General features: G+C 36.7%; 1 protein-coding gene across 4 annotated transcripts; it reads right to left on the reverse strand.

The window, feature by feature from the left end:
* Nucleotides 1–1,496: 1,496 nt before the first annotated feature.
* Nucleotides 1,497–66,603, reverse strand: SLC1A3 (solute carrier family 1 member 3). 4 transcript variants are annotated; one of them, XM_053932355.1, is made up of 10 exons: nt 66,499–66,603; nt 64,512–64,786; nt 46,545–46,682; nt 21,562–21,766; nt 19,464–19,506; nt 10,840–11,135; nt 8,724–8,957; nt 6,770–6,964; nt 5,242–5,376; nt 1,497–4,069 (listed from the first exon to the last, which is right to left on the reverse strand). In XM_053932355.1, the coding sequence occupies exons 2-10, from the start codon at nt 64,690–64,692 to the stop codon at nt 3,865–3,867; spliced, it is 1,632 nt and encodes a 543-aa protein (XP_053788330.1). In that variant the 5' UTR covers nt 64,693–64,786; nt 66,499–66,603; the 3' UTR covers nt 1,497–3,864. The 4 variants fall into 4 exon arrangements, with proteins under 4 accessions (XP_053788330.1, XP_053788332.1, XP_053788331.1 ...); XM_053932357.1 differs by lacking the exons at nt 46,545–46,682; nt 64,512–64,786; nt 66,499–66,603 and adding an exon at nt 31,659–31,745; XM_053932356.1 differs by lacking the exons at nt 46,545–46,682; nt 64,512–64,786; nt 66,499–66,603 and adding an exon at nt 24,592–24,677.
* Nucleotides 66,604–101,212: the final 34,609 nt, after the last annotated feature.

The following is a 101,212-nucleotide window of genomic DNA, read 5'->3' on the forward strand; positions in this document are numbered from 1 at the left end:
TTTTTACCGGCCACACACTGTTACATAGACATGAATTCTTGCCCAAGAATGGCAATGCTGTTGTGTTCTGCAACTTCTAAATGAAAATACTGCTGAAAAATTATTAAATACCAGAGATGACACTTCTGCATGAAGGCACGGAAGAGTAAGCAAGGCCACTGTGCCACAAATATCTCCAAGTGAAATGCTGGAGCATGTCCAGAAAAGGGCAGTGGAGCTGGGGAAGGGTCTGGAGTGCAAGCCATGTGAAGAGTGTCTGAAGGAGCTGAGGGTATTTATTCAGAGAAGAGGCAGCTCAAGGGGAATCTTATCACTCTCTGCAACTCCCTGAAAGTTGAGAGTAGCCAGGACATGGTTTCATCTCTTCTCCCAAGGGACAAGTGACAGGATGAGAGGAAACGGCTTCAAGCTGAGCCAGGGAGAGGTTCAGGTTGGACATTAGGAAGAATTTATTTCTTCACAGGAAGGGTTGTCAGGCATTGGAACAGGCTGCCCAGGGAGATGTTGGAGTCATCATCTCTGGAGGCATTCAGGAAAAGGATGGACATGGCACTCAGTGCCATGGTCTAGTTGACAAAGTGTTGATCAGTCAAAGGTTAGACTCAATGATCTTGCAGGTATTTTCCAACCTAAATGATTCTGTGATAAACTAGCCCTCTTTCTTTACACTTTTTCCTTCATGACAGTTGTCCCAAAGACACAAAGATACTTACCTGGACTGGGTGAATGAAAATGCAGGTAACTAGAAATAAAATTGTTAAAAGTTATGTTCATGTGCCTTGTAACACCATGCCTTCTCTGAACTTTTTTCATCTCCAATTTCTTTCACAAAATTTGTTTACACTTAACACCCTACAGACATATTTGTAGAGGTCATTGTTTGGTGTTTTGGTGATGTATGTTCAGGAAGGCAGGACTTCTCCCTGCTGTCTCCATTTACTCCAAACAACACAACTTCCCAGATGCAAGTGATTCAGCTTGTATCTTTTATACCTTTCCAGTGCCTCTTATGAGATACTCACTTCTATTAGATGATAACTGCTAGCTGTAGATTTTGCCAAATGAACCCGGCATCATAAACTGCTTTCATGGGCATAACAGTGGATTGTTTCAGAAGGTGTTAATGTTACAAAGCTGAATTTGGGGTTTGGATCATCTAATAATCCTTTTGTTGTTATTGTTGTTTTTTGGTTTGTTTTTTAAAATTTTGCAGATGTTAATATGCATTTATATACTTGAATTTGAATAAACTTTGGTGGGTAAACACCTGTTCTTTTAATTCTTAATGTTTCTGCCTCCCACCCTTTACTTCTTTATTTTTGATCATGAAACTAAGTAAGTATTTGTATTTGTAGTGGGGAAGCCCTGTTCAAAACCCTGCTGTACAAAATGGCCTGTAATCCCTGAATCCCATTCTATGAGTTCCTCATCTCTGAGTTTGTGTGAAGCTTGTATTACACAGCCTTTGAAAAAAAACTAAATCACAATAAGAGCAGTAATGTAAAACTATTTTTATTGAAAATACATCTACAAAGTAATGTTTATCAATCCACTCTTGGGTGCATACTGATGCAGAACCGATGAGGGATGGGGAAGGGAATCTTTCTATAATACCTGATTTCCATAAGAAATAAAGTTAGTATAAAAAAGATCACATTCTTTGTGACACAATACATTTTTCTTAGCTGATGTCATAGAAAGACAGCCTTTTACATTGTCTTTGCAATGTATTTCCCAACAAAATCTTACAAAAATTTAAAATGTTATGCCATAAATTCTACTGTTAATGTTTATACACACATTCTGAATACAGTATCTATATAAAAATACCTCTAATTATATATCAGAAAATGCCTGTCTGTATCCTAGATTTGCATTCTGTTAGCAAGAAAAAAAAAAAACAAAACAAAAAAACAACAAAATAAAACCAAAACCAAAAAAAAACCCCCCATATTTTCTTTCAGTCGTTCATTTAGAGCTTTCTTTGTTTGATGCTCAGTAACCTATATTAAACCCTGTTCACTTCATTCACTTGAGAGTTCTTGCTCATATTTTCTAAATGACTCAACTGGAGAAGATTGACAGGAATTTTTAGTCCCCAAAAAACCAATCTTGCCTAGGAAAAGGTTTATCTTTGACCAGCACGCTGACATTTTCACTACAGTTATTGTATATTTTACTAATGGACTTTAAGTGACAGATGCAACATATTGAATGTTTTTGGAATGGCAGCTGGGACAATGCAAAGGGATCCTTCATTTCTGTCATCAGAATTATTTCGGCAAGGGGACCAACAAAGAAGAAAACTGAATATTTCAATAAAACAGATAATTGAAAATTATTGTGCCTGTCCATTTATAGCTTTTCTTGCTCCCAACTGCATCTGCATTATAAAACTTTCTGGTTTAACCTCTCTAATAATGTAAGGCAAAAGGAAAAGTACCTAATTTTTATTTCTAGAAAAGGGCTTTTTCAGGGAATAATCTTGAACCAAAAAGCCACTGAATTACAAGTGCAATGTTTTCTTTTTTTTATTCTTTCCTTATCTATTCCCTGAAAATTACCTACAATATTTAATTTTTTAAATCCTTTCTAATTAAAACTTCAGCATATATTATAGTATTTATTATTTTTCAATTTGCATATCTTTTCCTAATAAAATACAAAAGCATCCATTCATTTTATTTTCTAAAGGCTTTTATCTTCTTTTTCTGGTGCTACTGGTAAGCTGTCTAGGAATGAAAAACTTCACATTAAGATAGGGAGCCTTCTCCAGATGGCAAAATGTAAATCCAGTTCATACCTCTGTAATTTATTAGTGGATCAAGAATTTGGGAGGTTTCCAGTCAGAAAACCTCTGCTGGTCTCAGGGATTCAGATTCAGAATGCAGCCCATTTAGGAGCTGAACATCTCACCCTCTGCACCTTTGGTAGAAGGCTGGCACTGCCTTCTTATAATTGCTTATTAAGTAGCTCATTAGTGCATCCAGTGCGTGCAAATTTTTTTATCCAAACAGAGATGAAGACACATTTTCTGTCCCAGACCAGGGCCTTGCTCCTACAGACACACACAGAGATTGTTTAACTGGGTTGTGATGTTGAAATTAAGGGAGCAAATCCAGATCGGAAGTATATACATGCATATGTAAATGTTTGCGAGTCAGTGGGAGCCAACTAGGCTAAATTTTTATAAAGATCAGCTGAATCTAATTCAAAAAACTGTCTAGATAAAATAACTTTCTCAGAAATATTTCATCTCAGCTGGTAAAAGTGCTGATTTGGGGGTATTTTCTTTTCTTATTTATATATCTTCCCCCTTTTTATCCCCTCAATTAATCTCCTGCTTTTTATTTTCCTGCTAGTATTTGAACAATAATATAACACTAGAGAAAAAAAAATCAGATAAAATAGCAAAAGTCCTGTTAATTTACTTAGCTGGATGCAGTTATCAAGTTAGAAGTGTTGATTGTGTGTTTATAGGTGTTAGGAATTTTGCAACAGGTATTTAAAAAAATAAAACCATTTTCAGGCTCCGTTATCTGTTTTTACTTTCCAGTTCATAAAAAAAAAGAAAAAAAAAAGATTCACAGGACTGAGTAACATATACACAATCTCTTTTTTTATCCCCAGTTAGCATATGTCTAGCAGGACCAGTGTTGTTGCCTGTTAATTTTTTTTTAAGTGGGAAGCCAACATATACCATGATCACTGCTAGTTTGGAATATATTTTCATTAATTCTTTCCAGTGCGAGCATAAAGGGAGAGATCAAGGAATAGATGAAGTTGGTGAATTCAAGATATAAATCGCTGGAAAAAGTGTGTGTTTTCCCACACTTGTAGTGTTGAACTCACGCTTTCTCTAGCCTACATCTTGGTTTCACTATCTACTGGTTTCTCATTCTCATTTTCTTGTGCGATCAGTTGGTATGGTTTCTTCATTTCATTCTCCTCTATCACGGAATTACCCATCTCAGCATCCCTGTTCTTCAGCTCATGTCGTGATAAATGTTCAACAATTCCTGCTCCAATGGAGTCTCCCAAGACATTGGTAGTGGTACGAAGACGATCCCTAGGGAAAAAGCAGTGAGTTACTTCTATCCCTTGCTCAGGGAAGCAAGCAGACTAGGTGTTAAAGTGGCCCTCAAATAGCTACCAGATGAGTCACCTGTTTTATATACATTCACTTATCTGAACTGTTAATGCCATGGTTTCTTCTACAGACATTAACATACTCTCAGGAACTTCACAGCAAGAAATGGTCATGTGATGAGGATGGCAAAGGGAGCATATGGCTTCTTGAAGGCATTTTGATACTCTGTATCAAGAGTTTGGGTTTATATCCTCTAAACGTGTAAGCCAGTAAGAGTTTTCCTTGTTAGGTTTGTTTGTCTCCTGACCATAAGATATGATGTGTAATTTAGGGTGGAATTGTGCAGGAATGACTCAAATTAAACTACAAAAATTCATCCCTCTCGGAGGGCTCTTCCCAGCAGGGAGTGACTGGTAGTGTCAGTAGGTAAGCATCCACCTACGTCAGGTAGTTAGATAATAATTTGAAGACATTATGTTCTGATAACAACACAGGCAAATTCTTTCAGGGATCACTTGAGAGGATTGAAGGGTAAAAGCCCCAGAAAGGCTAAATAATAGATGTTAGATGAAATAGAGGTTGGAAAAAGTGTTGCTTTCATTTATTTCCTGGACCTAGGTATATATATTTAAAGGTGCATGTCATCTTCTACAGATAGATGAATGGAAAAACTGAGGGCAACACTTTGTGCTGTCAATTGTGCTACACAATTATTTTTAATTTCTACTTTCATGGGGTAGACAGATGAACCTTTCCTAGATTAGACAGCAAGGCTGCGATGAATTGGTTATATCTGATCCAGTTCTGAGTCTGACTGACTGAAAAGTTTTCATTGTCATCCTGCAAAAAATAAAAATAAAGCAATTCTTTGCTTATTTAATTACAGTGTATCTGAAAGTTTTCTTAGTATCTGAACAATACAGGTTTCTATGTAAACTTTCGCGTGCAAAAGAAACCATAATTAAGCAACACCCCTTACTATCTGCTCTACGAAAATACCTTACTAGCAAGAAATAGTCATTCTTTTCAACACTTGTTTCCAACTGCCTTCCAGATCAAAAAGATCTATCTTGTAGAATAGCCACACTGTGCTGGACTATTTCACTTCTAAATATGGTCTAAGCCTTTAACTACTCCATAAAAATACTTACAAGAACCAGTCCACTGCGATGATAAGAGTGATATCATCTGTAGGCAAACCTACTGATGTGAGAACAATGACCATGGTGACTAGTCCAGCTTGAGGAATGCCTGCAGCCCCAATACTGGCAGCTGTAGCAGTGATGCTGTGCAGAGAGATGGCAAGAAAATTAACTGATTTCTGTAATTAAACTGTAATAAAAGCACTCCTTATCATCAGTCAAACTTGAAAACCAGATATAAAGCAAGAAGGCATTTTACTCAGTAGTAAATAAAAAGATGAGCCTAGTCCCTTATCACACTCTATAGCTGTAGGGGACTATGACCCTTGATCCAAAGTGTTTCACTAAATCTCTATCCAGAAACCTTGAAACATGATTTTGTTAGTGATAAATTCCCTACTAGATGCCAAGGGCCAGAAAAAAACATTATAGTTACATGTCCCCACCCATTAAAAAAGCTCTTTCCACAAGCTCAAACATGTTAAAAGAAAAGCTAAGGAGGTAGTTCTGTCCTAGCAGATCTAACACAAGGACTTTTGCTCTCTGTCCATCTCACTGTAACTTCATGCCAGGTTCTCTGTCCTCCAGCAGTTGATGTTCTGGCATCAGAAAACAGAAAGCTGCCAGAAACCCTGAGTCATACTATCCAGCGACTTCATAGAAATATGCTTGCTTACACCTGGTTTAGAGAGAATTTGTTTTCTCATGTGGTTTGCCAGGGAGCAGCTCTAGTATTAATGAAAGTGAAAAACATTCCTTGGAGAGTGAAGGCAGAGTTTTGCCTTAGGTTAATGAATATTGAAATAAACTAGTGGGTTTTATGGAGCACTATTTCTGAACGTTCAGTGTTCCTATGTGATAGATTTGTGTCTTTGTCCCACAATGCCCACTTGTCCCCTTGCTTTCTTTGTCCCATTCCTTTCTTCTGCACAAGTACCCATCACCCTTTTTCCTTAAATTGTGATAAAAAATCAGTTATCATTGAATGCCGTAAGTAGTGGGTTGTTTGCTGTTATATTTCAAACAAGAAGGGTTGTGTGCTTGAAAACATAACCTGTGTTCACCATTTCCATCAGCTGATGTAATAAAACTGAATTACTGTTCCCTATACAGGTAGCCCTGATAGTCTCCTGAAACCAGGAAAACACTTCCTCTTCTAAAGCCAACTGTGTTGACTCTATGCTTCAGCTTTGTACATGCATTATAAACTACCTGGTACTCATTATAAGTCTGTAGGTCCCAACAGCTGCATGAGTTCTTAAGAAAGAAAAATTTGAAATTAAATAAATTTTGTACTTCTTGTCTTTAGTAAGTGCAGTAATGGGTGCGTCACATTACAGTTTTGCTAAAAGTTTATCTAAATGAGAATACGTGCTGAATACATCTTCTGTGTTTAAAAAATGTAAATTACAAATAACCTGATACTGTAGAAATTCTTGTTTTTAGGTCTAGATGCTTTTGTTTAATCCCACTTAAACCAGGAAGGGGTCATCACAAAGGTGTTTTTATTAAATGCAGGTAACAGTGGTTTCCATACCTGATTGTAATAATCTGTCCAAAGTTCAGATCAAAGTTGTTGACCTGTGCAATGAAAATTGCAGCCAAAGCCTCATATAAAGCAGTTCCATCCATATTAATTGTAGCACCAACTGGGAGTACAAATCTCGTAACTCGTTTGTCCACTCCGTTTATTTCTTCTAGACACTTAAATGTAACAGGTAGTGTTGCAGAACTGAAAGAAAAAGAAAAAAAAAGATAATATATTATATAAATTCTGCAAAGAGGGAAAGAGAAGAGTATCGTATTTATAATCACGAGGCAGTTCTGTCTTAGTTTTTATGTGATCTACCAGAATAGAGGGTTTTTTATGCAAATACTGAATTTATGCATTTCTAATGGAGAAGGTTCTCCTAATACTCTTGGAAACTTTCCCCAGCCGGTAATTACTGCCATTCTCTATATAATCCCTAATCTGAAAGTGTTTAAGTTTAGTGTTTTGTCAAAAGGTTCTTCTGCCAGGCACAGGATTTAAAATTCCTGCTTCTCAGTTTTAATTCATGGAGCTGTGATTAAATCATCCTTAAGCATTGTTTTATGGAAGATATACCAATTGGACTCTTCAAACCTTCAGTAAAAAGCTTGTTTTCTCTTCTTGTTTGTGGGCTCCCCTGCAAAGGGCATTATTTTCCAACCTATGGGCTAACACCAGTCAGCAGCTAAGCACTACACAGCCACTCATTTGCCTCCACACCTTGATGGGATAGGAAAAACCAAAAGGAATAGCAAGAACAAGAAAATGGAGGGGTTGAGAATAAAAATGTTTAGTAAGTGTGGGAGAAGTTTGAAAGAAGAGCAGAAGAAAATGAAACAATACAAGAGATACTTAGGCACTGCTCCCGCAGATGGACCAGCGGCCAGCAAGTTCTGGAGTACTATGTGGCCAACCTTCCTAAAATCCTTTTTCCTCTTTCATTGCTGAGCATGATGTATGTGCCATGGAATATCTATTTACTTTGGTTCATCTGTCTGGCCATGTGCCTTCCCAACCCACTGTGAACCCCTCAACTCACTGTGGGGGCAGAATGAGAGTCAGAGAAGGTCTTAATGCTGTACAAATACTTTGCAACAGCTAAAATGTCATGTGATCATTGTTGTTTTGGCTAAAAATATAAAACATGGCGCTATATGAACAGCTATAAAGAAATGTAACTGTCCGAGCCAGGCCTGCATCTCTACATCTGATCACACCAAAGTAAAGAGGTTTTCCAAGACGCAGCATTTCAGGTTACTTGATCCCAGTGAAACCTTCATTGCTAAATACTTAGCAGACTTTTAGTCTTTGAAAACTCTATCAATATTGGTAAAATAACAACCAAAAATAAAAAGGGGTTGTGGAAGGTTGTGTTAGAAAACTATCTTTTCTGACAGTCATCTTACAGTTGAATTTTGAATGGTTTTTAAATCCCCTTGTAGTATGCTGTCTTACATCAACCTAGGTTTTTACTTCAAAATAATCTCAAACACCAAGGACTCAAATTACGTATCACAGAATATCTGACTGAAAGCCTGTGTCTTTAGGACACATTTTTAAAATCTACTAAAATGGATGCTGTTTTATGAAAGGTCAAATGGTATAGAAATGTACACTTTATTGTAATGTTTCTTTCTGTCATATATGCAAACAGTTTTTTAAATTCACATGACATAACTCTGACCACCTGCAAAGAGCAAAAGTGGCATTTCTATTGTAGGTTCTGTATCCCTAATTGGCTATCAGGATTTTGGGCACATACGTCAGCTGCGAATAGGAATCCCCTCAGGACTTTTCTGTTTGCTGCTCCATTTTGCCATGCATATTCTTTGCCAGCTCTATCCTTCATTATCAGGCCATTACAAACTACTTAGAATATCAAACACCAAACATTAAGCAAAATTGTTTCATAAACTAGTAATACTACAAAAAGACACAGCTTTAAAATATTTTGTTATACCTGGAAGATGTTCCCAAAGCTGTGACTAATGCCTGGATTAAGCCTCCAATAAATACCCATGGATTCTTACGAGTGATCACGAAGTAGAGAAGAGGTAGGACAATGACAGCATGAATTAGCAAACCAATGATAACTGTTACAGTGTACATGGCAAGCTGACCACCGATCACACCCATATCTTCCATCTCAACAATTTTCCCAGCAATCAAGAAGAGAATTCCAAGTGGAGCATACCTGCAAGTAAGAAATCAAAACAACATTACAAAACAAAGTAGAGATTCGGCCACCCATCCATCCTGTTTGTGTTTATATGCATAAATGTAGGATTTCACTGTTAGGATGCTCCTATTCAGGAGCAGTTCAAAAATTTAACTCTTCAACATTTAACAATTCAACCTGGATTGAATCACAGCAGTGAATGTTTTTGGTGGTATTCAGTGGATTCAACATCTGGTGAGGATTTCAAGATGTACAGCATGCCTTTTGGACAGGTAGGGAAATTAATTCCCCTTGGAATTCAAGTGTAATATAAAAGCTAGTTTAGCCAATCATGTTAAAATTCTGCCCATGTAAATGAAGGCTAAACTGACATATGTGTGTACTATACCAAGCACCCAGTTCTATTCAGTGTTGTTTCCCATGTTGTTGGGGAAGGAACCCACACAGAAGCCTGATAACTTCTGAAGATTTCAAGCTGCTTCTGATGCCTAAGATTTTTAGCTTTTTTTATTTTTCACATATTTGCAGCTTTGCAACTTTGGCTATAGCTTCTAGTATTTTTCCTACCTTTCTTCCCTACATTTAGGAACAAAAAGCTAACCTTATGAATGCATTCCTAAATATTGTTTAGTTTTATTCCAAAAAGAGTACAAGGACATTCTGTTTTCCAACCAGAATCTGGACCAGACATATCAAAAGTGGGGCAAAAGTAAACTCTGGACCGCTTCCAGTGGGACCAGGACCCCAGGAACAATTATCTAACAAACTAACCTTTTAATTGGACAGTGTATGATTAAGTATAATAATGACTAACCATATAAAAATGGTAGAATTAATATACCACGTGTGACTTTTGTCATATTGCGCACCTGAAAGATTTCAACTAAAGATTTGCTTTTATATTTACTCTAATGTTTGTGGGAAAGTCTGTCTATTTTCCAGGCATCAATTCTGGCTATGTTACATTTCATCCAGTGGGACATTGGATAATATATTTATCACCATGAAGACATGAAGAAATCTGTATGCCAAATGTTGGCAGCACAGGTGAGATGAACTGCTTTTGCCTATCAGAAAGCACAGCTGGAGGTGAAGAAATAGCTGGTGCTGCTGAGCATAAAACTCAAACATAATTCTGCTGCAGCAGTAATTTAGGTACAGTCCTACTCCTATAAATGTCCACTTGTCTTCTCACAGTAAGATACCACAGAGCAAAATCCATCCACTGTATCTCAACTGCCCTTTACATCATCAAATCCATGTGGAATTTTATCTGAATCCACTGCTTTAACATTTTAAATATGCTTGTGAAGGGGAAAAGATTTTAGTTAATGGAAGAAATATACTTAATTTTGGTTTCGTATCTAATATGACAGTATATATGTGTGCTCCTGAATAAACTCTTGGAATGGCTTTTTCCTGTAGTAAAGAAGGCAACAAGATATAATTTCTTAGTTAACCTTCTACCTGGAGAATAATGAATCTTAATTTTTGAAAAGATTTCATACCTTCAGGGAAAAGGTATTTATTTTATCTACCTAGTGAACACAATAACGAAAGCAGGTGTATGTGTGTGTGCATGAGCAGCGCAGCTACAATGCAAGGATGTACATGTACACCCCACAACTACAGGAACCAACTGTGTTGGAAAATTATGATAACAAGGTCTTGCTGTGTAGAAATAAGATTATGGGTCAAAAGGGAAACCCACTGAAAGAGTTGCTATGTTTGGGCAGATTATGGTCACAGAGAGTTACAGCTCATGAAAAAAGTTCCAAGGTAGACACAATCTTATTGTCTGACTTTCTGCCAAATAGATTTTTGCTACTCAGTGCCAAACTGTGATGAAAAAATAATGTTAGTAGCTTAAAAAGGAATTTATCGAAGAGGCACTTACCACATGATTAGAGCTACCAATCTCATGATAGCCTCATTAAGGCTATCAAAGAAGTCTTTCAATGCCTGACCTTGCTCCCTCATGCTCCCAATCACCAGGCCAAAGCTTATTGAGAACACCACCAAGCCAAGGGCATTCACTCCATTCACAGAACCTGGAACAGGAACTATTTCCTCTTTCATTCGGGTGAGAGCTTCCATTGCTTCTGACACATTGCTTATTATGGAAGTCACTGTGGATGTGTCATTGGATGGAATAGCTACTTTAAACTTTCTCTTCTCGTAGTTGGTTTTGAACTGTTAAAACGAAAATAAAAGAAAGATAGAAATTTGGTGAATCATATCAAACAAAGGCTAAAATCACAAATTAAATTATTATTTATCTAGGAAAAATGTACTATGATGAATGCTTGGTTTTCCTGAAAGCAACAAAAATCCTACTAACTTCAAAAGCTAAGTCTTCAGCTTTAGCTTCTAGAAATAATTTTCTCATAAATAGACTGAAGTCAAAGATACAAATTTGTTATGCTCTTATATTCTGTAACAGAACTATTGATTTTTAATTTGTGTTTTACATAAATTGCTATTTTTCCTAACAATAAAATTCCAAATGTTTATAGTCCTTTTTTGGCTAGTGAGAGTATTTTCTTGTACTCTGGACTTCCTTTATTTCTTCATCTTTTTGTACTAAAAGAAATAAGACTGAAGCTAACTTAAATATAACATACCTCTTTTTTCTTTTGTTATGACAAAGCCATTAGTTTACTGTGCAGTACAGGTCACCACATTTTTTAATTAGAGAAAGTGTTATACTTTAAATGGTTCCTTTATGGAACAGACAATTAAATTCCTAAATCTCAATATGGTCCTAAATGTCTGCTTTGAAAACAACCCAATGTTTTTCACTGTGTTTCTTTCATCCCCTAGTGTTTTTCCAAAGAGAAATTTACAGACTGAGTAATTTTATCTGGGCTCAAAAAGCCCCGCAGCTTTGTCCCAGTTAAATTCTGTTGAACACAAAGTATACTAAATATCACTAGTATGTTCCTCAAGTGTCTCAGGATGCTAATGAATCCATTGAAGGAGCAGAATGCTGGTGTTGAGGTTATTCAACAACTTTGGAATTTTTTTTTTCCTGAACTACCAGGAAAGCTCCAAGCATCTTTACTGATATCTGGAGACCTGTTGAACACTTCAGAAGTACTTGAGTGAAATGAAGCAATTATGACCAAGATGGGAGACCTGAGTATCATCATCTTTCAACACTAGCCTGATTTAACATTACTTTTTGCAACTGGTTAGTTTTATGCACTCCTTCCACATATTTGAGGTACCCCGCTAAAGGCTCTAAGACATAAAGGCTCTGAGAGAATGTCAAATAAAACCTGGTAACTGGATGTTTATGGAAGGTTCCTGAATAACATATAGCAGAACCAAGATTCATGAAGGTCAGATACTCTTGAGTTTTGAATAAAATTTGCTAAAATCTTTTAAGATTTGGGCTGTACAGAAGTCAGCTGAGAGCTATATGAGCAGTTGGCTGACATGGGAAAGCCCAGTTCCACTGCCTCACCCACTCACATCCAACCTGTGATAATTCTTGTTTGATCTCTTAGTGAGACAATTTTACTTTTTGAAGTGGCAGAAATCTCACCAAGGAAAAAATGTCACCATACTTTGGTTAAAGCCTGGGGAAGTGAACCAGCTCTCACTGGCTGTTGAAATGTCAGAGAGGGAAGAACACAGAGACAGGAACTACACAACCAAAGAAGGGATGGGGTTGTCCCTTTAAGTAACATAAGGGCATTAAAGTGTAAATGGAAAAATAATGCAAGTGCTCATTAAAGTGGTTTTATTCTGTCTTGTCAGGAATGTTAAAATACTGCCTAACACTTTATATCACTCTTTTCCTTCTCGTTTTCTCTTTTTCTCTTTCCCTTTCCTGTTCCCTATCTTATTCTCTTTCCTTGTCTCCAGGTGTGGTAATTGTTACGTTTCTATTTTTATTGCTGTTTTTCAATAGGAAAAAAATCTTAGGTGCAAACCCCTTAATGCAAATTCTGTAACTATTTTGCATTTGCAGGCACAGATTAGATGAAAGTAGAAAAGCAAGCAGTTTAATGAATTCTGGAACAATAAGGTCTGGAATTAAAGCCTAATTTCCTATAAAATTTCCTATTCATTTCCCACTTTCCCTAGCACATCATAACTTACTTGGTTCTGAATCTCCTCTATTACCCTCAGGTTCTTCTCTCATTTCTACCTGACTAGGTCAAAAGTGTGATACAGATGTAGGACAGAGTTGGATGTGTGCTGCCTGCCTGTTGGAACAGGCCATGAGCTAAGTCATAAACCACTTTTCCGTCAGAGGCACCATGACCTTTACTTGTCTGAGAATTGCCCCCCTCATGTCAGATTATGTCAGAGTTGCCCATGCGGCTACAAAATTGTGGTGGGGGACTGAGAAGGTGTTGGGATCTGTATGGGAAAAAGTACAAACAAATGAAGATTTTACCTTCAAAAACCTGTGTTAGAAAGAATTTAAGGTGGTAAATAAGTATATGCCTTCATTTTATACTCATTCCGGGATTCTGCCGCAGCAGGAACATGCTTTTAATTCATTACTTAAGTCTCTTTCAGGGTTTAATACAGATTTTAAGAACTCACTCAGCAAAGTCCTTTTCCATTTCAGCTACTAGACTGGCCCAAAGAGATGGAGATCTGTTTGCTCACCTTATTAATCAGACTTAAGTATTCAGAAATATTACTACGGAGAATAGGCTTTCTGGAACCCCTTCCAGAGCAGGGGAGAAACTGCTTTTTTAGAGTGAGATTCAAAGTGTTAATCTAAGCAACAGAAACCAGAGCAACTTTAGTTCCACTGGAATATTTCCTTGAGCTGCTATTTCTTCCATTATAGCTGACTGAGCACCAGGAGATGCCTATGGATATGTCTGCTGTGGGTCTGTCTTATGCACAAAGTGGTCTATCAAAAGCCATGAGAAGTTTTGTGGTGAAGCAAAAGAAATCAAGGCAAACCAGATACAGGGAACACAAGGGATGTATCCACTGAGGAAAAAAAATGTAAGATGTTGGCTGAGTTTTACCCGTATTATTGCTCTTTCAAATGACATTAAAGGCAAAACGTAGGATTGCTTGATCACCACAAAACATATTTTCTGTGTGTGAAATGGTGAAAAAGACAATGGCTAATAGGAAGTGACTGGATGAAGGACCACCTTCAAGATGCCAGAAACTGCTTTGAAACAGATAAATTAATAGCAGGATTGACTATTATTGCTCTGCAGAGTAACTGGTGGTAAGAGTTATTTTTTTTTAACTTTTATGATAGTCCTATTTTCAGCAGATCTCTATCTTCATGGCAATCAGAGCTATCAGCTTTTAATGTAGATGAAACTGACAGTTTAATTTCACATTGTGATTCTGCTGATTCTTGTTCCTTTGCAACTTTGAGAAATAGAAGAAATTAGGCAAAATAAACCAGTCATTGTAGGCTTAAGGGTCTCAGAAGAGAGAACAGAGGTCCATACACAGATAATATGTGATGGACTAGGCAATATTACTGAAGTACTATAATTTCAGGAGGATATGATTTTGTTGGGCCTCCAGGAAGAGGCCTATTTTTGCCTGGTAAGATATTAGATGCAAAATACTCGCATTTGTTCCTTAAGTTCATGTACAGAGAACAATTGAGGAGCAAGATAAATGTTATTTGAATGTATTAATTTGAACAGCTTTCTATGAACAATCACATCTGCAAGTAAAATGCAAAAATAATGCATTTCTGGACTTTTTTTACAAAACATGGTGTAATGATCAACTGGAAAATTAAATTTAATTAACTTAGCTCGCTGTGAAATAGACAATACAGGTTTTGTATTGAATAATGCAATGAATCAGTTGTTTACAGTTTGATTATTATGTTGGTTTTATTAGTGATACAAGATATCCCATCATTTGACTTGGACATATTGAAGGACTTTTGAAGAAGCAATATTATAACCTGGCATCTGCATATCCCATTTGTTTAACTTGCAGAAAAGGTAATTGCAATGGTAGCTAGTCTGAAAATTCATAATTCACTGTCATAATTTACTCTGAGATACTGTCATTAGTACTGTCTGTGCTAAGTCTGTATGATGATGCAGCATTTGGTGAATAATGATTTTAAAAGTTACAAGTTTGCTTAAATGCAACCCTAAAAAATTAAAAGAAGATATTCCATCTTCTGAATTGCTTTTTTTTTCTTTGCTTTCCATATCGATATGTGTGAAAGCATTCTAAATTTTCTGTGTAAGAGCTGATGACACAAGTCATAATATATCTTAACTACCTCAAATTATCATGAGCAATAGACACCATATATTAATTAGTATTCATTTCTGGATGTGTGATTAACACTTACAGGTCCCTTGATAATGACAAGAATATGTAATTAAAAGTATCTCAGAAGAAATGCAGTCATCAGATGCAGTTTTTAAAGCTTCAACTGGCACCTATTCACACCAGAATGACCCTTGCCAAATTTTCAGATTGATTCTGTTTCTCTTGATTTTGCAAGTTTGCTTGTGTTTCTTCTGCCCTTTGATACACCCCCAGAGCACATCACAAAGAACAAGCAGCTAAGAAGCAGTATCTGCTTAACAAGCAGACTGCTCACTACTGCTCAGCCCCAGGCTAGACAGCATTTTTTAATTTAGCAAAGAAGAAGAAATGAACAGAGAGTGGCCAGAGCTGAAAGGTAAACCCAAAGATTTCTTTAGATATCCCTAAACTGGGGTGAATGCAAGGGCATAGAGAAAAATTTGAAAAAAGTAATCTAATTTTAGGTAAGTGTGGAATATTCACCTGCAGTCAATCTATTCAGATTCTCTTGTTACTCATAAGAATCACAAAATCCTTATGTGAACTGTGCATAGTGAATGTCGTGACAGGTCATATGAAAACAACCATCATCAGAAAACATTATTTAGATTAATAATAAAATGTTATTTAGATTAATACTCTACTGTTTAACAATCAGTCTGAGAAGGCTGAGGTACCCAATGAGTTCTTTGTCTCAGTCTTCATTATCTGGCATATCTCTCCATATCTCTCAAGTCCCTGAATCTCCAGGTGGAATTTGGAGGAGCCAAGCCCCTCCCACTTTTATCAAAAGTTTGGAATCACCTAATGAAACTGAATGGAGGTGTACAGGACATGAAAAAAATGCATCCCAGGATCCTGAGGGAACATAATCACTTTCCATCATATTTGAAAATTCATGACAATCAAGTGGAAAAAGGTAAATATCTGGGAAAAGAAGGAGGATGAGGGGAAGTAAAAGAATGGGTAGGCAGCTTTGCCTCACAGTCTTGTTGGGAAGAAACAGGAAAGGGAATCCAAAGGACCAAACAACTGAAAGAGGAACATTAGAAAATTTAGGAAGATATGTCCTAGATAAGTCCTAAGGTTCCAGTCTTCCTCCAGGACTCTTTGTCTCCCAGCAGCAACCATATAAAAACATTGCCAACTCCACTTAAAATCTCTACCACTTTGGTTATGCTCTCCATTTCATTTGGCACCTTCCAATGGCTTCCAATACAAACTAGGAAGGAAACCTGCCTAAGGATGCTGTAAGACATAATGTGCACATCTGATCTATCCAAAGATGTGATTTAAATTTGCAGTGCATATTCCAGTGATGATTTCCAGGTGTGTAAAGCTGTGGGATAGTGTTAAACTGTTGAGTATGGACAGCTATGAGAAGTACTGTGCTCTGACCATCAAACATGGTGTTACATAAACAGATTTGTGCCAGATGGCTCATTCCTCTTCATAAATCTTCTGAGAAACATATGAAATAATGGATGGAAACTTTTGGTAAGAAAATTGTGGGGTCAGATGTACAAAATCATCTGGATACCTAAGAAAATTACACATACTTGTAAGCTAAGATCTTTTTTAACAAATCTGCTACAGCAAAATAACTTTTATGTAAAAATCTATTGTTTGGTACCAAGTTCAAAAAGTAATGGTATGACAAATTTAAAATCTTGGTACTTCAGTAAATCCTGGTACTTTCAGTTGCTGCTGAAAGTCAGTAAAAACTTTTGCTAAATATGTCCTGTTTTTCTAGATTGTTTTTTTAGAAACTCCCTTAAGCTTTAAAGCACATGAGAAATACAAGATACTTAAATGTTAACATAATCTACAGGACATCTTTAATTAAGGACATAGGTTTAGAAATGCTAGTTACCAAACCAGGTTTTCTGTTACAGTAGAATACCATCAAAAGAATTTTTTAAAGTGGAAATTTTTTTAATTGGATAGCTTCTGAAGTGTTCCTGTACGTCCTAAATGAAGATGTTTTCAGGAATTCAACTTTTAAGTTGTGTAGGGTTAAAAGCATCACTAATTTCCAGTTTAAATTTGGCAATAGTGATTTCCATTTATTTTTGTATATTTTTATCTCATTTAGCTCTGTTCCCACTTTCTTTTTGTACTTGACTAGTTTCTCAGTATTTTTTTTTTGCTCTATATGTTGTGCTCTTTTGATAATTCCAGCAACTCCTCTCTTCACTATGTTCATTTTGCACTAATCTATGAATGGAAAAAAATGAATATGCTCAGTTTTCTAAATGGTCACAATCCTCTGGCCTTAATTCATGTCTTAATGTTCTGTCACTTAATGTATATCCAAGAGCTGAATTGAACATTTTTGGTATTTTTGATGATAATTTGCTATGTCAAAGCAGAAATTACTGTTAACTTCTAAATTTTTACTTCACATGTGTTGGAGAGCTACTAGGAGGTAACCAAACATGCCAACATGTGCAAGAGCTGAGTCGTTTTGTTGCTTTGACTTTACAGTATTGTGTTGTGCCAGGGTCTTTATCACCTTTTTTGGCTTTTTTTTTTTTGATATCTCAACACAAACTGCTTGGACTTTCCTGTCATCTGTAAACTTAACTGTGTGCATCTTTTGGCAATGTCATTCATAAAAATATCAACTGATATACTCCCAGTCTTTCAGCAACTTCCATTGCTATCTCCACAATTTTAAAAATTCTTACAGTCCCCTACTCAACTATTTCACTTTTGTCATCTTAAAAACTACTTTTTCTCCAAAGTCAAACCCCCCCTCAAAAAAAGAAAATAAAAAGCTCCAAACAAAACCAACAAAAACAACAACAAAAAAAAATTTAAATAAAGAAAGAGGAAATAAGCAATATTATGGAAGAAAGATGGTACAATTTATGTTTCCGAAACCTTTGTGGGTTTGGTAGTAGGTTTGTTTTATGAATTTTACTTTTTTGTTTATTATGAAGTTTCTACTTTTCCCTTTAAGGCATTTATATCCTTCATTAAAAGAGAGATTGAACTAATGGTCTGTTATCTGCTTAAATAGTTTCCGAAATCTTTTTGAAACTGCAATCTGGAAGACACTTTGATTGCTTTCAAGAGCTCTAGATAATAACATCCAAGCTTGAGAGATTTATGAAAAATACTTGGTGCTACATCTGTAACTTTATGCCCTAATTATTTCATTATTTTGAGATAAAGATAATATCATTCCTGTACTTTATTACACTACATTCTTTGAATTTATTTCTAGTTTAGATACAGACTTTGCATTTCTATACTTCTCTTCTGCATTTCTGTACTGAGTTCATCAACATCCTTGCTGAAGACAGAGGCATGGCATTTGGACCTGGGTCTAGTTTGTTTTTTAATCTTTTATCTAGAAATCTTTAGCAGAAAGTGACTCCTTTTTATTGGTTTCTGTTTATACAGCTAAAGATAATGCTACAATTTCTTTTCATTTTTTTTGCAAGATGTAAGTCAGCTGGATTTTGGAAAGTTTATACTTTATGCTCTTCTTGACCTCCACATTTCAGCTTTTTTTATTGCTACAGCAGTAACTGGTAAATAGTATCAGCTCAAGATTATCTGTGAGGTCAACATGAAGCAATTAGATTATGGAAAGACACATTTTAGGTTTCACTGAATCGCAAATGTCCTCCTTTTTAAAAAAACAATGGAACTCTTATTTTCTCCATAGAACAGCTAAGATTAAGACCAAACTAATGATAGAGGATTTTGAGAAGCAATGTAAAAAAAGTGCTCCTAAGGACTTCTACTGTAGGGGACAGGAAGATCTTCATTTGCTTTTTCTGTTAATGTCCACAAACCTCTTTCTTCTGTTTCCAGCCTATGCATATTTGTCATATGGCATCCCTGAAAATCTTCCAGTCTTTGCACAGATGGTGAAAATCTCAGTATTTCCCAGTTTAACATAACACTGTTTTAGAAAACCAGATCCTGAATTCACCTTAATGAACCTTGCTGTCAACTTGTGGATTTGACATTTTGAAAAAAGAATTTTTTTTATTTGCCAAACTCTGTTTTCTTCACTTCTCATAGCAAATACTTTTGTCTCAATATGATTGAAAACAAAGCATAGATTTGGTTGCTTTAGTTCAAGGATTTTTGTTTTCGACAGCAGCAAATGTAGGTTATGTTTCTGATGTAAGTACAAGAACATGATATTCCTAAGGTAAATATGGTTACATTTAATTTCTTACTTCTTCATGTTTTATTTGGAATTTAAAAAAAAATTACCTGTTTAAAACAAGCTTCCACCAGATTTGGAGGGAACATATTTCTGTGAAAGAGAAAGAAAATAATATGAGAATAATGTGATAATGATTCCTTTACTAAGGACACAGCTAATAAAAGAATTGGACAGCTAATTTTTGAGGAATCCTAAGAATAATATGTAATCATATATACAGTGAGTAGAGCTTTGCATGTAGCATTGGCCTGGTAAGCTTTACCAGGATGAAATCTAGGATTGGATAGTTCCTGGCAATTAGAATCTCTGTATTCAATATTGTATAGCAGGTATGGTTATGGAGAAGTATATTAGCTAAATTACTAAATGTACAAAGCTCTATGGGCTTACTTTAAATTTTGTACTTATTAATGCATTATGAATCCAATAACTTAATAATATTTAATATATTTTGAGTTCTCAAACAATTTTTGCATTTATGTAGTCTAGTACTTAATGATATTTATCACTTGATTTAGTCTTCTTGTGGCTACACCCCAAATCTTTCTGAAGTTTGAGTATTCTATAATAATAATACATACATGTGTGTGGTTTTATGTCTGCAACATTTGTTGCAGATAGGGGTTTGTTTGTTTGTTCTCCTTTGTTTTGTGCATTTCTGAGGGATTTAGAAGCAGCCTAACTGAATAGATCTTGAGGAATCTGAGTGCAAACCTCTTCATGGAGGTTTCTGTAGTCCCCCTTTCTGGCAGTGTGATCCTTGGAGGCCTTTCTCCGTGTTTCCGAGTTCTCCAAATGGGTTAGTGGAACACAAAATTTTGATGGTTTTACCTGTGGAAAAGCTCCTGAGTTCAAAACCTCAGCTTCCCTAATCCCTGGAATATATCTGTGACATATTAGCTCTGTAAAAGAGGTACTGCAGATTCTCTGAACAAAGAAAAAACAAGATTTTATGTCTGTGCCCTCTGTCTCAAGCATTTAACTTGCCTGTTCCTGGAAGTTATTTCCCATTCATATAATTGAATAAATTGAGTAGATGCACCCAGATTGGTGGCTACTATTCAAAAGTAAAATAAGTAAGTAAATCAGGGGTTCAAGTGGAGTGAGAAAATTGTTTCAAGTTGGAAGAAAAGGGGAGGAATTTGGTAATAACTTCTGTACTATGCAAGGAGGAAAAAAGACCTACGCAGATAGCAGAACAGAAGTATTTTTTCGTGGGAGGGAGGGAGGGAGGAAGGAAGGGAGGAAGGAAGGGAGGAAGGAAGGAAGTAAGTTTGGAAGGAAGGAAGTTCGGGAGGGAGGGAGGAAGGAAGAAAGGAAGAAAGGAAGAAAGGAAGGAAGGAAGGAAGGAAGGAAGGAAGGAAGGAAGGAAGGAAGGAAGGAAGGAAGGAAGGAAGGAAGGAAGGAAGGAAGGAAGGAAGGAAGGAAGGAAGGAAGGAAGGAAGGAAGGAAGGAAGGAAGGAAGGAAGGAAGGAAGGAAGGAAGGAAGGAAGGAAGGAAGGAAGGAAGGAAGGAAGGAAGGAAGGAAGGAAGGAAGGAAGGAAGGAAGGAAGGAAGGAAGGAAGGAAGGAAGGAAGGAAGGAAGGAAGGAAGGAAGGAAGGAAGGAAGGAAGGAAGGAAGGAAGGAAGGAAGGAAGGAAGGAAGGAAGGAAGGAAGGAAGGAAGGAAGGAAGGAAGGAAGGAAGGAAGGAAGGAAGGAAGGAAGAAAGAAAGAAAGAAAGAAAGAAAGAAAGAAAGAAAGAAAGAAAGAAAGAAAGAAAAGAAAGAAGAAAGAAAGAAAGAAGAAAGAAAGAAAGAAAGAAAGAAAGAAAGAAAGAAAGAAAGAAAGAAAGAAAGAAAGAAAGAAAGAAAGAAAAGAAAGAAAGAAAGAAAGAAAGAAAGAAAGAAGAAAGAAAGAAAGAAAAAGAAAGAGTCTTCCTTTCAGTATTAAAAGCAATTTCTTCCCCTGCAACATCTTGATTTGGAAATAAATCCATGTATCCCTTTTTAGCATTGTAAGGGTTAGAGATATTGTTATCACACAGTTGAAAGAAATTTGGCAACTTTATGCATTCACTGTTTAAAATTCTCTACTTTTGTTCTCTGTTAAACCAACATTACTGTCATAGCTAGTGGTACCAAAAATGTGCAATATCATAGCCATACCTGATTAAATCAAGAAAAGCATCTGCTGCTGTCACTTGCACAATTTTGCCTTCTCTGTGCATGTTTTCCTTCGTACCTTTCCCGGGGTGGATGATGACCACAATGATTATGCCAATCAGCACAGCAATGATGGTAGTGCTCATGTAGTAGACTACTGCTCGGACTCCCATCTTCCCTGAGGCTTTACTATCCAGGGCAGCAATTCCTAGTGAATTTAAGCACAATGGCATTCACCTGATACAACTGTAAGTAAAGAGTATGAATTTAAGCATGATGAAAATAGTTCTGTAGGAACAGTTTTGATGACCACACTTAAAGCTACCCAAGGCAAGATGTCCCTCTTTTGCAGCTCATTACTGCCACTGTCTTCCCATCCCGCCTCTTGTTATATAATTTTCTATTAAAAGAGTTACAGCTTTCTGTGCTTTCTTAACACTTCATTAAAAGTAAAGATTATTGATCTGATGCAGTGTGGCACTCCCTATATTCCAGTGAGACAATTCCTGGTTTCTTATTAATGTAGTTACCATAGTCTGAAAAATATGCTACACATAATTTTTAATTATAAGATAGAAAAGTGAGTATTCTTAAGTAATGTTGATAATGTTTGCAACAATTAATATGTATGAAGAGTTTTCTTTAATCCCCAATGGGCAACCTCAGATTACCTCTGTCCCAAGCCATAGGAGTTTACAACAGATTAAATGCTGCTAGTCTGTTTCAGAAAATCCTTACCATTGTGTGAATAAGCCTTTAAAGTCTTTCACAAACTTTGCAGAACTTGTAACATTAATCCTAATTCTTGTGTCTATTTGGATCTACTGTGAATATTAGGGTGCTCCCTAGGGCATCTTCTATAGTGTTTGTTCATCAGATTGCCCTGATAAATAGCTGCAATGTGTTTTTTAATAGAAGGTGCAGCTCTGCCAAGGAAAGAATTCTGAGTCTCTGAGAAGGAATGTCTCATAAGGGCTGTCAGAAATGGAAATGCTCTTTCTCTTTCCAGCAGATGCAGCTAAGTCTGATGGTTCTTCTCCTTAAAATGTCCCACTGCTCCTTCTCCTCAATATTTGCCCATTCTCCATCAGGAGGGCTGTGCTATCTGCCTCAAAGCAGTGTTCATGCTTCTTGTTGCAATCAAGCTTTCAAAGTGTAGAATGAAAAAAGGGGTTAGGAAAGGATCTTTTAGCTTTATTGTCTCCTCCTATATGGAATTGCCTAATCCATACTTCCAAAGACTGTCTACACATTTATATGGATGCCACCTTTGAACATATAAAATATAAAAAAAAGTTGACTAACTTCTGCTTTGGGTGTCTGTCTCAGAGGACAAAGCATTTAATATAAGGCAAGAGGACTGCAGGAATATAAATAATATGGAAACTCAAATCATGGCCTGGCAAAACTAAAACTTTTTAAAATTATTGTAGACATATAATACTTCAGTCTGTCTTCTCAAGGAGGAGATACATTCTCTTGGCACTACAGTGAAAGCATTCTAGTCCTGATGTGAAAGCATTCAGCCCTGATGTGGCTGAGACCAAGGATGTGTCCCAGGCTCTGATCAAATCTTCAAAGTATAAAACCAATCACATGTTTCATACTTACCCTTTCAGTTCAGATTTTTTCATTTTCTGCCCTTTTGGCAGAGACCATTAAAGTCTGTAAGATTTGTACCCACAAAAGGAGCTGCGAACGGACATCATTAGATTCACACACTGAATTGCTTGGTTTATGTGTGTGCCATTGTAGTGGAAGAACAAAGTGTACAGCAAGAAACTGAGCATGGAAATCCAACATTTGAAGAATTTGATCCTTCATTTCTCTACTCAGCTTTCCCATCTGCAGAACTGGATTATTATATTCATTGTATATTTACATTTATGATTTGAAATGCTGTGAGAAAAATGGTAAACACTAGCAAGTTACAAATAACATTTTTAATTTCACAAACGGGAAGTCCTGTAACCCTCTTATTTGTGGATGGAAGATTGGTTTTTTTAGAGCCCTCAAGTAATGTAAGTATGAAATAATGCTAATACCGTTAGCCAATAAAAGAAATAAAGTTAATAATTCTTGGAGAATTTCAGATCTGTTATTGAACTGCACAGCACGTATCTCAGACAGCATTTGTTACAAATTTTATTTTTAAAGTATTAATATGAAACTTAAAATAAAACAACTTACAAAGTGAAAAATGAATGTTTACATACTAGTCCAATCAATTACATTTTTATATGTTTTAATTGGTTTTTTTCTGTTCTTACTTTTTCTTTCTGAAGTAGCAACAATGGTCTATCTATTTTTTCATTTTGGATAACACAATTTTGAAACTTTTTACAACTTTTTACAACTTGAGCACAACAGTTCATGCTTTTTACAACTTGAGCACAACAGTTAACCTGTACAGTTTAGTAGGAATGTTTGGAAATGCAGAGATTTTGAATCAGTCAGTTCCCAGTACTCTGCCCTTTACAGATAATATATTCAGGACCAGAGGATGAGCACTGTCATTCTTAAGAGGATTTGCAGGCACACCTGCCTGTGCTTTAACCAAGCCTGATTTTTTTTTTGTACTTCACCCCTTACAGTAGGCTGAGTTTCCTACACTCCAAAAGTCACTAGGAGTCAGTGTAGGGCATACCTTACCAGCAAAAATTGCTGTTTTGAAGGATTAGACATTCTGATCCTATTTTTTTCTTCGGCTAATTCTGGGATTGAGTGGTGAAACATGTGAAAATGGTATGTCAGGGAGCAAGAGTCATGCTCTTGTCTTTGTAATCTGCTTTCCAGCCTGGCTTCCCCTGGTGCCCTCTGGCTGGGACTATACTTGTCCTTATTTTAGGCTCCTTAGTCTCATTCCTGCTGTTGCTATCATAATTTATTTCTCAGCTTGGATGTAGAGAACAGCAATTCCTCTCTTCTTGAGCTATAACTGCTTGTGGCATGTATAGCAGAAAACATTCAAAGCAGAGGAATGACAGGCCTAAGTATGAACAAAAGCTGTATGACGAGGAAACAAGCGCTCACCTCTAAGAGTCATTGCTGGGGACCTGCTGGGCAGTCTCCCCTCCTGGCCCAATTAATGGGACCTCGGCAAACTGCAGAAGCTGCCAGCATACCAACAACAACAATTATCTAAAATAATATTTAAAATCTGTTTTTAAAACACGAGAAAATGAGAGCGGTTGCTTCCTTTGCATTTTAAGATGTTGACAAGACTCCTTAGAACTGAATGAGGCTCTGGAAAGGTCCCCAAAGCTTTCATGTGTCACAAAGCATTGTGTCCTCAGCGTGTCTTTTCACAGTCAGCCAGCAAAACCCCCATTGTCCTGCGGGAGATGTATGTGCCCCTTTCATCCTGCTCGCTGCTCTCTCCTCCACGCTACTGGCTCCAGCACCTCTGCCTCCTCTCTTCCTCTCCCCTCCCCTTCCCCAGAGGGCCTGGGAAAATTTGTCATGCCACCAGTCCCCACGCACAGGGATGCCTTGAAGTTGTCAAGGTGATCTGGAGCAGAGCCCCTGTAATTTCTCCCAGTGTGTGCACTCACACAACATGAATGGGAATTATTTTTTAAGTACTGATGGGGAGGGAGGGAGGCCGGGGAGAAGGAAGGGAAGAAAAGAAAGAAGCGGGGAGGCATAAGTCGGTAGAACTGCAAAAATCCCCCAGCTTTTACCCCGTCTTCTTCCTTCACCTACCCCTTCCGTCTTTTGGGAACTAACACTGTGTTACTGTGAAATAAAGACATGAGAAGGAGTTCTCCAGAGTGTCACAAAGCAAAGCACCATTTTGTTCTTTAAAAAAGATATTAGAGAAAAATTAAAATATTTTAGAATGTAGGAAAGGCAGCAAGAAAGAAAATATGTAATTACAAGAAGAGAAAGGGAGAGAAAAGATGCAGGGAAAAGGAGAAAAAAATCTAGTTAGGATGACTAACAATTCTGAATTGTTAATCTGGTAGTTTTTATTGCTCACCTGACTTGATCACTGTTCTGTAAATTGGCATGAACTATTGATTCTATGAATTGTCATGAATAGCTACTATATTATAAATAATTACAATATTATTACTAGTTTTATGTCAATTATATTTGTTTATATTTTACTTATGATTTTATCTTATACAGAATTATAGAATTTACCAAATCCAGAGTTACTGCTATTTTAAATTTTCTAGATACTGAAAGCACGCTGCACATAAAAATTCTATATGTAATCTTGGATTATAGCAGAGGGATGGTACTGTACTCCTGAAAGACCAAGCATAAAATACACTGAACATGTTTTGTTTAGTGTTTAAGCCAAACAGCTTTGAATCTGCTTGTTCAAGAATAAATTCCAAGGAATTGTTTTAAAAGCTGAAATGGAGAACCTATGCTAAAAGTCCTAGAGCATCAGAATACTTTGTCCCTTTAATTAGCACAGTAGAATCAATGGAATAAACTGATTTGTGCAGAACAGTCCAATGTCCTCTATTTGCTATTTCAGCCTGAGATTTGAGTTTATGCCTAATTTTCCCTATTACACTACTTGAAAGTTTCTACCTGTAGTATTTTTTTTTGAAAGAAGAAATATACATATTACACAATTAGATGCAAATTGCTTTTTTCCCACAACAGTAACTGGTCACCAGCTGGTATGCCTGAAGCCCTGTTTCTGTCTGTAAACTCCTAGTCAGCAAAGTATCCTTGGGCTTATATTTGGCTCCTTAATTAACAACTAACTAACAAACGAGAGCCCATAAATAGTAGCTTTTAAATAGGATCTCTTTTCTTACACTCCAACGTAAATAGCAACCCTCTGAGGAAAAAATCATTATGTAGGATTGATTCTAGTACCATGGGTGGTTTTATCTTTCCTCAGGGCAAGCAAGACTGATGCTGGGAATAGAGGGTGTGCATGTAAGCATATACATTTATGCATACATATAATTTCAGTTTGAAAACGGTTAAAATGCTCAGCCACTGCTCATCATATTAGAAGTCTCTGTTTCTGAATGTTTTTGGTGCCCTTTAAAAACTTCTGGCCAAACGAAGCAGTTTATGTGTTTGCTTTCCTACACTAAAATTACTGTGGTTTTAAGCATTTTCCCCCCTTGCTTTTAGATTTTTGTTTCTTTAAAATCCCTATTGAAGCATAATGATAAGCATTTTAAATATAGAACATTCCAGTTAGGGCTGAAATGACCATCTAGGCCAACTAGACTTCGGGACTGACCAAAAATTAAAGTTATTAATGGCACTGACTTCTTCAACACTGACAGGTAGGGGTTATTGGCCACCTCTCTGGGAAGCTTGCTCTGGTGTGCTACCTCCCATACTGGGAGGTCAGCCCCTCAGACTCCTTTTCTCCAAACTGGACAAGTCCAAAGTCCTCAGTTACTCTTCACAGGATAGTGGTAATTCTTCTCAGTAGGGAAGAGACTGTGTGCTCAGAGCCCAGGTGCAGGCTCTTGGCTGAGCTGTCACTGCCAGAGGTTCCCATCTGTGGGCACAGGACCTAATACCTCCAGGTCAGGATTCTGCCAAGATGTGGCAACATGTTGATGAAAATGCATAAAGTAATGAAGTAGCTCTGAATGAGTATGTAGAAAAAACTGTCCATTCTGGTCCTTATAAATACTGACTTCTTGAAACAAACAAACAAAAAAAAAAAAAAAAAGAGGATTCCTATGACCATGATGAATTCTTTTCCAATTCAGCATATTAGAAGTGAATTGATGGCACTTCCTTGCCAATGGAGATTTTTATATAAATTCCCTTTGTATGTTTTGAACTAAGTTTTTATGCAGAAAACATTATGAACAGAGCATCTTTTTATTCCTAATTATTTTCCTGTTCACTTTTTATGGTCTCTTCATTAGGAAATTGCAGTTGCTTGTTAAGGACTCCTATGGTGGAGCAGCAATAATGGCAACTGTTGACTCAGGAGTGTTGCCCTAATTTTGTTTCTTTAAGGTTGTCTTTCATTCTCCTAATGAAGCAGTCTCAAATGGGCTACTCCCACCCCCTACATCCACTAAGCACTGTGTGATGAGTAAACTCTCAGTGTGAGACCATGAGAACAATCCCTTTTGTGTATCTTGATGAGGATTTGTGGAAATGAAGACCACTGTGCAAGGTCATGGTAAAATACGCTGACAGAGAATTTGTAAGGAAAAGCAATAGTTAAGTAAAGACAGTGGAGGTATTCCCCAAGTTTAATTAACATGATTAAGCACTAGAGCTTTATTCTATTAGCAGCTGAATATGTTCTCTGTGGTGCTGAGCATTCCCAGAAAACAAAAGTTAAATTTAGGCTTTGACATTTGGGCCCTTCAAAAGATCAGGTACAAATTTTACCCAATCTCTAGATTACAGTTTTTAATAAAAATGACAGTAAAATAAATAAAATTGCAAAGAAAAAAGACAGTAACATTTTCAAAGAACTATATGGATAGGTGAAGTTAAGTAATATTAAATCAATATGGCTAATGACTTCCTGAAGCCACTTAAAATATATGTCTGAAATACAGCCTTTTTACATGAACTGATAAGACAAGTTGCTCCTGAATTACCATTTAACTTATCTTTGTTTAGATATGAATTTTTAGATAATGAACTTAGATGTTACATTATGTTTTCCAGTTCTGTTAAGAACAGTGGGCAAATACAGGAAAATTAGCAGTTGTATTTGATCCAAAATTATGTGACTGTGATTAAGCCAAGCTGACTAATGAAACCCATGGCTGGGATATAGTAATGCAATTCAAAGAGCCAATTAAATGGCTAGGAGTGGGTCCTAAATGCCTTGCCCCACAGCTTTTTAGTCCTACCCCATCCTTGCCAAAAAATGATCAGCTTTGGGTTTTGTAGGGTTAGTTGTTTCTGACAGTTTGTAATTCTGAATTACCCCAGAACTGTGTCATGTGAACACCAGAACTTTTACAAGGGAAGTAGAAGGAGAGAGTGTCTGGGGCAGAAAACTAGCAAACACCTGCTTTTTTAGCCAGTTTATTCCTTAGAAAGAGAATGTTTGTGAAACCATGGCACAATAATGTCTGAACATCATTGAGTGATGTAAATGGAAGAGGCCCAAATAATCTCTATGGCTTTACAGTGAGTTCTACCTTTCAGTTAACCATGAATAATAAAAGACTCTCCTGTTGTGGTTCATCACTCAGTAACGGTCTTTTAGTAAAATAGCTTCACTTTATGAAACTTACTCTTTTGTGTTTGCTTGAAAATATTTCTTGGGCCATCAAGTTTAGCCTTCTGATACAGCAGGGAAATACATTCTACAGTATTGATTAAAATCTTATTGAGCTTTAGGTTCAAAATAATAGCAGTTTTTATCCCAACAATTTCCATGTTTAGATATCCCGCAGCCTTACTCTATTTTTAGTTTGCTCATTTCAGTGCAAAAAAAATTTGATTGGTCATTGGCTCAGTGTCCAGAGGGAGACCCATGATGTGTCAGGAGTCTGTGCTGGTATCAGCACTGTTTGATATTTTCATCAACGACTCAGACAGTGGGATTGAGTGCAACCTCAGTAGGCTTGCAGATGACACCAAGGACAGAGGTGTTTGACATACCCGAGGAGCAAGATCAAATCATCCAGAGGGACCTGGACAAGCTCAAGGAGCAGGCCCAGGTGAACATCATGAGGTTTAAACAAGTCCATATGCAAAGTGCTGCATCTGAGTCAGGGCAACCCCTGGTATCAGCACAGGCTGGGCAAGAACAGACCCAGAGCCCTGCCCAGAAGGACTTGGTGGGTCAGAGGCTGGACCAGCAAGCAAAAGAAGCATAACCAGCAGGTCAAGAGAGGTGGTTTTCCACCTCTACTCTACCCTCATGAGACTCCACCTGCATGGGAGTGGAGCACTGTATCCACCTATTGCGCCCTCAGCACAAGAGAGCTATGGACCTGTTAGAACAAGTCCAAGGGCCACAAAGATATCAGAGGGATGGGGCACATCTTATCTGAGGACAAGCTGAGAGAGTTGGGGTTGATCACTCTGGAGAGCAGAAGGCTCTGGGAAGACCTTTTAGCACCTTCTAGTTCATAAAGGAGGCCTGTAAGAAAGATGGGGACAGACTTTAGTAAAGTCTGTTATTACAGGAAAAGGGGTAATGGTTTTAAAGAGGGTAGATTGAGGTTGGACATAAAAAAGAACTTTTTTTACAATGAGGGAGTTCAAACACTCTCGGCCAGAGAGATGGTGTCTCTCCCATCCATGGAAACTGTCAAGGTCAGGCTGGAGAGGTCTCTGAGTACCCTGATCTAGCTGAAACTACCCCAGCTGATTGCACGAGGTTGGACTAGATGACCTTAAAGGCCCCTTACAATGCAAGCTGTTCTACGTTTCTTCCTTGAAAAGTCTTCTCTCTGTCAGTATGAGTCACTGAGGGCAGGGAAGAATTTCATAAACCTCCATAAACCTTCCCTTTACTCTGCTTGTTCTTGCTAAAATATTTATAAACAATGAAGTGTAACACCTGGTAAAATTAAATATGTCAATATTAAACACTTGGTGCATCTACTGAGTGTCAATGATGCTTACATTATTAAATGAAAACTCCTACAGGATTATACTTTTCTGTTCTGAAGAGTGTAGTTGGCTTGCTTTTCAGGTTTGCAATATAACAGGATACATTTGAAGAACCAGTAGGAAAGCACATTTCCTGAAACACATCTGCCTGAGAAGGACCCTGCTGTGGGGCTGTTGAGATACTCATTTAACTCTTCGCATTATTCTGTCTTTTGCTCACAGTATTGGAATGTGACAAACAATATGCTTTTTGAAGGGAAACTAGGGAGTAATTTATCTTCTTTATGTGTGCTAAGCAGAGCAGGAGGGAGATGCAAGCAGGGATTCACAGCAAGCCATGGAGCAGTGATTAGTAACAGCTGACAGTCTCAAACCAAGACTCTCTTTCTTTGGTTACTTCATTGTAATAACAAAGTACAAAGAACTGACTGTATTGAAGCCAAGAATCAGAGACCCAGGAACACAGAAAATCGCAGCTCAAAATTTTTTTTTGGTAACAAAACACTATTGCTACCTGCATAGAGCAGTCTTAAAAAGACATCCTTTTATGCCCAGACACTTGAACTAAGCTTTCCTGGAAATGAGACTTCTATGTTGAACATAAAGCTGATTATTTTCTGTGTAAGGAATGAAAGAAATAAGTGTATTTGCTTATGAAAAGGCATAATGTAACATGGTAAACTAGTTCAGTTTAATCAGGAAACAAGTTTATTTTGGTAGCTGATAAGCCAAAGCACATTCAATTAGTTTAAATCCTAAAGTGCATGTTGGTCCAAGACTGAAATAAATATGGTAGTAGTTGTAAGACTTTTACCCTATTCCCTGAGGATGAAATATTAGTATTCATTTATTCTAAATGTATTGCCAAAAATACCTGCCTTAAGCATGAACTGCACTGTTCTATGAAGTGATACAAGTGATACAATTACCTTTGCCTTCTGGATGGTGTTGAATGCATTACTCAGTGCTCCTTAAAAATCCATAATGCGACTTCTCAAAATGCATGTGCAAACTTTTATTTTGCTAAAATGCTACTCTGAGTTTTGGCAGACTGTCTCAGGAGCTCTTCACAGACATGTTTTCGTATGTGCAGCACTTATTAAACAACATTCCACAAATGTACAGTGCTTCTTTTATCTGACTGGCTCTATACAGTGTGACAAAGCTGCCAACTATTTTCTATACTAAATCACTCCTGATGTACATTAGTTGCTGCTGAAAAAACAGTGAGAAATTAGAGTGTCCATATGGGAACAGTAACTGGTAGTGCAGTCTACTGTAAAAAATAATTTGCTTTTACATCTTGGGTATGTAACAAGTGACTAAAGAGACACATATGAATTGCTAGAAAAATGGACATAATTCTAGTCAGAGTGGTGCAAGATTTATAGAATGGGAAATTAAGCTTGTCCCCTAAAAAAGACAGACGTGTCTATTTGTTTGTGAAACTACATGGGTTTTGGGGCATGGGATTGTTCTGATTATTAACTGGTCAGAGCTCTATGCTGGAGACACCACCTTCTCACTTAAAATATGTATTATCAGTATTATCAGCAAACCTGTTCTTGGCCTCTTCACTGAAACTTCCAATTAGAGACTCTATTGCAATGATAGTATCTTATTTGGATGTTTGTCCACTAGGGTATGATACTTGTCAATTTTATAGAGTTCATGCAGCAACCATCATTTGGATGGAAGCTTTGCCCAGTCGGATGTGACTTAATAAACAGTTGAATCAACGGTACTGTGTGACTAATGCATCTGGTCACAACCTAGCCTTTGGATTCCTTGGGTTTTTAATTTTAGCACAATTTTTAAAACATTGAGAGCATGGTTTGTTAATTCATCTGTACTAAGATAATTCAGAAACAAATGGTGCGACGTTGCCTTTAGGTATTTATAATGAGACTTGGTTTTTTTTGAGTAATCTAGTAATTTCACTAGTGAAGTTCCACTAGTGCACTCACTAAAGAACATTTCATGGTTTTTGTTGTTGCAGTAGCTACTGTCTAGTCTTGCAACAGTTTATTAATAATAAAAATAGTCCTGCTTTGTTGTTTTGTTCTTTTTAATAAATCTCGTCAGTGATACAACTGGTTTGTGCATCTGTGTCCAACCTAAACGTTCTAAGTGTTCATTTTGCTTTCATCTAGCAGTTCATTGATCTGCTGCTGTTCTACCCATTGATCTTCCATGAGCTGCTCATGGAGCTAGTGTTTTCCTTTTGTGTATGCTGCCCACACTCTGCTGGTGTTTACATCTCATGATCCTTTTAGTTTATTACATTCCTCCCCATGTGCCCTGCATTTTTTCAGTCTATACTGTTTTACAGCACTCTGTATTCTTCCATGGGGCGTTCTTTGCTGACTTTTCTCCTTTCACACTTCAAGTATAATTTTAACTCCCTCCAAGTTCAGTTGCTATCTGCACTGTAGCAACATAAATTGCTTTCAGTGAAACTCCATGGTACCACTGCTGTTCTGCTCCTCACAGTGGAAAGAGTTAGCTCAGTATCTATGACAGTGATCTCAGTCTAACAGCTTCTCAGTCTGGGGCGGATTGTCCTGAAAGGCATTATACCCAAGCCTCTGCTGACATTTGTGCAGGACCTAATGTAGTGATGCCTCAGTTCCTCTGAGAGTTCAGGCACAAATAAGATGCACCACTACACAGTATCTATCCATGTCAAAATGAAACACACAGAGCTCTTTTGTGTCCCTAAGTCATTATTTGAATTAGAAACTACAGAGCAGTAACTAATTAGACAATACAGACTACTTTAGGATTCTTTTTTAAAGAATCACAAGAACTTGCATTTGACAAAAGAAAAAATGCACATAAAATTTTTATTAAAAAAATTAATCCTGTGTTGATAAAGAATGTTGAAACAATCTGAGACTTCCTTTATCATATATAATTAAGTCTACTTAAGGAGAATGGGATCTCATACAGAAAGTTTTTGAAAAAGATTGTATAGACATGATTAAATTGATAAACTTGTAGCATTTTTAAACATTTATAATCTATTAGTTGATATGTTAATAATAAATGAGAATATCCTAATGCATAACATGATAGCATTTTCCTTTTTTTTCATTGGAGAACCTAATTACACTCTAAATTCATCCCAAAAATTTAATTAACAACAATCAAATCAAGTTTAAGAAAAAAAATAGTTTCTATTTGTGAATTTAAGGTCCTCTGGTAATATGCCCTATGAATACTAAGGAGTCATTACTTTAGCTGCAATTAGTCTATTATGTTTTCAATTGTCATTATAATTTGGAGGGTTTTTTTCACAATTCAGTAATGATGTTAAGGCGCTTCTGAGAACTCATTAAGAAAGTGTGGAATTGGAGTTTCATGTGAACAGGCTTTTGTTTTCCTTCTTTTCTCTCTTTTGTTTCAATGACCTCTTGAACTTTGGATCACTGATTCAGTTACAGCCTTGCAAGATCAAAGACGTACATTTTTTTTCCTTTGTATTTTTTCATCTTACAGACTTGTAGGAGGAAATGGAAAGAAGTAAATACCTACCCTGGAATGCCTGACAGTAGCAATCAGTACTTTTAAATAGTATTATTACACTCTTTTCAGGATGTTACAGCACTAAGTACAGATGAAAAAGAGGATTTGGCATCCACAATTCAAGTGCTATACAGTTGCCATCTGGGCATTATCTGCTTGTTGGCAGGATTTAGAATATGAATCTCTATGACTGGTGAGAGGTATCAAAGAAAATATCAGCTGATTTCAAATTAAACACGTGGAAGAGAAGAGAGAGGTTTTTTAGGTTACTCTTATTAATGGACTGTGATGTTCTACAGAACAGAAAACTAGCCCATTTTTTTTTTTAACAAACTAATAATCATCCTATATTGAATTTGAAAGGTTTGTTTTCTTAATGGAAGATGGTCCTTTGCACAGGTTCATTGGCCATGAGACAGATGTTAACCCGGCTTAGTAAGAACATGTTCTATAATTTGGTTTTCAGAGTCTGGGGAATTAAGACATACTGAAATTGTAAAATCTGGACAAAGCTGATTTTCAGTGCAAGAATGAATTACTGCATTAATGAAATAGCCATTCATTAGGTGAACTCTTGACCAAAATCTACTTTCTCTCTAGCTCAGAAAAGAAACTATATTCACAGGAGAAGCTCTGATATTATCTAAGTATTCAGAAATAAGTTAGAAGTGGGTGGTGAAACATCAGAATTAAGTATTCAGCTTTGCATGTGAGTAAAGGGAAAATGAGAGAGCTGTTTACTGTGGGAAGAGTCAGAATCATTATGCTAGCTGCGGTGCAAATAGTATATTTCTAATGTTATGCTGTACTTTTGTTTTTCTTATCTACCACCAGTAAGGAGCTACTCATACTGTTGTCTGAGGATGAAAAAATGCATTTATCTGAAAAAGAGTTAATCCTGCTTAAGTATACAATTATAACAAACTAAGGTCTGATTCTGAAAATGTGATGAATTGAGGCCTATAAATAAGTATTTGTGTTAGTGTACTTAGTCTGAAAACCTCTTCACAATTTGTAATATACTTGAAGTCCTTCAAACTCTTCAGTGAAGTAGAGAAGATGAATATTGCTGGAAGATTAACACCAGATCTGATAAATCAGGAACTGTAAGTCATGTTCTCCAAATACTGGAATACTGGTTTTGGGTAAACCCCGAAGTTTTTTCAAACAAGTGCTTGCTCTCTGAATTGTGACTCCTGAGTTTTCAGAATACAGCTGGGATGTATTTGTGAGCTTCATTTTACAACCAGAGGCCCAGAATTTAGTTTGCTTTGATTTTTTACTTCCAGAGATGACAGTTCTTTAAGAATAGCATTAAGATCTATAAGCTCCTGTTGGCACAAATGTTGAATTTTCTTTATTTGCATGTTAATTCCTCAGTCTTAGAATTGAATTGCTATGCAGCTGTGTGAAGCTGTAAAGAACTTTATATTTTCCCTTCTACATGACAGTACTTTAGTACTTTTCTTTTTTTTTTTTTTTTTTTTTTTTTTTTTTTTTTTTTTTTTTTGCACAAGTCTCTCTGTATTCCAGTAGTTTTTACTTGTCTTTGTAGATCATCATTACTGTATCTTCCTTTAACAGAATCCTGCACAGAAAAGGGACTTTTCAAGATGCTATCAGTAGAAAGAATGCATAGAACTTCTGTATCTGGTAACCCAATGAACCAAAATTTCAGAGCTTGTCATCCCAGGTGCCTTTCTTGCTAGTTTGCTAGACATAAGTGTCCCCACACTAGCAGGAATTGCAAGTGTGGGGAGTACTAAACTGACTTTTTTTACAGAGTGTGCAAACCTCTGAGGAATTAGTGTTTGTACTGATTAGACATGTCCCTCTTTCCTTTGGAAATGGTATGCTTTGCAACAACATGCACTTGTCCAAAATCAAAACCATTAAAAATACAAACTCTGTTGACCTGAGGAACAGTCACTCAGACAACTCAAGAAAGGACTACCTTGAGGACAGGTAGAGGTCTGTAAATTTCTTTTTACCTATTTTTGGAATTGAAATGGAACTTGCTGCCTTGCAGAGACAAACAGATGTGATTTTAGGTAAATTGGTGTCGCTTTGCTGCATTGTGTATCAGTGGCATCATTCTGTCAAACCTGGGAAGACCAAATCCTAGAGAGAATGGTAGTAAAAGGGTCATATAGAATGGAGAAATGTGCCATTAGGGAGGTCCAAGTGACCTATCTAATGCAGTGCATGGAAGTGGCAGAATATGCCCAGACTTAGCCCAAACTGATGCTTTCTGGGCTAAGCCACCATCACAAAACCCCAGTAATTTCTGGGGTCACAAGAGTTTCTCACCAAACTTCAGCAGTGTAACAGCTGAACCCTAGACTCACCTGTGTGAAGAGAAACAGATCTGACTCTGTGAGTCTGAAAAAGTTTGCACCAAGAGACTTTCCACCCAATTAAAGAAGACTGGCAGTTCTGTGAGGAGATTCTAGGCTGCAGCAAATACTTTGCAATGTTTATGACTGTCTCAGGCATTCATCCGGAGACAACACTGCAACACAGGAATAAGGAGAAGGTATTCTTCCAGACTGTCAGCCATGTCTCTGCAAAAAGTTAAGAACTAGGGATAAGAACTGCGGTACAACTGGAAAGCAATTCCTATCAATGAGGCCAGCTTTTATATAATTGCAATGATTATCTTTTGAGACATTCTTCATACAGCATAATTTCTATTTTGTTGCATTCATGAACAGGAGGATATAGAATATATTCAGAAACAACCTGTAAGTAATGAAAAAAATTATGCACTGCCAGGAGTGTCTGAATGAAAATAATTCTAGCACATGCAAGAAGTGCTTTTTCACTCCCTGACATATAACTCAAATCCCAGGTATTGCTGCTCCTCAGTTATATATGTAGTCTCAACAAATTATTAGAGATTTTTGTTCTGAGTGTTTCTGTTTTCTCCTTTTTATTCTTCACCAGTGAGAGCTGTGACATGTGGCTAGAATACTACAATGAAGAATTATCTAGGAAGCCTTCCTCCTCATCCAGACAATCCAACATGTTACTGGAATCCAGACCCAAAGCTTGAGACCTGTAAGTCTTGAGTCCACAGTGGCTCTCCTCATTTTCCATTGCTCAGAATTCAGGTGTAATTTTCACCAAAGCTGTCAAGACCCTGGCTTTCAGTACCTCAGCCTCCAGTGATGGTGATAATGATGGATCTATCTTACAGAAGTTTGTAATCCAGATACATGTCTGAAGGACTGTATGTAGTAGATCCAACAATTAGCTTTGAGAATAAAATGGAAAAAAAAAAAAACAGAATGAAAACAAGGCTATGAACTAATAATTGCATCACAGAACCATGTTTCCATGTTTCTGAAAGTGACAATGTTCTGCAAGTTCTACAATGATCTGTGTAGCTGATGCAATGCTTCAGAAAGTAGTTTGTGTCTTATCACATTTCACAGTGCTGATAAAACAATGATATGTGTTACTTCTCCTGGTGTGCAAGTACTTCCAGTAACATTCCTGGTGTTCCCAAAATTCAGCTTCATGAATTTTCTTCCTTGGATTCTTCCAGTTTTCACAAGCAGTTACAGCAAAGACAGACTGGCAAGGAAGAATATATGATGGAATTCTGCTACTTTCAAATGTGGGAAATGAGGATGTGGATTATGGTGCTCAAGGGAGAGTTAAGGAGGTGAAAGGAGTAGGAAAGTGAAAGCTGATAAAGCCTGAAAGAAGCCTGCATGTAGGTAACTATGCCCACATATTCTGGTTGTTCATTGTTATATTTTGATATTGTGAAAATGGCTCTTATACTGTTGTTATTTGTAAATTTTCCAGAAGTGGAATAATTAAGAGCTACCAGTTCTCTTGTGCATGGTGGCTTTCTTTGGCTGTTTTATTTTGAAGTCCAGTTTCATGCCAATGGAGTGAGTTAATGTCTGGTTATGTTGAGATGATTCTTAAATCCTTGAATGGGTTTCCTTGGTTTTGAACTAGTTCTTGAAGAGCTGAAACTGTATACAGTCGTCAATGCCTCAGAGTAATTGGTAGGTGAAATCTTAGCAAATGAGAGAGACTTTCAGTCTGTTAAGAAGTTCTAAGGAGTGCAAAACCAACATAAAACTATGGGATATAAATTAGTCCAGTGGTTGTCCAACCCATTTGTCTTCACATTTATCTGAAAACAGGTTCTTACTGAGAGACTATGAGGAAAAGAAAAATTGTGCTTGATTGCCCTCCCTGCAGCAAGGGAGCAGTGGGATCTAGGGCCTTGGTAAATTGCTAGTTTCCCAAATTTATTAGCCAGTGATGACTGTATCTGTGAACTCTCTTTTAATTAAATTTAAATTTGAAAATATTTAATTAAATAAAATAATTTTAATTTGAAACTATGAACAAAATTGAACTGAATTGTGTCATGTGAAAAAGTACTTCCTTTTCTTCAATATCAATGCCTGCACTTGTTATTTCTTATGACATCTTATTTTTCCTTTGTTGTGAAATATAGTTAGGAGATATTGTAATAAATAGCTACTCCATTATAGCTTCAGCAAAGAATTAATTATTTTTATGGACTTTTACAGCAACTTCTGTGGCTGTATTTTTTTAAATCAAAAAAATGAAGTCTGTTTAATTCCTCCTTGTCTTTCACTAGAACTTCATTCCAGCCCTGTCACCCTCTCTGGGCTGTTCACAGTGAGTCTGAGAACTCTTGCCTGTACTAATGCCGTTTTGAGAACTCGTGATTAGATGTAGCACATTTCCCTTTCCCAGGTGTATTACTTCGCACTTGCCACCATTCTAGTTCACCTGTCAGGTTATCACAGACTCATTAATTATTGAAGACATCATTCTTTACAGTTCCAGTATTCAATATCCTGAACAAAATGCTTCCTCAGTGTCTTAATTCTCAAAATGATGAGAATTGGCTTTGCATTTTGGACATTTTACTGTACAAACTTTCCATTTACAAACGAATGTAGCTGACTTTACAGCTGATTTTTAATATTTTTTAATTTTTTAAAATTTCAAGTCTGCTGTTATTCTGTAAGCAAGACATGTTTGTATTAAACTCAAAAAAGTGTTTTGAGTTTTCCTTAGTGCACTTTCAGTCCTTCTGCCCTTGACTGAAATGTTAAAAAAGAGACAGTGTGGTTTTACAACAGTCCACCAGTGCTCAGGCAAGATGCTTTGATTTTTATGTGTTCTTTCAAACAGTTTTTGCTTTGTCAGCAAGCAAGGTATTGATGTTGCACATTTGAACTAAGATAAAAACACAAAACTATGTCTTTGTGGGTGGGAGATTGCCCCTATTGTTAATTCAGCTGGAATCTCATGAAGAATGCAAACTGAATAAAAGTGTAACAATCTGTTATTCAATACTTTGGCCAGCAACTAAACTTATATTTTGCAATTAAGTTTAAATCAGCCTTCAGTTAAGGACTACTAGCAAAATTAAATTATTTTAGAGGAGCTTTTAAGTTTTACTATCTTCAGTTATTTTAGACTTTGTTCTTGAACACCCCTACTGTTTCTGCTGCTCTCAGAGATTAAGACTTCAAAAACCACACTGCTCTGTACTTTCTCCTTTTAAATGCTCTATGTCCTGCTTAGGTTTTCTCTTTTATGGTATAATCAAATTTTATCTTATACAGACTGTTATTTTGTGTGGGAATTTAATCTCTGCTGTTATTGCATTTTAATTCTTAGTCAAATCTGACTAAGAATTCACTTAGAATTGTTCTCATAAGCTCTTGTGAAGGTAGATTTCTCTGTATTCTGTATTGCCAAATGGCTCAGAAATAACAAGTTATAATTTAATTTTATGAACTTTTCTGAAGTCCTTGCTTTTAGTATTTGCATAGACTAAGATATATAGCAGTTTTTGAGGAAGATGTTCCACCCAAAGGTATATTTATAGTACAAATACTTAGGACATTTCCTTATGATTTTCTAACTTTCATGCCTTGTAAAATGTTAGATATATTTTATTTTCTAACTGATTGCCAGCACACTCAGAATCTGAACATCATTTCTTCAGTGTTTTTACATGAAAATTGATGTTTCTAGGTGCTGAATACTTCCTAAGCTACCTTTTCTTCTTCTTTTTTTTTTTTTTTAATGTAGCTGCCTGCTATTTAAACTCATTTTTTTAACTTTAAAAATATTTTTCCAAAATATTTAAGATTTACATGACATAATTATAAAACATATATTGCTCACATTGCCTTAAAACTGTGGGGTGTAGCAATATAAGAAGGTTTAAATCTTGTCATTTATGAGTGGCTATATAAATAATGATTATTAAAGACTATATACCAGACTTGATAAGACATTCGTTTCACACAGAAATACAGCTACTGAAGGGAAGGTCTTTAAAATAGTCACATTGTAGGTCAATGTTTGTATATTTTTAGCTGCTGTTGGCCTGAGTCTACTATAAAGATTCAAGTCTGAGATGAAACTGTAATGTTTCTTCAATTGGTTCTTTTTTAACCTGACAGGATATTCTGTTTAGAAGATGACTGGATGTCTACTAACTTTGTAATCTATATGCCCACACTTTAAGAAAGACTCTATTTTGGACACACACAAATCAAAGCATGACTTTTCCTTTATTTCCTTTAAGTATGTGAAAGTTCAAATTAAATAACTGTGTCATCCAGTTATGTAAATTGCATATACAAATACCCATATGAATGCATGAACTCATTTGTGCATGAAATGTACAAATGCAAAAAATTAAAACTGCCATGTAATTCAGCTTTTACAACACTGATGTGCTTATAAAGCTTTGGGTGGCAAAGAAAGAGGGAAGAGCTGTCTAGAAAGAAGGTAAGTTACTTTTTAAGTAATATTTTATGCATTAAAAGAAAGCCATAAACGAAAAAAAAAATACACCCCTAGGATGTCCATGAATTTGTTACTCATAGCAGGCTTCATACCACAGGAGATGTCTACAGAATTCCTCTGCAGAGAGATCTCAATACAAATACATAGGCAGCTCAAATTCACTGACAATCCAGGAAGTGCTTTACTCAGAGAGAATTTGTTAATTATTTTCTCTGTAACTGAGACAACAGAGATGAATGTAAAACTTTTTATCGATTTGGTGGGTATTAATTACTCTGACTTCTAAATTCCTTTCTATAGACCACACAAAAATTAGAATTTCTGGAAAATCAGAAAATGTGCCAAATTTTGGAAATCTGGAAAATGGATTCATTGCTCTGGTGGCTAGTCAAACTGACTGAGCATTGCTTAACTGCTTCTTGGTTTTAATGTATGAACTATATTAACTGAATCAGGAATACTGTATTTCTTAAACACAGAAGTGTAAGACTGACTTTTATTAATGTTTTTACCTTCCAGCTTAACTGTGAGTACTAAGATGTTTCACAGGTACTGGTTATGTGTCTGTTCTGCCAGAATGAATTAAAGGGAATTACTGCTAGAGCTCTCCTCTTTTTTTCCCCGGGAGAGAATTAACTGGCTCCACAGGTCTGTTCTGCCTGAAGGAGAGACTTTACATCTGTTGAAATTACCATAAATATTGTAGCTGATATGAGACAGCACCTGGGGCCTTGTAGAGGTGACAGCCTTTTTTCCACAGTACACTTGTCAGCCAGCAGACATGAGAGCACAGGAACTGATTAGAGGCTTCAAGCAGTGTGGGTCCTGCTTCAACAAACCGAGACACATGCTACTTTCACAGCCTCTTTTTTTGAAGAGATGATGCACAGATCCCTCCCTGTTGTCTGCTCTGATGTGAAAGCTTAAGATGAGCAAATTCAAAATTCGGGTCCTTTATGTTTACTGCTATTAATTTATTATGATAATAAAGGAGAGTGCTATTGTCAAAAAATATTAATGATTAACAGAGGATAGGGGTTTGATATGATTGATAGCATTTGCATCTAGTTACTCTTCAAGGATCATTTACTTTCTGATTCCAACATTAAAAAAGCAAATATAAAACCTAATCTCTTAAGCTTAATAACGTTAGACTATTTTCTAGAATTATGTCTGTACATCTGCTTTCTGGATGTGGGAGGCTGAGTCACTGTGTAACAGTCCCCTGTCAAACAACCTAATTTAATCCATCATTATAACTAAAATAGTAATGTGGATCTGCTGAGCTATCCTACATGCCTTTACTAAAATTTCCATCACATACAGTCATCTTCTTTGCTGCCTAATAGCTAAAAAAAAACCCTGAGAACAATTCACCAGCAGTTCATCTGAAGGGAGAAAGAAAGCAAAGATGCAGAAAGGAAACATGATTTGCCTAAGGTTATACAAAATGCCACAGCACTGACTTTCCACATTTGACATCCACAAGTAGCATTGGGAAAAACCTCCTTTTTCTGCTCATGTCCAGATGCTGCATTTTTTCCTGGCTTAGGTAAGGGAGTGACTTGGAGACTATGTCAAGTTCAGTTGCTAGAACATTACCCTTGTTCATTGTAGGCAATTTTAAGCAACTGCAGCTACAACTTGTCAGCTTGATAGTTGTGAACCCTGAGAGTGCTTTGTTTTATTACTTAATTTTGTGTGTCTCAGTTTCATCTCATTGAGGGAATAGACCTTATTCCTTACTGGGTATTTTTAACTGGCACCATCCATTGCATTTCTTTGATAGCTAAACTCAAAAGCATCATATGCACTTCTGAGGTTGCTTAAGATTCCATCCATGGAAATCCCAGCTTTCTTCTCTTTGTCAACACTTTCCATAGTTTGTGTAGCAGTAACTACTATGAACATTTTCGTAAAGTTTCAGAAACAAAACTTTGTGTCTCTGAGTCTGCCCCAAACAAAATCACTCATGTCTCCTGCAGTACTCAGTGTGGTTGACTGTTACTGAAACCCTACAGAGGCAGGGAAGTCTCTGTTTCTTCCAGAACCCACTAACAATACCTACATTATTTGAGTTAGAAACAGGAGTGAATATAAACTAAGATATTATGCAAACTACATATGAAAATGCTCTTCTTCTTTGACATAGATTTTCCATGCTCATTCTTTTAAAATGTTTTTCCACACAGCCTTCTTTTTATTGACAGAAGATCCATGGTTTGTGTTTGTACAAATTCAAAACAAAAACAGAGCAAAATTGTCAGTCTTCTGTTTGTATAGGAATTAATATTTAAATTAATATTAAAGACCTTGCCATAATACAATCCAAATGGGAATTTATTTATTTGGTTATTTACATTGCCTCTCATATACCATGTTTTAATTTTGCCTTTGACTTTATATGAGATCCCAATTGGGAATGCTGACTTAGAGCGCTCTCATTTTAAAGACTGTAGACAATAAACAGTATGACAATAAAGAATACAGAGATGAATCTATGTCTAGACCACAAAAATAAATAATATAGACATGCATATAATCATATTTTCATATAAACATGAAAAGCTGGTCAATGGTATGCAAATAACATCCATTTTCTCCCAAGCAGACGTTAGTACTTGCCTGATAAAACACATGTCAGGAGATAGAATCTCATGGAGAAAGCTGCACACCTGCTTGAACCACAGGCAATGGGAGTAAGTCATAAGGTAAATGTGACTAAAAACCTCTGAATGTGATCCTGCATTGCTTCTTTCATGAAATACAGAAACCAGGGGTAAAGAAATGTGACTGGACTGACTTCATCTTGCATAGTTTATTTTCCTGAGGTCTGTGAATAACCATCAGAACCGTTTACCTGAATAGCAGAAGTCTTCAGTTTCTCAATTTGTCTTTTATTTCTACAACAGTGCATTAACTATAAGTTGGATTTTGTTGTTCTAACTTCTTTGACATTCATGAAGTTGGCAAGGGAATATAATCATCCCCAGCCTATTTCTAATACCACAGAAACCATAGTTTATGGTTTTGCCGCAGTTGCATCGATCACACTTGCGTAAATACAAAAGGAAATCCAGGATATCATTTCTATGAGACACTTCTACTCCTGCAAACAGCAAAATATTTATTCAAATAATTGACAACTGGAAGAAACAAGTATGTTATCAGGATGAAGACCTGGAGGAGTCACTTTGAGATTAGTTAAGAGGCATCCACTTTCTTTGCCAAACAAATACAGGAAATAAGAGATTTGCCTTCAATGTACTGAGTGGTCTGAAGACTAACTTGAGCAGTGTAAGTTTTATCCACTGAATTATCCTATAACATGTAAAAAAAGATTTGAAGCATGCATAAAATGGCACAGTAGTACACCTGCAAAGGTTATATTTAATTATTATTTTGATATTCACTAATGCCTATATGTTCATTTTTGTACGAGAGTGTACAAAAGTCCTTCTTACAATATATGTAAAAAATATGTAAAAAATCCTTCTTACAAAAACAATTTGTATGCTAAATGAGATATTGTTTAGTGTAGAAAAGAGCTTTTTTCCACAATTTTTAGAATATTTTGGAAAAGTATTTTATTCCCATGAGAAAGTGTATAGTCCTGCTTATACTGAATGATTCTTAAAAAGAAATTAAATCTGCCATTTGTGAATTGCATTGAGTTTTCTCTGATTGCTCCCTGTCCAGCTAAAGAAGTTTAAAATGTTGTTATTCACCTTGAAAATTACTATCTCTACTTCAAAGGGATCTCTAAGTATAATCCACTTAACATTAATATTTGCTTAATATTACAAGGCACATGTATGACAGTAGGGCAAATCTTACCAATAGATAAGATTTCTCATTGCCAAATGATTTTCTATAGTAAAGGAAACTATTGTTATGAAAAAAAGGATAAACAGCTTTATAGGGAAAGAAAAACACATAAAAAGAAGGGTATTTTTTTATTCCAGAGAATGAAGATTATTTTTAAAATGGGATTACTTGGAAACTCATTTTTCTGATATTTCACAAAATCTCTACTGAGAGCTGGTGACACAGCAAATGAGCTTGTTTTATCAAAAGTCCAGCTCCTTGTGACGCTTCTGACCCTCTAAGATGGATTTGCCGATCTTTGCCTGAACAAAGTTTTTCTACTTAGATTATTGAAAATCATTCAAATCCTTGTATAGGATGGCCTACTTAGTTTCCTGATTTACCTTGAGCTCTCTCAGAGAACCAGTATGATTGCAGAGTTATAAGGAATTGAGAATTGATCAGATAAATTCTCCTGAAATAATTCATGCTGCAAAATTGAGCAGCAGTGCCAGCTGATACTGAAAAAGGGTAAATATCTCTCCTTTTCTACTTTTAATGGTTCTTCTATCAGTGTCCTGCCAAGCCATGGAGTTCTGCAGGTGAAAGGGACAAGAAGATGGGAGAATGTATGACATGTAACAAAACTATATAGTGGCTGGGGATAAAACCTACCATTATTTATCCTACAAAACGTATTCTCCCTAGTTTCAGTGTTCATTTAACTTTCAGTATCCATATAATGTGTATGCATAGAAACAAACTTCACTTTTTTTTCTTGAAATAGAAGGTAAACAATTTTGTAATTTTGTGACTACCCAGGTTTTCTGCTGATGAATTAACAGCTTATACTTGTACACACTTCCTTTGGTTTTTGTGAACATGTGAGTCTCTGCTCATTTGCATATTTAAGAGCTCTTAATATTACATATTTGACAATCAATTAAATAGAGAACAACTTATTATCTGGATTCTCTATCAATCAAGGCAGTGTATTTGTGTTTTAGATATTAGGACTACACAGTGGGTGATTTTAATTAAGTTCTCCAAGCTGATTTGTCAATAGACTAAAATCTATATTCTTTTCTTCAGATAATTGACAGAATAAATACATCACAGGTACATCCTAAACATTCATAACAAATCTGAGAGGTCTTCCACAAAACTTGGGTGGAATGCCAAACCATATATCACCATAAGAAATTAAATATTATATCACTACTTAGAGGAACAACTTGCTAAAGAGCATTTGAAGCTTGTTAGAGCTTCTGACCAGAAGGCAACAAAACAGAACTGATGGAATTAAGTTTCTTCCAAACTTTCCATTCAATCTCATCTATCCCCTATGGACATGGACACATTGGAATGGGTCCAGAGGAAGTCGTGAAAATGATCAGAAGACTGAAATACCTCTCTCATGAGGACAGGCTGAGAGCACTGGGATTGCTCAGCCTGGAGAAGAGAAAGTTCCAGGGACACCTTAGGACACCTTCCAGTACCTGAAGGGCCTATAAGAGGACTTATAGTGATAGGAGAGGAGATGGCTCAAGCTAAAAGAAGGTAGGTTTAGATTAGATATCAAGAATAAAATCTTTACTGTAAGTGTGATGGAGCACTGGCACAGGGTGTCCAGAGAAGTTGTGGATAACCCATCCCTGGTAATGTCAGAGAACAGTTTGGATGGGGCTCTGAGCAATCTGCTCTAGTGTAAGGTGTCCCTGCCCATGGCAAGAGGATTGGAACCTGATTTTTAAGGTCCTTTCCAACCTAAACAATTCTATTATAGGATTCCATTTTTTTCTAATCTATTGCTGAAAAACTAGGAGGCAGACAGATGTTTTGCATATCTGTGGTTACAGGCTTGTGTTATTGCCCACAATCAACAGTTTCAACTTTCTTGGGTTTTGGCACTGTGTTTTTGAGATATGTTATCCTTGATAACAATAGGACACTGCGGAGGAAATATCTGTTCAGAAAGTAAAAGAAGAGAGTGGAGAACAGAGTCAGCTTCATAGCAGCTGCATATTGTAGCTTGTACTGTTTGCCTGAATATGAATTTGGAAAACCATCTTTCAGTTTCTCTGTATATTAATTCAAACCTCTTATTACATTGTGTCTAAAACAGCAATAGCAATGCTATGTCTTTCTGCAGGTTATATAACACTTCTAGGACATAGAATGTTCCCTTTTTAGATTTTGGTGTGTGCATCTTTATAAAATTATTCAAAAGAGTGTGTGTGGAGGTGTATTTTATTTTTGTTTTTTTTTTTTTTGTTTACCTGTGACTAAACTGGATACAATTAGTGGCAGGACCAGCATCTGCAGCATTCGCATGAGTAGTTCTCCTGGAAACGAAAAGTACTTCACTTCCCGATAACTCATCTTATATGATCGAAGAGAAAATCCCAGAATTACACCTGAAGGGAGGGAAAAGAGATCATTAGTCAGTCTTTTAAAGAAGCAGTAACATCTGAACATGAACATCTATAAAGTACTCACTGGACATATCCATTTACTTTCTGTGGTATCATCTACTACTCTGAGTAGCCCTCCTGAAAATATTAAGTTATTGCCATGGTTTAGGAATGATGTTCCCAATTTCGTGTTCCCAGTGAAACACTGCAAACCACGCCCTGCTTCCTCAGTCCCCTGCTCCCCTGCTCCCTCCTGCTGTGGTGGGATAGAGAGGAGAACTGGAGGCACAAAATGTAGACATCATGCTTTGACACAAAAACAGTTTACTGAAGACAGCAATGAAATAAGAAAAAGAACAGTAATCATTTTAATAATGAAGTGCAGAAGATGTGAATGATTCACAGACAAGTGCTCACCATGCAGAAATCCCCAACATGCTACAAGAACCAGATAGGGCCCCTTCCCCTGACCCCAAAAATGACATCAAGTTGAATAGAATAACCTCTGGGTCCTGGCCATGCCCCCTCCTGGCTTCTGCAAAAAATAACCCTCTCCTGGCCAGAATCAGCACAGTTATTTAGAAGGGTTTATGCGCTGCTATTTTTTAAAATCTGAATTACTGTTAAAGGTTTATCTTGAGTGCTAATGAAACAATCCCTGCTACTGCAGCCAAGTGTCTTGAATTCTGAGATTTTGAGTGTAACCCTATATACAATGCATATACATACTAGCTACCAGTCTTCAGAAGTCTTGTCCATGCCTGTTTACTCTGTGGGCCCTGATCCTACAGATGTGCTTCAGATTGAAGGAGATAACCAGGACAGACCTATTTGAGAATCCCCTTGTGGTTTAGTCTTTTCACAGTCAAAAAGAAGCAGGAGGTAAGCATCTTTACACATCTCTACCTTCAGGAACACTGATACTTGCAAAGAAGCAGATAATCTGGATTAAAAGGCCTTACTAGGTGATTAAGTGATGGGTTTCAATGCCTGAGGGACAGGAGCAAGGGAATGCCTAGATCCGTTTATCTTCCCTTATCTATGGAACAGATAAATTATGCTTGAGATACATTTACAAATGGAAGCCATAGATGGGCTCACGTGTGGAAACCTAAACTTCCCAGCTACAACTTTGAAGATTTTGTCCTGTATTTGCCACCAACAGCTTTTTTTGCATATTTGTTTAGTTCTCTGGTTAGCTGACATGACCAGTTGCAATTTGCAATTGTTAAATGGCTTGGTGCCTATCTGATGTAGGACTTCCATACCCAGTCAAATAACACATGATATCTGAAACACATTACCCATACAGATGGTAAAACTCAAATATCTTTCCTTTCCATTCAAGACCCCATGTTCTTCACCATTGTCTAGTACTGGCATTTGGGTAAATTGTGTGTAGAAAGCTGGATCAGACAATTGATCCTGCTGCAAACCACAGTGGGTTTGCAGCAAAAGAATTTATTTTACTGGGTTAATTTTCAGCCAGGTCAATTCCCTAATGCAATTATTTTGTATGGCCACACAGGCGTTGGTGCCTTCCCTGGTAGATATGTGCCTCAGAGAAGAGTGGGATTGCTCTTTTTGAAAGATAGGCAGACTTAGGTTTCATAAAATGTTTTATGAGATCACTCCTCAGTGATGTTAGGCAGCAGAGCATTCCAGCTCCATTCTAGATCATGTTAGAACTTAAGTATATCCTGAAAATGCTGTAACATTGAACAATTTTGACAACTGCTAGTTCCAATTCTTAGTCACTTTGTGGTTTTGCTTTTATTTAAAGACTGATTTTTTATTGGTACTTCCATAGAGCAGATAATAACTTCACGCCAAATTTTGCTACCTAAAATATGCTGTCATGCCTCCTGAACCAGATTGTTGACATCTGCTGGTGAAAGGAAACATCTGTAACTCTCAATTTAGTGAACTTTGTTTGATCATGATTTGATCAGGTTGGTTAAGCTAAAGGAGTCCAGAAATGTCTTGCGTAGAACAGAAAATAAAACTGTATTCTAGAGAATATTATTACAGAATGGAGAGAAAAGTAATTAAGAATGCAAATGACACTAAGTATGGAGTTTGTGAAAAGGAAGAGTGGCAGGACTAGAAGGCATTTGTGTAGTCTCATTCATGTTCTGTGGTCTCATGTAGCTAAAGTGCATTTTGATTTTTTTTTTTTTTTTTTTTTTTTTTTTTTTTTGGTAAAATTACATAATAAAATGCATAGAAGAAGGGCCTCTGAATAATTCTTGTTTAAAAGACCTGCCTAAGAGTTTCCCTTCTTTTCAACAAAGTTTTAAATTCTGCTGCTGAGTTACTCATTATTTTCTTTTTATATGAGAAACACATTTCTCAGATATAAAGAATCCACCTGGACTTTTGTTTCTGCAGTTAATGAGCACTACATTTTGACAACTGGGTAACAAGCAAATAGAGCTAGACTGCCTTCTTACTTAGGCAACAGTTCTGCAATCAGTTCCACATGAATTAATCCCTGCACTAGTACAAAGCCTAACTGAGGTTGGTAAGGGTTTATGAGGCTGCTATATGAACTAGTCCTTATGCTATGCTATAAGGGCTATCTGTTCCACTGCCATCCAAGCAGTACAAAGTGGCCTAAGATGGCTGTTTGAATGAATATTATTGGAAGTGAGAGTGAGTTTCTAAAGTTCCACGTAAACCTGTTGAGCCAAAAATTATTGGCTTTTTTTGTCCTAATGCACTCTGTGCATAATTACAGGGTTTCCCAGCACTGCAGTTTACAGAAAGAATTTCTGCAATGTGAAAAAAAATGTGCCCTGGTAGTGTATTATGTTGAAATGTGTCAACACACAACAGCTACTAATTCTTCAGCCTTAATCTTAGCACTGTTATTGATCAGTTATATGCAGTCATGCCCAAGACATATGAACCTTTCTCTGACTCAGTTTCCCTGCTGAAAATATAGATACAGCAGTAGTTGTTTCACAGATATTTCTGAAAATTGATTGTGTTCACGCAGAACAAGAAATTGAGACAAATTATTTCCTCATTGTGGGGTTTAATAATGAATGCAGGACAACATGATTTTACCAGTTCCTCTTGATTTTAGAATAAATTAAGATTGAACTTTATTTTCTGTTCTAGTTTGAATAACTAGATTGTGGATATAATATCCCATTTGAAAAGTTTTAATTAACAAAATTCTTGAAACAGAAAACTCAAATTTGGCAAAGTAGCTTTGTGTTCTTTGAATTAGCTTCTTAGAACCAACATTCACAGGCTTGAAATAGTGAGATAGCAACATACAATGATGATGCAAAAATAGGGACAATGGCAAAGCATCAAAATAAAGTCCTGAACCAAGACCTGGTAGGAGGTGCTCAACCTCTGGAAGGGGCACAGTATTCTAACAACCATCCACTACTTTGTGTGTGGTAGGAGTTTTAGTGCTTAGTACCCTTCACGACCAAGACTGGGAAGATTACATACTGGAACTGGCCTTTCTCAGTAAAAGTTTCAAGTTTCGGGTTAAATCTGAAAACTGTAATGAGACAAAGCCTTGTGTGAAATAAGCTCCCACAACCTGTTATGCAGGTTTCTGTGTACCCTTTGTAACAGAAAAGATCAACTAATCACTATCAGATCACTAAACACTATCAGAATCTGACTTCTCAAATGGTTAATAGTGTACCATTTCTGCACTGCAGGAAAGAGGAGATTTATCTACAGAATTTGGGCTTTTTCTGGACAAAAATCAATAGTGCCTGTTTAAGTTAACAAGCTGAATTCTATACCTGTGTTTAGTATATAACAGGACCCTACTGTTAAATAGTTTGTACAGTTTATAATGGAAAAACAAATCAGCTTAAGAGTTATAAAAGGATTTTTGAGGTGTTCTTGTCATTGACATAGTTAAGTTTACAGAAAAAATTATTTGTAGATAATACTGTTGATAATCAGAAGAATCTAACAAGCTAAACAATTTTATTGCATTGATTTTATACCAATGTTTTTGTGAACCAAAATTAAATTCAATATGTGTGAATACAGTGACGAAAGGATTTAAAACTTGCAAGGAACAGAAGGTGGAAATAATTCTGGCAGTTAGGATGGAAATGGCAAATGGTAGTTATGCTTTGGAATTCTTTATTCCAAAAATAGGAGCATATTCATGAATGGTCTTCACTTCTGTATGTTGGGTACCAGACAGGAAACAGTAAAGTCTTCCTGTCAGACTTTATACCTATGGATATACTTGTATGGCTAAAAAAACCACATAACCTTCAATATAAAATGTCTTAAATGGATTAACATCAAAGTGTGATGAAGTAAGCAATAAAGTCAGGGTCTAAAGTAGCAAGACAAAAATACTTTTGTAATACAATTTTTTTTGGAAGAGATATGTTATAGAGATGTCTGGTTTTTAAAAAATAAAAAAAAAATTCACACAATTTCCTTGACTGAATTTGAAAATGAGCTTCAAAGTCTTCATTGGAGAAAATGAAATCCTTAATTGTGTTACAAAAATGTGTTGGTGTCACAGTATTGGAGGGCTGTTTCACATGAATCTTTGTGTTGCATATATGAAATGGGTGGCACACCTACACATTAGTTTAAAACAACACAACAGTTTAAAAAAAATTCCAAACCATAATTCTTAGAAAATGGGAGATGAGGCTTTATCCACATCTAAATATCCATTCAAGAATTTTAGGGAAGCTTAAGCCTATCCTTCTGACCCACTTAGAAAAATTATATATATAAATTTAATAAAAAGAGAAGATTGCTTTTTTCATTACTTCAAATAATTCATTAAGTCTAAGTTATTGAAATGAATTCTTATGAGCTTCTGATCTCTATCTTATTTCAGAATTACACAGGAATTAAGACCATACAGTTATTTCAAACTTATATTTTTTTACAATGCCCATGCTGTCTGCTGCATTTTCAAGCAAGAAGTGCAGAATACTGACAGCTGTACTTCTCAATTGACCAAATATCACTTAAACATATTTCAAGAGGAAATTACTATCAGTGATGGTGCAAGAGCTGCTTTGTCTTTACCAGCGCTTGCCAGTTCAATCAGAACATACCACTAAGAGTTATATACACTTCTGCTTTTTACTGTAAATCTCAGAACACTGTTAAATGAGGTCCATATCAATATCCTTTCCCTTAATATATGTGGTAAAGAATTACTTCTTTTCCAGAAGGAAATAGAAAACTTCAAAAATAACTGGAAAAAAAAAACCCTTACACTGAGTAGAATGCTGTTCTAAACTAACAGCTGTTAATAGTTCAGTTCCAGAAAACCTTGTAACCAGCAAGCAAATAACATTGTGTTCTATAACAGCAACTGGGCAAGAGCCATGAAGGGAATCAGGCTTCTACCAGTTTAATGGCACTTTGTATATTTTGTTGTTACATATATTTTGTTGCTAACATATATATGTTAGCTCCACAGCCATTTCATTCCTACATTCCTGCAGAGCTCTGGAATGACTGCTTTTGTTCTTTGGGTCATTTGTTATTGCTTAATTTACCATTTTGTTCTGACACCTTTTCTTCTAACAGCCAGTTTCAGATAAGTCCACAACTGTATTTACTGGAGACAAACAGGTAAATTTCTTCTCCAGTGATAAGAAATACTTCAAGTTGCCGGCAAAATCTCTTAATTTCTTTCCTTGCTTGCCACAAGAATCACCCAATATGCTCAGCATGACTTTGATTTTTATAATTCTTGTTTCAGAATTTTATATTGAAATTTATATTGTACACTCTAGTATACCTGGGGTATCACACCTGCCCTTTCCTTGCTTTCTGGTTTTCCTTATGTAGGTAGGAATGTGTGTTCCCTTTGAAATCATTTTATTGAACATAAATGCCAGGTTATAACTGTGTGATGACATTGCAGCAGAGAGTTTAAGGACCTGTGCTCCAAGTTGCCATATTAGAATCTGTATTAAAGTGGAATATGTATTGATTTGGACACAAGCAGCTACCTCTCCTTTGCCTGAGACATACTGTGAGAGTACTCATGGGAGAAATAATGTAGAAGAGCTAGATATCCTAGATATGACTGGGATCCAGAAAAGATCTGCAAAAAGGGACATGTCAGAGAAAAGCAAGTTTACAGTAAAGTAAGAGTCATGGTGATGTCAGAGAGTTGTCCACTGCTTCAGAAGAGAAGTCAGTGTGTTACCTTTGCTCAGGGGCCACAGGAGTGCTGGGGAGAGACAGAGTCACAATCCTACAGTCACAGTGCCTCAGGAACACCTGCCCCTGAACCTGCCCCTGAAGGTTTGCTGTGTCCTGTAAGAGATACTATTTTCCCCAAAAAACCCACACCAAGCTTCTAAAACCAGTATTCAGTTAAAATTTGTAAAGATGCAGAGGGATTTTATTATAAATGTGTATTGTGGGCATTTAGAGCTAGATTAACAGAGATACATGGGCACTTAATTCCCAGCTCAGAGACAGTCAAACACTCTACCTGACATCTTCTGCCCATCTCTGGAAGAGCCTGAATTCCTGAAACACCTTTATAGCTATAGCTATAAAGTACTTGCATGTTGCCTTTACTTGCAGACACAGCATCTCCTCCTTGGATTTTATGGACAGAAAGCATGCAAATGGAAAGGGGAGTCTGAAGTTCTAAGAACTGATGTAACTAAGCAATGAGCAAAAGCACCATTTGACCAGATGCTGCCAAAACTGGACACCAAATCTGAGGACATAACAGCTTCTGAGTGCTGTTAAAAAGGCATTTTAGAAACCATTGAAATTTGTCCTTTGCTATTTCTTTACTCTGGTGTTAGACTCATACACTTTCTCCTTTTTTTCTCTAGTTGTTTGGCTCATTTGCCTGTCTCCTCCAATTAAGAGGTAATTTTGTTCCTTTGAGAACATGTCCAAAAAATTGTTCTCATTTTATCCAAGTTCAACTTCTCTGTTTGCCTTTAACTGTTTTTAATTTTTTTTTTTGCTTGTTTTCTTTGAACTGTTTCTGTATTTACCTCTTGTTTGTAATTGATTTCTTACTTCCCCCCTCCGCCCCCTGCTCCCCCACCCCGGACAAGCAATTGCAGGGCATTAGTAGCAGCTTTGGAATGAAGAGTTTTCACTGCTGGCACTGAAGCAGACTGTTCTTAATGGAATAGGGACATTATTCATGATTTCATCCTCAGACAAGAGACTTCATTGAAAGACAAACTATGCCTAGTTTATGTACTCTTGTTAGTCTCTGAGCTATATTAAAAAAATACTTTTGATGCAAAAAATAACAAATAATTTCATGAACAGGAATAATATCTTACTATGCATACACAAAAGCTCAGACATTCACTATATATACCAGATTATATTTTATATAGTATTATTTAGAATTAAGGTACTACTTCGTGCTTTATAAAGTTACTGTAATAGCTGTTCCTTTCATGTCTGGCTTTACTTTGCTGCTTCATGTTCATGACTAAAGTTAATGTGTTTACTCCCATAAAATATAGATCAAAACAGATAAGAAAGCTGCTCTCTCAAAGTTTATAGGGTACCTTTCCTGCTTTATTCATTCATTCTTTCCTCTTTTTCCTTGGCTGGAAGCTGACATATTCCTTTCCAGCACTGAATTCTACTTTTCCCTACTGTGGTTTCAGCTGCCCATCCATATTATTTTGTGTTTTTGACAGTATAGCTGCACAAAGGAATTGCAGACATTGAGACTGAGACCACTCAGGTCCAACTCCAACTTCCAGTCTGAACTTTGTGCAAACATTCACATAAAACAGAACTCTACTCTGAGGAACTTTTATTGTAGTTTGACAGGGATCTTGAAGTTGGATATGGACAGCTGCCTTTGTTTTTTTTTAATTCCAGCTTAGACACACACTACAAAGAGTTCATTTTAGGCTGGATTGTCTTGATATGCAGTTTAGCACCATCATTAGCAGGACATTCAAATTATGCATACATATCTCTATGGAGCTAGTCCAGCTTTTAATTTCTACAAAACCACCTGTTAATTTAGCTTAGTGCTGATAGTCTAAATCTGTAAATGACTTGTTTGACACTGAGGTTTAAGTATTTTGTTGAATCTAGATATGCCCATGCCAGAGCTATTTGGATCCTGGAACCTATGGCAGACTTTGTTGAAATACTTCTTTTTTGTCCAGTATTTTGCTGAGACATGCAAACAACCAGGATAGACTGAGAGGGAGCATTTCCCCTTGTAGAGTATAACATTTTTGCCAAATCAGGTGTAAGCTTTACCATAACACCTTTTTTGAATATTTGATTTCCTCGGCGAATTCTTTCCATAAGAAAATCAGGCTCATGGATGAAGTTCATGGAATCATGTTACCATTTTCTTAAAAAGATAGCTAGGATGCTTTCAGTCCCTTGATGTTTGATTATGAGCCACTTCATCCCTGAAATCCTCAGCATGGCTGTGAAACTATTCAAATGCAAATAGAACCTTCCATCTTTTTCTTTTACTTGCCAACCGCCTCTTCCAAGGCATGAATTTCCATAAGTGTTTAATTTCAGTCAATTAAAATGAGGTATCATGCCTTACTTCTTGTGAGTTAACTCATCTTAAAGATACTTTGTAGCATTTTTGATTAGTTTAGACATAGCCTCCATATAGGTAATGACAACTCTCTTCTCACTTGGTGTTATTCTGAATGGTAGAATTTTCCTATCTTAAAGGTCACAAAAATGGCACAGGGAAACTTGCACCTGGAATAATACTTAATTACACAGTAAGTAACTGAGTCCACAGTGTGACCTTTTAAGTCACTCCAGATAAAAAAAAGCTTAGCTCTGGAAATCTCTAAAGTTAATGGGCACTGCTCCATTTGCTTTGGAAGACTCCTCAGTTCTCACCCTTCTGCTTGTCTTTTTCTCAGAACTGTCATGACCTAAACATCTATTTGCCTAACTCCAGGCTATGTCCTGAGGGACTAGCAAATGAACACCACTGTCACACAGAATGCACAGAATCATCTGGACTTGGGATATCCTGTGTCCCTGTTCTTGCTAAAAGGACCACTTCACAGCCTGGGGCTTCCTGTTATAGGTTAGCATTTTAATCATTAGGTTAAACACAATGCTGCCTTTTGCATTATTGGCATATACATTTGTCCTTAGAAGATTTACATTTCCCTCTGCCTAGTAACACAACTTTGAAAGGAATGGTGGAATTGCCTCCTCCTGTAACTTGCCTTTGGAGAGGAAAAGAAGAACCTAGCTCCTCAAGTGCTAGTGACAGTATTCCCAAGGACGCTCGGGCTTCTGCATCTCCACTGGGTGAAAATGTCTGGCAGGGTCCTGACTCAGAAAGGAGTGGGAGTAGGAATGCAAACCTGTTTGTTTGTTTGACTGCCTGTGTTTCTGGTAATTTTAGGCAGTTACATGCTTAGGTCGTGGACTTGTGCAGCTACCCTATTGAGTCTCTTTGTTCTAGCTCATGCTCTAAAAAGACATACAGCTCTGAGATTTAGATTCCATGGACAGCTTCCTTTGCTTGCATTTTAGGCTTTGAAGAACTTGATTGCACATCTGTATCTGTTTAATGCTTGGATTCTCAAGTCAAATTTTTTTTTAAAAGCATCAAAATATATGTAGTAGACTTATTTGTCAACTACCTTTAGTTAGTACTCCCAGGAATTCCCTGATTATTGGTCCTGTAATACAAAGGCAATTCTACTCTTTTTCTTTCATTTAGCCCTTGTGCATGGTAAAACCAAAGTATTTACTAGAGCCAGTCTGAGGGGCCAGATTATGTTTCAGTGTAAATGAGGCTTAAAACTTGTGATGCTAAATGAAACTAAACGATGCTTAAAATAAATCAATTTACAGTTTTACAAACTTACAGTAAAATGTGAAAAACAAGCACACACTTTGTAACACTCGAGTTCATTTCTATTTATGGTCTTCTATCCATGTCAATAGAATATATATACAGATGCTAAATTTCAAGCAAGATATTGCATTTTTTTCATGTAGAGAATAGAAAGAGAATTCTAAAGGTGAATATAACTCATGCTAAAAGAAAGGATGTGGGAGAATAACCAGGAAATATGAGTAGCAGTAACATTTTGTTACTGTCCTGATTCTCCTGTGATCTTTCTGGCTTTCTTTGCCTCTTTTCCAGTATTTAATTATTTTCCTTTTCACTGTTATACAGTTCATCACACCTATTATTTTACTCTTTTATTTTAAAAGGTCTCATGAAACCTTGAACCAAAGTAAGTTTCTCTTTTATGGATTTTAAAGGGTTATACACTCTGTGGTTTCATTGTGTTGATTGAAAGTGCAGACACTGGCCATACAACTTCAAGTCTGATGGGTTGACATAATAAATGCAATAATCCAGCTTTTACTAAAATTCCTCTGAAATAATTTCCATTTATTCTTTTACTATTTTCCATAATTTCTTCCCTACTCCATACCATATATATATTTTGTATCCATGAATAATTTAAGACTTCTTGGTGAGAAGCCTAGTTGTTCTCTAACATATGTTGTAGCCACCACAGAATATTCTGTGAACAACAGAAATGAAGAAATTTATATGTGAGACAGAAATTTCTTATTGCTCCTTACTGAGTACTTTTTTAACACCAGTTGCCTTGCCTTGTTGCTCCAAAGCTCCAGTTAAACTGAATTGTAACACGTTGTGAAAAAAAATATATGATGACATATGCTAAATCCCACTGAATCATAGAACCACTGAGGCTGGAAAGACCTCTAAGATCACTGAGTTCAAGTCTTAACCCAGCACTGCCAAGTCCACCACTAAACCGCAACCCGAAGCACCACATCCATACAGCTTTTAAGTGTCTCCAGGGATGGTGGCTCCACTGCTTCCCAGGGCAGACTGTACAAGTGTTTGATAACCCTTTCAAAGAAGGAGTTTCCTAATATCCAAACTAAACATCATCTGACACATCTTCAGACCTTTTCCTCTTGTCCTGTCCCTTGTTACCTGTAAGAAGAGGCCAATCCCCGTCTGGCTAAAGCCTCCTTTCAGGGAATTATAGAGAGTGAGAAAGTCCCCTGAGACTCCATTTCTCCAGGAGAAAAGCTGCTAAGACCTTGCAGCTCCCTCAGCTGCTCCTCACAGGACTTGTGCTCCAGACCATTCCCTAGCTATATTGTCTATCTCTGGACTTGCTGCAGAACCTCAATGTCTGCCTTGTTATAAGTTTACTAATCATAAGATTACTGGATTTTAATTAAAAATGAAATGAAATACAAAATCTTAAGGAAATGCACAGCAAACAGAAGGACTTTGGAGGACTGTCAGAGGATATACACAACTAATGTGACTACAAGGATTATTTTATGAAGCTGGTCGTAGCAAAACACCTGATTTTCCTTTAACAAGGCATGAAAAATAATTAGTATGTCTCAGCTACGGATCTAAAAGTCTGTGCTACAGTACACTACAAATTATCCCAATGTCTGCATTTATATCTTAATTTTTTTAGCAGCCTTTTCAACATCTAGAATATCTAGCCCCTTTGTTTATTTCTCTTTAATACTGGATTTATTAGTATAGTTTTTCAAATGAACTTAAAGATAATAATTTTATAAAAACATTTTTTCTATGATATCATATAATCCCTTGAAACTTTCAGATGCCTGGTTATTTCAAGGAATTTTGCCAGAATTTTAAGCTAAATGAATGATATTTTCAGGAATCCATGAAGAACTGAACATACCATCTTCAGCTACACCTTCATTGTGGCCAACTCAAAAGCATTTCATCTCCAATGACATCTTGTTCCAGCTTTACAAGTGCCAGGAAGGATCTAACAATGTTAAATATTTACTCAGTATACAAATCACTGGCATCTTGCTTATGATTTTGTTCTGCCTTGCAGTCACTACAGTAATTATAGTCCCTGTTAACTGAGAAATGGAAAGGGTTGGCAAACTCTAATACTAGTTTATTTCATGTTCTTATATCATGTATTTTCTGACCCATTTCAGGATCAACACCAAAGTTTTCTTGAGCATCCTTGAGATAACTACTGTTTCAGCTGACCATAATCTAATGGCATTCAGAGAATCTTCTTGTAAAATCTCTTAGAAAACACATCCTACATGCCCCACACAGTTACTGCCACGCATTTCACCTAGGATAGCTTTGAATTTTGATTTGTAAGAAGCATTACTATGTATATACATTTATTTTTAACTTCTAGAGAGACTTTTGATAATCTCAACAGCCTTTTTTCAATCTGTATGAAGAGTGAAATGAATGTATGCTTCTCTGGATTGTTTTATGACCATTGAGACATACTGCTTTTGAGCACTACTTTGCAAGTCCACTGATTTGACAATTTAGAGTGTTAGGATCAAAATAAGCTGATATTTGGCAGATCTTGCATCTTTACTGTGCATTTATGCACAGCTGCTCTCTCCAGAAAGCTTAATTAGTATCCACAAGGTAGCCAAGTTTATTGTTGTTACTCTGTGCCATGTATGGCAGTTCAACAATCACTGCTGTTTCATTTCAGTAACACCAAAATGAACTGTGGTAAGAAATGTGGATTGTGATAATATATTAACATTATTTTGTTTTGCAAGTAACTGTTAAACTAGAGTACTGTTTGTATTTCACAGTCTCACTTTTACTGCTGTCTTCTTAATAGCAGAATTAAAGTTCTTTGCATTTCTATATTTTTTCTTCCTTTTGAAAATAATAATCTCTTTTGGAGCTTTAAGTGTCACTCTGAGTTTTATGGTGTGTGTTTATGCTTTTTTTCCTTCCAAAATGATAACTATTTTATACTTTAAAAAAAAGGTTTTGATTAGCAAATTCTTCAGAATATTACTTAGGAAGGTTTTGTCACTTAGTGAGAAATCAATTGCGTTGGGCAGGTTCTTTAGGAGAGCTCTGAGACCAAGTCAGCCTTTGAGTTCAGCATAAAAATAATTAATTTCTCTTTAACTGTAGCCAACTGTCTTGATTTTCTTGCATATATCTTCTTTTTTTTTTGTATAATTTCTCTCTTTATGTTTTAACATATTCTTTCACCTAAAACTCAGGTCTCACAGCTGTTTCCCCTTCAGTGATCGATCTTCACTTTGTTCTCATGCAAATTTTAACAATGCTGCATTAGGATTTGTACCAGTGTTAAATGTCAATATATAGTGAAGTCAAATACTCTTCTCTGGGTATGTCAGCCACACCCTTAAGTAGATACAGAAATATGCCAATACAGAAAAGAGAGTGCTTCAATGCACAAGGCTGCTGTTTTTGTGGGCATTATCCTGAGTTTGTCTACCTGTGTACTTGTACCTCATAGGTCTTTAAATTGTTGTTCAGACAGGGAATCTTCCTGAGATTGGAGAATCTGCTCCTTTGCACAACTTTTCATTGTTCAGATATTGTAAAGGCTTTGTGGGCTTTTTGCCTTCTGTGTCACAAAGGATCCTTTCAAGGCTTTATTTATCTCCTTGCTTTTTTTCTTCAGGGACAAGGGCAAGGCCTTCATCTCACCTGTTCTTTTAGCTACTTGTTTTTGATAAACACCCTGGAAAGCTTTGGAATCTCCCACATGGTGCATGCTGTTGCAGAACAGAGGTTGTATGGGTTTATCTATATTTCACACCTATTGTGAGATTGCTGGGAATTACAAAAGCCTGGCTTCAATGACAAGCCAGACCTGCATTCCCTCTTCCCTTTGGGTAAACAGGGAGTCTGAAAACAGGAATGGATCCATCCCCCTCCCCTTCAATGTCCCAGAACACAACTGCAACATATACCTCTGGCAAAAGGATTTTAGTTAGTGAATTGGAGCTTAATTATTATGCAGAAACTTCTTTTCATAGTACTTCCTTCTCAGCCTGCCTCTGTTTCACTCAGCCTCTCAATTAAAACAGCATTTTTCTGCAGACAGCTTCAGAGGACCTCTGCTCAGCACTGCTCTGAGTCTGGTCTTTCCTTCAGTGCAAGTTCAGAACCCACAGGAGATTCTTTGGCATTTAGAGTTCTGTCAGAGTCTGGGTTCCTGTGCCATTTTTCAGAAAATAGGATGTGAGAATGAAGACAGGCTGATAAAGGAAACGTATTTGAAAGGAAAGAGTTTTTGGGGACAGGATGATGATTCTGAGTAGCGTGGGAGAGCCTTAGATTTTGCCAGTAACTTGGCTAGCACTTCAAAGTTCATGAGACTTCCTGCAGATTTTCCATGAGCCACCATGTTCTCTACACTACCTTAAAGTGCTCCTGGTCATCGTGATATTCTCAATTTACCAGTGGTCAGCCTCAAAAATTTGTCTCACAGGATTGCTCTCATCTATTGGGTCTTGGTAAGATTGACTACAGAAAACTAATATGTAGTATCTTTATGTGAACAAGAAAAACGTGAAAAATTGCATCATAATTTGCTTATTGACTATGCTTTTCTCCAAGTTTGTTGAAGGGCTGGAGAAAAGTTTAAATTCCACTAAAAATCAATTATTATGACAATGTGTTAGACAGACCCTACCTATGCAAAGGTGTAGTCTGAAGGACATTCTATGCATTTTTATGGGAATAGGGAATAGCTATAGGTATTTTTCAACATGAATTATAGCTTCTTGCATCTTCATCACTACGTTTTTAATGAATAATTGGCTTAGTATGGTAGCAGCTAGTGAATTTAGTTTAGAATTCAGTTTACAATCAGAGTAATAACAGAATGGCTATATAAATGTCTATATTTCTCCTTGTCATGTGAATACCAGAAAAACTTCAATCTATTTGCAAAATATCTGTATACAACAGAGAGAATTGCATGTTGCAGTTACCCACTTCATAACAAAGGACAAGTTCCCACTTCAACACAATCTCAAGCCCCCACTATAAGCTACAGTACTGGAACTAAGATAAGATCCTATGCACTTAACCTCTACTAAAATCAATCCTGTTCAGCAAAGAAATAGGAAATGCTCTATTAAAAAAGGCTTTTTTCATGTTTATCTCTTGACTAAAGGGATGTGAAAAAAATGTCTCTTAAGAAATGTTGTTCTCTCTAAATAAACTGTTTTCCTGAGTATGGTGTCTATGAAAACTTCTGGACTGACATCTCTAAGAACTGTCATCTGTCTGATATATTACAGAGCATTAAGCATTATTTCTCATAAACAATTCAACCCTGGCCTGAGTAGAGTTTGGTTTCCACCTAGACTCACATCCAAGCATCTCAAATGGGAAAGTAAGTAGTGCTAATTGGTGGGCTAATTCTGCAACATTGATTACTGTCTCCTAGGGAAGGGATCAAGACCTAATCTAATTTTCCACAGACCACCAAACAACTGAATGATGATAACAACTTAGTCCTTGCCAAAATAGACAGATGGAGTTCAACCACTTTAGTCATATATTCCCTACTTCTGAGTATTTTCACAACAGCAAAAAACTCTCAAAAGCCCCAAATATTACCTTTTTATAATCTATTAACCATGAAATTACTGTTCTAATCATACATAGGTACTGCAAAATTACACCACAAATAACAAAATTAAGAAAAAATTTAAGCATTTTGTGATAATAACGTTTTCTTCTACGTGTTATACTAGATATGTCTACAGGTTCATGAGCAGAATTGAAGCAGCCAGCTCATCCTAGTCTACACATTTTCATCAGTTCTCCAACTTGTGTCCCAGTACCTATTGATCCTCTGCTGTAGGTGGTAGTAGAGTAGCAGAGTGTCAGTAGTTACCTAAAATTAATTGGAATCAGCAGTAACACCAAAAACACTTGTCCAGTCTACATTTCATTTCCACATTGGCAAATTTGTGGAAGCCCTACTGGATATAGATGACAGAGAAAAAATTGCAAAAAGAATATTTTTTCACATCCTGTATAGAAAAGTAACAATCAAAGAATTGTGTTCTTTGTGGTTGGACAGTATTTCAAAACTTGCTTGACTTGCACTGCTTTTTCTGACCATTGTAGATAAAACACCTAATTTTTTCACCCCTGTTATTAATGGGGCTTTTACACCTATAAATTTCTTAGTTAGGAATTAAAAACATGTACTATCAAATACTGTTTATAGATATCAGAAACTGAAATTACTGCTTTAGCAAAGAAGTACTTTATTTTACCAATAGGCAAAATGTCTCCCAGAAAAAAGACCATCAAACCTGAAACTAATTTGAAATAACAGTGCTGATGTGGTATCAAGCAACAATAATGGTAAAACCCTAAAATTTCAATTCCTGGAAGAGTTGTAGAAGCACAGCAAGCAGACAGAACCACACTATGAAGGACATTTGGGCCTACATAGGCAAAGGATATAGACTATTATCTTTAAGTGCTTACATATGGGTTTTCAGCATCATCATGATGTGTTGGGGAAGATGAAACAAGAAGGCCTTATAGGTACGATTGCCTAGCAGGGGATTGGGAAAGTGCAGAGAATGCGAGCCAGATTGCGATGAAAAAGAGCTTTGAGATGACAGACCTTGGTTGCTAAGTAGCTAGTGGGCAGTGGTGTAGCTGGTGGCAGATATCTCCCTTTTTTGACCCACAGACAAAGCAGAGGGTCAGATAAAGTGTTCTGTCTCATTCCTCAAAAATGTAGAGTTTATCTTGCACTTGTAACCCTCCCCTGAAGTATCTGTAATCCCATTGGTCCAAAGTCCTTTTCCGCATCCACCTTCAAACCCCCTTGATAAGGTGCACCCGAGAAGCCAGGGCCATCTTCTTTTTGTTTTTCTTCTTCTTCTATTTGTTTATCTTCTTGTTCTTTTGCCTCCCTCTTGGACCCTTTTGCTATCTCGCCCTGCCCCCACTCCTTGGGGCCTGCTTCAGGCTGCGCCTGGCAGCTCCGAGCAGGGCCCCCACAATAAACCATATATCCTAAGATCGGGCTCTAGAGATCTCTCGTGTCCATCTGTCCTGACCGTCCTGGACCAGCACTCACCACAATGATCAGATTCACAATTTTATATTTTAAACTAATGAGAAAAGTGAAAGCCATACAGTAAAGCCATTAAGTTCTTGCTCACCCTGTAAAGAGTGGTTATATGTATGAAATATGGTGCCACTTTGACAATCTCTAGTTAAAGAGAAATTATCTTAAGTGATCATGTAATAATTTAAAGAAAAATTACTTTTAAAAATTGCATGTTTTTCTCAGCAGATTCTCTTTCTAATGCTAATTTAAAGTATGTAGCAATATTTTGGTGCATTCCAAATCTAAAGGCTGTTTGATGTACTGGATTCCTCTCAGTACACTCTTTAAAGGCATTTAATCAGGTGCTATCTTTCAGTCCTTTGAATAAGTAACACTGCCATTGTTGCCCAAATTGCATCTGAAAGATGCATGTGTAAGATTGTGAGTGGCTGAGGGAGAATAAACTTAGGTTTGCCTTTATCAAGGGAAAACTGAAAAGACTGAGGCTGTATTTATTTTACGCCTTTGCTTAGAAACGTCTCCTCATTTCATTCATTGAGAGATTCTGTTCATCATTGCAAAGTGTTAATTTTTTTATTTAGGTGAATAAAAGTTACTTGCTGAGCATTTTGCTGCAACTGGCTTTGGTAGGAAAAGATAGAATTGAAAACATTCAATTTAGTTATTGTATCTGATTCTTTAAGGGAGGAATTCATAAAACATCTGTTCTGGTTAGTTTTTCTCACCAAAATTCTTCTTAGGAATTACTAGAATAATTTAATGGCTCTTCCTTAAACTTCATGCAGCTGTCAAAGACAAAATTCTCCAAGCCAGAACATTCTTATCAGTGCAGAAGAATTTGGAAACTCATTTGTAATGCAAATCACCCAGTCACATTGTCATTGTCAAATGCACTGGAGAACAGAATATTCCTATTGAACAAATTACTCACCAAGAATCACAGCAACAACGGTGAACAGCACAAAGGCATTCCTCATTAAATAACTTTTAACATCATCCTTTGTTATGCTCTGCACTTTTTTTTTTGCCAAAAGTGTACGTTTCCGGACACCTTGTTGAATTCGTTCCATCCTACTTCCAGGTTTTGGATCTTCTCCGTTACCTTTAGTCATTTATCTTGCTGAAAGCTTTCTTTTATAATTAATTTCTGTCAGTATCCCTTCAGAAAAGTGGAGGACTCTTTTCAGTGGGGGTTACTGGAGAAACCTGCAAGACAAGAAATATCAAACCTTGCAGTAAGATTTTAGGGGAATGATTAGCTATATATTTACGCAGAAGCAAATATTCTTCATGTTTCAGTAAAACTTGTATTGTTCTTAATATCTAAGCAGTTTTTGATGCAGAACATCAATGACTTTGAAAGAAGGATTACATAGACTGATCAGGTAACTGTCCCATGTCTTCAGACATGAACTGCTGTCATGCTGTAAAACCCAGGCGTAACTTTTTTTTAGTATTTGCTATTGACAGATAACTGTAAAATCAGTAGAAATAGCAACTTAAGGTATTACAATGTTTAAAACTCTCTGTCAGGCTTGCTCTTGTACTTTTTATCAGGTCATTATTATTTGAAAAAGAAAATCTAGCTCACATTCACATTAACCATTGAAGAGAAATATTTTGCTCAAACTGGTCCATTTAAATTGTTCTGTATTTGAGATGTTTTTAAATGATTGAATGAATTGTCTCAATTCCTTGTTTTCACATGGAAAAAGGCAGCAGCAATAGTTTATTTATCCCTCAACCACTATTTAGAAGATATGCCTTTGACAGCTTTATGTTGATAACATTCATCTTTTAGCTGTATAAACTACTCCGAGCACATCTGTAAAACATCAGAAGTAATATCCCACTTAATTTGTTGCTTCAGACTGTAATACCAGCTCACATTGTAGAGTAATGCTTAACTTGTCCTGATAGCAATTATGAGCATATATCACAGAATCACAGACTATCCTAAGCTGGAAGGGTCACGTCAGGATCATGGAGTCCAAATCCTGGACCTGTGCAGGACAACCCAAGAGCCACACCACATCTGACTTTAAGAAATCACACTCTGAATCAACCTTAAAAATGTTTCAATATTAAAAGTTTTTCATTAAGATATTAGTTTTTATTTTAGATGATGTGGGTTTGTTTTGATGGCTGCTGGGTATGAGTTTGTTTTGTAATGGAGACTCCTCAAAGGTATTTTCCAGACTGAAGATACAATTCTCTGAAGTCTTAGTCAACTGGCATGCTTTTTTAAAAGTAATTAGTAATGAATAAATGGACAAACCTAGATTTTTCTGCTGAAATCTATCTCTGTTTATAGACAGTTCAACTCTAACACCTAATTTTTAATAAATTTAGTGCAAAAACACTTTTCTTTTTCAGAAGCATGTAAAATATAAATACACAGGGGTTTCAGCCAGCACGTTTTAAGCAAAATCACATATTGTAACAAGTTTATTTTGGTGGATTTTGGTCGCTGCTTTTACCATATGTTTCAAGACCGTCACTTTAGTGCTATATCCTCCCTGCATTTTGACAGAATGCTATAAACGTTGCTGCTTTGAGGTGTGGAAACAGAAATTCTGAGACCTAGCTAAATATTTAAATTAGTAAGGGTTCTACCGTGGACAAGACTGCTGTAGGAAGCAGGATTTTTTTTTTATCCCCGACCGATTAATGTACGCATTTAAAAAAAAAAAGAAAAAAAAAAAAAAAAAGAAAAAGGGAAAAAAAAAAAAAAAAAAAAGTGCCTTTTCTTTCCAGGATGTTTAACAGCAAATCTGTCCTGCACAATTTACATCAAGATCAAGAAAGAATATGGGTGCAGCCAAAAGGATCATCACATTAATTAAGATACAAATGGCACAGAGTGAAAAACGACTTCCCCCCGCTCCGACCCTCGCTGCAGGACAGGACGGGCTCACCTTGTCAGACCTGCCGTACCCTTAGGAGCGCGGTTGAGGTGGATGGGCAGGGGCCTCCCGGCGGGGAGCGCGGAGCTGCAGAGCCGGGCGAGCGGCAGGGCGAAAACTGACATCTGCATGTGCTCTGGAATACGGCAACTTACTATCCCGGTAACTTAAGGAAAGGGGAGGAGACTGCCGGCCTGCCGGCCCAGCGCCGGGGGAAGGAAAAAAAAAAAAAAAAAAAAAAAAAAAAAAAAAAAAAAAAAAAAAAAAGAGGACAATACTGACCCACCACGAGCTACGCATCAGCAGAGCGGGGAAAGCGGGGCTTCTGGAATATTGACTAGTCTTAGCACAGTGAAAGGAGGGTCACTTTCTTTGTTTTTCCTTTTAGACCGCTTTCACGCTTTGTCAGTTCAGCTTCGTTAGAAATGCAAAATCAAGATCCAGGAAGAACTGAAGGCTTGCACACACACAGAGCAAGGGAGGCTTGAGTGCTTCCCCATTAGACATTCCAGGCTGGACATCTGAAAATCCTAAACATAATTATATAACACTAGCCCTGTGTTTTTTTAAAAAAATGAAATATCTGAGCATGCTACTTTGTTCTAAAAACAAGCATGGTGTGAAAGCTATCATGTATTTTCTAATTCTTAAAGACAGCTATTCAAGATCTACTCTTCCCAGGGTGGGGAACCAGGCATATCTTTCAGAAGCAACTGGAGCATTATCAAGGAAAGAGAAAAACATTATCAGTTGTAATCATTTGTATGTTTCTTGTAGATATTCAAAATACATAGTAAGACTTGCCTCTTGTTTGGCAATTTAAACTCACTGACAGCAAGCCCCATTCAGTCTGTTTCAATAACAGAGAATGAATGAATGAAAGAAAAAGTATAAAATACCCACTTTTGAGAAATAAGTGACATTCAGTTTTTCTAGCATTTAAAAGTTGAAAGTTTCTAGCATTTCATTGTTGAAAAGGTATTTGTTGATGGGAGTCCAGGGAATTCCCAAAGAACCTTCCTTTTTAGAAAAGCACTTTCATTTTAAGCATTCCTATATTGAGGTTTAAATATTCCATAATTATATTTCAGTGAATCTTTCACAGGATTTAAAATATTTTCTTATAAGACAAATATTGTAAATCAATAATTTTATAATAAATATATAATTCATCTATATATATTCATCCTTAAAGGTTTGTTTATAAATTATGTTGATACTTAAATTATTTTCCTGAGAAGTCATTTTAAGTATACAGGAAAAAGAGTTATGTACAATACACAAAAAGAATAGATAGGTACAAAATAAAATTAAGAGCAGATTTACTTCCACATAGTCAGAGTAATGGTTTTGCTATAGTGTTTTCCAATTTGAATGTGATTAAAAAAAAATGTATAATGTAGAGAAAAATAATCTAACAATCATTTCATATTTGCTTATGATTAATGTAGGTTTGATTTGTGTACTATGGAATCTTGCTCTTTGGTGTCTAACTTAAGAAAGAAAACATCTAAGTTAACTTATTAATTGACTTTAAAAATGAAAAAAAAACATTCACAGCTTGTGTTGCAAAGACAGAAACACATGCTGTCTTTTCTTGCACCTGGCATCTTAAATGTCTATCTCACTTTTATTTTTCGTGGTGCAGTTTTTAAATACTTTCACTATTTTTTTCTGTAGATGTGGACAGACCTTTTAATGAACCTTTGCCCTCTAGCAATCTGCTTGTTTGATCTATCTTTTTGGAGCATGGCTTGCTTTCTGCAAAACCTCCCATATAGTTCTGCCCTCTGCTCATATGAATAGTAATGACACACTTGACTTAATGGGACAGGGTCAGGGCCCAAGTGAGGTGATCCAAAAGCGTGTCATAATTTAATGCTTTCATTAATACTGGAGTCTATGAGAAATGAGATTATCCTGTGAAAGAATTAACTATCCAGTGAGACAAAATTAAAATAAACAATAATCAGTCAGACAGCTCAGCCTAACTTCAACAGTGATACTTCTATTGTCTCTCTGAGAAGAACAGACATTATTACACGCTTCTTAGATAAACAGAATTTTAAGAGCTTTTATGGCAATATATTCAAAATTTTCTGTTTTTTCCTTTCTCCTTCATCTTCTGACATTCAATTTTTATTAATTTTCCAAGAGTATTATCCTTTATATTATAAAACCCCATGCATTTTAGGTATCCCTGGATAACAACAACAACAAAAAAAAAAGTCAAATACGTTCATAACATGGTATCTGTAACACACGTAATTAAAACACACTGGAATTTCCCTTTATAGACAGATTCAACAGATTTAGTATGCAGTATTTAGTACTAGGAATAGAACAAATTTAAAGTGTTATTGGTTATGTTCTTCTATCTGTAGCATTTTCAGCAGGGTTAGTTTCCAGGAAGACCAATTTAGAAGTTAGACACCTTGTAGATTTTAGATTGGATCAGACAAGGCAAAAACTACACAAAAACTTTGTTATGCTTTGTAGGGTGACACAGAGAGGCAGCCATCAGTGCAACCACCAATTTTATATAGATGAAATAATCTCTACATGCTTCAGGGTGGTACATTTTCCTCATAAAAATTGACAAGGAATGACCTAAGGCCTGGATGAGCCTGTCTGTGTTGACACAGTAGCTCAGCACTCTAATCTGTGCTTTGAACTCCAGTTTCAGCCCTTCTTTGATAATGCCCCAGGTAGTCTGCAAAGCAGTGAAGTGCAAGTACAGGGTAAGGTCTGACTCTGACTCCCAAGCAGTGTGGATTCAGCCAGCTGAAATCATGTGTTGTGGCACATGTGTGAAATTATGTGCTGTGTGGTTGTGGCTGACAAAGTCTGTCAGTAAATGCACTTCACACAGTATCTGAGTGCCTTTGTAAAATAAGTAAAGGTATTAGAGTGGAAGCTGCTGTTCCAACACAAAGTATTGTTACTTTCAGCTGACAAGAGCTATCAAACAAAAACCCATGGAAGCTAGTTGTAGCAAATTCAAAAAGTGGAAATGAAGCAACCAATTATACAATCCTTTAATTTCCCAGATAGCAATAAATGTGGCATGATACTGCATGGATCCCAGCTGAAATAACTTCAAGATTCAAAGTAACACAGGTTTCACATTAATAAGTCAGCACTATAAATTAATATTGGCTGAATATCTGAAGTGTTGGAGTTTTACTTAGAAGCTCAGTGAAATACTGTTGATAACATAATGGTAAAACGGGAGTAAAATTCTTGTGAAAGAATATATTTATTCATGGTAAATGGCATGCCAGTATGTCACAGACTCCAGTTAAGCTGGACAAAACAAGAAAATATATTACTCCCTTTCAAGCTGCAAACCAGCTTAGAACTGTTTATTACCATTATACACTGTTTTATCAGTGAAGAAGCTGAGTCTCCAAGAGGTCGAATTTAATCCATGCAAGTTAGCAAATATTTGGCAGAGCTAAGCCTTAGGCTACTGAATATTTCCACAGGATGATGGCATGGTTTTCTTTCTGAGATACTTGGCTCTTGCTCTTTAGAGCATGCTAAGATGAGTAGGAGAAATTGAGGTTTAGTGTTTCTTTTCAAATATCAAAGGGGAATTTGATGAATACCTCCATTTTGGCTAGCCAAATGTGAGGCAGCCAAATTTGGCCAGCATGTGCACTACAATCATCAAAAAAAACCTATGGGCTCTGTTCTGTTGGCAAGTATGAATTGCTGCAGGGAAAGATCTGCAGATCCATAGCTGGTTCTGAGTACGAAGTTTGCAGAGTCTGCAGATTGGAAGTGTTACACTGAATTGCTTCTAACCTCATTTTGGGCCCCAAACACCTTTTAGTGCTTAGACTGTATGGTTTTGTTTCTTCTAAAGGAATCTAGTTCACACCTCCTAAAACCACTCCATAAAATGAATCAAGCATGTCTTGGTGACTTTTAGAGGAAACTTCCTCTACTGGTTATGCTGAATTTCAGTTTATCTTTGAGAAGTTGTAAAACATTGGTCAAGTTCACTTACCAAAAAAACTCCCCAAGTCAGTGTTAAAATGTTCTGTTGATGGTAATGATTGAATTATTTTAGAAAATGCTACTGTTCTGTCAAAAAACATTTAAAAACTAAAGTCTTTTGTCTAAGATTAGGATGAACGACTTTTAGTACAGGTCAAACTAATCAGCAGGACTTCAATTTTTCAGTGATCTGTTTCTATGTTTCTATTTAGTGTCCCATTACAGTCTTAACATTGCTCACTCAAGCCAGACAACAAATCCTTCTGCATTTTGAGGCCTTGTGCTGTGAGAATAAATGTGATTTTATGCCTTTGAGCTCTGTCAGTAGTCAGTCGGAAGTACACACAAAAAAGGCGGCATTCCTTTTCTGCTCTGTGAAAATTCCCAGCAGAGAAACACGAACCTTCAGTATCTCCACTCAGCATCATGGGCTGTCTGAGCCTTAACACACACTGTATGTCTGACTGCAGCTGAATAGACAACCTTGTTTCCTTTCAACACAGGGCGTCAGATCAGCACTCACTCTTGGGAGAAGAGGGGAGGGAAACGAAGCTATACCAGCAGAGGATGTGGCTCGTGAACTTTTCCCCTTACTGTCTTATCAAGGATGTGAATGTCTGTATGTACAATGGGGCGATTCTCACCGAAGAATAAGCAAGGTTGTCTAGGAAGGATTGGGGATAGGATGGGACTGTGTCATTGTAAGAAATCTAATGGGATCTTGTGGGTAGCCGATAGCATTTCAGATGCAAACGGCTGTACACTATGGCTTCACTGGCTTTCCCACAGCCAGTGTCAAACACTTAAATGGATGCTGAGGGAGAGACAGGTCCATTTGAAAAGTTAATACAGCATTCTGGCAAGTGACAAAAGAGCATGGCATTGGAGCCAGAAATTTGCTACCCCCTGTTGCTTAGGTCTCTCTTGGTTTCCTCTTCCCAATTTCCTTTTTTTTTAAAGCCTTTTCTCTGATCAGCTGCTGAACTTCAGTAGCTTATGAATCAGCAGAGTTTCAGAGAGTGCCCCCGGGATGCTCCAGCAGAGTACTCACTGCCACGGGTACTTTAAATTGTGACCTCCAATTCCTGCCTGTCACAATGGTAACAGAGCAATGGTCCCACATGGGTCCTGATTTGGGATAGTAGCATCATTTTTGGGTGTCCCACTGACTGAACTGTTTTCTGTCTTAATTCTCAGACTTGCTGTTGAAGAAGCTAGTTTCTTGGATCTTGTGTTGTTTATAATGGATATTCTTTAAACAAGGTACAGGCTTATCATTAGCACGTGTACATTAGCTTGTACAACAGATTGGTCTCGGATTATTTTTTCCTTTTCCACTGCCTTTTTTTTCTTGATATGTCCTCCTTACAAAGCAAAGGCAGATAGGTGAGAAACAAGACTAAAGAGAAATGGACATTCCTGAATTAGAATATGGTATTATCTGCATGAAGCGCTTTTCATAAAAAATATTGCTTTTCATTTGACATCTTTGTCCATAGTTATTTTTATAATGAAACAATAATTTATCAGCTGTTTAATACATCCTAGTTTGTTGTTAGTATAGCAAGTAAGATAAATACAGAAAAAACCCACTCATTTGTATGAAGTTCATTTAAGGAAACTAATTTAGCTGGAGCAGTAAGCTAATGTGATTTTTTAAATAGACATTTACTACTATGGAATCATAATTACTGCAATCAAGACACACAAAAATCTTTTGTAAAAATAATCATAATTTAAAAGCATGCAGCTCAAAGTTGCTGCTATAATAATGACTATAATAGCTACTGTTTAGCATTTGGGCATTTTTTTGGCAGGAAGGCTTTGCATTGTTTATTGTGAGAAAGAAACAGGCTCTGAGAAAACATGCAAATTTTCAGCAAAGGAAAAAGCAGCATCAGGTTTGCAAAACAGAGTGGCAGAAATTCTGTTTTACTTCTATGTCTTTAGTTCACATAGGCTAGGATGATTTAAAGTAATTGGGTTCTACCGGGGAAGATCTCAAAATCTGGCATCCAGACATTCTGGCTGTGTGGTGATCAGCATTTATTTTCTTGCTGTGTTTTTCATTCTGAAATTCCATTCTCTGTTGGGATCCAGAGTTCACAGAACTCATTGGTAATCAGCAATTAGATTAAAACAGGAACTGTCCTTTAATATTTATTACTCATTGTTCTTCTTGAAATGTGGTCAAATGCCTGTCATCATATATATAGAAAAATCAAGGATTATAGTGTGAACAAGTATGTTTCAAAGGAAAGATGGAATGTCACTGGTATGATATATTACTTCAATTTTTTCTGTCAGCGCTCATTTCTTCACTCAGCTTCTGGGAGGATACAAATACTATTGTTGTACAAATAAGTTCAGATTATTGTAATTAAATATTAATTACAATCACAAAAGAGATGCATTGAATCCACATTTTAATGCCGTCTTTCTGTAAAAAGACAAAGGATTGATACACTGCACATTGTTTTTATTTAGATTTCTGTGACATACAATGAAAGCTTTTCTGACATGTATTATAAATGCATCTATAGAAAGAAAACAAACAGTAGTCTTTTCATTCGGACCAGAAATCACTAAAAGAAAGATGTAAATCTAATACCTCTCCCATAATATAGCATCCTATCCCTCATTTACAGATTCAGTAATTACTACATATCAGATTTGTCTTCATGCTGTCAGTTATTCCGTCCATTCTGCTCCATTCTGAACTTCTGCCCCAAGACAAGTTAATTTAATGTCCTTGTCCTCCCTTGCCATCTTTTCCTTGGTAAAACAACTACTCCCCATGTTTTTGCAGGTTCACTGCTTTCCTTCTCCCTTTACTTCCATTCATTCTATCTCCATTTTTACTCCTTAGCCCACCACTAGTTTCCTTTGAGTCAGAGAAAAATTACTCTGAACGGGTCTTGTTTTAATTTGAATCAATGAATCCAAGTTTTGAGGGAAAGTTAGACCTTGGCCCTATTTGAATCTTAGATGCCTATTCCAAACCATTCCTTATTTTATGAGCTTTATTTGGGTAGTTTGTAATACTCCTTTTCCCTCTGTTCACTCATGTTATTTTCTCCTGCCATCTTGTTCTTTTTCTTTAGTTCACTGTATCTTCTTTTTCATCTTTAGCTTTTACTTGTGTTCCATTTATACTAGCTCTCAGTGGTTTTGGAGGCAGCTTGAAAGTGTCATTCATACTGACGTGGACCCATGGAGGAATTTGTACCATAAATGTGTAGCACTGTCTCTACACAGTGGAGATGCACTTGCCTAGCTGCATGCTGAAAACAGGCTAGTTAGAAATCTCTCCCTCCTCCAACTAAACAATCATAGAGGGTATGGACAGTGGAACAGATTTCCCTTTCAAACCGCAAGGATGTCAGCTCTTCCCTTCCAAACAGAGGTGTCTCTTTCACCTACAGACTGCATTCAGAAAGGAAATTATTTTAATTAGTTTGTTAAACTAAAGGGAATGTCAGAGTGAACAGCCAGATGCCTTTCAAAACAAAAACATCTAGGCCAAAATAAGGGGAAATAAGAGACAATGTGTTTGAAAATGCTGCTTTACACAAGCCTTTCACATGGCTCCAAAAATGTCTGTATTTCTTCCAGTTATGTCTACCACCTAGTGTTAACTTCAGAATGGTGATGTATTGGGTGCTTTGCTTAGCCATTCACCACAAGTCTCAGCTCACTCCATATGCAAGCAAAACTCCCAGTGAAGACAATGCAAGTCCAGGTCCTCTGACTCACAGTTTGCTCAGGCAAAACCCCCATTGTCCAGTGATTGCTTTGCTCAATGAGCAGTGATTCAGAAGTGCTGAATAAGAACCTAGTGAGCTGTGCTTTCATATTATTTTCCTGATGATTCATTAATTCTGTAAAATTATTATAAATGTCTTTGTAGAGTTACCCAGTAATTTTTTTTTAGACTAAATGTTAAAAACACATCACCTATGAGAAGAGGGCATTTTGGGAAAAGTATAATTAAAACAGTATTTTTTCTGCTATCTGAAAACTTATAAAGTATTTGTTACTTCTGACTTCCTCTAGGCCAAGGAATATGAGAGCATTTAATTATTTGATCAGGTTCCTGATATATTATTAAAGAGTGAGTTCCAGTGATTCAGTAACACAAAACAGGAGAATAAAATGAGAGATGAGTGAAACGAGATGATCACATTCAGTTGCTTTTGTCATGCTTTTTGTCAGTTTAAAACAAGTTATGAAAACTTTTTAAAATCACAAGCTACTGAAGTCTACAGTGGTTCATTAAAAAATGAGACTCAGAACTCCTCTTTGCACAAAAACTATAAACATCTGAAATCCTGTTTGACTGTAGGAATAGCATTTTACTTTGATAGATCCATGTGAATACCATGAAAATCAAATATGCTTTGTCTCAGGTTAAAATTTTAAATTTTCTGTTTCCCCTGTTTTATCAGGGATGTGCGAGGAGCTTCATTCCTTTCTTTCCCAATACCTAAGGACTTTCTTAATGTGGTGCAAAATAAGTGTAAAATGCTTCTGATTTCCCCTCCCACTAATTTTACTGCTGTGAATTGTACTACAATATACTACAAAATTATGTTTTATATAGATATGTGGCATTAATATATTTTATTTTCATTACCAGAAACTCCAGGCACCCTATCTAACAGTAAGTCCCATCTTCCACAGACTAGTTCCTCCTCTGTAAGGTGTGTGACCAGTGATCCAGAAAAGGCAGCTCTCTGCCTATCACAGAACTTTACTTTGTTCACATTAAAAATATTTAGCAGATATTTAGTAAAGGCCCCTCAAAGCCTCAAAAATTACAACATTAGTGCGGGGGTCATGAGTCACATTTTTTTGTGTTTCAGATGGATGCATTAATAGAGAATGTATTAAATAGAAATAACTAGATAATTCTGGAAATCCATTTTGTCCAGTAATCCAGGATGGATGTCACCTAGGTATCTGATTTCCATCACCAATAGTTTTGCTTTCATTTGGATTCTTGTGTAAGACTACTTTGGACATAGTATTCATATAGAATAATTCAACACTTCATCCTGCTTCATTAGCTCTCTGCTGATGACTCTTTTCTTTTAAGGGTTTTTACTTACCTTTAACAGCTTTTTGAGATTTTTTTTTTATACCAGATGTAATCTTTCCCTACTGGACTCTTGAAGTTGATGCAGGTTAATGAGCACAGGCTTTCCTCCCATCCCAAATATTGATTTTCTCAAATTTCTTCAAGAAAACACAAACTAAGCTCAGAAATTTCCATACAAGTTTGAAAAGTAAAAATAAACTCAGATTTTTTTTCTACTGTGTCAGACTGTTTTCTGAACTTTTTCCTCCAAAGCTAGATTGGTACATGTAAAAGGACCTCTCCTACCTCCTTTCATGAGTTATCTGTGTGTTGCAGCTCTCAAATTACTCTATTTTGCTACTGTGATTATGTAGGTTACAGTAAAAAACTGTCTGAAGAGGAGCACAAGAAATCTTCTAGCTTCCTTTTGAATTCTAAAGTTTTAAAAAATTTACTACTACACTGCCTTTTAGAAGGAGGTTTCAGCTCTAGAGTCCTAAACATTCTAAGAGGAATTTACAGTCCTATTCATTTTCTGAGAACTTCAGGTAAGAGTCCTGAAGAAAGAACATATTCAGTTCCTGCTGAAGGGCATCAGGTCATGATAATACCACCTCCCAGACTTACCACTTCAGAACTTTTCCGTTCATTCTGGTACTTTTAACACAGTACAATATAATAGGGTACTCATATATCACTTCTAGATGAGGTCTTAGCACCCAGAATAAATAGCAACCTTCATGCAGCAAGATCATTTCTGCCTCTCTTTTTTCTTTTGCTTTTTTCTCTCTCTTTTTTTTTTTTAATAGCAAAATAAACATAATCTTTCAGTTATTTTGAAGTATTTTATAATGAATTCCACCAGCTGCCAGATTAACTCTGAGTTAGAAACGTTCTGAGGTAATTTTTAATCATCATTAAAAAAATAGCAGAAGTTGTCCATTCTTCTAAGTAGACATGAATGAACATATTTGTACACTCTATTGTTAAGATAACGTGCAGATAAAAGTTTATGATTTTGGCATTAACATAAGTCAGCATCTGAGACTGTGTTGAAAGCTAGATGTTTTGAGAAGCTATCACTGTAGAGGATCTTGGGAAAATTCTGCCAAGCAGATGATTTCAGTCTTGTTCACAAGATATTCTTCAATATGACAAAAGGTATTAAGGTATCCACCAATTGCTTTGGGCATTTCTTAAGAAAAGATCTTTCAAAAACTTTTACCCTCATGAAATTATGTAGGTGGCCATTTGATTACATTACTTGCCAGGAAAAGATTACAGAAGAGAGAACTTTCCTGACATCTGTATTTGCCTTTTATGAGACTGAAAATTTTGCAATTTTGTTTCAAGAGCTGTATGTGGCTTTTGAATGAATCTTTGACCAACTAGTGAGACTACTGGAATATAAGCTGGGCTGCAAGGTCATCTACAAATTGTTAGGAAGGTTCCTATTTCAAAACTCTTTTTTGCTTTGTAACTTGGACCAAATCACAAAATGATCCAACAAGCATCAGAGACAGGTGACAGTAAAAGACAGGAAAGTGCAGCTGGTGGTAGAAATGTGGTCAGAGCTGAGCAAAGATGACTCTTTAGAAGATCTGTGGTCTCTGCCTGTCTCAACTAGCACCTTAACTTAATTGAGACAGGATATAGAAATATTTCCAGAGAAGAACCTCCTATGTGCTAATGTTAAAACTATTCTTCTCATGCTAATGTTTTGAAGCCTTTCACTCTCTGGACAGGAATGTTAGTTCTACCACAGGGCAGAGAAAGCAGACGCAGTTTTACTTGGAATTAATGAGAGCAGCCAGACCTGAGGAGGTTATGTCCTGCCAGCATTGCAATACTAATAATATCCTTCTATTCCTGAATTTGTTCCAAAACAAACAACCAAAAAAGAGCCTTGCCCCTACTAACACTAGTATTTCCTTTTCTAACAATATATATAAGATCATTCCCTGACTTTTTTTCTATACTCAAGTGTATGGAAGTCAGTACTTGCCCTCATTTCTGAATCACAGGAGCACTGTGTAAACCACAAAACTGGTCAGTGATTACACAAATAGAAAAGTTCTGAACTGATGGATTTGTAGCAGACAAATCTTAAAAGGGATCATCAAAGAATAAATGCACTAGTACCACATTTAAATTCTATTTCTCTGATTTTACTGACACTGGTTTATTTACATAAATTGACTTGACCATGACATTTGGAAAATGTTTATTGCAGTATTTTGAGGCTCTCAGTATAGCATTCTGTAGTATATTTGAATAAGAGTCTTGCAGACAGGAAAATATTAACTTCTCCCTGTAGGTACTCCTGCATTTTAACACTGTAAATTCTAAGAGGAGTGAAACAAAATTGTTATTAGAGAAGTTTAATATTGCAATACTTTTGCTATAAATACTCCAATAACATTTTTGGAGACACTATTCAGAATAGCTACAACACCACTTTTAAGCTAGACATTGTCCAGAGTTCAGAAAATCTTTCAAACCTCTCACTTCCAGCATGTTAATCCATCACTGATTATATTACACACATGTGAAACTTGAGGGAGAAATCTTTCAACTGCATTTTTGCAACCTCATTAATGTCATTCTGCCTTTCCTTTTTATGCTTGCCTCTCCTTTTTGTTCACAAATGTGGTAATGAATGAAATCTTATTGGTATGAATCTACAATGACTTTGCATAGTTAAAGTGGTTTTGTTTTCATATTATTCATTGTTTTCTTGATAAATCTGCACTTTGATCTTGAAGCTGCCTTACCCCTGGCACAGCTCTCATTCTGGTGATGCCTGTGGATTCTTTGTGAATGAAGAGTAAAAAGCTGAGTTTCTAAGCACATGAAAATGTGAGACTTGCAATTCAGATGAAGTAAAGAAATTTGCTGTTTTGTTTTCAGAAAAATGTATATCCTCTGAGCAAACTCAGAGAAAAAAAACATTACATTTCACACAGCTTGCAGTAAGAGCTATAAATTTCTTCCCAGGTCTACTGTGAAGAAACTTTGTATAAAACTTGGGTGCAAGTTAGCTGAAAGTGAAACTATCTATCCTGGTATTTCTATCCTGATATTTCTCATCCTGGTGATATCTTCTATCAAAATTTAAAAACAGAACAATCAAAATGACTTTAGGAAAATATCTATTTTCCTCAGATCAGTTTCAAATTGAAGTTCTAATTACATTATAACAATGAAAACAGACAAATCGAATTACTGGAATTTCATTTGCCACACAATACTATTCCTGCAGAATGCAGCCTGCTCAGTGGCTGGGAACTGGTGACTGAGCGGTCAGGGAGAGCTATTTTCCTTGAACACTGCATTTCAAGGGTATGCTTTAGATACACTTTGATAACTGGCATACACCATAATGTATGAAAATAAAGACTGAAAAGGCATTAAGAAAAAAAAATAGACATTTTAAAATTAGATTTCTCCTCCTGGGATCTTTTATCAAGTTGAGAAAAAATATTCCCATCAGCTCTTGTGGGTTTAGAAATGCTTTATTTTTGAGGGGAAAGTCAGTGGAACCTCCACAAAGATCTTTTTATTCAGAGCATTTGCATTAGAATAATAAATACAGCACTTACCTATGGCATGATATGGTTGTACTGCTTCTTATTTTTCATTCCATATTTGTGTTTACAAAGGTTGATATGTTGGCACAGCAGGAATCTTATGTTTGCCCTCTAGCCGTATGCACTCCTGGATCATACAGGCAACCACACTGGGAGCTCCCTGGTACCCTGCCAAAAACCTCAATCCTGCAATCAAAAGAAATATTTTCTTCATGGACAAGAGGTAATTCAGTCTCTACGTGTGTTTGGTTTGGTCCTAGTGTGATGAGCAGTTTAGAAAACACTTTGTATTTGCATGGTCATTTTGTAACTCCATACAAGCAGTGGAGCCAGAATGCTCACAGGGATTTCTGTTCCAGGTACTTATCACCATGACCATGGCATCTGCAGATTCTGTGTATTCAAAAATCCACATTTGACTGTGTATATCAGGAGGTTTGATTTCTGACCATGAGGCCAGCTTATATTGGGCTGCAGACAACTACAGGATCCTGTGTGTGCTAAATTGCGCCCAGATTCGGTGATGGCTTCCTTGTGCTGAGACTGACATACTGGGAGACTAAGGACAAAGAGGTCTTTAAAAGAAGTAGAAGGAATGTGCTTCATTTTTATATGGATTTAACATCTGATCACAAATGCTGAAGAGCCTTAGCAGACTAATCCCAGATGATATCTTGTTGGGACGGCCTGATAATGAAGGGAGATAAGGCATCTCAGAGAGTCCAGATAGCACCCAGGTCCCCAGGGTAGGCTGGGCCTTTTTTGTCATTTAACCACAGAAAAGAGATAGACTGTGCTGTGAAGGGCTTTCTATCTGAAGACATGGAATAGAGTAGGTTGTACCAAACATATCAATTTGTTGGGGAATTGCCTCTGCTGTAACATTTGCATGGCATGCACTCTCTGTCTCTTCTCCTGAGTCTGGGAACTGGGGAGGAAGTACCTTTAAAAGGAATACAGGGATGGGAAACAGCAACAAAATCTTTGTAGCTGGAAATTTGCCAGGAGGCTGAGGCCTTATGGGGGATTTGGTGGAAGATATAAATATGTCTGGTTATTTATTGCAATTTTAAGAGGCAGGCTTTTCAAACCACAACTATCATGGTAGAGGAAGTTTTAATTGTGTTTAGGATTTTGGTGATAAAAGGAAAAAAGAAGAGATATAAGATTCTTAGAGCAACGGGTATTATTTATGGTGTCATTACTTTATCAACTTCAATTACTGTAAATTAGCCTAGACCTCTGTTTTGAATTGATAGGATTTATTATTTGAACTAGACATACATGCAAGTTTCCCACTGAATCCTGTGAAGATGACTCAATTTGCCTGAAATGTTTTAAAAGGTGCTTGCAGGAAAGCTCTGCTGGCAGGACAGAAAATGTGGCAAACACTGCGAGGGGTGCACCAGTGAGTAGCCAAGGACGAACAGGAGGTGTAGCAGTGTGAGCTGGCACAGATGCAGCCAGAAATGACACACAGCCCCTGTGTGCCCTAAAATATATTCTAGTACAAGCAGGTATCTCTAGTGGAGCATGCCAGCTCAGCAGAGTTCATACGGAAAAAGCAACAGCAGAGGAGCAGAACAATCTCACTGCCTGCGCAGTGGCACAGATGACAGTTTGGCTTGGATGTAAACTGTAAGTGTTCCAGACAGGACTCAAAATTTTGATATAGTCACACTGAGTAAAAAGCTAGGGAGGTCTGGCTGGCATTTGTACTGTGCAGGAATTTGATATCTTATGGCTGTACTGCTAGGGTTCAAAATGTTTATGTTTTCTGTATTCTGCTGTGTTAAACAAATAGAAGAGAGAACACTTCCCTAATGTTTGGAGAGACATATTTCAAGTGAAGCTCTTCTATAAGAGATTTAGGGTGGGAGATAGATGGAGTGCTGGGTTTTTTTTTTCTGTTTTTGTAATTTTGATGTCTTTGTTATACCATGGAAAAAAGTACTTTTCTTCAGTACTTGTGATATTGTCTTTGCTTTTTAGTAGTAAAGATAATTTAATTTTGTTTTGGTTAGTTGCTACTATGCAAAAACAGTGACTTTTACATGACTTTTTATGATGGTGACTCTAGCAAATGAATGCGATGTGTCCTCATCTTTGCTAAGCTGTTATAATTGACTGTCATAATTCATGTTTTTTTCACACTGCTGTGACTTTGGGACAGCTGCTGAGCATTTTTTTGGTTCCATTGATAGGTTTGCACACCATCTCCACCTGCATTAGCCTCCAGGGCTCACTGTAAAATGCTTATAAAAGGCAATTAAGTAGACTGGGCATGTAAAAGCTTGAATAATAAACTCTGCTGACCTTTCTGAATGGTGCATCTTTGATCATTTTATCTTGATTTTCTCAACAGCTCTTTTTGTCAGAGTTGTTTTTTCTTGGCTCTTCTCTTGGCAGAACAGCTGCTTCTCTCTGGCCACTGGGTATGGCCTTATTTTATTTATTCGTGCCTTTAACTTTTGTAGGGCAGCCAGATACATGGGGATGGGTGTTATATAACAAATACAATAAATAAATAAAACCCAATTTGCAATGTTTTTGCTGTCCACAGTGAAAGCTGTGGTCATGGAGAAAGGAGTTCATTACACAAAAATGCCCTGTTTGATCCTGTTGGGGCAAATGGCTAAAAAATGGGAGGATAGTTTGAATATCAAGCTCAAAAGCTGAAAAGCAAAATTAGCAGAAACTCAACTGGTTTAGGAACAGCTACTAGACTTGTTGAGTGATTTTGTTAAAAAATAAATTTGAAGCATAGAATATCTCTTTAGATTAAGCAAGTCACTGAATTTAGATTTAAATTGTTAATCCTTCCAAATTTAAAATGGTTGAAACTCAGGTTGCTGCTGGCACTGGCCACTGAGAAGCAATGCCAGAGTCTCAGTGTACTGTGGAAAGTTGATTATGCAGAGCCAAAAGACTGATCAAGGATTCATGCACTGCAAGCAGTCACTGAGTTTATTTGAAACACTAGGATAGATTTTATAGTGTTTAGAACTTTAAAAGGGTTTGTAAGAGGAGGTCAGCAGGGTCTGTTTTTGCAGTAGGCTCTGGGGCTTGAGAAGAGGACTTTGCTAGTGTTGCCAGACTTTCCAGATGCTTTTAAAGACTAAAGACTATTTCTTCCCAGAGTTCACCTCTGCAATAATTCTCTTGCCCTTTCCCCTATCATTTCCCATTTTGCCCTTTCATTAGTCCCTCTTTCTTTCTTTCTCCCTATGTCATTACTTCTCCTTGTTCCTTCTCATTACATCTCTTCCCTTGAACCAATCATTCCTATTACTCCCAAGACTCTTTAGTATTTGGGATCAAATACTATTTGTAATATTTTTCCCTTAGGGAGTAAGAGCAAAGTTGCAATCGTGGGTGGAGAATGTTTCCTAAGGTGGATGGTAAAGCATAAGAGATTCATAATTGTTTTGTTTAAAATCAGAGTAAGAGAGGCCTGATGATAAAATTTAAGTGTACAGTCCAAGCAGAAGCTTTGCTGTTGCTGGCCTTGTAACTCAGTGTCAGTATCATAGGTAGCTTTATCTCTATTAGGAGCAGCAAATTTTCACAAGATTATGTTAGTGTGCCCTTGCAGAAGGCCAACCACATTAACAAGATGACTTTTAGAGTGTAACCAGAAGGTCAAAGGAGCCCATTATTCCCCTTTATTTGGCACTAGCTATACCTCAGTCGGACTATAGTGTCAAGCCTTGCACTCCCAAGTGTGAGAAAGACATCGACATACTGGAGAAGTCCAGCAGAGAGCTGTGGAGCTGATCATGGGGATGGAACACATGTGACATATGAGGAGAGAACTGCAGTGGGTCTGTCTTCAAAAGAGGAAAAGAAAGAGGCAGATCTTACTGCTATCTTGAAATATTTCACTTGTTGGCTGTGGGTCAGGGTAGATGCATTCTTTTCCTAGAGATACCCAGTGGAAGGACAGACGGCAATGGACATAAGTTGGAACAGGGGACTTCATGAAATTTTTTTAATGAGATGGTGATAGACATTGAAATAGGGACCAGAGAAGTAGTGGAGTCCCTGTCAGTGGAGATATTCAAAATTTCAGTGGACTTGTGCAGCAAGGCCTTAAATCAGGCTGATTTGTCACTGTGTTGATATATGCTTGAGTTGTGTTGAGGGCATTACCTCAAAAGTCATAACAGGATGTAATTTGGGCATCAGCACACTACAGATAAAAACCACAAGCCAGCTAACAGTAAGGGGTATCAAAACTATCTTCAGCTACCAAACTTACATTTTGATGAAGTGAATGTAATGTTCTTTAAAGATGGCCTGAGATGTGCATCATTGCAGAGTAGATTCAATTCCTGTCTTGAAATCTACCAGGGCAGACTTGGGCATTAGGGTGTAGACCACCTGGAAGTGCTGGAAGTAAATTTCTCACACAGCCACACAGTGGCTTTTCTTTTGGAAAGTGTAAAGTGTGACATATAAAGAATATTGAGGCAAAGATGTTGCTGACACAGGGAGAAAAAATACTCAGGTCTTGCAGGGTAGTGGTGCATTAATTCTTGCACTCCAGATATCAATATTATCATAATTCAATCACTATTAAAAACATCTCTTCACCTTGTTAGTAAATTTAAAGCAACATAAGTATTTGGTGAAGGAAAACAATGAGTCCATTTGGATCAGAAGTCACAAAAGAACAGGCTTGGAATAGTACATGCAATTAATAAATATCAGAATTGGGCTTGCATAATGAAAACTTTTAAAAGAGGTAGATCTTTAGTATATACAAAATTGATGCTCTGAACACAAGCAGTTTCAACAGGATTTAATTAGAAGACTTTTGCCACTTTATTTCCTTATGGTTCCTGTAGATAATTTAGCTTTAGGAGATAGAATTAGAGAGTGTTCTGTTCTGTTTTTGTAACTGGGTAAACTTATACTTTATAAGGGAACAACTTAGGAAAAGTCTGATCTCGTGAATAAAAATGGCTAGGAAAGTAGTCATGCCAGATACAGGAATAATTTGGTATTAAGATATCTTAATTCAGTGGTTTAGAAGGAATTAAAATTACTGGGCAAATTTGAAGAAGATAAGAATGAGATCATTTACACCCACTTCTGTGCTGCATAAACCCTCAGGACAAATTCTTTTCTTCACTCAGAATTTCCATCTCTGAATAAATATTAGGTTCACTTTCTCTACTGCAGAGCACACCTTCCCCCTGTGCACCCCCCCCCCCCCCCCCCGCCTTTTCTCCCCTTTTTTATTTCTTTCTTTTCTTCTAAGGACTTAGGGGATGTCTTGCTGTGGGCTCCAAGTGGCCCCGGGTGAGAGCTACATAGCTGAAAGTGCATCTGGAATGCAGAGCATGGCAAGTTTGGACAGGTAAATAATTTTGGTTTAAAACATTTGATACTGCAGATGTGGCTTAAAACAAATGTAAACATTCAAATTCTACAAAAATTACACTTTGAGTGCCCAAATTCTTCTTTTGATTTTCCCAAAAATGGGGACTAAAAACAAAAGAGGTTTTAATAAGTTTTTTTAGGCTTCCCAAACATTGGAAAGGGTATGATCCTTGTCCTGCAACCACACTTAGAGACATGAGATATGCAAAAATGAAAACAGGGCTTATTTAATTAATGCTTGAAATGTATTTCTCTTCTGCTTAATCTTCTTCTGAAAAGGCTAAAATAAGAAATTGTAGAATATATGACTTCAGTATCTGTATAACTTGATTAAAGCATTAGTGATGACTACACACTGTCATTTTATTTACATACAAATTGTTTCAGCTGAGAGTTGTGTGTGAAAATGCAGGAAATGCCATTACTAGAACTCAATTACTAGAAATCACATCCTCGGTGACATTTAGAGAATCTTAGACAAATATTTCTTTTCAAGCTTTTCCTTTGGTCTGAAGTTTTCCTCTGGCAACATGAAAAGCAGGTTCTTTTATTTTGCGTTTGTTAGCACTTGGATATCTATAAAGACTCTTAACAATAAGTAGGCAATGGACTGAATGCCTTAAAACCTGGAGAAACTTTTTAGGACTAACTAATGTTGCATATTAAGTTCTGAAACTGAGGAAAAGTAAAGAAAGAGATGCTATTTAGTACTCACTATTCAGAGATTTGGGTATACAGACAAAAGTAAGAGTCCAAAGAAGAGGAAGATAAGGTCATAGCTATATACTCCATGGAGTGGACAGAGTAAAAAAAAAAAAGTAAAAATCTGTTTAAATGTATTTGTTCTTGTGTTGGGACAGATTGTATTTCTAGACAGAACAAGCATTAAAACATTACAGACAGCAATACAAAGTGAAATAATTTTATAGAAAGAGGGTTTATATTTACAGAATTAACTGCATATATATATTTAAAATCTCATTTCTGTTTCCCACTTGATTTTGTAATTGTCTTATTTACCCTGTGATGAAAACCAGGATGCTTTCTATAGACATCTTTATTGACTCTACAAAAACCAAAGTGCTCCAAACAGGTTTCACAATTATCTTTCGTGTGTGATGTAACACAAAAATAGCCCCCTCCCTGAAAACAGAACACAACCAGCATTTTCCAATGACAAGGGAAGCATTTGAATCACTAGATTGCTGTGCTAAAGATATAACTACCAGTCTTTACTTAACATCATTTTACACTTTTAGTAGAAAACAATGATCAGTATATCAGTGTTGAAATTCTCAACTTTGTTTTTTGTTGTTGAACAGTTGGTGTGATTTAAGCTATCCTCAAACAGTTCTGGCATTCCAGCAGCAAGTCCGGCCTGTCTCCTCTTTGTTCCCTCTATTGTCCTGCCCTTGTCTCCCTTCTCTGACTCACCTGCCCTCCTCAGGGACTTGCACATTATGTAGGTGGATGCAGAGACGGATGATCTGATGGGAATGCAGTTTTTCTCCCCCTATAATGTTGGTTTAAGACAGTTCAGTTTCCTGATAGGGGTGACTGTAGTACCAAAGAAGAGCCATTGCTAATGCAAGGGAAGGAGCAAACACCCACAGGCCAAGAGGAGAGCTGTTCTGCCTGCTAGCAGCACTCAGCTTTAGCTGCCCTTAGCTGTACCATTATATATCCTTAATCTGCAGTGCCTTGATTTCTGTAAGCCTTTGCTCAGCTTGCTGTCCGAAGCCTTTTTTTGCCAGAATGAATTGTAGCCAAGCTAAACAGTTGGCCAGTTTGAGGGACTGATCTGGCTGAGAATTAACTTGTGGCACCAATAACAAAACTGAAATTTTTCAGATCAGTCACCTCCATGACTAGGAAGTGTCTCCCCAGGTAAATGTATCAGCACCATATGTGTCCTAGGGCTCTGAGTTGTGAAGTTTCATAATTGGAGCTTTCAGGCAGGCAAGGCACAGAATTCCGGGATTTCTTTTCCTTAGCATTTCCTGCTCGCTGGATGTATTTCCTCCTTCTTAGACTGGCTGCTGCTTAGAATTGTCTAATTCCCTCTCAGTCACTGTATAGGGAATTTTTCAGCACCTTGGATTCTTACTTTTAGGCACTGAAGTATTAATCACTGCAATACCAAACTAATTTTTTGGATCTCACCTGATGAATGAGGTTAGCAAATAGCTCAGGAAAGATTGTAGAAAGTATTTCAATGCTTTAGCTTCTTATTTTATTATGGTGACAGGAGTGGAGAAAAGGAATGAAATATTTCTATGTGATTACTTTTGTCTGTAAAGTCCAGGTAATTTTTCAGCTCAGACCTGACATCAGTTAAAGATGTTTTTCAGAGAATTGGTTTTGAAATAAGCCCATGTTTTTGAATAATGTTAGCTCATACCAGAATGTGGCATCTTCTCATACAATATAGTCTTCATATATGATGTATAAAAAAGATTATCTGATTTTCTTGCTGAATATATTGCTTTCTCAATTAGATTTTCATTGATTTGTTTGATTGTTAAGAGTATATTCTAAATCTATGTTGAATAAATTACTTCCCTGTGTGTTAGACATAAATTCCAAGAGACTTCTTGAAAATGAAGAAAAAAGTTATGAGAAGAAAAAAAGTTGCCATTTTTTGGTTTTTTTTTTTTTTTTTTTGGCAGATCTTGGTTGTTGGTTTGGCAGGTTAAAAACCCCATTCTTTTTGTATCCAAGAGAGATCGTATATTCCTAACTCTCAAGGGGAGGTTTCAGAGTTTGTATACTTTCCCTTCTGTCACACTGATGTCTAAGAATCTCTACCCTACTCGCCTAAAGATCTGCCTTTCATGTCTTACAGCCTGTATTTTAAGCATTACAAAAGACTTGCCCATCCTGGCAGCTGAAGTATCCCATTACTTATGGGCAACCTTAAGATGTTTACAGAGATACCGTGTGTTCTCAGAAGGGTCACACCTTCCTGTTTTTGTGTGGTGCTCTGTCCTCAAACTGTCTTCTTACTCAGGCTCAGTCTGTACCCTTCCTTCTAAAGTTAGGATTTCTGTTAACATAACCTAATAAGGATGCTGACACTTTTGGAGAAGGTTTATCACTTCTACATAATTTATAAAAAACATAAAGATAGAAATGCCTGGGTTGAAAAGTCTTCAGTCCAAGAAACAGATGCAACCTGCTAAGAGCTATCAATTTTTTAAATGAGTAGAATACTGTTTTCCACCCTGTAACCTGGAATTTAATTTGAAGCTTAAAGCCTAAATTGAAACTTAAAATATTTATAAATATGACCGTGCTGGTAAATGTTTATTATATGTACAAAACCAACATATTCCGGTTATTTTGAGTCTTCTGAGACTGAACACAGTAGTGATGAAATATCCCTGTAATAGATTTGGGTTGCATGTCTTTTAACTGAAGATTTAAGAGAACTTGATGTCCCTCATAGAACATTTCTGAACTATAAGGCAATGATTTTTTTTCACATTTGCCAGGGCTAGGACCAAGCATAAGGTGGTACCATAACTATGCTGTCAACTGCAATTCATGACACTATATGTACTAAGTGTCTGCATCTCTAAGTGAGGCTCCTGTATCTCCTCAGTCTTCCCTCTGCCAAATGTTTGCTCAACTCATTTGACTGTCTGTACAGAAGTTTTTTGAAACTAAATACACTAAGAATTATCTGGTACTTATGACTTGAATAATCCATGTAACTTGTAAAAACAGCAATGGTAATGGATTTTAAATTAAGATCTATTTAAATTAAGGGTTTTTTTTGTCAGCAGTATCATGAGAACTAAAAAGAGCTCTGCAGAAGTGGGAAACTTAACCTCATAGGGTAAATTAGGGTATCTGATTAATTTTGTTAGGCTTTTTCTCCTTAATCAAGCCTGAGCTTTAACTCACTGAGTGAGAAAGGGGAATGGAATCTGGTCCTGCAACAAGTGAGCTGAAGTAAAAATGTTTTATCTTCCTGCAATTTAGTGCAGGATTTCTTTTCTTTTATTCTTTTTCTCTTTTCTTTTAACTTTTCTTTTCTAGTGACAGTTTACTAAGTGTTGCCATAGCAGTCAGCGTTGCCATAGTAATTGTAAACAAGTGAATTACATGACCAAAAGTTGGAAGAGGTAGAGCACATAAACAGCAGCCCCGTGGGCAGTTCCTGTCAACTACCAGAGAGTGAAGGGAGCATTTAAAAAGAAACAAAAACCATGAGTACTCACCATCCGTAAATGGTGCATAAAAATAAATAGAGGTTTCCACTGACAAGGATTCAGTTACAGGTGATGGGTCTCACTTTATTGCAGTCAAAGCTGCAGTAATTTTACAAACCCCCCTCACTTTCTACTGTTGCTTTTCTCTGAAATTACATTCAAGCATGTTTGTAATGCACCAGTACACAGAGGAAAATAATAGTTATTAGAAGCTGGTTCATGATCTTGTTCTTAATTTCTGCTGTGCAAGAGGGTAACATAAATTTGTATGCTTCCATGAATCATTTTTCCATATTTTTTCCTTTCCCTGAGAATTCTGAAGATCACATTCAGAAGTTGCAATTTTTATCCATACAAAAAGCAGCTATAGGTCTAGCATTTTCTTGGTAATTTAGCTGGACTTCATGCCCAGGGTTCTATAACATCAAAGATGCAATATGGTATAATAACACTCAGTATGAAACAAAATGTGTTCTGCTGAATTAAAAAAAAAAAAAGAAAAATAAAAAGAAAAGAAAAGAAAATCAGACACAATGCATCCTCTCTCAGCTTTCTACACTTGCTGGGGCTGGAAGGGAGCTGTGAAACTGCTTGGATGGCCTCTGTGGAATGGAAGAGATGTGTGAACGAGGCACCTTAACTCCTCTTTGTGGATTCTTATGCTTGCTTTACCAGCAAAAATGCAAAGTATGTCTGCATGGAAGTGTGTTTTAAAAGAAACCACAAATCATTGTAATATGCCAGGAACAACAGTTACAACTCTCAATAGTAAATACCATTGATAAAAGGAAAAGTGATCCTATCTTTTCCTATTTCAGATATATATGCTACATATGGAGATTGCTCCAGTGTCAGTTTTTATTCTTGCTATAAAAATTAAAATGCTAAATATGAATTTGTTAAAGAAATCAGATATAATGTTGATGTTGCATGGAAATTTGAAGAATACTGCAATGAAGTCAAAAAAGTCAGGTAATAAATGGGAGGCGTGCTCTGACTTGCCAGTACTAATACTTTTATAAAGAGAAATTTGGAGAATTTGAACACAGGCAAAACTTTCCACAGCTAGTTCTATCTGAAAGACTCTTGCAACCTTAATGAATTTAATTTTCAAACCAAGATCTCACAAAAAGACCAGATATTTAAAAGGGTAACTACAAGGAGAAAATAATCAAATTTAATAGGCTGAAACAGATACAGTTCTATAAAAATAATTTCAAAGTAAGTTAATGCAAGGAAAACACTTACCTGTTTTTTCCAACTTTATTAGTTAGTCTAATAAAGACTAATTTACCCTTTCTATAGACCTTACTTGCCCATTGCTTCATCCATTTATATCCAAGGTATCAAGGCCTTCTACAGTACTATAAAATTCTGTAGAACTTCTCCATCAGGGAGGTGCCAAAAACTGACATGTGTGACTTAACATTTAATATAGCACCTTTAATATAATCATTGACTACTTAGATGACTAACAGGCAATAGGTGTAAATTATTGATTTTGTACTGCTGGAGGACACAAATTCTGCTAACTCTTGTCACTGTGTTCATTTACTAAAGTGTCGGTGCAGCAAAATTTACTGGAGGACATTCTCACCCTTCTGTTGGTATTTGTTGTACTTCAGAGCATAAAAGGAAGATGCATACCTTTCTCATTTTCCTCTTTAATTCTACCTGCCTCTTATGGTTTTTCAGCCATGTTTAGAAGCTGCAGGCAATCCAGCTCCATTGGCTGAATTCCTGCAGTAATTTTATATAATAGGTGTTGGTCTGCCATAGGGCAGCTTTAGACAGCATGTTGCTGTTCTTTGTTTAGGTTTATTCCCAAGCTTTGCTAGCACACTAGTAAAATAGATGGCAGGGAAGTGCTGTATTGCTAACCAGGTTTGCATGAAACAAATACCACCAAATATGCAGCAGATAATACATAAGCAAAATTTCTTCTTCACCTTTGCTCATAATTCTTTGAACAGCTTTTAGTTCTCATTCAATGAGAAATGACACATAAATGTGTATCATTTTAGAATGAAAAGACAGAAATCTCTTCCACATGACTTAGATGCTTGAACCATTAGCAAGTAGTCCAAACACACCATCTGAACTTCCTCAACGGTTTTCAGACTGAAGCTAAGGAACACTGAACAGGAAAATTGACAACACCGTCAAAACATAAATACTTACATGTAAATCTGCCAGAGTCATAATCCAACCTTTTTTTTTTCTCAAATCTGTTGAACAGGCTGACAATGGCCAAAATTCTTGACACAAGATGTTCAGACATGATACCTAGAAATGACCTTTAAAATTAAGCATTCACAGTCTTTCAATCTTTCAGCTCACTATATTTCAATCAGGTTGAATAACTCTATCCCTGTTCCAGGGTTTTTCCTAATTTTTAGTTTCACACAATATGCATTAAACATAAGGGAAAGAATCATAGGTCATTATTTACAACTCAATTCAACTCTAGGTATGTGCACAAAGTAGAGCTCTGCCAAGCCTCTGTCACATGACAGCATCACATTTCTAACAACAAATAATCAAGAATCTTAAAAGTCCAGTAAAATTTCAGTACTCTTTTTACATTGGTCAGAGTTTATAAATAATGATGGTTTAATTGTTTGTGCATTGAAAGCAGAGTAGCAAAAAGTAGGATTAATATTGTTTTTCAAGCCTAACACTGATTTTCCAGTAACACAGTTTAAAGTGTCATCTTGCAGCTGCTCAGACCTTTCTAATCAGAGAAAATGCTGTAGGTGTTGATAGACTAACCAACCTATGTTGGTCTTCAATCTAAACAGGTCCCTCAAATTATTCTGATAGGTTCAGCAGTTATATGTCATAGCCTGGAAAAAGTGTTTGCTGCTGCCACATTGGCATTTCAGCTCATAGTAGTTTCTCTGAGCTAATCTCACACATGATCTCAGTGATTCTACTTGAATGAAATATGACTTCAAGCCCTTGCCCTCATATGAATAGTGAAAATATTTACAGCATTATTCTTAAAGTAGGGTTATTACCTCTATGTCTTTACCAAGGTTAAAAAGGAAAAGAATGAAAAGACTGTCCAGCCTGGTTACCATTTTTGCACTCTTCACCAAGTTGCTGCACATCATAAAGTGACTGTGCCCTCTTCACAGGCCATGGGGCTGAGGGTCTGCACTTCTGCAGTGGCAGCAATCATTCAAGAAAACTACAAAGATTTCCATGTGTTATGGGAGTTAAAAAGAGTGCACTTCTGCTTTCTACATCTTCCACAGAAATTTTAAGTCTACTGCTTATCTTATATTAAAACCCATCAAATGTTTGCAGATTTCAACCTGGGCTTAATGTTTTTAAGAATTTCATTAAAATATCCTTTTAAAATCTGGTTTCAGTTTGGGAATTTTGTGGATTTTTTGTTTTGTTTTGGCTTTTTCCTGAGCATTATACTTTATGTCTTTGTTTTGATTTTGTTCATTCATTCATTCCAAGCATTTTAAACTACTTCACTGCTGTTGGAAGCATCACAGGGTATTCCATAGCTGACAACATGAGGACTGTACTTCATGGGATGGAAACACAATAGTTTAATATTCTGAGAGCAGAAGGGCTTAAGCTTGCTTGGCAACATTGAATACAGAGCAGACCAAATAACTTCTCACACATAACCTTGAGTTAACTGTATTGCTGCCATAGTTATCACCGTATTTTTTCTGACCTTGCAGTCCCATAGAATTAGAAATTTTACTTTTATCATGGGCAACTGCACATCTGGTAAACATTGAAATAGAAGTATTCTATCAACTCTGCCTGGACAGTATTTTGAAGTAGAAAAATGAAGCCAGGTTCTGGAAGAGTAGGCATGCAGACCTGTGGTCTGTGAAGTGGATCTTGTTTCTGAGTTATGTGACAATTTCTAGATTGGGATGACCCTCAATTTTTACTGAAAAATTTATCATTTTGTTATTGAACCATGGAGTGGAAGTGACAGCTACAATGTCTGCTACCAGCTTTGCAAGGGGCCTTAGTGTGACCTAAATCCTTTCAACCTAAATGTCTCTTCATCTACAGATATGGTCTAAGCAGAGAAATCTAACTTTTCTAGATCTGTAAAATGCTCTGAGATCCAGGAACAGAAACTAGCTATTATTATTTCACAGTGCATTTCATCAAGAGAGATCTCAAAATAATTATCAGGCCATGTAGTTTAAATTAGTTTTCTCCAAGAGGAAATTACTTAGAAGATACGGCCTAGACTGTACCAGAGGAACATCTACATCTGCAGTCAGGCAAGGTGAACTCCATATTCCCTGCCAGCCCTTAGCTCTGTTTCACAGACATCATAACAAGATTTACTTCAAAATACAAACTGAAGCCATGTGGTGACTTTTGGTAAATAAAACAGATTTTCCAATATTAAATTTTTCAGAAGACCGAGTAATTTTTTTTGCAAGAAATGTTAAAAGGGGAGATTCTCAAATGCTGAGGGCAATAGCAGAGATATACCTGTGATTAGATTCTGGCAACTTTTGAAGATACTTTCTTACACCATCATCTCATTTACAGTCCGTATTATAAAGCTTTCAAAAAAAAAAAAAAAAAAAAAAAAAAAAAAAAAAAAAAAAGTTGAAGCCATTAACATAATTAAAATACCAAAAGGCATTTTTCTGTCAGAAAGCCTTACTTTTCTGAGCATAAATGTAATTATTTGATAAAATAAACAGTTAAAAAAATTAACTGTACTTCATGAAAGTACGTGTTTAGAGTCCCAAGTACTGTTTGATTTTGTACAAGCAATTTTAAGTACAATTAGCAGTAAAATAGCCAGTTGTTAAGGCCACCAATAAATTAAAGCCAGAATACAATGGTGACTTGTGTTTAGTATGCAGATCATATAAACCCCAACTGCAGAGGCCAGCATTAGGATTCTGGACACCTGGTCTGCTCTGGCAGTGAATAAAGAGCAGGGCTGAATGTTGGGCTCAGTCGTGCACTTCTAGTGGTTAATCCTCTTTGTAATGGTCGATTTACATGTTAGAAGATCTAAAAGAGAGGAAGTACAGTGTCTGGCTTTGAGTCTTGGTTCAAGAGATTTCTGTTCATCTTCCTATGGCAGGAATTGCAATTTATTACCTGCTACTTCATATCTTGCTTTGAAAAATTTCTGTATGTTATACAGTGATTTAGCAATCAACAACCATGAATATAGTTCAGATTGTTTGTATATGCTGTGTGTTTTACAGCTGTAAACAAGGCTGTTCATAACATATATTAGAAACGGAATATTGTCTCTGTAGTGTAACAGCACTTGACTATGACAAATATGGAAAAAAATATTCAGGTGAGTCTCAAGCAACTACATTCATAATGCATAATGTATTTATGCCTGAATGAAGTAATTCTGCTTTTAAAATTTTTTAAAATATTACTAAGCCAGTTATAAACCTGATTGAAGTTCAGCAGTCAGTCACCATGGGTCACACAACAGGCAAAAATTTGTTAAAGTAACCCAAGAACATGAAGATGCTATCCATATCTTACACAGTCTACATTCTAAATTAAGCCTGTGAGCAGAAGCACAAATCTCATTGCCCCCATGATCACCAAACTGTCCCCCTGGGATCTCTGTGCTCACCTGACTGGACTTTACAGCAGGGGGTTGGAAATAGATAATCCTTAAGGTCCCTTTCAACACAAACCATTCTATGATCTCTGAGTCTGTGACTTTTCTTCTGAATGAAATAGTGCCCTGATGAAGGACAGGGAAGTCACACAAGAAACCATCATGCTGGCCAGCCCAGCTTCTCTCCCGGGCTTTGTAATGGCTTCCGAACAAGACGCACTTGTTAACAAGCAACAACACGTGCATGGCTGAACTTGCTGTGGTTTCTCAGCCCATTTAGTTTCCATCAAGTCACTTCAGTCTCAAATGTCACTTTGGTGTCAGACTGACTCAGACTGTGCTTCTTTTTCGACGGTCACTCATTTTCTTCATGATTTGTGCTCCTCTGGATCTCTCTCTCTCACAACAAATTCTTTTGGCCAGCACTTTACTGACATCAGCTTGAGTCTGCACTTGTGTCAGGTATTTCCTGTGACTCTTACCTTTTCCAGTACAGCCAAATACATAGATGAGATTTTGATTGTAGCTCATTAGTGACAAAATATGGCATGTTATGCTAGATACTGAATGACTGCTAGTAAATGCATTTTTGATCTAAGAAGTCTTCAGACTGCACTCAAGCTGATAGGCATGTTAGCTGCTGCCCACTCAGTCAAAATGTGGAAACAAGTGCACTTATTGTTCTTTGACTGATGGCTGAAACATCGACACAGCATCCAAACACAAAACCTGGAGAATGATTTGGGTTCATCTGTAAACAAGGCCGTTCTGGTTTCCCCAATTAGGAAAGAAACACTTGCCAGAAATTTTTGAAGCACAAATGCTGCTAACATATGATACTGACTCCAGCTTCCCTCGCTGTTTCTGACTGATCTCAAGCTTTGCAATGTGAGCAGATGAAGGATGACAGACTACCTTTTCAGTATCTAAAGAATCAGCTGTTTGTAGATCACTGTCTGAGATTCTGGGTTCTTGTTCTGTCTTGTAGAATATCTATAAAAGAGAAAATGAGAACATAGTTGTGTGTATGTTCTAAAAATATCTACAGAGCAGAGGGATGGTGGAAACATTCATGTACTGTGACACAAGCAAACACAGAGTGTAAGAGACATTTTCTGTGTGCTGTCTGGAAAGACAGCTTAGGGCTTGTGAGCAAGGAGTTCCTTGAACTAGTCTGATCTTAATGCAAAAGGGAGCTCTTATCAATTCTGTTAAAAAATACTTAAAAAGCAAACAAACCAGCAACATTTTGTATTTTTTTTAATTGGAATTCAAGAGAATCTGGGCTGTGTTTATATTCTGGTGGCCACAATGGATAATAGTATTTTTCTCTGTTAATGAAGTGTAGTGCCCATGAATATTTCTGAAATTTTCATAGGAAAAGGGTTGGACTAGCTTGTAAGTGCTTATTTTCTGATCAGATTCTTGACCAACAATATTACAAAAATACAGCTTTTGGTTTTATCACAAAAAAATTTAGTTCAGCCATATATAGTGCTGTCTACTTTTCAGAATGAATGCCTATTACTATTGAACTTTGCTATCTTTTTTCATTCACTTGATTATAGTGATCAATATAATAAAAGTTTTATTGTAATTTGGTATATTTGGAAAATTTCTTGTTTTCTTTTGCTGTTTTGGACTGCATCTGCTACTTTTATCACAGATGAACAGAATTCATAAAACTGCAAAAGAAGTTCAGCATTTTCCAAAATATAGTTAATTTAAATAATTTCAAATAACCACAATCAATCATTTAATCAAACTGGAAAAATATGTAAACAAATGGATAAAGGTGGGAAAAATTAGAAAATGAAGTGCCAAGTGAAAAATTAATCTCAGTGGAAACTTGTCCAACTCAACAAATAATTTCAGAGGTTTTGAAAACAAAATAGAGGTTTTTGTAAGAGTATTTCATATTTTGTTATTATTTTGAAATCACTTTTCTACATTTAACAGAAAAGAGGCAAAACACATGAAAGCAAGTGAGAGCATATTATTTTAGGCAAAATATCATCTAGCTCTTTATTAGGTGAACTGAAGGATGAGTTGTTCACTCAGTCCCATAGACTGACTTCATGCCGTGCCGATGTACAGCTCTGCCACAGTGGCAAGAAAAAGCCCATCAGAAATCAAAACAATTTGGCAAAGATTTCCAAAGTTAGTTAATATTGGCCTTACCTTATTTTGCTTTCAATTGTGTCATCCAAACTTTTAGAGATCTATGAGTGGGATTCTCCTTTCATTTATCTATCAAAAAATATTGTCATTGGTGTTTAGTTTTAGTTAACTCAATCTTTAAGGATAAACAAACATATTAATAAGAGTTTCAAAAGTGAGGCAACTTATTAAAAAAATTAAAATTTGAGAATTGGAAGAAGACCTGCTTTTAAGGAAGTCTGAATGCTATACATTTAGCGTTAATGTATGTTACAATGTAAACTAGAAACTGCTTTAAGCTAGATTAATTTAACAGAAAATGAGACTTGAGTAAATACACTATAGTGCCTTACAGTTTCCAAAGCAATTAATCAAATATTTCTACCATCTGACTGCACTATTACCTTGTAGAATAACATCATAAATTAAAGTCTGTCCCTGATTTACAGTTCTTTTCCTGGCATTTTAAGGCTTCAATAGTTTCATAATCTCAAAAACTTCCTGTTTTTCCACACACTTACGTCATATTGTCCCAATAAAAGTGCTGATAATTTGAATTCCACTGTGAATTTGACCTCCACTGTGAATTTGGCAATTTTAAAAAACATATAGACATTTTTGGGGGCTTTTTAGTGGTTTTTGTTTGTTCACTGTTTTTGTTGTTGCTTTTTCTAATTTGTCTGAATAAATAATAGTCTGCCTAAACTAATTTCTGTGAAATTATTTTCTCCTATCAGATAATTCCACAAGACCCACTTCCTTGAACTTGCAAGAAATAAGCTGTAACTTGCATAAACTAGGAGGAGAACACATAGATCTGTAGCTGTAATGTATACAACAGTAATTATAGGTTGGGCTGGTAGCAATCTTTTATGAAAGCTAACTGACATTTTTTGTTAAGAATCTATCATTGGTTGCTTATAACTTTTTCAGGCTTTTACTCACATTTCAGACTGAATGTGTGCCTTAACTGAGCATTCGGAGGCGTGTTTTTGTATGTAAATCTTCCATTCAGATAGAAGAAAACTTTTCTCTTTCAAATTAAGAAAGATATCCATCAATCTCTTCTTTGAACAGCCCTGCCATCTCTTTACTATGGTATTTGCAGCTTGGCAGAGAGTTTATAGCTATTCCCATGGAGCTCCACCCACACATAGCCGAGTTATGCTTTGAATTACTTCAGTTGGAATATGCTTCAAGGCTTCAGAAGAGTTCAGCACCTTAATCTCAAGAATGATGGAGATGGCCGCTCACGCTGGCCAGCCTGTACACGTCACTCTGAAAACACAGCTGTGCACGCTGTGCAGTAGCCAAGGCACAAAATCTCCCTCAGCACAGTCACTGCCAGCTGCTCATGGGCCAGCTCTGCTCCAGGCAGGCAGCTGCTGGGAGCAGCAGGTCTGTCCTGCACCCCAGCTGTGCAGACAGTGCTGGGGCAGGAGGAACCTGGTAGGAATGCAGTGGAGACTTGACTGACCCAGGGAAAGTATTAGGGACTGGAACGCTGACTTGCAGGGGGCGGATGAGCAGGGGAATGGAACAGTAAATTAGGAGTGGGGCTTGGGATATATACACAGATGGCACAGCCTCATGGGCAGGGAACAGACAAGAAATGGAGATGGAAAATACTGAGCAAGACAGATAAAGGGATGATTTAGGCTACAGTTCCTTAGGAAAGTTAGGAAACCAAGATGTGCCATGTCCCTTAACCCCCATGTCCTTCATGCTTTCCCCCCTTCCCCTTCTTGCATTCTGTACGTTGTCCTATTCCTTGCTGTGACACTGATAAGTGACACTTAGCAGCATCAGTGCACCATACCCAGCACAAATTATCCACCCTTTTACACTCAGTTTGTCTTAAGCAACATTAGAAGACTAAAGTGACCATTCAAGGGCTCCAACAGGTGCCAATTCCAACACAAAGTGCGTTGGAGGATGATGCAGCCCACAGCACAGAAGGAAGTAGGATAAAGTGCCATCACTGAGAAAGTCTCCCTTTTTGAGGCACTTTGTTTAGTTTGATTTGTGGAATCAAGTTCTGAGAGGAAATTGATGGATGTATATAATGGCAGGTAATAGTGGGGCCATGGGCTAAAAGTCAAGGAAGGGAAATCTGACAAGATTCACTATGGAAGCAAGATGGATTTTAATGGAACAAAAGAGTAGTTATAAGGTCTGAAAGTGGGTTTGACTTATACAAATCAATGTTGCTGGTGATGGTGAAGTGAACGGTAAATGGGGAGGTTGAATTTATTTCCTTTTAATCTCTATATGCTTAGGGACTACAAGTCTAAACATGGATAAAATGGAAAGGGGAGAACAAAAGATAACCCCATTTATTCCATAGTTGACTGGGTAAGTAAGCGGAATGGGACTGAAATTAAGATAACATAGGTCTTTAGAACTGTAGCCCCCCCACGAAGGGTGGGTGCAATATAGATTGATGTTCAGAAGACCTGTGAGTGTCAATACATGGCACATGCTGCACAGCACTGTTAGCACCCTTTAGCATAACAAAGTATAGAGAAAGGAGGAGGAGATGTGAAAAGGAGTACATAAAAGAGCGCCTCCATCCCAGTTCTCTGCATTCCACTGCTTGTCTGTGATCTAGTATCTTGGTATCTGGCCAAATAGCAATTTATCCTGGTGCCTCTCAGGGCCTTAATAAGGACAGTGGCTGTCACTGGTGGCTTACTCCTTTAGGCACAGTTGCTATGCTGTCAGCTTTAAATTCTTCTTACCTTGGTTTAAAAAAACCAAAAGAAGAACAAATTTTAAAAAACATAACTTAATTGAAAAAAAGGAAGAATGGAGAGAATAAAAAAGGCAAACCTGAAGATTAAACCTAGGGGCTCTGTTTTGATTTATTGTTTGCTCTTTCTCATTTGCTTTTCAGGGAAAGCCTAGAAAATAATGCAAACTTCAGAGAAATTGCCTAGAATATGTAAGGTTGTACTCAACAACTTTATTGTATCTGTAAGGTGGTACATCCCCTTCATTCCATATGAGTGTCATAAAACTTAACAGGAACTGACAACTCAGATATTGTACTAATAAATACTACAGAAAAGCAAGGGAAGCAAAAATTCTTGTTGTCAGACAGGAGTTTAACAGTATGTAGTAAATTTATACAACTAATTCTAAGGGAGCAACACTGCCATTATAATTTGAATGAGCATAAAAATTTCTTTGATATGTAAACAGTGCAGTATCATGCTTGTATGTGACAAATGCTTATTGCAAATAAAATTGTTACCATTGATATCATTAAGAGGAAGGAAAATGCCAAGATTGCCATATGAGTGATGGTGTTGAGGACTCATTGGTTTAGCATTATTCCCACCCGAAAAGCTTTGTTTTGCAGTTCAGGCATTAGCTGAAATCCTGGTGATTGAGGATCATGTCTTGGTTAAGTTACAAGCATTGAATGGGACTATAGTTAACTCACATAGACTCATTGGCCTTACTTCCTAACTAATTTCTCATCTCTCTTTTTTTTTTCTTTTTTACATAATAATTTCAGACCATAAACTCAAGACAAGAACCACTATGATGACTGTATGCATTGCCATAGGATTGTGAGGCACTGTGGTCATTGGGAAAGATTTGAATGGTCTTGATACTGGAGTAACAGAATGATAGTACGAAGTGTAAGGTATTTCTAGATAATTGAAAGCATTCCTAGGAGCTTCACAGTTTGAAAAGCTGTTTCCAGCAGATGAAAAATAATTTGATGTGCTACTCTAACAGATATGGTGAGTCCAGAATTACAGGCATGATTGCAATAGAACTGTACAAAATGCAGACAGGCTTTTTTGCTTAATGTCAACTTATTTGTGTATATGCAATGCAAAATATATTGGGTTTTAGCCATAGCTCTTTGCACACTTACAAGTTATTTCTGATGTGTTGCTGGCTATGATGCCAAAATGTTATTGGCACATTTTTCAGTGTTTCCACTTATTCCTCTTCAAGTTTATACTGCATTTGCAGGTATAGGACTATGTTTGCATATGTTTCTGTGTGTTTCTATAGAAGGTATATAGCAATGTATATGTGTGAGATGCTGATTCACTTCCATAGTGGATTAGAGTTTACTTTATACAAGCAGATCGTGTTTTGCTATTTCAGGTTTATACTTATATTTTCTCAGTGTCCCTCTCCTTTGTTTGCTTGACAGCTTTCACATTTTAGTTTCTTGCAAAATACAGTATCCCAGTTGGTTCACTGCCTCTGTAGGAAGTACTAAAGTTTGGTGAGGGGCACTTTGCTACTCTCTTAACAGACTGGATGGGGAATTCGAATATCAAAATATTAATTTTAGAAGCACAAAGATTGCTTTCTATTCTAGCTTTGGACTCAAATAACACATTGTCACTGTTCATTAAAAACACTATTAAAGATGCTTTAGAAAGTAATGGAACAATTACATTGCAGAGAAAAATGCAGAAATAATGAGATACTAGTCATTGACCATTTCTTAACAAATGTACACATTTGTGCAATCAATGCACAAATCAAATAGGCAGAACTGTCTAGGTAAAGAGGTTATTTTGATTGTATTAGTTCAGCTTTCTATTAATCTTACACAGAAAGAAGGTAAATTCAATGGTGTGTCTGTTACATATTTAGCCAAACCTCCCTCAGTTCCTCACTTCAGACTCTCCTCTTTAATGTTTTA

This window comes from Vidua chalybeata, chromosome Z (genome assembly GCF_026979565.1).
Source record: "Vidua chalybeata isolate OUT-0048 chromosome Z, bVidCha1 merged haplotype, whole genome shotgun sequence".
Classification (NCBI taxonomy): domain Eukaryota; kingdom Metazoa; phylum Chordata; class Aves; order Passeriformes; family Viduidae; genus Vidua; species Vidua chalybeata.

What these genes read in the sequence shown, in the direction of transcription:
- SLC1A3 (XM_053932355.1), bottom strand. Translation starts at nt 64,692, where the DNA reads ATGACTAAAGGTAACGGAGAAGATCCAAAACCTGGAAGTAGGATGGAA. An exon ending in TGGAAGCTTGTTTTAAACAG is followed by an intron (nt 11,136 to 19,463) that starts GTAATTTTTTTT and finishes TCGTTTTAACAG; the next exon opens with TTCAAAACCAACTACGAGAA. An exon ending in GGACAGATTATTACAATCAG is followed by an intron (nt 5,377 to 6,769) that starts GTATGGAAACCA and finishes CTCTCTGCACAG; the next exon opens with CATCACTGCTACAGCTGCCA.